At 45.9% G+C, this 144,179-nt stretch overlaps 1 protein-coding gene across 2 annotated transcripts; it reads right to left on the bottom strand.

The window, feature by feature from the left end:
- Window positions 1-45,192: 45,192 nt before the first annotated feature.
- Window positions 45,193-128,760, bottom strand: LOC140385191 (antizyme inhibitor 1-like). 2 transcript variants are annotated; one of them, XM_072467073.1, is made up of 13 exons: window positions 128,562-128,760; window positions 91,167-91,307; window positions 90,620-90,685; window positions 87,552-87,753; window positions 66,757-66,933; window positions 66,435-66,607; window positions 54,020-54,154; window positions 49,638-49,719; window positions 49,001-49,081; window positions 47,977-48,142; window positions 46,774-46,892; window positions 46,178-46,389; window positions 45,193-45,901 (listed from the first exon to the last, which is right to left on the bottom strand). In XM_072467073.1, the coding sequence occupies exons 4-13, from the start codon at window positions 87,657-87,659 to the stop codon at window positions 45,772-45,774; spliced, it is 1,383 nt and encodes a 460-aa protein (XP_072323174.1). In that variant the 5' UTR covers window positions 87,660-87,753; window positions 90,620-90,685; window positions 91,167-91,307; window positions 128,562-128,760; the 3' UTR covers window positions 45,193-45,771. The 2 variants fall into 2 exon arrangements, with proteins under 2 accessions (XP_072323174.1, XP_072323173.1); XM_072467072.1 differs by lacking the exon at window positions 90,620-90,685.
- Window positions 128,761-144,179: the final 15,419 nt, after the last annotated feature.

The following is a 144,179-nucleotide window of genomic DNA, read 5'->3' as shown; positions in this document are numbered from 1 at the left end:
GCGTACATAACGGTAAATATACCTTGTTCAAAAACCCAATAAAAAAACATTTATACAAAAAAAGAATTGGAAAGGATATATTCCATTTTAAAAGGACAAATGCTGCACAGAAAACAGTATCCATGTCTGCAGGCAGACAGCAGAATATACATCCCAAAGACTAATCTCAGATAGGAACAAAGCAGGGCCATGAGTTATGACAGGGTCAATTGAAATATTATGCGGGAGACCTGCACGGCCCGAATTCACTCCAGGAGAAACAATGGGATGTAAATCAGTTTTGGCCTGGCCAGACGAAATCGCACTATACTAATGGGAAAATGATTAAAGTTGTCCCCAACGTCCACTTGAGCCATTTGGGAGAGATCAGCGGTCTCCGGATACATTATGGAACCTTTTGTGGAGAAACTGATCAAATCAATTTCATCCTGCCAGCAATTAGCGGGCCTTTGTCCTGGAACTCACCTGTGGGAGGGGCCAGTCAGCTCCATTCAGGGGCACGATTCTCCGAGGCCGCGCCGGTTGGGAGAATCGCCGGCTGCGCCATCATATCGCGCGACGCTGGTCCGAAGCCGTCCCACCATTCTCCCAACCGGCGAGAACGGCCCCGTTGAGTTCTGCGCCGCGCCAGCCGGAGCCGAGACACTCACAACGGCGATTCTCCGGTACCCCCGCTATTCAATGGCCCGAATGGGCCAAGCGGCCACTCCGACACGACAGGTTCCCGCCGGCGCCGTCCACATCTGGTCGATGCCGGCAGGAACTGTGCGGGAACGCTGGGGGAGGGAGGGGGGTTCCTTCACCGGGGGGGGGGGGGGGGGGCCTTCGATGGGGTCTGGCCCGCGATCGGGGCCCACGATCGGCGGGCCGACCTCCCTAAAGGAGGACCTCCTTTCCTCCGCCGCCCCGCAAGATCCATCCGCCATCTTCTTGCAGGGCGCCCTCGGGGAGGACGGCAACCATGCATGCACGGGTGACTTCATTTACGCGATGCCGGCCGCATCATTTACGCGGCGCCGCTTTTTATGCAGCATCAAGGCCCAGTGCGCGTAAAATACGCGACCCCGCTGCCAGCCCCCGGGGGCGGGAGAATAGGGGGCTGGGAACGGGCTCCGACGCCAGAGTGAAACATTCCGGTTTTCACTCCGGTGTCGGGACTTTGTCTCCCTTTGGGATAATCGTGCCCCAGGTTTTTTCCCTTAAAAATACGGGACTCGGAGGCCCTCGCTCTCTTGCTTCGCTCTCTCTTCACTTGCTATGGGGCTTCTACCAGATTACAAGACAGGAGGTCACGAACACCAGACCATACAGAACAAGGCCAGGAGCCAGGCGGACCAGTCAGTTTTGAGGAAGAGCCAGAGACGTCCGTGCCGGTTTATCTATTCTTCCTGGGAACGGTGAGTATACTCCCTCAGACCACAGAAACTCCCAATTAGGTTAGATTGTTGAGGTTGGGGTGGGTGAGTGGATATATATATGTTTGTGTGTGCTTAAGTAAACTTGTGTAAAAGTAAGAAATTTCGATATGCCATTTAGTTTCTTGATTCCCATAGTATTTTTATAACCGGTGTTTGTGTGTTATAGTCTGACTTGTGGAGGGCTTAATTTTCTTGAATAAATTATTTAATTTTAAATCTACCATTGTGGTAGTCTCACCTTTCTTTCACTGTCCGCTCTGGTTGAGTCACAATAATTGCCAGAACATAATTCCGTAGTCGGGGACCCAAAGGGAATCCGAGCGCTTCGAACAAGCTCACTCTAGAGAGGCTACTGGTTAGGGATAAACAGTGGTCCCTCTTTCTCTCTCTCTTGTGACGTCGCACTACTGAGGCACTTCCGGGTGACATTTCAACATCAACAGGACAGAAACTCACACAGGCGTAGGTGGCAGTCAAGGTGACTGGCGCGCCATAAGAACAATCCCACTGGTTAGGTATAGACTCTCTTGCAAAGCTGTCCCAGTGCGACACTTCTGGGCTGTGATTTCAACACCTGTAGGAGAGACACACCCACAGTTATCTGTGACACCCAAGACCAGCCTGTTGTGGAGTAAAGGAAACCCTTTTACAGTATAGGTCAACAACTTGGCACAAAATCAGGGACTGAACCCCTCCTCGAATGTAGTTAAAAGTCTACCCCTCAAACAATCATAACTGCTGCCCCAGTGTCAACCTCCATCATCAAGGCTCTTCCGACTTCCGGGTGCGGCGATGACCAGCTGAGTCGCACGTTTCGGCAGCTCCCTGTGAAACGGACTTTTGGGCTCTTGATAGGAGCCCCAACGGCAATTTTAACGGCTGAAAACACCGTGCGGTAAACCAGAAGGGTGTTCCCCCTGGACACGGATGGAAAAAGGAGAGGAAAGTGGCCGGATTGCAGCGGATCCTTTGGAACAACGGCAAGGAAGGCAAGCAGAAACCAAGATGGCGTCGGAAGGTGGCAGTTTCATATGGGGCCCTGAACAACAAGAGTTTTTGAAACGCTGCGTGGAGGAGATAAAAAAGGAAATGAAGAAAGAGTTGTTGGCCCCGATACTACAGGCGATTGAAGGGCTGAAAGAGGAACAAAAGACCCAGGAGCAGGAGCTTCGGGTCGTGAAGGCGAAAGCAGCAGAGAATGAAAACGACATACAGGGCCTGGTGGTGAAGTCGGAGATACAGGAGGCACACCAGAAACGATCTGTGGAGAGGTTGGAGGCACTGGAAAATAACGCAAGGAGGAACAACTTGAGGATTCTTGGCCTTCCTGAAGGTGTGGAGGGGGCGGACGTCGGGGCATATGTGAGCACGATGCTGCACTCGTTAATGGGAGTGGAGGCCCCGACGGGTCCGTTGGAGGTGGAGGGAGCATACCGAGTTATGGTGCGAGGACCGAGAGCAGGAGAAGCTCCCAGAGCCATAGTGGTGAGATTTCTCCGTTTTAAGGATAGAGAAATGGTCCTTAGATGGGCGAAGAAAACTCGGTGTAGTAAATGGGAGAACGCGGTGATCCGCGTCTATCAAGATTGGAGTGCGGAGGTGGCGAGAAGGAGGGCGAGCTTTAATCGGGCCAAAGCGGTACTTCACAAAAAAAAGATAAAGTTTGGAATGCTGCAACCGGCAAGACTGTGGGTCACATATCAAGGGAGGCACCACTACTTTGAGACGGCGGATGAAGCGTGGACTTTTATTGTAGAAGAAAAATTGGAATGATTGGACTACGAAAATGAACGTTTGGACAAAGTGGTGGGACGAGTGGGGGGGGGGGGCGAAGAGGGATTGTATGATTAATCCTGCGGTATGGTAACTTTTCTTTCTCCCACAGGTGGTGATGGGGGGAGGTGGGGAGGGAGAGGAGATGGGGCGTTGGCCATGGGAGGCGGGGCCGAGGGAGAGGCGCGGGCTTGGTTCCCGCGCTATGATAATTATGGCGGGAATAGAGAAGCAGGAAGGAGGGGGCGCCGCACGGGGCGAGCCGTGATCACGGGGGGAAGCCGAGGTCAGCCAGAGTTTGCTGACTTCTGGGAGCAACATGGGGGGAGTAATTACGCTAGCGGGGGGTCTAGCGGGGGGGGGGGGGGGGAGGGGGGAATTACTGGGTTGCTGCTGCTGGGGAAAGGGGGGAGTGGGTGCGGGAAAGGATGGGCGGGGGGGCACCGTCTGGGAGAAATACAGCCGCGTGGGAACTGGGCGAGAAGCTGGAAAAAGATGATGGCTAACCGGCAAGGGGGGGGGTGGGAAGCCCCCCAACTCGGCTGATCACGTGGAACGTGAGGGGGCTTAACGGGCCGATAAAGAGGGCACGAGTACTCGCACACCTTAAGAAACTTAAAGCAGATGTGGTCATGTTACAGGAAACGCATCTGAAACTGATAGATCAGGTTAGGTTGCGCAAAGGATGGGTAGGGCAGGTGTTCCATTCGGGGCTGGATACGAAAAACAGGGGGGTGGCTATATTAGTGGGGAAGCGGGTAATGTTCGAGGCAAAGACTATAGTGGCGGATAACGGGGGCAGATACGTGATGGTGAGTGGCAAATTACAGGGAGAGATGGTGGTGTTGGTAAACGTGTATGCCCCGAATTGGGACGATGCCAATTTTATGAGGCGAATGCTAGGACGCATCCCAGACCTAGAGACCGGAAAGCTGATAATGGGGGGAGACTTTAACACGGTGTTGGAACCAAGGCTGGATAGGTCGAAGTCCAGGACTGGTAGGAGGCCGGCAGCAGCCAAGGTGCTGAAGGATTTTATGGAGCAGATGGGAGGGGTGGACCCGTGGAGATTCAGTAGACCTAGGAGTAAGGAGTTCTCGTTTTTCTCCTATGTCCATAAAGTCTATTCACGCATAGACTTTTTTGTGTTGGGTAGGGCATTGATCCCGAGGGTGAGGGGAACGGAATATACGGCTATAGCCATTTCGGATCATGCCCCACACTGGGTAGACTTGGAGATAGGGGAGGAAACAAGAGGGCGTCCACCCTGGAGAATGGATATGGGACTAATGGCGGATGAGGGGGTGTGCTTAAGGGTGAGGGGATGCATTGAAAAGTACTTGGAACTCAATGACAATGGGGAGGTTCAGGTGGGAGTGGTCTGGGAGGCGTTGAAGGCGGTGGTTAGGGGGGAGCTGATATCAATAAGGACACATAAAGGGAAGCAGGAGAGTAAGGAACGGGAGCGGTTGTTGCAAGAACTTTTGAGGGTGGACAGACAGTATGCGGAAGCACCGGAGGAGGGACTGTATAGGGAAAGGCAAAGGCTGCATGTGGAATTTGACTTGCTGACCACAGGCACTGCAGAGGCACAATGGAGGAAGGCGCAGGGTGTACAGTATGAATATGGAGAGAAGGCGAGCAGATTGCTGGCACACCAATTGAGGAAAAGGGGAGCAGCGAGGGAAATAGGGGGGGTGAGAGACGAAGATGGAGAGACGGAGCGGGGAGCGGAGAGAGTGAATGAAGTGTTTAAGACATTTTATAAAAAATTGTATGAAGCTCAACCCCCGGATGGGAGGGAGAGAATGATGGAGTTTTTGGATCGGCTGGAAATTCCCAAGGTGGAAGAGCAGGAAAGGATGGGATTGGGAGCACAGATCACGGTAGAAGAAGTGGTGAAAGGAATTAGGAACATGCAGACGGGAAAGGCCCCGGGACCGGACGGATTCCCAGTTGAATTTTACAGAAAATATTTGGACTTGCTCGCCCCGCTACTGACGAGGACCTTCAACGAGGCAAAGGAAAGGGGACAACTGCCCCCGACTATGTCAGAAGCAACGATATCGCTTCTTTTAAAGAAGGAAAAGGATCCGCTACAATGCGGGTCCTACAGACCAATCTCCCTCCTCAATGTAGATGCCAAGGTCTTGGCCAAGGTAATGGCAATGAGAATAGAGGAATGTGTCCCGGGGGTGGTTCATGAGGACCAAACTGGGTTTGTGAAGGGGAGACAGCTGAACACGAACATACGGAGGTTGTTAGGGGTAATGATGATGGCCCCACCAGAGGGTGAAACGGAGATAGTAGTGGCGATGGATGCCGAGAAAGCATTTGATAGAGTGGAGTGGGATTATCTGTGGGAGGTGTTGAGGAGATTTGGGTTCGGAGAGGGGTATGTTAGATGGGTGCAGCTGTTGTATAGGGCCCCAGTGGCGAGTGTGGTCACAAATGGACGGGGATCGGCATATTTTCGGCTCCATAGAGGGACAAGGCAGGGATGTCCTCTGTCCCCATTACTGTTTGCACTGGCGATTGAGCCCCTGGCGATAGCGCTGAGAGGTTCCAAGGGATGGAGGGGAATACTTAGGGGAGGAGAAGAACACCGGGTATCTTTATATGCGGATGATCTGCTACTATATGTGGCGGATCCAGCGGAGGGGATGCCAGAAATAATGCGGATACTTGGGGAGTTTGGGGATTTTTCAGGGTATAAATTGAATATGGGAAAGAGTGAGCTGTTTGTGGTGCATCCAGGGGAGCAGAGTAGAGAAATAGAAGACCTACCGTTGAGGAAGGTAACAAGAGACTTTCGTTACCTGGGGATCCAGATAGCTAAGAATTGGGGCACATTGCACAGGCTAAATTTGACGCGGTTGGTGGAACAGATGGAGGAAGATTTCAAGAGATGGGACATGGTAGCATTGTCAATGGCAGGGAGGGTGCAGGCAGTTAAGATGGTGGTCCTCCCGAGATTCCTTTTTGTGTTTCAGTGTCTCCCGGTGGTGATCACGAAGGCTTTTTTCAAAAGGATAGAAAAGAGTATTATGGGTTTTGTTTGGGCCGGGAAGACTCCGAGAGTGAGGAAGGGATTCTTACAGCGTAGTAGGGATAGGGGGGGGCTGGCACTACCGAGCCTAAGTGAGTATTATTGGGCCGCTAATATTTCAATGGTGAGTAAGTGGATGGGAGAGGAGGAAGGAGCGGCGTGGAAGAGATTAGAGAGGGCGTCCTGTAGGGGGACCAGCCTGCAGGCTATGGTGACAGCCCCATTGCCGTTCTCACCAAGGAACTATACCACGAGTCCGGTGGTGGTAGCTACACTGAAGATTTGGGGACAGTGGAGACGACATAGGGGAAAGACCGGAGCACTGGGGGGGTCCCCGATAAGAAACAACCATAGGTTTGCCCCGGGGGGAATGGATGGGGGATATGGAATGTGGCAAAGAGCAGGTATAACGCAATTGAAAGATCTATTTGTGGATGGGAAGTTTGCGAGTCTGGGAGCGCTGACCGAGAAATATGGGTTGCCCCAAGGGAATGCATTCAGGTACATGCAATTGAGGGCTTTTGCGAGGCAGCAGGTGAGGGAATTCCCGCAGCTCCCGACACAAGAGGTGCAGGACAGAGTCATCTCAAAGAAATGGGTGGGGGACGGTAAGGTGTCGGATATATATAGGGAAATGAGAGACGAAGGGGAGACTATGATGGACGAACTAAAAGGGAAATGGGAAGAAGAGCTAGGGGAGGAGATTGAGGAGGGGATGTGGGCAGATGCCCTAAACAGGGTAAACTCGTCGTCCTCGTGCGCCAGGCTAAGCCTGATTCAGTTTAAGGTATTACACAGGGCACATATGACTGGAACACGGCTCAGTAAATTTTTTGGGGTGGAGGATAGGTGTGCGAGGTGCTCGAGAAGCCCAGCGAATCATACCCATATGTTTTGGTCATGCCCGGCACTACAGGGGTTTTGGATGGGGGTGACAAAGGTGCTTTCAAAAGTAGTAGGAGTCCGGGTCGAACCAAGCTGGGGGTTGGCTATATTTGGGGTTGCACAAGAGCCGGGAGTGCAGGAGGCGAAAGAGGCCGATGTTTTGGCCTTTGCGTCCCTAGTAGCCCGGCGCAGAATATTGCTAATGTGGAAAGAAGCCAAGCCCCCGGGGGTGGAGACCTGGATAAATGATATGGCGGGGTTCATAAAGTTAGGGCGGATTAAGTTCGTCCTAAGGGGGTCGGCTCAAGGGTTTACTAGGCGGTGGCAACCGTTCGTCGAATATCTTGCGGAAAGATAGATAGGGGAGAACAAAGAAGGCAGCAGCAGCGGCCCAGGACTTGGGGGGGGGGGGGGGGGGGGGGGGGAGATGGGGGGCGGGGTGTGGCCTGAGACAAGGCAGTTGCCAATTAGGGCTAGTTTTTCTTTTTGTCATTTAATATTTATTTATTTGTTGGTGTTTTTGTTTAAATTTAAAAAAGGTCATTATTATCTGTATTGTTACAATGTTGTGTAAAGGATGCACAATGTACTGTGTTGGTTGACCAAAAATTTTCAATAAAATATTATTTAAAAAAAAAAATCAAGGCTCTTCCACTCACCTGTAGGATTTTAAAAAATTTTTTAGAAATATTTTTATTCAAAGTTTTACATATTTCCAACAAGCCCCCCCTTACAGAAAAAAGAAAAACAAAGAACACATAAATAAACATCTTACAACTTCATCACGAATTCCCCCAATATACAAACCCCCCCATTAAGCAATAATAAACACAGTAGAAAACACAAAGTACACCCCCCCCCCCCCCTCCTCCCACCCCCCTCTGGGTTGCTGCTGCTGCTGACCACCTCCTAACGCTCCGCTAGAAAGTCTAGGAACGGTTGCCACCACCTGAAGAACCCTTGCACAGACACTCTCAAGGCAAATTTTACCCTCTCCAGTTTAATGAACCCTGCCATGTCGCTGATCCAGGCTTCCACGCGCGGGGGCCTCGCATCCTTCCACCGTAGCAGAATCCTCCGCCGGGCTACCAGGGACGCAAAGGCCAGAATACCGGCATCTTTCGCCTCCTGCACTCCCGGCTCGTCCGATACCCCAAATAGTGCTAACCCCCAGCTCGGCTTAAACTGGGTGTTCACCACTTTAGACACTGTCCTCGCAATACGCTTCCAGAACCTATCCAGCGCCGGGCACGCCCAGAACATATGGGTATGATTTGCTGGGCTCCCCGAGCACCTCCCACACCTGTCTTCCACCCCAAAGAACCTGCTCAGCCTCGCCCCTGTCATATGCGCTCTGTGAAGAACCTTAAATGGTATCAGGCTAATCCTGGCGCAAGAGGAGGAAGAATTAACCCTACCCAGGGCGTCCGCCCATGTACCCTCGTCTATCTCCTCCCCAAGCTCCTCCTCCCATTTACCCTTTAGCTCCTCCACCGAAGTCTCCTCCTCCTCCTGCATCTCCTGGTAGATCGCCGAGACCCTGACCTCTGCAACCCACACTCCCGAGAGCACCCTATCCTGGATCCTACGTGCCGGAAGCAGCGGGAACACCCTCACCTGCCGTCTTACAAACGCCCTTACCTGCATATACCTGAAGGCATTTCCGGGGGAAGCCGCAATTTTTCCTCCAGCGCCCCAAGGCTCGCAAACGTCCCATCTAAAAACAGGTCCGTCCCCCCCATCCTTCTAATTCCTGTCCTGTGCCAGCTCAGGAACCCTCCATCCGTTCTCCCCAGGACAAACCGATGGTTCTCCCGGATCGGGTACCAAACCGAAGCCTCTACCTCCCCCCTGTGACGCCTCCACTGCCCCCAAATTTTCAAAGTTGCCGCCACCACCGGACTCGTGGTGTACCTAGTCGGCGGGAGCGGCAGCGGTGCTGTCACCAGTGCTCCCAGACTCATGCCCACACAGGACACCATCTCCAGCCTCTTCCATGCCGCCCCCCTCCCCCTCCATTACCCACTTGCGTATCATCGCCACTTTGGCAGCCCAGTAATACCCACACAGATTAGGTAACGCTAGCCCTCCTCTGTCCCTAGTCCATTCCAGAAACACCCTTCTCACCCTCGGGGTCTTTTTCGCAAACACGAATCCCATGATGCTCCTACTGACCCGCTTAAAAAAGGCCTTAGGGATCAGGATGGGGAGGCACTGGAATATAAAAAGGAACCTAGGGAACACCGTCATCTTCACCGACTGTACCCTACCCGCCAAGGAGGGTGGCAGCATAAGCCACCTTTTAAACTCCTCCCCCATCTGTTCCACCAGCTTCGTCAAGTTGAGCTTGTGTAGGGTCCCCCAGCTCCTGGCTACCTGGATCCCCAGATACCGAAAACTCCTTTCCGCCCTCTTCAGTGGAAGCTCGTCTATCCCCCTTCCCTGGTCCCCTGGGTGTACCACGAAGAGCTCACTCTTCCCCACGTTGAGCTTATACCCGGAAAAGTCCCCAAACTCCCAGAGGATCCGCATCACCTCCGGCATCCCCCCCACTGGGTCCGCCACATACAGTAACAGGTCATCGGCATACAACAAAACCCGGTGATCCTCCCCCCCCCCCCCCGGATCAGGCCCCTCCAGTTCCTGGACTCCCATAGAGCCATAGCCAAGGCTCAATTGCCAAAGCAAATAGCAAGGGGGATAGGGGGCACCCCTGCCTTGTCCCCCGGTACAGCCGAAAGTATTCCGACCTCCTCCGATTCGTGGCCACACTCGCCACCGGGGCTTCGTAAAGTAGCCTAACCCAACTAATGAACCCCTCCCCGAACCCAAACCGCCTCAACACTTCCCAGAGGTACCCCCACTCCACCCTATCAAAGGCCTTCTCCGCGTCCAACGCCGCCACTATCACCGCCTCCCCCTCCAATGTAGGCATCATGATTACATTAAGGAGCCTCCGCACATTGATAATCAGCTGCCTTCCCTTAACAAAACCCATCTGGTCTTCGTGAATCACCCCTGGGACACAGTCCTCAATTCTGGTAGCCAACACGGTAATGGGTCCTTGTCCCGCTTCAAGATCAGCGAGATCAGCGCCCTGGACATCGTCGGGGTTGGCCCCCCCCCCCCCCCTCCTCCCTCGCCTCATTGAAAGTCCTCACTATTAGAGGGCCCAGCAGGTCCATGTACTTCCGGTAAAAGTCCACCGGGAATCCATCTGGCCCCGGTGCCTTCCCCGCCTACATACTCCCCAGCCCCTTAGTCAGCTCCTCCAGCACTACCGGTGCCCCAAGCCCAGCCACCTGCTCCTCCTCCACCCTCGGGAACATCAGTCGATCCAAAAATCGACGCATCCCCCCCTCCTCTGTCGGGGGCTCAGACCTATACAGCCCCTCATAAAAGTCTCTAAATACCCCATTTATTCCCACCGCACTCCGCACCGTGGGCGCGATTCTCCAACCCCCCCCCCGTCGGGCTAGCGTGAATCTCGCCCCCGCCGTGTCCCGAATTCTCCGCTACCAGAGAATTGGCGGGGGCGGGAATCGCGCCGTGCCGGTCGGCGGGCTCCCCCCGGCGATTCTCCGGCCCGCGATGGGCCGAATTCCCGCCGCTGTCAACCCTCGCCAGCCGGCGTGGATTGAGCCACCTACCTTACCGGCGGGAGCAGACGGCGCGGGCGGGCTCCGGGGTCCTGGGGGGTGCGCGGGGCGATCTGGTCCCGGGGGGGTGACCCCACAGTGGCCTGGCCCGCGATCGGGGCCCACCGATCGGCGGGCGGGCCTGTGCCGTGGGGGCACTCTTTTTCTTCCGCCTTCGCCATGGTCTTCACTATGGCTGAGGCTGAAGAGACCCCCTCCACTGTGCACGCGCGGGGATGCCGTGAGCGGCCGCTGACGCTCCCACGCATGTGTCGCCCGGCGAAGTCCTTTTGGCGCCGGCTGGCATGGCGCCAAAGGCCTTTCCCGCCAACTGGCGGGGCAGAAATCACTCTGGCGCGGGCCTAGCCCCTCAAGGTGAGGGCTTGGCCCCTAAAGGTGCGGAGAATTCCGCACCTTTGGGGCGGCGCAACGCCGGAGTGGTTCCCGCCACTCCATTACGCCGGATTCCCCCGCCGCACCGGGTAGGGGAGAATCCCGGCCCGTGTTCCCCCCTTTATCCCAATCTCCCTCGCTGCCTCCCACTTCTGAAGCTGGTGTGCCAACATCCGGCTAGCCTTCTCCCCGTACTCATACACCGCCCCTTGCGCTTTCCTCCACTGCACCTCTGCCTTCTTGGTGGTCAACAGGTCGAACTCGGCCTGGAGGCTTCGTCGCTCCTTGAGTAGTCCCTCCTCGGGGACCTCTGCATACCTCCTATCCACCCTTAAAATCTCCCCCACCAATCTCTCCTTCTCTCTCCTCTCCTTCTCCTCCTTGTAGGCCCCAGTGGAGATTAGCTCTCCCCTAATCACCGCCGTCAGCGCCTCCCAGACCACCCCCACCTGCACCTCCCCATTATCGTTAGCCTCTAGATAGCTTTCCATACACCCCCGGATCCGCCCGCTCACCTCCTCATCCGCCAGCAAGCCCACATCCAGGCGCCACAGCGGGCGCTGGTCCCTCTCCTCCCCTAGCTCCAGCTCCACCCAATGCGGGGCATGATCTGAGATGGCTATGGCCAAATACTCCATGCCCTCCACCCTCGGAATTAGTGCCCTACTCATAATGAAGAAGTCTATCTGGGAGTAGACTTTATGGACGTGGGAAAAAAAAGAAAATTCCCTGGCCCCCGGCCTGACAAAACTCCATGGGTCCACTCCTCCCATCTGGTCCATAAACCCCCTCAGCACCTTGGCCGCCGCCGGGCTCTTACCTGTCCTGGGCCTGGAGCGGCCCAATGCTGGATCCAGTACCGTGTTAAAGTCCCCCCCCCCCCTCCATTATCAAGCTCCCTGCCTCCAGGTCCGGAATCCAGCCCAACATGCACCGCATAAATCCAGCATCGTCCCAATCCAGCATCGTCCCCCCTAGCTGCGTTGCTCCCCCCATAGCACTCCCGTAAGTCAGCTGACTTCTGCTGACCCCGGCCACTCCCGCCACTCCATCGACTCCCCAGTGTGGTAGTCTCCCCCCCCTCCCTGTCCATCAGCGGGCGCTCCTCTCCAACACCGCCCTTCCCCCCCGGCCCTGCCCCCTTCCTTCCCTAGCGCGGGAAAAAGCCCACGCTTTCCATCAGACCGGCCCCGCCCTCTCTGGCACATCTCCCTTTTGCTGTCTAATCCCAGCTCCCCCACCTCAGGCCTCCCATCTCCCCTCCCCCCAACGGGGCCCCGTCCTTCCAACCACCGACACCCACACTCTCACAAAACCCCCCCTTCGAACCAATTCACCCTACCCCACCCAGCACCCAAGGAAACAATACAGAACAGAACACCCCCCAACATCCCCCAAAGCACAGTAACCACAGTAGCCTCCCGCGACCTCCCCTCACAACCGACCCTCAGTCCGTGTCCAACTTTTCGGCCTGAATAAAGGTCCACGCCTCCTCCAGCGTCTCAAAGTAACTGTGCCGGTCCTTAAACGTGACCCACAGTTGCGCCGGCTGCAGCACCTCGAATTTCACCCCCTTCCGATGCAGAACCGCCTTAGCCCGATTGTACCCGGCCCTCTTCTTGGCCACCTCCGCGCTCCAGTCCTGGTATATCCGGACCTCTGCATTCCCCCACCTGCTGCTCCGCTCCTTTTTTGCCCATCTTAGGACACATTCCCTGTCCACCAAGCGGTGGAACCTCACCACTACAGTCCTTGGCGGCTAGTTAGACTTGGGCCTCCTCGCCAGGACTCGGTGGGCCCCATCCAGCTCCAGGGGCCTCGGGAAGGCACCCGCGCCCATCAACGTGTTCAGCATCGTGATCACATATGCTCCAGCATCCGACCCCTCCACTCCCTCCGGGAGACCCAGAATCTGCAGATTCTTCCTCCTCGACCGATTCTCCATGTCCTCGAACTTCTCCTGCCATTTCTTATGCAGCGCCTCGTGCGCCTCCACTTCACCGCCAGGCCCAATATCTCGTCCTCATTCTCCGAAGCCTTCTGCCGCACCTCCTGGATCGCCGCCCCTTGGGCCTTCTGGGTCTCGACCAGCTTGTCGATCGAAGCCTTCATCGGCTCCAGCAGCTCGGCTTTCAATTCCGTGAAGCAGCGCTTGAGAAACTCCTGCTGATCTTGTGACCACTGCGCCCACGCTGCCTGGTCTCCACCCGCCGCCATCTTAGCTTTCCTCCCTCGCACTTTTCGCTGCACCAGAATTACTTTTTTAACCGCTCCACTCCTGGTCCAATCCATACAGTGCCGGGGAAATCGTACTGTCACCTTCCCACACTGGGAACCGTCGAACAAATGCCGGGGCCCCTCAAAAGAGCCCAAAAGTCAGTTTCTGGCGGGAGCTGCCGAACGTGCGACTTAGCTCAGCATAGCCGCACCCGGAAGTCCATTCACCTGTAGGATTATCTCGATTGGGGCAGTTTTGTTCACTTTGACGACATTTAGTTGGTACATATCGTGCTCTTCATCAGAATTCATCTTCACTTGTTCTGTGGCGTTGCAACTTGCTGCTGTTTCGGTTTTGTTTTAATTAGCACCCTGTCTAGCTCGGTAACGTGCCTGGATACGGCCTCTTCAATTGCAGCGAAAGACGATGAACTCGTGACGATGGCATTCTTCCTGGGGGTGGTCTTCCCTGTGGTGATATACATCACTGTAAGTACACAAAGGGTTAATGTACATACACTACACCTAGCTAGACACTAGAGGGAACACCAGAGACATGACACACAGACAGTCAACCAATAGGTCAGTAAGATAGGACACGACCAATGGGCAGTCACGATACACACAGAGGTGATACTACCACAGGAGGGCATTACACCAACCCATATAAAAGGACACATCACACATGCTCAGTTTCTTTCCAGTGGAGACACTCAGTGAGTACAGACACAGGGTTGATTGAACATCACTCCCACCACGTGGATTGTAGCGGACTGGTTCGTCAGTCTGAGTAGCAATAGCAGGATTAACAGTAGAGTCGAATCCAAGTATGAGAATTGTTAATAGTTTAATAAACGTGTTAAAGTTATCTCCAAGTCTGAACCTTCCTTTGTCAGAGTGCACATCAAGGAAGCAGCTTATGCTACGTCAAGAGCATAACAAAACATTCCCCACATCGGTAGCAATCCACTTCTGTCTTTGGCTAATGACCAGTTTTCTTCCCAGTTCTCCGCCTCCGATCCTGTCCCGAGGACGGTGGTTAGCTCTCTTCTAGGTCTGTCGATCTTGCCATGCGCCTTGTGGCCATACTGCCCCATAACTGGTTTACTGCCCCTTCTGTCACACTTCAGAGCTCAAATGCGCCTTTTTCGTCGCACTCATTAATTTGAGCTATCTTGATCGTTTTGTCTAATGTGATTTTTGTTTCAGACAGCTGTTTTTCCTGGATGTTTAGGTTGTTAATTCCGCACACTAAACAGTCACGCAGCATATCATTGAGCGCTGTACCGAACACACATAATAATAACAATCTTTATTAGTGTCACAAGTAGGCTTCTGTGCTCGGCTGAGCCTGGCTATGAAGGTGGAGATGGGCTCCACTTGGTCCCTTTCAGCAGAGTTGCATTTATCCCACTCTAAGGGGATTGAGGGCCTGGGGTTAAAATGTTTCCTGACCAATACCAATAACTGGTCGAAGGTTTCGGTGTAGGGAGCCTCCGGGAATGTATGATTTCTTATCACGTTGCAGGTTTGAGGCCCACAAACAATCAATAGTATCTCCTTCTGTTTGTTCTCCCCTGCTATTTCATTCACCATAAAAAAGTAGCAGAGCCTTCGATGTACTGGTTCCAGTTTCCGCCCCCTGGCCGAAAGGGCCCAACTTCCCGACCATTGGTATATTCTCTTGCTGTTTTGGTGCTACCATCGGTGCTTTCCGATTTTTCATTTGTTTTTGGAGGCTTCCTCCTTCACCCCTCGAATCACAAACTACTGGGGCAGAATTCTCCGTCCGTTTACTCCGGCGGGATATTCTGGTCCAGCTGCAGTGAATGGTTTTGGCTGAACACCGAATCCTTTGTTCTCACTGGCAGCAGTGGTGTGGCAAACTTGGATTGGAGATTTCCGGTCCTGAGGACGGGCGTTCAATCCGGTTTATACTCGTCGCCAATGTGGTGGCTCGAGAGTTCCAGTCACAGCAAAGTGGGCTTATTAACAATAGGCAAAGAGAACCCTGTAGAGGCAAAGAGCAATGAGGACTAGGTCTTAACTCTTAACTCTAAACACCCTGCTTGAGCCCCCTGCTCCCAGGGCCACGCGCTTTCTCTCCATTGGTTAGGGTTCGCGTACTCCCGCGCAATTGGCCCCAGGCCGGTCACGTGGACCGCAAGGACTCACCTCTTAATGGGGCCACCGTACCACGGCAGACTGGGGGTACGCTGGGCCATGGGGTTGTATACCAGATGGTTCAGTTGTCTTGATGGGCAGTGTGGATCAGTTTGGTGCCAACAGCAGGGGGTTCAACCCTTGCCATGGCTGGAGTGGATTTGGGACCTCCCTCCTTGCCCTATCCATAATGCGAGCTGTGCCACTATGGCCACTACCTCCAGGCAGAGAACTGAAGAGGAAGAAGCATTGGTGGTAATAATTTGATTTGGATTGAGAACTGACTGGAAGGATATGGGCAAACGTAGTTATGGAAGGATTTGGATCTGTTCCCGTTGCTGTTTTTCAGTTAACGGTGCTCTTTATTATTTTTACTAATTACGCAGATGCAAGTGTTGGATGCACATTTAACAGATCTCTCCAAGAACCCGCTGAGTTTCAAGGCTGCAGATGATGCACAACAACTTCAGGTGGATCTTGGTGTGTTGGGCTCATGCCCGACAAAGTTTCATTTGAACAAGTGCCGTGTATGTATCTGGGCAGGGTGAACGCTCAACACACACATCCTCAGGGAAAGGAGAAGCAGAAAGAAAGAGTTTTCACCATCTCCTGAAGGAACATCAGCAATGCTGTGAAGTGAGAGTTAGAGTGAGTAGGGTGTTAAGAGTACTGATGATAGCAGAGATGATTGATGACAAGGCAAGATGTACCATTTTGTCCTCGTGGACAGCCTTGGTCAGGTCTCAGTGGAATATTGGGTTCAGTTTTGGTCCTCTCAGGGTACTTTTAAGACTCTGGAACGAGTGCAGAGGAACGCCCCAACACTAATTCCCGATATAAAGGAGCTTTTTCAAGAGAGGCTAAATGATCTGGGACTTGTGTAGACTTAGGGATGATCTAATTGAGGTTGATAAAACGAATGAATCAAGGTGCTTTTTCCCGACTGTTTTGTTCTCTCTCTTTCTTCGGGCCTAATTTCGGGAGCCGTTCGGAGGAGGAGGAGCAGTCTCTGTGAGTATAAAAACCTAACGGAAACTTCCTGTTTTCCAGTTTTTTTCCCAAAAGTGACGTCAGAGGGAAGCTGTGATCTGATTGGTTGATAGCAAATCTGTCCCAAATTTAAAAAAAAACACAGCTAAACTCATAAACTTAAATTAAACTAATTAATTAATTAGTGATGGCTGGTCAGGTGATGTGCTTGAGCTGCTTGATGTGGGAGCTGGCAGATCCCATTGCGAGCTGCAGCGACCACATCTGCAGTAAGTGTTGGCTGCTCGAAGAGCTCCGGCTCAGAGTTGATGAGCTGAAGTCTGAGCTTCAAACACTGAGGCACATCCGGGAGGGGGAGACTTACCTGGACACTGTGTTTCAGGAGGCAGTCACACCTGTCAGAGTAAGTAGTTTAAATCCTGCCAGTGGCCAGGGACAGCAGGGTGTGACTGCAAGTCAGGCAGGTAAAGGGAACCAGCAGTCAGGAACTCAGGAGCCTCAGCCCTTGACTCTGTCCAACAGGTATGAGGCACTTGCTCCCTGTGTGGATGGCGAACAGGGCTGCAGGAAGGATGAGTCAGCTGACCAAGGCACCATGGTTCAGCAGGCCATTCAAGGGGAGGGAGTAAATAGGCAAGTTGTAGTTGTAGGGAATTCTATTATCAGGGGGATAGATAGTATCCTTTGTGAGCAGGATAAAGAGTCCCGCATGGTATGTTGCCTGCCCGGTGCTAGGGTGCGGGACATCTCTGACCGGCTTGAAAGGATACTGGAGAGGGAGGGGGAGGATCCAGTTGTTGTGGTCCATGTCGGTACCAACAACATAGGCAAGTCTAGGAAAGAGGACCTGCTTAGAGATTATAAAGAGCTAGGATTCAAATTTAAAAACAGGTCCTCAAGGGTCATAATCTCCGGATTACTGCCCGAGCCACGTGCAAATTGGCATAGGGAGGCAAGAATAAGGGAAGTTAACACGTGGCTGAAAGAGTGGTGTGGGAAAGAGGGGTTCCTTTTCATGGGACACTGGCATCAGTTTTGGGACAGGGGGGACCTATACCGTTGGGATGGTCTCCACCTGAACCGAGCTGGGACCAGTGTTCTGGCGAAAAGAATAAATAGGGTGGTCAATAGGACTTTAAACTAAAGATTGGGGGGGAAGGGAAAGTCAGGGAACCAAGAGGTGAAGTAATCAGTGGGAAGCGTAGCTGCTTAGGAATACAAAAAAGCACGAAAAGACAAAACTCAGGAGAGGTTACGATAGTCCCCATCCCACAAAATATGACACAGTGTATGGAAAGGCTCAGTAAACCAAGGTCCACCACACTAAGAAAACAAAAAGGGACGGTCAATAGAGAATTAAAGGTGCTATATTTAAATGCGCGCAGTGTACGGAACAAGGTAGATGAGCTTGTGGCCCAGATTGTGACTGGCAGGTATGATGTGGTAGGCATCACAGAGACATGGTTGCAGGGGGTTCAGGACTGGCATTTAAACATCCAGGGATTCACAACCTATCGAAAAGACAGGGAGGTGGGCAGAGGGGGCGGGGTTGCCTTGTTAATTAGGAATGAAATTAAATCAATAGCACTAAATGACATAGGGTCAGATGATGTGGAGTCTGTGTGGGTAGAGTTGAGGAACCACAAAGGCAAAAAAAACATAATGGGAGTTATGTACAGGCCTCCTAACAGTGGTCAGGACCGGGGGCACAAAATGCACCACGAAATAGAAAGTGCATGTCAGAAAGGCAAGGTCACAGTGATCATGGGGGACTTCAATATGCAGGTGGACTGGGTAAATAATGCTGCCAGTGGACCCAAGGAAAGGGAATTCATTGAATGTTTACAGGAGGGCTTTTTGGAACAGCTTGTGATGGAGCCCACGAGGGAACAGGCCATTCTGGACTTAGTGTTGTGTAATGAGCCAGACTTGATTAAAGATCTTAAAGTAAGGGAGCACTTAGGAGGCAGTGATCATAATATGGTAGAATTCAATCTCCAATTTGAAAGAAAGAAGGTAGAATCAGATGTAAAGGTGTTACAGTTAAATAAAGGTAACTACAGGGGCATGAGGGAGGAAATGACGAAAATCGACTGGGAGCAGAGCCTAGTGGGAAAGACAGTAGAACAGCAATGGCAGGAGTTTCTGGGAGTAATTGAGGACACAGTGCAGAGGTTCATCCCAAAGAAAAGAAAGGTTATCAGAGGGGGGATTAGGCAGCCATGGCTGACAAAGGAAGTTAGGGAATGCATCAAAGCAAAAGAGAAAGCCTATAATGTGGCAAAGAGTAGTGGGAAGTCAGAAGATTGGGAAGGCTACAAAAACAAACAGAGGATAACAAAGAGAGAAATAAGGAAAGAGAGGATCAAATATGAAGGTAGGCTAGCCAGTAACATTAGGAATGATAGTAAAAGTTTCTTTAAATACATTAAAAACAAACGGGAGGCAAAAGTTGACATTGGGCCGCTCCAAAATGACGCTGGTAATTTTGTGATGGGAGACAAGGAAATAGCTGAGGAACTAAATAAGTACTTTGCGTCAGTCTTCACAGTAGAAGACATGAGTAATATCCCACCAATTCCGGAGGGTCAGGGGGCAGAGTTGAATATGGTAGCCATCACAAAGGAAAAAGTGCTAGAGAAACTAAGAGGTCTAAAAATTGATAAATCTCCGGGCCCAGATGGACTACATCCTAGAGTTCCAAAGGAGATAGCTGAAGAATCCATTGTTAAGGATGAGATTTCTAAATTCTTGGAAGTGCAGGGTCAGATTAGGACAAGTCAGCATGGATTTAGTAAGGGGAGGTCGTGCCTGACAAACCTGTTAGAGTTCTTTGAAGAGATAACAAATAGGTTAGACCAAGGAGAGCCAATGGATGTTATCTATCTTGACTTCCAAAAGGCCTTTGATAAGGTGCCTCACGGGAGACTGCTGAGTAAAATAAGGGCCCATGGTATTCGAGGCAAGGTACTAACATGGATTGACGATTGGCTGTCAGGCAGAAGGCAGAGAGTTGGGATAAAAGGTTCTTTTTCGGAATGGCAACCGGTGACAAGTGGTGTCCCGCAGGGTTCAGTGTTGGGGCCACAGCTGTTCTCTTTATATATTAACGATCTAGATGACGGGACTGGGGGCATTCTGGCTAAGTTTGCTGATGATACAAAGATAGGTGGAGGGGCAGGTAGTATGGAGGAGGTGGGGAGGCTGCAGAAAGATTTAGACAGTTTAGGAGAGTGGTCCAAGAAATGGCTGATGAAATTCAACGTGGGCAAGTGCGAGGTCTTGCACTTTGGAAAAATGAATAGAGGCATGGACTACTTTCTAAACGGTGACAAAATTCATAATGCTGAAGTGCAAAGGGACTTGGGAGTCCTAGTCCAGGATTCTCTAAAGGTAAACTTGAAATTGAGTCCGTAATTAAGAAAGCAAATGCAATGTTGTCATTCATCTCAAGAGGCTTGGAATATAAAAGCAGGGATGTACTTCTGAAGCTTTATAAAGCATTAGTTAGGCCCCATTTAGAATACTGTGAGCAATTTTGGGCCCCACACCTCAGGAAGGACATACTGGCACTGGAGCGGGTCCAGCGTAGATTCACACGGATGATCCCAGGGATGGTAGGCCTAACATACGATGAACGTCTGAGGATCCTGGGATTATATTCATTGGAGTTTAGGAGGTTGAGGGGAGATCTAATAGAAACTTACAAGATAATGAATGGCTTAGATAGGGTGGATGTAGGGAAGTTGTTTCCATTAGTAGGGGAGACTAGGACCCGGGGGCACAGCCTTAGAATAAAAGGGAGTCACTTTAGAACAGAGATGAGGAGAAATTTCTTCAGCCAGAGAGTGGTGGGTCTGTGGAATTCATTGCCACAGAGGGCGGTGGAGGCCGGGACGTTGAGTGTCTTTAAGACAGAAGTTGATAAATTCTTGATTTCTCGAGGAATTAAGGGCTATGGAGAGAGAGCGGGTAAATGGAGTTGAAATCAGCCATGATTGAATGGCGGAGTGGACTCGATGGGCCGAATGGCCTTACTTCCGCTCCTATGTCTTATGGTCTTATGGTCTAAGTCATTTAGGGAGTACCGGGGGGTCACAATTGTAAGCTGTATCAGACCAGATCAAAGTTAAGGCGGCACGGTAGCACAGTGGTTAGCACTGCTGCCTCGTGGGGTGAGGACCCAGCTTTGATCCCGGTCCCGGGTCACTGTCTGTATGGATTTTGCACATTCTCCTCATATCTGCCAAAAAGATGTGCAGGGTAGGTGAATTGGACATGCTAAATTGCCCCTTAAATTGGAAAAAAAAAAGAATTGGGTACTCTAAATTGGGTACTCTGATATGCAAGAGTGAGTTAATCATCAGTCATGTGTGTTCCAAGAAAGCCTCCAAACTGGCATCTGTCCACCTGGCCTGGAAACCCCGACAGTGAAATGCAGACTCAAGTCTGTCAGCTCTGCCTACAAGATTTAATCTCACCATTTGTTCCAAAAAAAACACAACTGTTGCTGCATATGAAAATGAAATGAAATGAAAATTGCTTATTGTCACAAGTAGGCTTCAATGAAGTTACTGTGAAAAGCCCCTAGTCGCCACATTCCGGCGCCTGTTCGGGGAGGCTGGTACGGGAATTGAACCATGCTGCTGGCCTGCCTTAGTCTGCTTTCAAAGCCAGCGATTTAGCCCTGTGCTAAACAGACCCTGCAAACCATTGTGTGTGAAACACTTTGAGACATTTCTGTTAGAAATATAAGGTGCTCACAACGGGGAAGGCCAGCAAAAGGTCGGGAACTCAGAGGCTCGCGGAGATGGTTTTACAGTGGCTCTTTAACCTACTTGGAGCTCAGAGGCCTGATCACGGCCTCCAAAACGACTGTCAAAGCCTCCGTTTTTAACCGGAGGGACAGAATGGAAACTTCCTCCAAATGGCAGCCAAGAGATGGCTCGAAAGATGGAATCTCAAAGAGATAAGACATCTCCCAACACATTCCATTCCTCACAGTCAAAGCTCTCTTCTTTCCTTCCTCACAGGAGAAGATGGTGCAGAATACCAGGGATGGACAGTGCCTTTTCAGCTATAGCGACCCTGCCTGCTGTGGAGATAAGTAGAGTCACAGATTGCATGGACATTGGTGATAGTTAGAAGGGGGTGGGGATGGTGTAAGAATACCTCTAAACCACATGGCAAATCACACTCACTCATATTGACACTCTGTCTCAACCGTGGCTCAGTTGTTAATACTTTCACCCATGAGGCAGGAGGTTAAGGGTTGAAGTCCCAGCAGGAAAACTAAGGCTGACAATTTAGTGCAGTGCTGAGAGAGTGGTGAACTGTTGGTGGTTTTGGATGGGATGTTAAACTAAGGCCTAATCTTCCCACGCTGGGCCTAAAGTTCCCTATTTTGAAGAAAAACAAGCCCCGGCCAATACTTGTCCCTCAATCAATGTCACAAAAACAGATCATTAACACATTGCTGTTTGTGGAAGCTTTGCATAAATTGGTTACTGCGTTTCCATTTTAAAAATAAATTTAGAGTACCCAATTCTTTTTTTTTTCCTAATTAAGGGACAATTTAGCGTGGCCAATCCACCTACACTTCACATCTTTTTGGGTTGTGGGGGAGAGACCCATGCAGACACGGGGAGAATGTGCAAACTCCACACGGGCCGGGATCGAATCACTGCACCAGCATGCCGCCTCCGAGATAGTTGAGTTATCGCACAGTGAGCCAAATAGCACAATTTTAAGATTGTTATATTTTAGGACTGTAGGTAAATTAGGGGGCCGTATGACCCCTGGTGCTTTGATTATTATGGATCGATGGAAGTTTATTTTATTTCATTGAGAGGAAAGTGCAAGGTATTTACACTTAAAGACAGTAGCAACACTCTGAGTTTACCAGGATAGAGTCTGGGTCTCCTAAAGTCCCGAAAAAGTGTTGTAATTATCAGGTTTTAGGATGATAGGGTGTTGGGGTCAAGAATAGCTACTTAGCACTTCTACCTGGATACAAGGTTAATGTTTTGCATGTGGGAGGGAAGAGGAAGCCATTTTTGAGATCAGGTTACAGGCTTCCTTACAAATCAATGAATATCACAGACAGCAGTCTTGTGTGGTCAGCAGAAAGAAGGGGCTGATTGATTTTGCAACCTACCATAGACAGGTCTGGGAGCATGATCTATGGTTGGGAAGATGCAGTCACGAGTTCAATGTGATAAGGCACGTTTACAGCTTAGAATTGGAGCATTCATGTCACTATACGTAATACAACAACATGGTTTTGGAGGCAGTTTCCCCAACATTTCGTGTTGGGGGCAAGGTGAAGGGAAATGCCGATTTGGGGGAACCACAGGTTTGAGCCAGGGAAGTGGGATGGAAATTTTCGGAAATGGGAGGAGAAGGGGATTAAGACACGAAAAGATTTGTTTCTTGGGGGTCGGTTTGCAGGATTGAAGGAGCTAGAAGCAAAGTATGGGCTGGAGCAGGGGGAAATGTGTAGATACATGCAGGTTTGATAATTTGCCAGAAAGGAGATACAGAGCTTCCCGGTGGAGCCGGCCTCCACATTGCTGGAGGAGGTGCTGACGACAGGGGGACGGGAAAAGGGGGTAGTGTCGGTGGTTTATGGAGCTATTTTGGAAGAGGAGAAGGCACCAGTGGAAGGGATCAAAGCCAAGTGGGAGGAAGAGTTGGGAAAGGATATGGAGGAGGGGTTCAGGTGTGAGGTGCTCCGGAGAGTGAATGCCTCCACCTCGTGCGCGAGGTTGGGGTTGATACAGCTGAAGGTGGTACATAGAGCACACCTCATGAGGGTGAGGATGACCCGATTCTTTGAAGGAGTAGAAGATGTGTGTGAACGTTGCAGGGGGCCCCCGCTAATCACGTACGTATGTTTTGGTCCTGTCCAAAGCTGGAGGATTACTGGAAGGAGGTTTTTAGGGCAATCTCTAAAGTGGTGAATGTGAAACTGGACCTGGCCCTCGGGAGGCCATATTCAGTGTGTTGGACGAGCCGGGGTTGGAAACGTGCGCAGACGCAGATGTTGTAGCCTTCGCCTCATTGATCGCCCGAAGGTGGATCCTGATGGGTTGGAGAGCAACCTCTCCACCCTGTGCCCTGGCGTGGCGGGGGGACATGCTGGAATTCTTGACTCTTGAGAAGGTTAAGTTTGACCCGAGGGGAAGGATGGAGGGGTTCTGCAATTCATGGCCATTATTCATGATGCACTTTCAAGAACTGGATAACATCGAACATTAGTTTGGGGGGGGGGGGCTGGGAGGGTTGGGGGGAGGGGGACTGTGTATGTTAATGGCGACTATGGGTAATTTCTGACTCCTTTTTGACATTTGTTGATGTGAACATACGGGCTAATGTTTGGGGTTTGGTGGGAGAATGGGATCGTTGTTATTGATATGGGGATTGACATATTTGTTACTGATTATTGTTGGTGGGTGTAAATTTGGGAGAAAATGTGAAAAAGGAGGAGAATAAAAATATATTTTTTAAAAATACAACATGGCAGCCAGGTACATGGGGCGGGATTCTCCACTCCCACGCCGAAGTGGCCGCGCCGTCATGAACGCCGTTGAGGTTCACGACGGCGCGGAACGGCTCCGGTCCCGACCGATTCAGGCCCTGACAATGGGCCAGGATCGGGGCCGTGTCATCTACCCGCGCCAGGCCTTGTCGCCCGCGTAAAAGCGGCGCCGCATAACGGGCGTCATCCGCGCATGCGTGGTTGTCGTCCTCTCTAAGTCCGCCCCGAAGAAGATGGCGGACGGATCTTGCGGGGCCGCGGAAGGAAGGAGGTCCTCCTTCAGAGAGGACGGCCCGACGATCGGTGGGCACCAATCGCGGGCCACCCCACATTCCAGGTGAAGCCCAGTACAGGATCCCCCCTCGCCCCCCCACAGGCCGCCCCCCCAGCGTTCACGCACCGCCCACGACTGCAGCGACCAGGTGTGGACGGCGCTGGGGGGGAACCCGCTGTTTTGGCCTGGCCGCTCGGCCCATCCGGGCCTCAGAATAGCGGGGGTGCCGGAGAATCGCCATTTTGGGTGTCTCCGGCGATTCTCCGGCCTGCGGCCCGCGAAACACGACCGGGCCATTCCCGCCGCTTGGGAGAATCGCGGGAGGGCGTCTGACCGGCGTCCCTGGAAATTCTGGCGGCCCAGGCGATTCTCCCAACCGGAGTGGGAGTGGAGAATCTCGCCCAAGGCGTATGAGTAGCTCCACCCAGTGTCCTGAAATGTTTGTAACACGGTGCCATTGTGGGAATTAGCACAGATGTGCACGTTGAGCTGGACCTTTCCCTGTTTCCTTGAGGTGGATAGGAAACAAAATGAGTTACCAGTTTAAACAAAGTTCAATTAGATCACTTAGGCCCCTGGCTTCCTGCCGTTTCAAATGATCAAAATCCAGCATTAAAAAGAGAGAGCGAGATTTGAGCCAGGAGAGGGAAGGGGGCAGAAAATAAGAAAATTGGAAACTGGTTGGGGGATCAAAATGGTCGCCCTGGAGCCAATTCAAAGTAACCTGGGAAAAAAACACCAACATGCATCAATATTGTGCTTTTAACAAGGAAGGATGGATCTCAGTGCTTCACGGGTGCAGTTAGAAGTAAATGGATCCTGAGTCAATGATGGAGTCATTAAAACTCAAGAACATGAGAAATAGCAGCAGGAGTAAACCACACAGCTCATCGCGTCTACTCCACCATTTAATACCATCATGGCTGATCCATTAGGGTGGGCAACTGGAGCTGGGTCAAAAAGAGATGGGTTTTGAGGTCTTTAAAGAAGGTGGAGAGGCAAAGAGCTCAGGCAGGGATTTCCAGAGTATAGGATGGGGCAGCTGAAGTCATAGCTGTTAATGATGCAGTAAAGGGGACTTCCGGGTGCGGCGATGACCAGCTGAGTCGCACGTTTCGGCAGCTCCCGGTGAAACGGACTTTTGGGCTCTTGATAGGAGCCCCAACGGCAATTTTGACGGCTAAAAACACTGTGCGGTAAACCAGAAGGGAATCCCCCCTGGATACGGATGAAAAAAGGAGGAGAAAGTGGCCGGATTGCAGTGGATCCTTTAGAACAGCGGCAAGGAAGGCAAGCAAAAACCAAGATGGCGTCGGAAGGTGGCAGTTTAACATGGGGCCCTGAACAACAAGAGTTCTTGAAATGCTGTGTGGAAGAGCTCAAAAAGGAAATGAAGAAAGAGCTGTTGGCCCCGATACTACAGGCGATCGAAGGGCTAAAGGAGGAACAAAAGACCCAGGAGCGGGAGCTTCGGGTCGTGAAGGCAAAGGCAGCCGAGAATGAGGACGACATACAAGGCCTGGTGGTGAAGACGGAGACGCATGAGGCACATCAGAAACGATGTGTGGAAAGGTTGGAGGCACTGGAGAACAACGCAAGGAGGAACAACCTGAGGATTCTTGGTCTTCCTGAAGGTGCGAAGGGAGCGGACGTCGGGGCATATGTGAGCATGATGCTGCACTCGTTAATGGGAGCGGAGGCCCCGGCGGGTCCGTTGGAGGTGGAGGGAGCATACCGAGTGATGGCGCGAGGACCGAGAGCAGGAGAAATTCCCAGAGCCATAGTGGTGAGATTCCTCCGTTTTAAGGATAGAGAAATGGTCCTTAGATGGGCAAAGAAAACTCGGAGCAGTAAATGGGAGAACGCGGTGATCCGCGTTTATCAAGACTGGAGTGCGGAGGTGGCGAGAAGGAGGGCGAGCTTTAATCGGGCCAAGGCGGTGCTTCATAAAAAGAAGATAAAATTTGGAATGCTGCAACCGGCAAGACTGTGGGTCACATATCGAGGGAGGCACCACTGCTTTGAGACGGCGGATGAAGCGTGGACTTTTATTGTGGAAGAAAAACTGGAATGAGCGGGTTATTAAAAAGAACGTTTGAACAAAGTGGTGGGGCGAATGTGGGGGGCGAAGAGGGGGGTTAAAAAGGGGGGAAAGAGGAGTTTTATGTACGAATCCTGCGCTATGGTAACTTTTCTCTCTTCCACAGGTGGTGATGGGGGGAGGAGGGGAGGTGGAGGAGATGGGGCGTTGGCCATTGGGGGCGGGGCCAAGTGAGAAGCGCGGGCTTGGTTCCCGCGCTATGATAATCATGGCAGGAATAGAGAAGCAGGAAGGAGGGGGCGTCGCACGGTGCGAGCCGAGGTCACGGGGGGAAGCCGAGGTCGGCCAGAGTTTGCTGACTTCTGGGAGCAACATGGGGGGAGTAATTACGCTAGCGGGGGATCTAGCGGGGGGGGGGGGTGGGAGGGGGGAATTACTGGGTTGCTGCTGCTGGGGAGAGGGGGGAGCTGGTATGGGAGGGGATGGGCGGGGGGGCACCGCCTGGGGGAGATACAGCTGCGTGGGAACCGGGTGAGGAGCTGGAAAAAGGGGAAGGCTAATCGACAAGGGGGGGGGGAGGAAGCCCTCCAACCCGGCTGATCACGTGGAACGTGAGAGGGCTGAACGGGCCGATAAAGAGGGCACGGGTACTCGCACACCTTAAGAAACTTAAGGCAGATGTGGTTATGTTACAGGAAACGCACCTGAAACTGATAGACCAGGTTAGGCTACGCAAAGGATGGGTGGGGCAGGTGTTCCATTCGGGGCTAGATGCGAAAAACAGGGGGGTGGCTATATTAGTGGGGAAGCGGGTAATGTTCGAGGCAAAGACTACAGTGGCAGATAACGGGGGCAGATACGTGATGGTGAGTGGCAAACTACAGGGGGAGACGGTGGTTTTGGTAAACGTATATGCCCCGAACTGGGATGATGCCAATTTTATGAGGCGGATGCTGGGACGCATTCCGGACCTAGAGATGGGAAAGCTGATAATGGGGGGAGATTTTAATACGGTGTTGGAACCAGAGCTGGATAGGTCGAAGGCCAGGACTGGAAGGAGGCCGGCAGCAGCCAAGGTACTTAAAGATTTTATGGAGCAGATGGGAGGTGCAGACCCGTGGAGATTTAGCAGACCTAGGAGTAAGGAGTTCTCATTTTTCTCCTATATCCATAAAGTCTACTCGCGAATAGACTTTTTTGTGCTGGGAAGGGCGTTGATCCCGAAGGTGAGGGGAACGGAGTATACGGCTATAGCCATTTCGGATCACGCTCCACACTGGGTAGACTTGGAGATAGGGGAGGAAACAGGAGGGCGCCCACCCTGGAGAATGGACATGGGACTAATGGCAGATGAGGGGGTGTGTCTAAGGGTGAGGGGATGCATTGAAAAGTACTTGGAACTCAATGATAATGGGGAGGTCCAGGTGGGAGTGGTCTGGGAGGCGTTGAAGGCGGTGGTTAAAGGGGAGCTGATATGAATAAGGGCACATAAAGGGAAGCAGGAGAGTAAGGAACGGGAGCGGTTGCTGCAAGAACTTTTGAGGGTGGACAGACAATATGCGGAAGCACCGGAGGAGGGACTGTACAGGGAAAGGCAAAGGCTACATGTAGAATTTGACTTGCTGACTACGGGCACTGCAGAGGCACAATGGAGGAAGGCACAGGGTGTACAGTACGAATATGGGGAGAAGGCGAGCAGGTTGCTGGCACACCAATTGAGGAAAAGGGGAGCAGCGAGGGAAATAGGGGGAGTGAGGGATGAGGAAGGAGAGATGGAGCGGGGAGCGGAGAGAGTGAATGGAGTGTTCAAGACATTTTATAAAAAATTACATGAAGCTCAACCCCCGGATGGGAGGGAGAGAATAATGGGCTTCTTGGATCAGCTGGAATTTCCCAAGGTGGAAGAGCAGGAAAGGGTGGGACTGGGAGCACAGATCGAGGTAGAAGAAGTGGTGAAAGGAATTAGGAGCATGCAGGCAGGAAAGGCCCCGGGACCGGATGGATTCCCAGTCGAATTCTATAGAAAATATGTGGACTTGCTCGCCCCGGTATTGACGAGGACCTTTAATGAGGCAAAGAAAAGGGGACAACTGCCCCCGACTATGTCTGAAGCAACGATATCGCTTCTCTTAAAGAAGGAAAAGGACCTGCTACAATGCGGGTCCTATAGACCTATTTCCGTCCTAAATGTAGATGCCAAGATCCTGGCCAAGGTAATGGCAATGAGAATAGAGGAATGTGTCCCGGGGGTGGTCCACGAGGACCAAACTGGGTTTGTGAAGGGGAGACAGCTGAACATGAATATACGGAGGCTGTTAGGGGTAATGATGATGGCCCCACCAGAGGGGGAAACGGAGATAGTAGTGGCGATGGATGCCGAGAAAGCATTTGATAGAGTGGAGTGGGATTATTTGTGGGAGGTGTTGAGGAGATTTGGTTTTGGAGAGGGGTATGTTAGATGGGTGCAGCTGTTGTATAGGGCCCCGATGGCGAGCGTGGTCACGAATGGACGGGGATCTGCATATTTTCGGCTCCATAGAGGGACACGGCAGGGATGCCCTCTGTCCCCATTATTGTTTGCACTGGCGATTGAGCCCCTGGCGATAGCGTTGAGGGGTTCCAAGAAGTGGAGGGGAGTACTTAGAGGAGGAGAAGAACACCGGGTATCTTTGTATGCGGACGATTTGCTACTATACGTGGCAGACCCGGCGGAGGGGATGCCAGAAATAATGCGGATACTTGGGGAGTTTGGGGATTTTTCAGGGTATAAATTGAACATGGGGAAAAGTGAGTTGTTTGTGGTGCATCCAGGGGAGCAGAGTAGAGAAATAGAGGACCTACCGTTGAGGAAGGTAACAAGGGACTTTCGTTACCTGGGGATCCAGATAGCTAAGAATTGGGGCACATTGCATAGGTTAAATTTAACGCGGTTGGTGGAACAGATGGAGGAGGATTTCAAGAGATGGGATATGGTATCCCTATCACTGGCAGGGAGGGTGCAGGCGGTTAAGATGGTGGTCCTCCCGAGATTCCTCTTTGTGTTTCAGTGCCTCCCGGTGGTGATCACGAAGGCTTTTTTAAAAAGGATTGAAAAGAGCATCATGGGTTTTGTGTGGGCCGGGAAGACCCCGAGAGTGAGGAAGGGATTCTTACAGCGTAGCAGGGATAGGGGGGGCTGGCACTACCGAGCCTAAGTGAGTATTATTGGGCCGCTAATATTTCAATGGTGAGTAAGTGGATGGGAGAGGAGGAGGGAGCGGCGTGGAAGAGATTAGAAAGGGCGTCCTGTAGGGGGACTAGCCTACAGGCTATGGTGACAGCCCCATTGCCGTTCTCACCGAGGAACTACACCACAAGCCCGGTGGTGGTGGCTACACTGAAGATTTGGGGACAGTGGAGACGGCATAGGGGAAAGACTGGAGCCTTGGGGGGGGTCCCCGATAAGAAACAACCATAGGTTTGCCCCGGGGGGAATGGATGGGGGATATGGAATGTGGCAAAGAGCAGGAATAACGCAACTGAAAGATCTGTTTGTGGATGGGAAGTTCGCGAGTCTGGGAGCGCTGACCGAGAAATATGGGTTGCCCCAAGGGAATGCATTCAGGTATATGCAACTGAGGGCTTTTGCGAGGCAACAGGTGAGGGAATTCCCGCAGCTCCCGACACAAGAGGTGCAGGACAGAGTGATCTCAAAGACATGGGTGGGGGATGGTAAGGTGTCAGATATATATAGGGAAATGAGGGACGAAGGGGAGACTATGGTAGATGAACTAAAAGGGAAATGGGAAGAAGAGCTGGGGGAGGAGATCGAGGAGTGGCTGTGGGCAGATGCCCTAAGCAGGGTAAACTCGTCGTCCTCGTGTGCCAGGCTAAGCCTGATTCAGTTTAAGGTATTACACAGGGCGCATATGACTGGAGCACGGCTCAGTAAATTTTTTGGGGTGGAGGATAGGTGTGCGAGGTGCTCGAGAAGCCCAGCGAATCATACCCATATGTTTTGGTCATGCCCGGCACTACAGGGGTTTTGGATGGGGGTGACAAAGGTGCTTTCAAAAGTAGTGGGGGTCCGGGTCGAACCAAGCTGGGGGTTGGCTATATTTGGGGTTGCACAAGAGCCGGGAGTGCAGGAGGCGAGAGAGGCCGATGTTTTGGCCTTTGCGTCCCTAGTAGCCCGGCGCAGGATATTGTTAATGTGGAAAGAAGCCAAGCCCCCGGGGGTGGAGACCTGGATAAATGACATGGCAGGGTTTATAAAGCTAGAGCGGATTAAGTTCGTTCTAAGGGGGTCGGCTCAAGGATTCACCAGGCGGTGGCAACCGTTCGTCGAATACCTCGCAGAAAGATAGATGGAATGGAAAAAAGAAGGCAGCAGCAGCAGCCCAGGATCAGGGGTGGGGGGGGGGGGGGGGGGGGGGGAGGAACCAGAAGGACTCTCAGGGTTGTTAATATATACTGTATAATATGTATAGGTCGTTGCGACAGATAATTATATATTGGACTGTTAAATTATATTTTTGGAGAGTGTTACTTGTGATAAGGCAGTTGCCAATTAGCGTTAGTTTTCATTTTTGTTATTTATTATTTATTCATTTTTTTGTTTGTTTAGAAAATAGGTCATTGTTATTTGTGTTATAATATTGTGTAAAGGATGCACAATGTACTGTGTTGGTTGACCAAAAATTTTCAATAAAATATTTATTAAAAAAAAATGATGCAGTAAAGGGAGGAGTGAAGCAGAGACCGGAATCAGAGAGCTTCAGAGTAGTGGGGGAACTTTAGAACCATATGCGGTTGCATAGATGGAGGGGGAGCGAGAGGGGATTTAAACACTAGGATGAGAATTTTAAACTGGAGGCTTGAGGAACCGGGAACTAATGTAGATCAGGTGTGATCGGTGAGCTGGAGTTGGTATGGCGATGAAAAGGCCGAAATAGAGGTTACGAGCAATGCTTTAACTGGAGGTTACCAACAAGCAGCGGAAGTGTTCCACAAAGTGAGTCTAGCTGTGCAGACTCTCAAAGTGTGCGGGCAATCTATTAACTGAAGTATTCTCAAAGTGTGCGGACAACCTATTAACCAAACTAAATACAAGCAAATTGCTGCGGGTGCTGTAATCTGAAACCAAAAGGGAAAATCTCAGCTGGTCTGGCAGCATCTGTAGGGAGAGAAAAGAGCTAACGTTTAGAGTCCAGATGACCCTTTGACTCATGACCAATCTCCCGTGATCTCTCCTTTTATGCCAAGAGCACCCAAGTCCTTTCTATTACTCATTTCAACATATCCATTGGGATGAAGACATCGGATGTACGTTTGTTTTCATCGCCATAGCCCCAGCTTACCATAGCCTCCTTTCCCCTTTGAGGAGTCAGCTGACTGGCGGTGATTTAACCTTTTTTTAAAATCCATTTAGAGTACCCAATTCTTTTTTTTCTAATTAAGGGGCAATTTAGCGTGGCCAATCCACCTACCCTGCACAACTTTGGGTTGTGGGGGTGAGACCCACGCAGACACGGGGAGAATGTGCAAACTCCACACGGGCAGTGACCCCAGGGCCGGGAGGCGGAGATTTAACCTGAGGGTCACCTCACCTCAGGCAAGGGGCAAGATTGCGAAGGCGGGACCTCAGCTGGCACAGGAATTGAACCCACGCTGCTGGCCTCGCTCAGCATCACAACCAGCTGTCCTGCCAACTGAGTTGAACCAGTTGTAACACCAGCTCAATTTGCCAAAATAGCACATTTAGATTCTCACTGGCAGCCATCCATTGCTCACGCGTCACAAATATCTTCTGCAAAACGCGATCCAACAAAAGGTTAAAAAAATTAATGTTCTTGTTGCTTGGAATTTAGAAGGTTAAGGGGGGGGGGGTTTGATCAAACCTTTCAAGATGTGAAGAGCAACAAATAATTTCTCCCACTCGACCCTATTTATGCTAGTTGAGGATTCTCGGTCTGGGGGTGTGGTCAGAAAATGAGAGTCAAACTTTGCAGGAGTGAAATTAAAAAAACACTCACTCCTGCGAGGTTGGTAGAAGCCTGGAATTCTCTTCCCTCATTGGCAATTGTTCATTTTAAAACTGAGATCGTTAGATTTTTGGTACCCAAATGTATTAAGGAATATTTGACAAACAAAAGCAAGCATACTGATTTTGGTCGCAGGTCAGTCACGATCTTAAACAACGTGGAGCCAACTTGAGGCCTGCTGTTCCTAGGGAAGGATATATTAGCCTCCGAGATGGTGCAGTTCAAATCCACCAGAATTATACCCGGGCTACAAAGGTTAAATTATAAGGACAGGATATAGAGACCAGGGGCGAGATTCTCCGACCCCCCGCCGGGTCGGAGAATTGCCGGGGGCTGGCGTGAATCCCGCCCCCGCCGGTTGCCGAATTCTCCGGCACCGGATATTTGGCAGGGGCGGGAATCGCGCCGTGCCGGTTGGCGGGTCCCCCCCCCCCGCGATTCTCCGGCCCGGATGGGCCGAAGTCCCGCTGCTAAAATGCCAGTCCCGCCGGCGTGGATTAAACCACCTACCTTACCGGCGGGACAAGGCGGCGCGGGCGGGCTCCAGGGTACTGGGGGGGGGGTGCGGGGCGATCTGGCCCCGGGGGGTGCCCCCCACGGTGGCCTGGCCCACGAACGGGGCCCACCGATCCGCGGGCAGGCCTGTGCCGTGGGGGCAATCTTTTCCTTCCACCTTCGCCACGGTCTCCACCATGGCGGAGGCGGAAGAGACTCCCTCCACTGCGCATGCGCGGGAATGCCGTCAGCGGCCGCTAACGCTCCCGCGCATGCGCCGCCCGGAGATGTCATTTCCGCGCCAGCTCGCGGGGCACCAAAGGCCTTTTCCGCCAGCTGACAGGGCGGAAATTGGTCCAGCGCGGGTCTAGCCCCTTAAGGTTGGGGCTGGGCCCCCCAAGATGCCGCACCTTTGGGGCGGCGCGATGCCCGACTGATTTGCGCCGTATTGGGCGCCAGTCGGTGGACATCGCGCCGATACCGGAGAATTTCGCCCAAGGTTTGTATTCCCTTGAGTATAGGGAAGCACAGAGTGATCCAATTGAAGTGTTTGAGATGATTGGAAGAGTTGATAAGGTAGAGAGAGAGAATCTATGCTTTTGTAGGAAGTCCAGATAAAGGAACATAACCATTAAATTAGGCAGGGAGATGTCGAAAGCACAGTATGGCCGCATGGTAGCTCGGTGGTCAGCCCAGTTGCTTCACAATTCCAGGGTCCCAGGTTCGATTCCGGCTTGGGTCACTGTCTGTGCGGAGTCTGCACATCCTCCCCGTGTGTGCGTGGGTTTCCTCCGGGTGCTCCGGTTTCCTCCACAGTCCAAAGATGTGCAGGTTAGGTGGATTGGCCATGCTAAAATTGCCCATTAGTGTCCAAACAGGTTAGGTGGGGTTACTGGGTTACGGGGATAGGGTGGAGATGTGGGCTTAAGTAGGGTGCTCTTTCCAAGGGCCGGTGCAGACTCAATGTACAGAATGGCCTCCTTCTGGACTGTAAATTCTACGTAAATCTATGTAAAGCACAACTTCACACAAAGAGAAGTAGAAATTCAGACGTCTACCCCCCCCAACCCCGCAAAAAAACCACCGAGGCTACTTAATTAAGAAGAGTCATTTTTAAAAATAAATTTAGAGTACCCAATTCATTTTTTCCAATTAAGGGGCAATTTAGTGTGTTCAATCCACCTGCACTGCACATCTTTTGGGTTGTGGGGGCGAAACCCACGCAAAAATGGGTAGAATGTGCAAACTCCACACAGACAGTGACCCAGAGCGGGGATCGAACCTGGGATCTCGGCGCCGTGAGACTGCAGTGCTAACCATTGCATCATCGTGCTGCCAGAGGAGTCATTTTTGACGTGAAATTTTAACTCTTGTTTCTTCTTCCACAGATGCTGCTGGGATAGGGTGGAGGCGTGAGCTTAAGTGGGGTGCTCTTTCCAAGCGCCGTTGCAGACTTGATGGGCCGAATGGCCTTCTTCTCCACTGTAAATTCTATGAATTCTATGATTCTTAGTCCCCCAACCGGCTCCTCCAACTCTGAGGTGGCAACATTGTCATCCGTGGAGATTTGACCACTATAGCAGGGCCATTCCCTACTCCAGCTCCCTCCTGAGTCATCGAGAGGGTCTTCTCAGAACTTCTACATTCCATCTGTTCTGGCTCAACCATGTGGCACTGGTGATATCTTTGATGAGAGGTTGAATAAACTTGGTTTGTTCTCACTGGAACGATGGAGGTTGAGGGGGGACCTGATAGAGGTCTACAAAATTATGAGGGGTAGACAGAGTGGATAGTCAGAGACTTTTTCCCAGGGTAAAAGGGTCAATTACTAGGGGGCATTGGTTTCAGGTGCGAGGGGCAAGGTTTAGAGGAGATGTACGAGGCAAGATTTTTACACAGAGGGTAGTGGGTGCCTGGAACTCGCTGCCGGAGGAGGTGGTGGAAGCAGGGACGACAGTGACGTTTAAGGGGCATCTTGACAAATACATGAATAGGATGGGAATAGAGGGATACGGACCCCAGAAGTGTAGAAGATTTTAGTTTAGATGGGCAGCATGGTCGGCGCAGGCTTGGAGGGCCGAAGGGCCTGTTCCTAGTGCTGTACGTTTCTTTGTTCTTTGGTGCTGCCCGTTGATGTGACACCTGTGGTGGCATGGGGGGGGGGGGGGGGGGTGCAGGTATTATTATTTTGGGGAGGCCATGGATAGCAAATATCCTCCGCAGAACCTCTATTGGACATTCAACCACTTTGAGTGGGTATCAACCAAGATGAGGAACATTCTGCCCAAGAAGGGGCCTGTGAATTCCACATGAACCTTCATCGACAGCTGACCAGGCCATTCCAATGGGTGGAGGTTGGCTGTGGGTGGCAAAACCTGGCAGGGGTCCCACTGGCGTACTTTGTGTTCAATATCCTTATCTAAGCTGGGTTTCCAAAGATAGCTTTGAGCTCGCATTTTCATTTTCGTTGTCCCGGATGGGCATTGTGCCATTCCTGCACCAGTAACTCTCTTGCTGGGGGTGGTACCACCACTCGGGACCCCCAGAGTACGACTCCATCCTTGCGACTGAGTTTGTCTCTGCGAGTGAGGTAAGGCCTCAACTGGTCAGATTTATCATGGTGCCATGTGGTGAGGGTCATGCACTTCACTTTGGACAGGACAGAGTTGCATAGCGTCCAGTTCTTTAAAATGACCTGATGATGCTGGCAAAGTGTCAAGAAGGTTTAGTGCCAGGGCGATTTCTTGAGTCTCAGGTGGTGGTGCCAGGGTCTTCAGAAGTGGGAGCCGATACAACCCATCAGCATTTTAAATTTGTGTGCCCAGCCTATGCTGAATGATGTAATCGTAGGCCGCCAGCAACAAGGCCCCCTCTGTTTTACCCTGGCAGAGGTGATTGGCGATATCGGCTTATCTTCACAGAGGAGCCCCACCAGAGGCTTGTGGTCAGTTATTATTGGGAAGCAGTGGCAATAGACAAACTGCTGAAATTTCCTGACGCTGTAGATTACAGCAAGGCCTTCTTTCTCGATCTGTGCATATTTCTGCTCGGCATTGAAAAGAGTTCCGGAGGCGAAGACAATTGGCCTCTCTGAATCATCCTCCATTGTATGGGATAGGACCACCCCTATTCCATATCACGGTGCATCACAGGTTGACCTGGGTCAAAGTGAACCAATAGACCCGATGACTGTAAGGCCTGCTTGACGTGCTGGGAGGCCTGCTCCTGGTTCCTTCAATGCCAATGCTGGCATTTTCTTAAGAACAAATGTAGTGTCACTGATGTCATTGCTAGGTTGGGGATAAACCGACCATAATAGTTTACCATCCCCAGGAAGGACTTTAATTCAGCCACATTCTTAGCGACTTCTCTTGTGGCTCTCACCTTGTCTTCGAATTGGTGTAGACTTTTCGATCTCACTTTGAACTCTAGGTAAGTGACCTCACTGGTTTGAAAAATACACTTCTCGCACATCAGTCAGATTCCCACATCTCCGACTCTTCCCAGAACCACTTCTATGCTTGTTAGGAGCTTGCCATGTGATGTACCCGTTACTAGAACATCATCCAGGTAGACCACAGCCTTGGGGATGCCCTGGAGCAGATTCTCCATTGTGCGCTGGAATATCATACAGGCCGAGGAGATGCCAAAGGATAATCTGGTGTATTGAAACAGGCCTTTACTCATGTTAATGGTCGCAAACGTTCGAAAATCTTCATACAGTTCTAATTGTAAATGGGCTTGATTGAGATTGAGTTTGGTGTACGTGAGGTCACCCGCAAACTTGGCATAAAGGTCCTCAATTTGTGGAATTGGGTATTTGTCTACTTGAGTTGCCTGATTTATCTTAAATTTGTAATCCCTGTATATTCTAATTGAGCGGTACGGTTTTAGCACAGGAACGATGGGGGCAGCCCAACAAGAAAACTGTATGGGTCTGATAATTCCCAATTCTTTCAGGCATTTAGGTTCGGCTCCCACTTTTTGGTGTAAGGCATAAGGGACGGGTTTCACCCTGAAGAAGTTCAGTGTGGAATCAGGGTTGATGGAGATGTTGACCTTTACTCTCCTTAGTCAACCCAACGCATTCTGGAATACGTCTTTATATTTACTTCCTGGAAAACGCTGTCCAAGGTTTTAGTTCAACTTGATTCGGCACAGCCAATCTCGTCCAGTGAGACTTGGCCGATGTCCCTCGACAATGATCGTAGGTAGCTGAACATCCTGTTGCTGATACCACATTAACAACCGCCCCACAGCTGGTTCACCTCGCACTCTTGCACGCTTTGAAGCTCTGACGTGGCCCTCTCTGCGCACTCAGTTGCCTGAGCGACTTCGATCGCCTTGTCTACGGGAATATTCATTTCAGCCAGAAGCTTCTTTTGAAACTTGTGTTGTTAATACCGCAGACTAAATGGTCACGTAGCATGCCGTTGAGTGCTGTGGCGAACTGACAATGCTTGGCCATTTTGAAGAGTCTGGAAACAAAGGCGGAGATCATCTCTCCTGGGACTCTGACAGTCAAATCAAACATGTATTGCTGTGGTATGATAGAGGGTCTGGGGTTGAAGTGTTTCTTCACAAGCATCACTATGGTGAATGTATTACTGCTACTATTCACCATTGTATTGCATTACATTGTATTGTATTATGTTGACGCCCTTGTGGGCTCCGCCTATGGCTCCACCCCTCGGGGGAGGTATATAGATCTGCAGCTTGTAGGCGGCACTCAGTACAGAGCAGTCGCAGGCAGGCACAGATCTAGCTGATTAAATTGATGCAACCACTGTTCACTTCAACTCTTCATCGCGTGTGAATTGATGTCAATTCATCAGTCACCAAATGGTCAAATTAGTTTATGTTGGGAGCCTCAGGGGACGTCAAATTCCTTAAGCGGCTGTAGATCTGGAGCCCATAAACCTTCTTTTTATCCTCCCCCGTTATTTAATTTGCTGTAAAAAAAAGTAATGGAGCCGCTCAATATACTGGCTCCAATCTCCAGCACCCTGGTCGAATGGGTCAAACTTCCCAATCATGGCCATTTTTCACTCATTGTTTTATGATGCCGTTGACACTTTTCAATTTCTCTGTTCATTTTGGAGGCGTCTCCTTTCCCCCTCGAGTTCTTAACTACTGGGTACTTGTAATCGAACCGGTTTATACTCGTCGCCAATGTCGCTCGAGGCAATACTAGTGAGACTTCCAGTATAACTGAACAAGGCACAAATAAAAGTGAATTATGTGCAGACACAGAATCATTAACAGGTCTTCACTCTCTGGCTCCTGGTCCATTCTGCCCAGAACCCAGCTCCCAGAGCCCCCCATTGGCTGGGGTTCGCACACTCCAATGTGATAGGCCCCAAGCCGGTCATGTGGACCCCAAGGGCTTGTCCCTTAAAGGGGCTGTGCTACCACAACACCCCAACCCAACCCCTTTCCTAGAACATTGGAGCTAAGAGGTGAGCTGACACTTTATCCTTTGACTGGAAGGTACTTGGTCCTTCATTGGACACTACAACATGTTGAGAAATCCCAGTGGGCCAACAGACATCTCTGTCAACGTTAACTGTTATAGCCTCTCTCAAAAGTAGCATAAAAGAAAGACTGTGTGAAATTATAGACTGTATAGTCACCAAGGCGGGGCAAGGGCTGACCCTGGAAGAGAACTAGGGAGTAGGCACATCACAAGAGGATCTGGATTTGGATCTGAACAGAGGATACCCCAAGTGGGTTTGGCCAACAAACAGAAAATAACCTTAAGTAGTAGGATGTTTCCTTCAAGCCTCCAACCAAGTGGGCATGATCTCCACCTAACGCAGAACGGGTGATATAATTCTTGCTCTGGGCTGTAAGCCTCGCTGAAGCAGCTGTAAATGCTCAGAATTTAATAAAATACTATTGTACCATTTTGGAGTCATGTAGATCATTGGGAATGGGTAAAAATATCTTCAATAACTGACAGACATTTTGGTTGGCAAGGGTAAGGATTACAAAGCAAACTGGATGGATGTAGTTGAGATACAGAACAGCCATGAACTAACTGAATTGTGGAACAGGGACCTGAACAATGCAAGAGAAGAAAGGGTGGCCTTGAGAATGTGAAGCAGCAGGTGAGAGCCCAGTGGGGCCCTGACCTTTTCTATGAGTCGTCCATAGATGATGCCACATCTGTTGCCCCGAACTATTGTGTCCAGGATTGTGTGCCGGGTCTCTGGGGAAATGTTTTTGTCTCCTTGCAGAGAAAGTCACGGAGCTGTAGGTACTTGAGCACGTTCCCTTTTTGGAGTTGGGGCCTCTCTGTGAGTTCCCCCAGAGTCGCCAGTCTATCGTCCACGTACATAACCTCTATTCTCAGTGTCCCTCTGTCCTCTCGCCACATCCAAAATGTGGTGTCTCTCCTCGCTGGAGTAAACCAATGGTTGTTGCAGATGGAAGCTGCTATGAACATCTCGCCAAGCTTAAAATGGCACCTCAACTGGTTCCATGTCCTTAGATGGCCACTACCACCGGGCTCCTGGAGTGTGTGAGTGTGTGTGGTGGGGTCGGGGATGGTGTGGCCAGTGCTCCGAGGGACATCCCCGTGCAGGAGGCCTCCTCTATTTGGACCCAGTCCGCCTCCGGTTCCCTCAGCCACCCCTTAACCCTCTCCACGTTAAAAAAAAGACATTTTTAATCCTTTCTTGCTACAGGTGCTGATGGGCAAGAGGACCACTAATACTGTACTGTTTAAAAAGAGAGAAACAGACTGAGTAAATGCAGAACCTGCCAGTCAGTCTAACCTCAGTGGTGGGCAAATTATTGGAAAGAATTCTGAGCACAGCGTACATTGTCACTTAGATAGGCATGGCTCTGACAAGGACGGTCAGCATGAATTTGTTACGGAAGGCCTTATTTTACTAATTTGGTTGAAATGTTTTGCAATAACAGTGAGTTCATGGGAGGAAGCATTTGATGTAGTGTATTTGGATTTTAGCTAGACGTTTGATGGAATGGTCAGAAAAGTAAAAGCTCAGTGAAACCAAGGGCAAGGTGGATCTGAAATTGGCCCGGTGGCTGGAGTAAAGAGTAATAGCGAGTCTTTTTGTGGCTGGAGGGCGCTTTCTAATAGGATTCTGCAGAGCCCAGTATTAGTTGTTTTGACTGGTGCAGGAATGATGGGCTGAAGGGCCGTTTCTGTGCTGTAGACGTCTATGATTATGACCCTTGCTTTTTGTGGTATTTATCAATGATTTAGACTTAAATGTTGGGGAAATAATTCAGAAGTTTGCAGATGATACAACAATTGGCTGCATAGTTGAGAGTGAGGAAGAGGGATATATGCAGGAAGTTACCAATGGGCTGTTTAAGGGGAAAGAAAAGTGGCAAATGGGATTCCGTTAGAGAGGCGTGAGAGAAGAACAGAGGGAGCTTGGTATGTATGTTTACAGATCATGGACGTTAACAGGACAGGTAGACAAGGTGGTTAAGAAGACATTCATGATTTTTTGTTTTGTTAGTCAAGGCATAGAAAATAAGAGCAAGACGTTCATGCTAGAACTGTATAAAACTGTTTAAAACACTACCTGGAGCACTGCTAGAGTACAACTCTGACTCTGAAGGCTATGATTGCACCAGAGAGGATGCAAAGTTGGAAGGATGGAGAATGTTAAGGCACGAAGAAAGATTGGATAGGTTAGGTTAAAATCCTGCTGGAACTATCTGGCAGGTCAGGCAACATCTGTGGAGAGAAAAGCAGAGTTTAACGTTTCAGGTCTGTGATCTGTCATCAGAGCCAAGAAAATTTGCAAATTGAATAAATTTTGAGCAAATGAAAGGGGTGAAAGAAGGGGTCACAAAGTAAGATCTCTGGTAGAGGCGGAGAGATTAAATGACAAAACGGTTCCTGGGTTTCACACATGTTCTGTGACCTGCTGAATAGTTCTCACATTTTCTACCTTTATTTCAGATTTCCAGCATCCTCAGTATTTTTGCTTTGGACAGGTTGGGATTGCTTCCTTTGGAACTGAAAGGAGATTAAATAGAGGTACATAAAATTATGAGGGGCCCAGATAGAATGGACAGGATGGAACCATTTCCCTTAGCAAATAGCAATAATCATGGAGTGTGGATGTAAGTTAATTGGCAGAGTAAGAGAGTTAAGGGGAAATATTTTCAGCCCCAGGGTGTGGTCTGAAACTCACTGCCTGAAATATTGGTAGGGGCAAAACCCCTCATTGCATGTCAGCCAAACACTGGGAATGCGCCCGAGAGGTGTAACCTACAGGACTATGGACCAAGAGCTGGGAGGATTAGGTCAGATTGCTATTTTTCAGCAGACATGATGGGCCGAATGGCCTCTGTCTGCACTGCACTGTTTCTATCTAGGACTACATGAATTAGCTTGAGGGGCAGAAAGGAAGTTGAATAAGCCAATCTGTCAGTACAGCATAATAGTGATTAATCTGCACCTGACGTGCCCTGCCTGCTTAAGGGAAGGATACAAGCCTCTAGCTATTGTGTCTGCTCGCTGAGAGAAGAGCACACTTCTCCGAGTATAACTGCTGACCACATGAAACTTAGTCCAAAAGTTCCCACAGGCAATGAGACACCAGTTAGGCATTGCTCACAGTTGTAGTGCAAGAAACCACAGATGCTGTTCTTGTCAATATTTCAGTAACAATACTGACTACAGAAGTCTTAGTAAAGGGGAGGGAAGACGTGAAGGATCATAGAGCTGTTTTGTTTGAAATTGTGAGAGAACCGTTGCTGTCAAGCACGGTCATTAATACAAGGGGTGGTGGAAAATGGGGCATGGAATTGAAGCACCAGAAAAACGATAGGAGTGTTCTGCTTATTATTTTCAGTCTGGAAAGCAATAGCTCATGCTGCTGAAGTGCATGGGTTTCAGTAAAAGTTTCAAAAAACAATTTAGTGAGGGAGGTACTTTCCTGCCCATTTCCTGTTGGCTCACAGCACCAGTATGTCATTGCTGTGCGCCTTACAAAACAGGCTACTTTTGTATTTCTTGCTGAGTGAAGCGGAATGAGCTTTCTGACCTATGCTATTTGGATGCATTTTGCAAAAAGCATTTATATTTTTTGCTGCCTTTCTTGAACTTCCATTGGTTTTATTTTAAGCTGGTTTTGTTTGGTCACTTTTTTGCATCTATCTCTACAGTTCCAGCGAGCTGACCTCTGCCCAGAAATAGCCGATGCAAAATAAGACAGTCAAGCCCTCAGTAATTCCTCTTGCCTTCAGGGAGCTTGAGGATGAAGAACATAAAGATGGATTAACAATCTTTTACCGCTCGTATCACATGTACAGTCAATGTCACAGTTACTAGACAGGTCTGAAGATCACAGTTATCTTCCTACTGTGCTTCACCAGGTAGTCTCAGAACTTTGCAAAGCGATCTCCAAGCCTTGTGCACAACCTGGCTAGTTTTGCCAGGCAATGGTGAAAGATACAGCTGCTTTCAACTTCTATTACAGGCTCCTTTCAAGCCATCTTAGATGCCAACCATCGAATTAGCCACCGACAATATTGTATGGCAGTGCAAAGGACTTCATTATTTTGCCTGTAGACAACACCAACATGAGAGCTTTTCTCTTTTAGTTTCTTCATAAACCACACGAGCTTATATGGGTAACTTTCAGCAATTAAATGCTTTAACTGAAAGGTCATTAATATCCAATTTATGTGACAATGGTGGAATTTAGTGCATTTATTTGTACCAGCCAAAATGTCCATCATTACTTCATTGTGTTTCTCCCCTTAGATGAGGAAGAATTTCTTGAATGTGCAAACTCCCAAATAGGATTTCAACAGGACTATTGCTCTATTAGGATAGAGAGCATCCTGCTTTGAAGCCCTAGAAATATCTCCAAATAATCATGATGTGCTATATGATGCAGTTGTAAGAGTGGCTCAGGAATGGCTGATCTACACTTCATCCAATACAACAGCCAGTTACAACACTTCCTCTTGCCCTGAAGGAGCATATGGTAGGTCAACCAAATTATACATGATCAGGCAGATCAAGCTCAGGGGTAAAAAATGAGATGAATACATTTAGGAGAATGAAATTTGATTGTTCTAAAGTCCAAGTATATATCCATATTCTTCGCAGTGTTGGATAGTTTATTTTTTGCTGGGTTTCATTCCTGAGAGTTGTGAAGGCTGCACAGGTGTGAGGAAAGACAGCACATATTATACACAGCACTCCCAAAAATCATTGCAAAATGAAACACTGATTACTGTGCGCAATTCTCCACTTTTCACCTTACCAAGTGATGCATCACTACAGGACCGGATCATTGCAAAGTTTACTGTGGCTGGCTGTCTTCCTCGAACACTAGTTCTCACATTCTATTTCAAAGCCAAGCAGCATACTATTACTTTGGGCTTATATTGCCCATCAAGTCTGCAGCAACCCTCCAAAAGAGCACTCTACTGAGCATCCCCCCCGTCCCCCCCTTAGAAATCCCACATTGATAATGGGCAAGCCACCTAACCTGCGTGGTAAGAAACCAGAGGAAACCCACAGACACAGGTACGACGTGCAGTCACCCATGACCAGAATCTAACCAGAGTTCCTTATGCTGTAAGGCAGCAGTGCTTCCCACTACGTCACCCATAGCGCTAGATAACTGATGCATTTCAGTGTTCTACAACTGTTCATGATTATTATAAGACACGGTTCAAAAGCGTGGTCTTGTCTGGCACAAACCAGCTTCACTCTTTGCCGGTCAAGTAATAAAGGCACAGTGGATTGTCTTAAATGTATAATGTGAATAGTTAGAACATTTTTGAAGGTGACAAAAGGTTAACAACAGTATTGATCCGTTGTTGGAGCCGGTGCTGTACCAGATCAATCCCTGCGATTATTGCAGATTAGACTAAAGGCTCATTGCCCAAGGTTAGTTTGCAAATCTTATTCTTCTTGCAAATTTGATCAGGATTGACTGCTGGAAATTAGCTGCAATGAGACAGCACAGGGATAAGAGGAACTGTGTTCACTTCAATAATTTCTTGAACAGTCTATGCTATTTTCACTCAAACAAGACTTTACCCATTTGTTTTGGAGTGCATTATTTCAAGCTCTGTAAAGAAATGTACTATTTTTTATTCATTTACAGGATGTGGGCATCGCTGGTTAGGCCAGCATTTATTGCTCATCCTTGTTGCCCTAATAGTTGATATTATGTCTTCTGAATTGATGAGTACTATTCCAAAAACTAAATTTGCAATAATACGAGAATTACCTGCCCAGCAGCATGCTCAATCCACATGCTAAGTACAGCTTGGTTTTAAAGTTCCGATTATAGAAGGTACAGCCTTTCCTATGAAAGCTGCCTTTTGCTGCAAAGTGTATTGGAAGCCAGCCCAAATTGCAACAATCATGGCTTAAAAGTTTTGAAAGTGCCCGTTCTCTTATCTCTTTCCCGATTTGGGTAATGCAGTGCTGTACAAGATGCGGTCTGACATTCCCCTCAAAAGTCCAATTTTTTTTTTTTTTTCTATATATGCTGAGCAGTTCAAGTGTTCCAGCTTTAAGAATCTGTTTGATTGGTGCACGTAAGATGCAATAAACAGATCAGGCCTGGGTTGAGGTATGGTTTTGGTGCTTGAACTTTTTCTTTGCTGCATAGCCGAGCGTAGAATTTTTGCACAAAGGTTCGGATCTTGATCATTTAAATCAAGTGGCTGTAGATTTCTAGTGTGGGTGAAGGACAGAAATTTATGGCGTATTGAGGCTGAGATTTGTAGCATGGAGAGGGTCAATTCGTCATCGCCTGCAGCCAACTTAAATGGTTGTGCACGTGAATAACAGAACAATTAATTTCATGATAAAGCAGACATGGAAATTATAGCTTTTGAATACTGCAATTCAAGTAAAGTTTCAGATAAAGCAACCGGAAGTAACCTCTTTTGTCTCCAAAAATAGACTGCTTTTGAAATATTTTAATCTGATATGGTGCCTTAATCACTGCAAGTATTTTGTGCAAGCAGGGTGGCTTAGCCAACTTGTATTCTCTTCCGTTCAAGATTGTTTGAAGTTTACCTGATTGAGTTTTTAATGTTTATTAAAAATGTGTGGTAACTAAAAGTGAAACCAGCTACACTGACACCAGTCTGCAGGAGCTGATTAGCAATATTCATAAAAAGCAACTGACTTTTCAAATTTCAGGTAATACCTTGCATAGAAATATATTTTGCATTGAATGGTAGGTGTAACTAACTATAATGTCTCGTCTCAGTCTGTTCTGCATTTTGTTTTCAATATGATGCTCAATTAATGTAAAAAGCCAAAATGAAGCTATATAATTTTATTGGAAATCAAAACAGGGACAATAGATCATATAAAGTTTGCTGCAATTTTACATTTATTAACTACAGAACAAAGCACATATTTTACACATCCTAAACATTTTACACATCAAGTCAAATTGCTCTGGTTATTCTGTTAAATGGGCAAAAAAAACCTCAAGACATCTATAATAAGAATATCTGTATAAAAATTGTGAACATGTAAACTGTTTAAGCAGGGAACCCAGTGATAGGTTTCCACCTCTTCCAAGTCATCCATTTTGTTGCATATTTTATTGTTGGTTTGTGGGGGGGGGGGGGGGGGGGGGGGGGGGGGGGAGAAAGAGAAAATAAAAAGTTACATCAACTCGCAGGCTTCATTTCAGATGGTTAAAATGTTAATTTTTCCACATGACCACTTGTAGTTATTCTAGCTGATTTCTGTCTGGTCCCGATTAACTAGTTCAAGTGCTCGAGTTAAAATTTAACAAAAAAAAAACAAAGCAGGATTGTTCCACTGGTTTTCTTCCATTTTGGAATGTCAACCAGACATGCGATTGAACAGAACTGCAAACTTCAGTAACTTAAGCACTGATGCCAGACAAACTCGCAGTTGGAAAGCCTTCCTCTTGGCTCAGCTGAAAACAAGAAGGCGCACAAGAGAAGTTCTTCACAGATGTTTCCAAGGTCAAACCAACTTCCTGCATCCAATACCTGAGACAAAAAAAAAAATCAATTAAAGGCGAACGGACAAAAGGCATCCATCTAACTTTTCACCTACTTTTGTCAAATCAGCTGGTTATTAATGAAGCCAAACTTGAGTATTGCTAAAAAAAAAGACAAGCTATTAAAGCTGTTTGACTTGCACTCATCTGAATAAATGGAATACCACCAAATTTTAGACTAAGTGTATTTAGATATAAAATATATTTTATTATACAAGCCATTGTATTTTCTTCATACTTAAAAACTATATTTTGGGTTACTTACCAATCACTGATTGACATCACACAGTAAACTGGTAGCCTCTGGAACTCACTAAAAGCAGACTGCTCCAATGTGTATGCTCCCATGTTTTCAAAGATGACCCAATCACCAACACTTAGTTCAGGTAGGAGACAGTGTTCCACAACTTGATCAAGCCCATCACAGGATGGTCCCCACAGGCTGCTGGCAAACACAGGCTCTCCCGAATTAGGTTTCTAAAGGAAGAAAGGAAACAAATCAAAATGCTTCTTCAGCTGCATTCACGCATTTGCACAGGGAAAAGCAACCATAGAATTTTAAATATATTCTCAGGTTTCAAATAAGCCGTAATCTGCAAAAGTATTATTTTTAGTTTCTGAAAAACTGAGGAGATGGCTGGTGCTAATTTTCTCTCCCCAAAGCATGATAACTTGCCTGAGGAATAAAACACAACTTCTGGAGGTTTTCTCGTAGTAACAGCTGATCCCATTATCAGTTCACGTTCTGTTAGGTTGACATGCAAAAATAACACTTGCCCTTGATGCAACTTAACTGTACTAAACAAATTCTGAATTTAAGAGTTTCTTTCCCCAAAGCTCGCCATACAATAATAATCTTACCTTGTGAAGAATTGGAATGGCATTCACAGTTCCATACAAATTGTTTGCAAAGGAGCCATAAACACCATCACTTATGTAATATACGAAGAATGGTTCACCATTCACGGAGGACACGACCACTGTAAGTGATAAGGGAATCATTACTTGTCAGAATTCAGTTGCTGTTAATTCCGGTTTATAAAGTCTTGCAAGCACAGGAGACGGCCATTCAGCCCATCGTACTTGTTCTGGCTCTTTTGAAAGAGCTGTCCAATTGGTTCCACCTCACAATCCTACAAATATCATCCCACACTTTAATTTATACTACATGTGTGATACCTTTGCAGCAGGGATGCCCCTCATCAGCATTGGGCTGTTTATAATAGTCAGCTTGCTTTCCGAAAATAAGCATTAAATAGAATTTAGTATAATTAGAATTATAAAAATGTTCAGTGGATTGAAAATGTATGGATTGCCAAATTCAGCCCAGACTCATGGAATGGAATGAGTCTGTCAAGTGATTGAAGAATTTTATGGAAGATTAACTTTAAAAGGAAAGGCTAGAAAAACTCACCAGCCTTGAAATGTACAAGAAACTTTAAAGATATGCAAGATATTACATGGGGCAAAAATAGGTTAATCCCAGGGATATCCGTAAATGATAAGGTGACAATAGGAAAATTCTAGAAGGAGGCCAGGAATTATGGTTCCCAGAGTGCTTAATTGGATTGCCTTCAAGAAATAAATCGTAGGTTTATTTGCAAAGATCAAACGAGCAAAATGGCCACTATAAGCAGCCAATCCAGTTGCAAATGAATCAAACATCCATGGAATAAACCAACATATAACGTAGCACTTTCATTCACGGAAACTACAATATTTATGTAGGGTGGAGAGGAGGGCAATGGAACCGAACCAAGAGAGATTGGGGTTATTCCTTAAAGGTTGATAATAAAGTACATTATTGGGCAAGAATTCAAAGAATTCTACTTGTTACATCTGATCTAGAAAATTATTTAAGTCATCAGTTCAAAGTGGAAGAAGAGAGATCATTTTATTTTAAAACTATAAAGAACTAAGGGCACTTCAAACTAAACAATTTTTTTTGCCGTGGACACAATTATTGGGCTAACAATATAAATATCCTATATATAGCCATCACGTGAATATCAAGAGCATAATATTCTACCAATAGTGAATCTCAATGAGAACATTTGGAATTACCTTCAGACTGATCCTGTGAATCTCTTGCAACAGCTTTTTTAGCTACAATGTTAACTGCAAGAGTGAATGCAGAATTCACATAGTAGCTACCAGGTTCAGCAATGATTTTAATGCCGCTTTCAGAAGGGAAGTAAATGTCAAGCAGTGGATTAATGGTATCACAAACCTAGAATGGAAGACAAATTCATTACTAAAATACCAATCAGATTCATATATTTGTATCGCTTAGAAAGTAACACTTTTTTTAAACTCGTAAAATAGAAGTGTACCTGGAATGGGTAGCCCAATGGGTGACAGGGTGGCACAGTGGTTAGCACTGCTGCCTCAGTGGCAGGGACCCAGGTTTGATTCTGACCTTGGGTAACTGTGTGGAGTTTGCGCATCCTCTCCATGTCTGCGTGGGTTTCCTCCTGCTGTTCTGGTTTCCTCCCACAGTCCAAAAATGTGCAGGTTAAGTGGATTGGCCATGCTAAATTGCCCCTTATTTTCAAAGAAGGGTAGATGGGGTTACTGGGATAGGGTGGGGGAGTGGGCCCAGGTGGGGTGCTCTTACAGAGAGTCGGTGCAGACTCGATGGGCCAAATGGCCTCCTTCTGCACTGTAGTGATTCTATTCTAATTTAAGAACAAACTCCTTCTGCACTGTAGTGATTCTATTCTAATTTAAGAACAAACTCACCATTATCCGCATATAGTGAAAACAATAGGAATGATTTCAAATATGGTCAGGTTATTTTGTTAGTAGCTCATGGATCTTTCCTATTGAGAAATCATAAACCTCCAGATGAACATTTGGTGGGAAGACATGGAGAAGAGACAACCTGTTGCCAGGCCTTTGCCAATTAAAATCTGCAACCACCTATTAAGTGTGCAACAGCAGCTCAGAGTGCATTCTCTCCTGTGTTTACCACAAAGTAGAGAGTCACATCATAGGGAAATTCCCCACATCCTATTATTCTTTGATGTGATACATTGAATATTTTACTCTATACTTGGTATAAATTAGAACAAAGCATCTTCCGTACCTTTTCAAGCTGTAATTCCCCATCTGTTCCAGAAAATCCACCTCCAATGTCAAGCAGATTCATGTTGAAACCAAACTCTGCCTGTAACAGAGAACAGTAGAAATCAGGAAGTTTGTTGCTTTGAAACATGACCTTGCTTTGTAAATTGCATTTTCCGGTAAAATGTCATACAAGGGGTAAAAGATTAAACACGGGAGGAACCATCACTAAGTTAAAAATGGTGAAAAAAGGCGTTGAACAAATTTTTTGTCGCAATAAAACTGAAAGGTATGTTTTAACATGGGTTGTTTAGGAGTCATTTACAGCATCATGAATTGATTTGACTCAAGTTGTGACAAACAGGAGTGAAAGGTCTCAAAACAAATGCTTAGTTGCTAAAAGCAGGGATCCCAACACATCACAAGACATGCCTGCTATATTTTACTTAATATGAGCAATGTAATAACTGACAGGTGCTTTGATATCAGAGATGATCCATTAATGCACAACTGACAATTGCAAAATTCAATAAACCCACAGGAATCCATTTGAGAGCAGCACCCTCTATTGGATAAATTATGTATTGTGATGCAAACAAATTCTAGTTTGTGTTATTACAATAAATCACATGATTTAATTTAACCACCAAGATACTTACAGCCATATCAAAGACACATCGAGCATCTGCCAAAGCATGTAAATATGCCTCCATATTACTGTTTGAGCTTGGAACATGAAACCTGGGAAAGAGGTTTACAAAAAAAAGGTTAAATGCTGATATTAGAGATAATCACACCGTAGTCAATAAGATTTTGCAAGCAAACCTTTACTATACTTTATCATATCCATATCTTATAATGTATTCACAGAATTACAACTTAGTTTTCTCATTCATCAGCTTACACATTGGTAAAACTTCCCATGAAATTCAACATAATAACTTATTAATCTTCAATAATTGTGGTTAATCCCATTGTAAAAATATCTAGTCAGCTAATTTGATTGGCAGACTGCAGATACAATTTAGCTATTTTGGAATCGTGTGGCAAAGAGTACAAAATTAGAGCCATGTGCCAGGCGGATAAAGCAAATATTGACATCTTTTGTTTAATATTTGCAGCAATTCCCTCCAATAATTATGTTTTTAAAAATAAATTTAGAGTACCCCAATTATTTTTTTCCAATTAAGGGGCAATTTATCATGGGCAATCCATCTATCCTGCACATCTTTGGATTGTGGGGGTGAGACCCACGCACAGACGGGGAGAATATGCAAACTCCACACGGACAATGACCCGGGACAGTGATCGAATTAGGGTCCTCGACGCAGAGGCAGCAGTGCTAACCACTGCGCCGCCTCTCCTATAATTAAACGATTAGAGTAGACACACTATAACTGTCATTGCTACTAACAAGGTAAAAAGGTACCGGAATCCCAGAGCATAAGCCATCTACATAAAAATTATATTGGTGGTCAGCAATGTTCCTCTAATTTATATTGGCGTGTTGGGCAATTTCTTTTATTGTGTGGCCCCTTTATTTTTTTTATGCTGCCTCAAGCATAACTTGTACATAACCTGCACAATAATTTTTGGGTTGCTGTGGGATTGAAACCGTAACCCTTGATACCAAATATCATGCAACCAAGCCTCTAGAATCAACACAAAACGTTAGTGTACCATTTTAATATGGGTGTGCTAATGTGGCAGCTACGATTAATTGTTAGATAAGTTATTAATGTTGATTGGTAGCTATGTTTACAGGTCCCTTATTTTTCTAGTCGAAGAAGAGTGAAGTTTGGATTTTCTGCAATGGTTCAACTGCTACAACTTTAGACTGTTGTGTACGAGACTCTATACAAACAACCTGAGCAATTATTCAACCTCTGAATGTCCTTTTCATGATTCTAACTTCCTGTACCATACTAGATTCCATAACCATTTCCATCTTCAGCACATTGTGGAATGGGGGTCAATACAAAGAGAAAGGCACTCTGAATTAAAAACCACTTTCTGTATGTTGTCCATGTGTTTTGAAGCTATATTTACACAGACAAGTGAGAATTACTCAGAAATTAGTGGGCGATATAACGGGAAGTGTTAAAAATTTGGATGGAGTAAATAAGGAATAGTAAATAAGGAGAAACTGTTTTCGCTGATGGGCAAGCCAGTAACCGGAGGACACAAATAAGGGAGGCAAAGAGTAGGTTTAAAGAGGGAATTCAAGTACTTAAGTCAGTGCTAGTGAAGTGCTACAGGTTCAGTGCTGGGGGCTCAGCTAGTTGCAATTTCAAGATTGATACAAAGAGACAGAGTAATATACCAGAGTTCGCTGACACTATAAAGCTAGGTAGAAATGTAAGTTGTGAGGAATAGAGATTGCAAGGAGATACAGACAGATTAAGTAACTAGCAAACAAGATGGGGATGGAGATAATGTGGGGAAGTGGGAGGCTATTCACTTTGGTTGCAGGAAGAGAAAAGCAGATTTAAAAAAAAAATAAAGGTATGTACAAATATTCAAAAATGTTGCTATTCTGGAGGAATTTGAGGAACAGTTAGAATGCAGGTACAGCAAGTAATTAGGAAGAGAAATGGCAAGTAGGAAGAGAAATGGCAAGTAGGCATTATTGCAAGAGTACAGGAATAAAGATGTCTAGCTACAATTGTACAAGGCTTTGGTTACACTACACCTAGAACACGGTGTGCTGTTTTGCTCTTCATATTTAAGGAAGAATATATTTGCATTGGAGACAGGACAAAGGTTCACGAGATTGGTCCTATAAGAGGCTGAGTACGTTGGGCTAATATTCTCTGGAATTTATAGGAATGAGAGGTGATCTCAAAGAGACATCTATATGAATTGGCTTATTATGGTAGATATTGAGAGGTTGTCTCTTGGCTGGGAAATCAAGAACATTGAGCGCAGTCTCAGGATAAGGGGATGAGATTAGGGGAAAAGAATTTGTTCACTCAAAGGGTTGTGGATCTTTGGAAATCTCTTCTCTAAAGAGTTATGGTGGATGCTCCATCATTTAATATATTTAAGGCTAGGAAAGACAGCTTTTTGGTCTCCCAAGAAATTGAGGGATATTGGAAGTAGACAGGAAAGTGATGTTGAAGCCCAAGATCATTGAATAGGGAAACAGATTCAACAGACGCATTGTCTACTCCTACCGATCGGGTTCTTGGGAGTAAGGCAACAGGCAAAAGACAAAAGGGAAGATGAGAATTTTCTTTTATGATTGTAAATGTGCTGGTGGTGAAAGCAACCTCAGCAGTAACTTTCAAACAGGAATTGGATACATAAAAGGAAAAGTAAATGCAGAATTATTGGCAAGAGCAGAGGAATGAGACTAATTGAATAGCTCTTTCAAAGAGTCAGCTTAGGCATGATAAGTCAATGGCCTTCTTTTGGACTGCAAGAGTCTATTATCTCTAAAAATAGACCACAAAAAAGCTAAAATATAAAAATAATTGCTTTAATATAGACTCAAGTGGCAAAGGATCCCAATATAAAATTCCAAACAAACTGTTACTAGCTAGTTGAATCTCTGGAACAATTTAGTTACCTTTAGGGACCATTTCTAAAGTTGTTTTTTTCCTCCGAACAGCATGTGCAATCAAGTTCCCCAAAGATCATGCCCAATTGATTGCACATAATTGCTGGCAAAATCTACCACCCTGGATTTTATACTACTTATATGGAGGGCAAACTTGTCACAAAACTTTTAGGTTTAAAGAATACAATTATATGGCATCTGACCACATTATTAATGTATAATTAATTCTCTAATGGACAGATAATCAAGTGCAACTATCCCAACAAATGCCCATCCACCCAATAAATCATGTTGTGGAAAAACACAAGTAAAATGCATCTCATTTAATATATACGCTGAAGACAACTTTCTAACACAAGACAAAAGATTTAAATTAGACCAAAGTTCCAGCAATTTGTCTATAGAAATCTCCCCTATTACATTTTTAGAACTGAACTGCACAGAAAACTAAGTTTAAATTACATGTTTTCTGTGGACCATAAGAAGCAAAACTGAGTGTTCTAAACAATGATATAATGTGGAATCTATGCTTTCTCCACACACTTTAGGCTTTTCCTATTTTGCCAAAATGTGGTCATATACCAAATCAGTAATACCGGTTCTTCATTTTCTATTCTCAAACTAGAACCTAAGCAGTTTTTTTTAGTGTGCCAAGAAGAACACACCATTTCCATATGTGTGGGCAATCATTTGGCTTCCACTTTGTATTTTCCAATCTCAATCTACATTACTTCTGAGTGAAGTCATGGTCATAAGACCAAGGTTTTGGTTTTAAACAGCAGGGCTATCCAATCTTTTATAGAAAGAGACTAGTGTGGGTAGACAATAGCGCAATGTCCTTTACACAGAAATACAAGAATTTATTTCGCAGAAAAGTAAATCACAACAGGGAGAGCTACATAAACACAAAACAAAAATGCCTGAACACAAAAGCCAACCACATACACGGGAGATCCTAATGTTTACAAATTCAGAATCCGCAGTCCTGTGAAACAAATAAACTTGGAAGCTTCAAACCTTTTCACGTTACTGGGACTCCGCGGAAAAAGCAGTTTGTGATCAATTAGAGAGCAACCTTTCTCATCCCCCAGGATCAGGAGTTACTTTGGAGCAGAAAACAGAAAAAGAGCCCCACAACAATTCAACAGGAGCCTAGAGTCACCACTTGTACAACCCTTCTCTAACAAATTTCTCAGATTTGAATTGCCTGAAAGTGCACTGGATACTTAATGTTTAATGGTGGTGGTGGAGAGCGAGAGGAGAGAGAGACACACCTGGAATCTGTATCCCAGCTAAATGCTAAAATTGCATCAATGGGCAACTTTCACCGATAATAAAAGTCAATCATGTATTTCTGTCCCAAATTGTAATGGTAGACGTTTGTCGCTTTCAATAAGGAAACATATCACATTTGCTAGTTTCATGGCATTCCATCCAAATTTGATATTATTGAATTAGAAAAATAATTATGCTGCTCACCTGACACCAACCACCTGAACCCCTAGTTCTTTTGCAGATTCCAACAGATGTTTGCAGTCCTTCAAAGTAGCTCCAAACTTCAGACTCATCTCATTTTCTTCACATGAATCAGCAGTTGCAATGTCTACCAAGAGCCTAAAAGAGGAAGATGATTGGGGCACAGTTGGTTTACATCATCATCACATGTGCAGCTTGAAGACTGTCAGTAGCAGCATGAAGATTATGGTGGCAGAAGCTCCCACTTCCAAGCTCGGAATGTGAACCTAAATAAAAAGAAAATCCTGCACAGGAGAGAAAACTGGTGATTAGGGCCTAGATGTGTAGCTACATATGTTGTAAAGGACATGAGGGGGAGAAAAATTGCAGCAAGCCAAGACTCAATTGTTTCATCAATAGAGTTGACTAGGTGCTGTAACAAAAGACCATTTAATAACACTGGTACATTTAAGTCATTCAGTTAAGACACAAATCTTTCAGTTAAAAAAAAATGTATGCAGAGGACAACTGTTTCTGGCGACCAAGACAAACACTTTTTTGTTAATACTGTAAATTGCTGACCTAATTACTCACCCTTCCCCCCGCACTTAAAAACTCCTCCTGCTGATCTCAGCTGAAATGTCACAAGTCATCGCGTGCAGTTTTGGCAGGACAGGGAATGTTCCACCACTCCTAACAACTACCTACACAGCTGATGGAAAGTGAGATTTTTATGAATACCTAATGTGGACATGACTGAAGTCTCCGGATTTCCCACTGATGACAGAACAGCATGCCAATGGAGATTGCACAGGTTCCGCATGCAGAATGGGTGTTAATAAGACCTCTAGTACCTCACTTCTGGAACTGTATCTGAGCACAAGGCATACCTTCAGGAGAGGAAAGCAAGTTGTTTCTTTTTTACTTTAATTGTATGCACTTCGAAAGTTTCAGCAAAAAATATAATGCCCAACAGAAAATTTGACAGATCACTTCTCACCCATGATGGTTTTTGCTGGCTTTGGAAGTATAATAATTTTCCAATATTACAATGCACATTAGGTTTTCAGTATTACCTAACAACTCACTATCCAATTCTGAAACATTTATCTGCCACAAACAGGCCACAGTTACAAATAGTTTTACTAAGAAGTGTCAAGGACATCCAGTGAAACTACAGACCTTCACAGCACAGCCAGTTTTGGGTATCAAAGCAGACAGAGTAGCACTAATATGATTAACTTCAATCTCCAGGAGAAAGTAACATTTTCATAGGGGTGCAATCAAAATACTCAAAAAAAAGAAAATGTCAGAAAATCAGATTCCTGCTCCCCTGGTTTCATGTTTAGGTGGCAAAAGTACTTTTGTCTACCTTTTTGATGACAGCCACCAGTGATCCGTTAAGGATTGATGGTTAGGCTGCTTTCACTGGCGAAAACGGAGCCCAGCATGCCTGGTGTATCCTGATCCAGCTTCCTAAAGGACCTGCAATTAACATTCAGCTCTCTCAAGCAATGGGCTTAACTCTAGTTTCAAGCACATGATTCTGGGGTGCTCCAACCAATTTGGAATACAGTGCTCTTCTGGCACAAAAGAACTTGAGAAAGCTGTAGTGGCACTTTCAATGTCATTTTCTGTCTGAAAAACAAGCAAAGTAAATCCAATTTCTAAGCCACAGACTTTTTTCCTTCCTTTAATTTGGATCATACATAGATACTTTGCATGCTTCCCCCGCCCCCGCCCCCCCCCCCCCCCCCCCCCCCCCCACCACTCCAAGGATGAATGCAGCAATAGTATTAAAGATTTAAGCATGTCTGTGGTTAACATAGCATTTTAGGCATATGTCAAGTTGCAAATGCAATCTCAACCGTTTCCCATTGGTGGTCATGCAATATAACTTGGTCTTCAGCAAAGCATGGAATTTTTGGCACTGTTATTATTTCTAGAGAAGACGTGATTCTTGTGACAACAAGAGTTAGAGAACAAAACTGCAGAAGATTGTAAAAATAAATGTTTAAAAAGTACTTTTAAAAAAAAACTAAATCAGACCTGGAATGTTGTGACAAACTGTAGTTTTTAAACGGTATTAAAATGAACACCATTTTGGATTTTCTTTTAATTTAAGCAGCCGTTTTAAATTATCAACTAGGAGTACACAGGTCTTCATTAAAAATACGGAATTTACAGGATGGTGAATTAACAAAGTATTAAAATACAGTGGCATACCATATACATGATTTATTGGAAAGGTGTGCTATATGTTTAAGCATAATAGTTCTCATTCTTTTAATTTAGTAATACTTCACATGTCATGATTGATCACCCATCCAATAAGAAACCCCCCCAAAAATGGATGTAAACCCCTGCTCAGTACAAAGCTTGGACCAGGAGTTTCCTGGAGTGTATGTTTTTGTGAGGGTCAAATCATTTTTGAAAATTGTGATTTAATAGTAAAATATTTACAACATTTTCTTCATTTGGATTATTTTCATAATGAACAGCTAACATCCGAATACTGAACACAAAGACCAGCCTGTCCAACTGTATAATCTCAACCACAGAATCTAGACTCTACAACACAGATAATGGCTACTTACTGGCACCCAAGTTATCGTATCAATTCAATAAAGGCTTATAGTAACAAGAAAAGTGATAAACAGCAAGACTGTGCTAAGATTCAAATGGTGACTTTGTTTTCCGTTTGTCTCTGGTTTCAGAGAAGTTGTGAACCGAGGTACATGCCATCTTTTGAAAAAAAATTGCAGGTTCAACAGGCCAATCTTTATTTTCTGCACTCCATTTAACCCAGTGGTTTGGGTGAGCTGGGGTTATCAGGAAAACAATTTGATCTTAATTTTAAGTTCTGTAATTGAAAAGGTCATTTCAGTGATTGTCATTTGAGGGATGAACATCCTTTCATTTTTGCATTTCTGTTGGATAAAAATTCTTACGGTATACATAATAAAACATTCATAAAAGCAGATCATGCACTGCACCAGCAGCTTTTTATTTGTATAACACCTTAAATACACAGTGACATGTCCCAAGGTGCTTCATGAGAACATTAAACAAAATGTGACACTGAGCCACAAAGGAGATGGTGGGACAGTTGAGCAAAAGCTTGGACAAATGATAGGCTTTAAGGAATGTCATAAAGGAGGATGAGCAGAGAAATAGATAGTATTTAAAGAATGAATATCACTGACCAAGAAAATGTGTGCAATTTATTTTGAGCTCTACGATTCACATAACCTTTAGTGTAGGTGGCCATTTGGCCCATTGAGTCTGCACTGGCTCTCTGAAAGAGCATCCTACTTAGACCCACCACCCTGCCTTATCCCTGTGACCTTGCACATTATTTCTTTTCAGATAGCAATCCAATTCAGTTTTGAAAACCTCAACCTGCCTCCACCACCCTCGCAGTAAGCTAGTTCGACTCCAACCACCCTCTGGGTGGGTGAAAAAATGTTTCCTCACATCACTTCAACTCCTTTTGCCAATTATTTTGAATTTGTACCCTCCAGTTCCTTATGCTCTCCCGAGTGGGAACCTTTCTCACTATTTACCCTGTTCATGTCCCTCAGGATCATGAATACCTCTATCAAGTCCCTTCTCAGCCTTCTTTCCGCCAAGGAAAACAGACCCAACTTTTCCAATCTATCCTCTTGGCTATAGTTCTTTATCCCTGGAATCATTCTTGGGAATTTCCTCTGTACTCTCTCCACTGCCTTCACATCATTCTTTAAGTATGTACTCCAGCTAAGGTCTAATTAACATCTTCTAAAAGTTCAACATGGCCTCTTTACTATTGTACTCAATGTCCCTTTTAATAAAACCTCAGATACTATATGCTTTATTAACTGCTCTCTCAACATGCCCTGTAATCTTCAATGACTTATGTACATACACACCAAAGACCCTCTGTCCCTGCATCTCCTTTAAAGCTTCTGCCTTTATTTTATATTGTCTCTCCATATTCTTCCTACCAAAATGAATGACTTCACGATTCTCTGCATTGAACTTCATCTGCTACTTATCTGCCCAATAAATCCACCAACATGTCTATGTTCTTCTGAAGTTCAAGACTATCTTCAACACAGTTGACTAAGTTTCCAATTAGGATCATCCACAAATTTTTAAATCATGGCCTTAACACCACATCCTAAGTCATTAATACCGATCAGGAAGAGCAAGAGTCCCAACACTAACACTACAAATTTTCCTCCAATCTAAATACAACCATTTATCACTATGGTTTCCTCTTACTCAGCAAATTTCTTAAGTGCCTACTTTCTCTTTTATCCCATGAGCTAGAATTTGCTCACGTCTGTTGTGTGGCATTGTATCATACGCCTTTTGAAAATCCATATACACATCAACAGTGTTGCCCTCATCAACCAGCATGCTCCTCCTCAAAAAACTCCAGCAAATTAAACATGATTTTCCCTTAATGAATCCATGCTGCTTTCCTTAATTATCCTACATTTGTCTAAGCGACCATTGAATATAGTTTTCTATCACTGAAATCAATCCAACTGGTCTGTAGTGGTCAGCTTTATCCTTGCACTCCTTTTTGAACAAGGGTGCACCATCCACCATTCTCCAGTCCTCTGGCAGCACCAATGTAAAAGGAAGACTGGAAGATTATTAATGTCTCTGCAATTTCCACTTACAATTCCCTTCATACCCGTTGATCCATCTCACCCACTCCTGGTACCATATCTCTTTAGAGAGCTTTGCAGTGGCATAATTGCATAGTGGTTAGCACTTCTCCCTCACGGCACCGATGACCCAGGTTTGATCCCGGCCTCAGGTCACTGTCTGTGTGGAACTTGCACATTCGACACATGTCTCTGTGGGTTTCACCCCCACAACCCAAAGGTGGATTGGCCATGCTAAATTGCCCCTTAATTGGAAATTCTTTAAAAAAAAAGTAGAGAGTTTGCCAACACCACCTTCTCAATTGTAAATTCTTCAAGTGTATCAGTTACCTCCTTTCTCACCCTAGCCTGGGTAGCATCATCTTCCTTTGTAAAGACAGATGATGCAAAATACTTGTATATTACGGAGTCTATATGGATGGGTAGAACTGAAAAATAAGATGGTGAGATTACTTTGATAGGACTGTATTATAGGTCCACAAATAGTCAGCGGGATATTGAGGAGCAAATATGTAAAGAGGTTACAGATTACCGCAAAAATAGGGTGGTTATAGTTGGGGACTTCAACTTTCCCAACATTAACTGGGACAGCCATAGCACTAGGGGTTTGGATGGAGAGAAATTTGTCGAGTGTATTTAGGAAGAATTCCTCATTCAATATGTGGATGGCCCAAATAGAGAGAGGGGGCAAAACATAACCTCCTCTTGGTGAATAAGGAAGGGCAGATGACAGAAGTGAGGGATCACTTCGGGACCAGTGACCATAATTCCATTAGTTTTAAGATAGCTATGGAAAATTTTAGTTCCGGCCCAAAAGTTAAAATTCTAAATTGGGGCAAGACCAATTCGAGGGTATTAGGTGGGAACTTTCAAAAGTTGATTGAGGGTGCCTATTTGCAGGCAAGCGGACAGCTGGTAAGTGGGAGGCCATCAAAAAGGTGTTAACTAGGGATCAGGATGAGCACATTCTTCTTAAGAGTGAAGGATAAGGCTGGTATGACTCGGGATATTGAGGCCATGGTCAAAAGGAAGGAGGAGGCATATGACATGCATAGGCAGCTGGGATCAAGTGGATCCCTTGAAGAGTACAGGGCTTGTCGGAGTAGAGTTAAGAGAGAAATCAGGAGGGCAAAAAGGGGACATGAGATTGTCTTGGCAGATAAGGCAAAGGAAAATCCAAAGAGCTTTTACAGATACATAAAGGATAAAAGGGTGACGAGGGAGAGGGTAGTGCCTCTTAAGGATAAACAAGGTCATCTATGTGCAGATCCACAAGGGACGGGGGAGGTCCTAAATGAATATTTCTCATCAGTATTTACTGTTGAGAAAGGCACGAACGTTAGGGAAATAAAAAGTGATGTCTTGAGGAGTGTACATATTACAGAGAAAGAGGTGCTGGAGCTATTAAAGCGCATCAAGATAGATAAATTTGGGGCAGCATTGTGGCAGTGGTTAGCACTGCTGCCTACGGCGCTGAGGACCCGGGTTCGAATCCCGGCCCTGGGTCACTGTCCATGTGGAGTTTACATATTCTCCCCGTGTCTGCATGGGTCTCATCCCCACAACCCAAAGATGTGCAGGGTAGGTGGATTGGCCACGCTAAATTGCCCCTTAATTGGAAAAAATGAATTGGGTACTCTAATTTTTTTTAAAAAAGATAAATAAATTCCCGGGACCTGATGAAATGTAGCCCAGGACGCTGTGGGAGGCGAGGGAGGAAATTGCCGGCCCCCTAGCTGAGATATTTGAATCATCGACAACCACAGGAGAGGTGCCTGAAGAATGGAGAGTTGCAAATACCGTGCCCTTGTTTAAGAAGGGCTATAGGGATAAGCCTGGGAACTACAGACCGGTTAGCCTTACTTATGTAGTGGGTAAATTGTTAGAAGGTATTCTGAGGGACAGGATCTACATGCATTTAGACAGGCAAGGGCTAATTAGGGAAAGTCAGCATGGCTTTGCAAGCGGAAAGTCATGTCTGACCAATTTGATTGAGTATTTTGAAGGGGTAACCAAGAAGGTAGACGAGGGCAGTGCAGTCGACGTGTCTACATGGACTTTAACAAGACCTTTGACAAGGTACCGCATGGTAGGTTGTTGCAAAAGGTTAAATCTCGCGGAATCCAGGGTGGCTTTCAAACTGGAGGCCTGTGACCAGCGGTGTGCCTCAGGAGTCGGTGCTGGGCCCACTGTTATTTGTTATATGTATTAATGATTTGGATGAAAATGTAGGAGGCATGGTTAGTAAGTTTGCAGGTGATTGGTGGCACAGTGGATAGTGAAGGTTATACAAGATTGCAACAGGATCTTGACCAATTGGGCCAGTGGGCCGATGAATGGCAGATGGATTGAATTTGGCTAAATGTGAGGTGATACATTTTGGTAGATCTAATCAGGGCAGGAACTATTCAGTTAATGGTCGGGAGTTGGAGAGAGTTACAGAACAAAGATTTAGGGGTACAGGTTCATAGCTCCTTGAAGGTGGAGTCGCAAGTGGACAGGGTGGTGAAGAAGGCATTCAGCATGCTAGATTTTATTGGTCAGAAAATTGAATGCAGGATTTGGGAAGTCTTGTTGAAGTTGTACAAGACATTGGTGAGGCCACAAATGGAATCATAGAATTTACAGTGTAGGAGGCGGCTATTAGGCCCATCAAGTCTGCACCGGCCCTTGGAAAGAGCACCGTACCCAAGCCCACACCTCCACCCTATCCCCGTAACCCCATCCAACTTTTCTGGACACGAAGGGCAATTTAGCATGGCCAATCCACCTAACCTGCACATCTTTGGATTGTGGGAGGAATCCGGAGCACCCAGAGGAAACCCACGCAGACACGGGGAGAACGTGCAAACACCACACAGACAGTGACCCATGCCGGGAATCAAACCTAGGACCCTGGAGTTGTGAAGCAACTGTGTTAACCACTGTGCTGCCTGAATATACCTGACATTACCTGCAATACTTCTTCTTTGAAGTAGCCCACAATTCAGCCATTTGACTCAAATGCGGTCTTCGACCAACTCATTCCCCAGAATTAGGTCCAACAGTGCCTGTCCTCTCATTGGACCAGAAAATTATCTTGAACACTTCACAGGAAATCACCCCTCTTGTCCTTTTGCACAATCCTATCCCAGTCTATATTTGGATAATTGAAATCCCCCTGTATACTCAAGTCTTTCACACCTCGTCATTTTTCTGCAAATTTGTTTCCCTACATCCCTTTCACTAGTTGGTGGTTTATAAAGTACATCAATCAAGGTCATTGCATCTTTTTCATTCTTTACCTCAAGCCAGAAATTCAATCCTTGGCCTTTCTGAATATTCTCCCCAGTACTGTAATGCTGTCTTTAATCAATACTGCCACTGCACCCGCCTTTTTCTTCTTTTCATGTCTCTCCCAAGCACCTCGCACCCGGGAATATTTAATGCTGAGTCAGGCCCTTCGCTGAGGCATGTCTTTGTTATTGCAATAACACCATAATTCCATTCGGCAACCTGTACCTAGTCCACAATTAACCACACTGATTTAGGCTTTTTACTTCCCCCCCACTAATCTGACCCCATCTAATGACTTACTATTGCCTACTTTGATTCTACCGAACTCGCCACATATTCCATTTACATTGATGCTACTCTTGGATACATCCTCAGTCAATACTTCTTTATTTCCCACTGCCAGTTTTTCTCTTTTCCACTCAGGTTCCCACCCCCTTCCAATCTAGTTTAAACCCTCTCAAACAGCCCCAGCCCTATTAAGGTGCAACCTGTCCTCCTTATATAGGTCCCACTTGCCCCAAACAGGTCTCAATGCCTCAAATCTGAAACCCTCTCTCCTACTCCATTTCTCCAGCCACGTGTTGTGCTTAATCTCCCTATTTTTATGCTCACTAGAATGCAGCACTGGGAGCAATCCTTGAGATCCAGCTTTTTAATTCCCTATCCAACTCCCTAAATTTTTTCAGGACTTCATCACTTTTCCGACCTATGACAAGTGGTCTATTCACCCTCCCCCAAAAGAATGCTCTGCAGCTTCTCTGTGACATTGTTGATCCTGGCACTAGGGATCATCCTGCAGTCACATCAACGACCGCAGAAATGCTTCTCTGCACCCCTATGGAATCCTCCACCACTACAGCACTTCCACTCTTCCTCCTCCTTTCCTGTGCAGCAGAGCCATCCCTGTGGCCACAAATTTGGCTTTTGGTACAATTCTCTGAGGAATCATCTCACTCACCAGTACCCAAAATGGAAAAGCAGTTAGAGAGCGAGGTAGCCTCAGGGGATTCCTACCTATTACTCCTGCCTATTATTAGAAACAGACTGCAGTCAGAGGAAATTAAAACTGAAGTAATTCCAAATTTGAGGAGACTTTTCCCTTTTAAAGATGCACTGGCAAGCATCCATTTTTGAAGACTTAGTTACAGGTAAAACAAAGCTAAATCAGTTTCATACCCTGCCCAGAGAATATAGACAGTCTCCCCAGTTTGATATTTCATAGAATTTACAGTGCAGGAGGCCGCCATTCGGCCCATCGAGTCTGCACCGGCTCTTGGAAAGAGCACCCTAACCAAGGTCAACACCTCCACCCTATCCCCATAACCCAGTAACCCCACCCAACACCAAGGGCAATTTATCATGGCCAATCCACCTAACCTGCACATCTTTGGACTGTGGGAGGAAACCGGAGCACCCGGAGGAAACCCACGCACACACGAGGAGGATGTGCAGACTCCGCACAGAGTGACCCAAGCCGGAATCGAACCTGGGACCCTGGAGCTGTGAAGCAATTGTGCTAACCACTGTGCTACCGTGCTGATATATGGACTGTGTGGATAATCGCTCAACATGTGCTGTTGCCAAGTGTTGGCTCAAAGAATTGTTTATGGCATTCCAAAGCCTGCACAAGAGGTTTGTGTAATGCCCAGTCACATATTTTAGTACAGCAGGCTAAAATACTGTCAGCAGAGATACTAAGTTAGCAGACAAAATCATGATATTGGCCGTTATTTTCTGAAAAGGAATAACCATATTGGGGGTGGGGGAGGTGGAAGAGGGGGAAGAGAAGCAGTTTTCTCCCCCTTAAGAACAAATGCAAAAAAGGTGGGGTTGCAGAAGCTCAATTACTATTAAATAATTGACAACTTGCCTTTTGCTGGAGTGATTATAACAATTTTACACCACACAAATTCCTTGGAGAACTCATTCATGCAACAACAGTGCTGGTTTTGACACCTGTCATGATTCTGAACTTTCCAGGAAGATTCAGAGACAATGGCTCCACTGCGTACTGCACAACATCTGTTCATATTCCAAATTATCAATGGCTTCATACTCAATTCACTGATTAACTTCGCCACCATGGTACTGCCCCAATAATTTCCAGAACTTTCAGGTACTGAAATCACTTTCCAACATGAATGTAGCCAAACCAAATAGAACGCAAGATTATAATCTAACATTCCCTCCAACATTACATTAATGGGGGCATACCACGCAAATGTGCACAGTTCGTTAAACAAGGGAAGCATGCCCAAGTTGCTTATTGAGTAAAAATACCACCTATTGAGCCATACAAAAGTAGTTCTGTACTTAGAGCTTGAGTGCTACAGCTGCTCGCAGACCGTCGAGCAGGAAAGAAGGCAAATTATAGAATTTACAATGCAGAAGGAGGCCATTCGGACCATTAAGTGTGCACTGGCCCTTGGAAAGAACACCCCACTTAAGCCCACACTTCCAACCTATTCCCGCTACCAAGTAATCCCACCTAACCTTTTTGGACAGACACTAAGGGTAACTTGGCATAGCCAATCCACCTAACCTGCACATCTTTTGGACTGTGGGAGGAAACCGGAGCACCCGGACGAATCCCACGCAGACACTGGGTGAACATGCAGACTCCGCACAGACAGTGACCCAAGACGGGAATCGAACCTGGGATCCTGGAGCTGTGATACCAACTGTGCTACCGTGTTGACCTTTATTGCAAAGGGATTGAGAGTACAAAAACAAAAAAGTCTTTCTAAAATTGGACATAGCTTTGGAGAAACATCTGTAAAACGGAGCAGTTTTGATCTTCACGTTTAACGAAGGACATGCTTGCATTGGAGGCGGCATAGAGAAAGTTCACTAGATTGGTTCCTTGGATGAGAGGGTTGTCCAATGAAAGGCTGTGCAAATTAGGTCTATATTTCTGGAGTTTAGAACTTGACAGGGTGGGCCACACAGATCGTTTCCCCTACTAAGGAATCTAGAACACAAGGGCATGGCCATGGGCGGCACAGCAGCACAGTGGTTAGCACGGTGACTTCATAGCGCCAGGGTCCCAGATTCGATTCCCGGCTTGGGTCACTGTCTGTGCGGAGTCCGTACATTCTCCCAGTGTCTGCAGGGGTTTGCTGTTCCGGTTTCCTCCCACAAGTCCCCCAAAAATGTGCTATTAGGTAACTTGGCCGCTCTGAATTCTCCTTCTTGTCTACCGGAACAGGCGTCGGAATGTGGCGACTAGGAGATTTCCACAGTAATTTTATTGCAGTTAATGTAAGCCTATTTGTGACAATAATAAAGATGATTATTATTCGCTACCCCATAGGGTGGCAGATGCTTCATCATTGAATACATTTAAGGCTGGGATTTTTGATGACTCAGGAAATCAAGGGATTTGGGGAGCCAGTGGGATCTTGGGAGCTGAAGCCAAAGTTCAGCGTGGTCATATTGAATGGAGGAGCAGGCTCGCTATCCTACTCCACTTTCCCCATCTCCATTCTTGTTTAAAACTCATTAACATTTTGAACTTTTTCTCGCACTGAAAAAGGTAATTGATTTAAAAGATTAACTGTTTTGCCCTCTACAGATGCTGCCTGACCTGCTGAGTATTTCCAACATTTTGTGTTCATATATCTGCAGTGTTTTGCTTTGGTATTTCACAAAGTGGTTCAGGTTCTGCCAATTCAGGCAGTAGACATCATTAACAGTGACTGCTAACCATGAAAGAAAGCTAACATCCTGATAAAGACTAAAATATAATCTCTATGGAGTAAATTACACTTCCATTCAAAACTATCTTTGTGTGGTAACTGGTTCACTCCTCTGGCTTTCTTTCATGAACATTAACTGGCTGGTTAATCTACCAGATAACATTTGTATTTACGCACGGTATAAATATTTTCCCACAGAGGCTAAGCATTACAATAATTTCTAACAAGCACTTTCATCTCCCACTGCTAAATTTCAGACCAGAATATCAAGGTGGCTTGGGTTTAACACAAGCTACGGTTAGGGATCCTATCGTGCGCTGTAAAAGAGGAAATTATCGCTCCTACAGGCAGCAAATCTCTGACTTTAGAAGCAAAAACATGATTTTGGGGCAATTATTTTATTACAAAATAACTTGCTATCCATTTGGGTAAAATGCTGACAAAGAAATGAAAGACCTCTACAAACAAATCATGCAAGTACACGCATGGCAAATGTTTAGACGGTCCAGTTTAAAATAAATTGTTTGCTAGGGTTTGTCTTTTCATTTTAAATCATAATTCCAGAGAAGAATAAGGAGATATCTTCTAGTGACACTGCCTCAACAAATAAATCCATTCATGCCCATATTCAAAGAAAGCCCTTGGCTTAAAAGAACAAGTTACTACCCAACGTTTGGTTAAAATCTAGTAGATTACATTTAACTTGAGCAATGGAATGTACTGTCCAATCACAGCACCGCAATGGAGGAAAGGAATATTGTTAAACAATCTATACCACAAAGTTTGGTTCGTTTACACACTTACTTGGCACTGCGATGGTTACGTGCAATCTTCAGAAGTTCAGCATTGTTATCACAGCTCATGACATTTATTCCCTTTTTGGCTGCATACTTAATCTGGGATACTTGTTTGCAAGGATTTGTGTAGATGATATTTTCAGATGTTACACCCAAGCTTTGCACAAGAGTTATTTCATTCTGCGTGAGGGAATACACAAGTTTTCAAACATATGAGCTTATATTTGCCAAATCTCTACATATTAGTTAAAAATTTACAGAACTGTGGAATGCAAATTTTCCCAAAATCAATGCAAGACAACATAAATATAAACTATAGCAATTGTTACCTTGTTTGCACAAGCAAAACCAGTTCCAAGAGCTGCCAGAACTTCAATTACTGATTGACTGCTGTTACACTTAACAGTGTAAAATGGTTTCACATGAGTCATCACATTCTTCCAGCGAATGTTCTTCTTTACAACATTCCCAAGATCAGCAACAAAGAAGGCATTCCTTTCAGTTTGCTATAATTGAGAGATTAGAAAAACATTAGTTCCTAATTAAAATGAGAAAGAACTGTATGCTAATCTGGCTTTAGTTACCTGAAACATTACTCTTCAGTGACTTCATAACAGTGACTACAGAAATAAAACTGATCAACTGATCGGTGTAATATGCAGCTCAACTGTAAACAGAAGACCCAGATAGGTTTGAGTGCCAAACTGCTGACTTAGTTGTTTTCAGCTGGCCGACATGGTGCTACAGGCAACCTTTTGTAAACAACTGCACGAAGGAAAGGAATTTGCGAAGTTAGAGAAAATTTGGGAGTGGCACGAGCCAACATAATGAGTTCTTAATAAGAGCTGACAGGGACTGGAAGTTGAATGGCATCCTTCTGACTTCCAAAAGGCCTTTGATAAGGTGCCTCACGGGAGACTGCTGAGTAAAATAAGGGCCCATGGTATTCGAGGCAAGGTACTAACATGGATTGATGATTGGCTGTCAGGCAGAAGGCAGACAGTTGGGATAAAAGGTTCTTTTTCGGAATGGCAACCGGTGACGAGTGGTGTCCCGCAGGGTTCAGTGTTGGGGCCACAGCTGTTCTCTTTATATGTTAACCATCTAGATGACGGGACTGGGGGCATTCTGGCTAAGTTTGCCAATGATACAAAGATAGGTGGAGGGGCAGGTAGTATTCAGGAGGTGGGGAGGCTGCAGATAGATTTAGGAGAGTGGTCCAAGAAATGGCTGATGAAATTCAACATGGGCAAGTGCGAGGTCTTGCACTTTGGAAAAAAGAATAGAGGCATGGACTATTTTCTAAACGGTGACAAAATTCATAATGCTGAAGTGCAAAGGGACTTGGGAGTCCTAGTCCAGGATTCTCTAAAGGTAAACTTGCAGGTTCATAGAATTTACAGTGCATAAGGAGGCCATTCAGCCCATCTAGTCTGCACCGGCTCTTGGAAAGAGCACCCTACCCAAGGCCAACACCGCCACCCCATCACCCAATAACCCCACCCAACACTAAGGGCACTTTTGGACACTAAGGGCAATTTTGGACACTAAGGGCAATTTATCATGGCCAATCCACCTAACCCGCACATCTTTGGACTGTGGGAGGAAACCGGAGCACCCGGAGGAAACCCACGCACACACGGGGAGGATGTGCAGACTCCGCACAGACAGTGACCCAAGCCAGAATCGAACCTGGGACCCTGGAGCTGTGAAGCAATTGTGCTATCCACAAGGCCGACTGTGCTGCCCTTGAGGTTGAGTCCGTAATTAAGAAAGCAAATGCAATGTTGTCATTTATCACAAGAGGCTTGGAATATAAAAGCAGGAATGTACTTCTGAAGCTTTGTAAAGCACTAGTTAGGCCCCATTTAGAATACTGTGAGCAATTTTGGGCCCCACACCTCAGGAAGGACACATGGCACTGGAGAGGGTCCAGGGGAGATTCACACGGATGATCCCAGGAATGGTAGGCCTAACATACGATGAACGTCTGAGGATCCTGGGATTATATTCATTGGAGTTTAGGAGGTTGAGGGGAGATCTAATAGAAACTTACAAGATAATGAATGGCTTAGATAGGGTGGACGTAGGGAAGTTGTTTCCATTAGCAGGGGAGACTAGGACCCGGGGGCACAGCCTTAGAATAAAAGGGAGTCACTTTAGAACAGAGATGAGGAGAAATTTCTTCAGCCAGAGAGTGGTGGGTCTGTGGAATTCATTGCCACAGAGGGCGGTGGAGGCCAGGACGCTGAGTGTCTTTAAGACAGAAGTTGATAAATTCTTGATTTCTCGAGGAATTAAGGGCTATGGAGAGAGAGCGGGTAAATGGAGTTGAAATCAGCCATGATTGAATGGTGGAGTGGACTCGATGGGCCGAATGGCCTTACTTCCGCTCCTATGTCTTATGGTCTTATGCTGTCACCATTTAATTCTATGAATGCAGGGGCTGTTTAGCACAGGGCTAAATCGCTGGCTTTGAAAGCAGACCAAGGCAGGCCAGCAGCACGGTTCGATTCCCGTAACAGCCTCCCCGAACAGGCGCCGGAATGTGGTGACTAGGGGATTTTCACAGTAACTTCATTTGAAGCCTACTTGTGACAATAAGCGATTTTCATTTCATTTCATGCTAACCAGATACGAATGGGATGCTGCTAAACTGTGATCCTCCGTGTAGTTAAATAGACATGTATATTCAGAGAGAAGAGGAAGTTTACACATTAAAGTTGCTCCAGTTAGAAGTCTTAAAAGAGCAGCCAAAGTGTAGAATGTCACTCAACAGAAGCACAAGTCAGATAACGGAGCAGGAGGTCACTGTGTAAGATTTACGGTGCTCCCAATTTTCTGTGTATTAATAATGCACAAAGAATGGAGTCCCCCAATATTTATTCTTCTATCAATTGAAAGGGATGAAAGAAAACAAATCAACAGGAATAAAAAACCGGTTTAAAAATGGACATATAACTTGGAATAGAAAATTGGAACAATGCAAATCTTCTCAACTAATAAGTACAACTAATATTGCACATGGCCCATTGATTCAAAAATCAAATTAAGTCCAAATTTGCTTGCGAATTTAACAATTACAACTTGCACAAATATATTTTAATTGGTAAAATTAGAAGTAACACAAATATACCTTAAAATTTGCAATTGTTAGGTAATTAAACATTACCGTTAAACTGTTGATTAATTATTTGATGGGAAATGTTTAAATGCAGGTTCCAGAAAACATTATTCTCCGTGGAAAGGTTCTCACAAATGCAGCAACGGAGCAATCTAAACTTATCAAATCAGTAAGCCACTACATTGTCTAGAAATAGGACGCTTTGTGCACAAGTCTTTAGAACTGTTACATAAAAATATCCAATATTTAAACATCTTTAAATGGGTGAATAAATTCAAATGCTTGCTTTAATAAATGGTTTAAAATGTATGTCCAAAATCCAGTACCCTTCAACCGAGTCACGTGGGGTCAACTCAGAACACTGGAACTAGACTGGTGTGTAATTGCAGACAGCCAGATCTTGGACACCCGACCTGTATTTATTCATGTTCAGTGCATGGAGGGCAGGTGTTACATGTTATTAAAATGTCAAACACTCGAGTCAGAATTTAGAAATGCCTCTTTTCGGGCTTCCAGTGGTGGCCATGAGCTGAGCAATTGCACAAAAGGAGGCTCTCGCATGAAATCCTCGATAACAACCTTCAGACTTCAGCAAACGGGCATCAAAAATATTTACAACCCCCCAGCCGAACCCCCGGAAACCACATCGACAAGAAAAAGAGGGGGGGGGGGGGGGGGAAGAGAAAAAAGAAACAAAATGGGGAAAAGGCAGCCATCCAGTCGAAAGGCTAGCAAGGACGAGGGGAGGGAAATCTCAGCCTCGCAGCCGACAGCCACACAAGGTAGCATGGAACCAGGAAGGGCCGACCCCACAGAGTTCTCCGCACAGTCCCAGATGGAGAAGCTTATGGGCTTCATCACCTCCAAGCTCCAAAGATACAGGGAGGAGCTGAAGACAGACCTCCTGGCAGCCGTCGAGACAGCAGTGAGGCTGCGACGGCCCCCCTTGAGGGGAGCAATGGCAAGATGGAGCAGCAGCTTGAGACCACGACAAGAGACCTCGAGAAAGACAACATGGACCTTGGGGATGGGATCGTGGAACTTGAAACCAAGGTGGCAAGCTTGATTCAACTCAGAAGGGGCTAAAATAAAGCTAAAACAGGTCACGACGACAAAACTTAAGAATTGTGGACCTGCTGCCCACGAGCACCCCCCCCCCACCGAAATCAAGAGAGTTACATAGAACATGTGGGGCCACAACAGGCCGGTGAAGAGATCCAGAGTGCTCGCCGATCTCAAGAGTCGGATGGTGGACGTAGCCTTCCTACAGGAAACACACCTGAGACAGTGGATAAGGAAGGGCTGGGTAGGACAAATGGTTCACTCATGCTTCAACACTAGGATAAGGCAGGTGGCCATATTAATTAACAGGACAGTCTCATTTACGGCGATGGGTAGAGTGACCGGGGAGGGGAGAGGCGGCGGCTTTAACTGCGTAGGACCCGGCATTGAACAGATCCAACCCCAGCACAAGTAATGTGTCAGGCATGGCACAAGAATTGAATTCCATTATGGAGAAGATGTGGGGGGGGCGGGGGTAGACCCATGGAGGCTTCACCACCCGAGGAAAAAAGAATTCCCCTTCTCTCACGTGCAGAAGGCCTACTCATGGCTAGACTTTTTTGTGGTGGGAAGAGGGGGCTTCAACAGGTAACAAACGTGGAATACTCCCCCATTGCAGTGTCCGACCATGCTGTGCCGCATTACATCGACGTGTGGTTGGAGAAGGGGTCGTGGGTCGTGTCCCCCCCCCCCCCAATGAAGGCTGGATGCAGCTCTCCTCTGCGATAAGGAATTCTGCACTAAAATATCCTAAGCCATCAATGTTTATTTATCTTGCAGCCAGAACAGAGAGAGGGAGGTTTCACCCTCCCATGTTCTGGGAGGCACTGAAAGCGGTTAATCAGGGCAAAATATAGGACTCTTAGAGACAGGAATGAGAGGGCAACCAAGCAGTGGCTGATCGACTCGGGGTTGGAACATTCCTCAACATGACTGGATATACAGGTGGTCGGGAGGACAGGAAAAAAAATACCAGAAGCACCACTAGGGCTGGGCAAAATACTGTGCATCAACTCCATGCAGTCAGGGAAAGCACTGGGACCACATGGATTCCCAATAGACTTTAAAAAAAAATTCTCAGCAGTGCTGGCCCCGGCCTCAATCTCATTGATCCCCAAAAAGGGCAAAGACCCAACAGACCCATCTCTCTCTTAAATACTGATGCAAAAGCGAATGCACTGGCAAGGCAGTTGGAGAGTTGTCTGCCAGAAGATCAAACCGGATTTGTTAAGGGCAGACAGCTAACAGCAAACATCAGATGCCTGCTGAATGTAATAATGACCCCGTCCGTGGAGAGGACTCAAGAGGTGATTGTCTCCCTGATTCTGAGAAAGCCTTTGATAGAGTAGAATGGAGGAACCTCATGGAGGTGCTTGAACAGTTTGGGTTTTGAGCACGGTTCACAATGTGGGTGAAGCTCCTGTACAGCGTTCCTATGGCGAGCATATGAACAAATGCAACAAGCTTCGAATACTTCTGGCTATACGTGGAAACAAGGCAGTGGTGCCCGCTCTCCCCGCTCCTGCTCGCATTGGCAATTGAGATGCTGGCTATCACCCTTAGATCAGCGGATTGGTGGATGAGCATTCGGAGAGAACGCAGAGAACATAAGAGTGTCACTCTATGTGGATGAGCTGCTCCTCTGCGTGTCAAACCCCATAGCCAGTATGGGAAAGATTACCAGAATCCTCAGGAGAGTTTGACGCCTTCGCAGGTTACACACTCAATCTGGAAAGAGCAAAATCGTCCCAGTACACTCCCAAGAGGGAGGAGTGGAGCTGGAAGAACTGCCGTTTAAAGTGACCCAGACCAAGTACAGGTACCTGGGGATCAAGGTGGCCCACAAATGGAACCTCTCGAGCCTGGTGGAGGAGGAAAAGAGGGACTTGCAAAGATGGGACTCGCTCCCGTTTTTGCTGGCCAAATGGATACAGATGGTCAAAATGAATGTGCTGCCGAGGTTCCTCTGTGTTCAGATCACTCCAGATCTTCAGCCCCAAATCCTTCTTCACCAGGCTCCACAAGTTAATCATGGGATGTCTCTCCGAGCACTGGCCACCGTGCTACACCCAGCCCCCCACACATGCACTCCAGGAGCCAAGTAGTAGTAGTCACCCCAAGGACATGGAACCAGTTTGGGAGCCACTTTGAATTTGGCGAGATGTCCATGGGGGACCCCATCTGCAACAAACAGGTTCGCAGCGGTAAGGATAGATGTCACATTTGGGGCGTGGAGGGAGGATAGAGGGACGCTGACAATAGAGAACATGTATGTAAACGATAGACTGGTGACCCTGGGGGAACTTACAAAGAGGCTCCAACTCCCAAAAGAGACTCTTGGAAACCTGCAGCTGCGTGGCTTTCTTTGCAAGGAGATAAAAACATTCCCCCAGAGACCTGGAAACACATTTTTGGACACAATGATAGGGCTGGGCTGGTTAGGAGATGACAAATGTGGTGACATCAGCAATCGACTTATAGAAGTCAGGACCCCACTGAACAAGACCAGATGGAAATCCACCAACTCCTGCGCCAGGCTAAGCAGGTGGTGCACAGAGCACATCGTACTAAGACGCGAATGAGCGGGTTATTCCTGGAGGTGGAGGGCAAGTGCAAAAGGTGTCAGTGGGCCTCAACTAACCGCACCCACAAGCTCTGGTCCTGCCCCAGTGTGGCTCTCTGATCTGGCCGAATCCCTAAGGCTGGAAAAGAAAGTCCGAGGAGTGATTCCACGGACATGGAACAAACTCAAAAGCCTCTTCACAGAATGGGGAGGAGGGCCACCCACAGGAGAGAACATACAGTGCAGAAGGAGGCCATGCGGCCCATCAAATCTGCATCAAACCACTTCAACCCTCACTTCCACCCTATCCCCGTAACCCACTAACCCCTCCTAACCTTTTTGGTCACTAAGGGCAATTTATCATGGCCAATCCACCAATCTTGCACGTCTTTGGACTGTGGGAGGAAACCGGAGCATCCGGAGGAAACCCACGCAGACACGGGGAGAACATGCAGACGCCGCACAGACAGTGACCCAGAGGGAATTGAACCTGGGACCCTGGAACTGTGAAGCCACAGTGCTAACCACTTGTGCTACCGGGCCACCCACAGGAGAATGGGATAAATGTGATAGCTTAAATGTTGTATAAGAGGGGGTGGAGCAGATGGAGGAGAGTAGGTCAGTGATAGGTGGGATTGCAACAAAGATGTGTAGGTCATGACACAAAGGAAACGTTAATAGCAGTGTGAAGGGCTACAGAGCTTCTAGTAATGGCCTAAAGGTAAGATATCATAAGTGTTAATGGGAGAAGAAGGTACGTGCTTAGTGAAAGCAAAACTAAAGAACAAGTGACAGGTGGCCCAATGAGGGGGATGGTTTTACATTGGGACAAAAGGGTCAAGATGGAAGAGAAAGATCAGTCTAAAGTTGTTGAACGCAATGTTGAGGTTCTGCTCCTCCAATTTGTATTAGGCGTCACTGGAGCACTATTGCAGGCTAAGGACAGACACGTGGGCATGAGTACAAGATGCTGAATAGAAATGGCATGCAGTAGGAAGGTTGGAGATATGTTTGTAGACTGAGCAAAAGCATTCCACAAAGTGGTCACCCGGTCTATGTTTAGTCTCCCCTATGTAGATAGAGGAGGCTGTATTGGGAGCAGTGATATAGAAGACCAAATTAGACTAAGGAAAAAGGCAAACATGTCAGAAGCACCATTTTCAAATCTGGCGTCATTGGAACAGATGTGATGGAGGTGGAGATACTGAGAGAATGGGATGGAGTCCTTACAGGAAGCAGGGTGAGGAGCTGTAGTTAAGGTAGCTGTGGGTCAGTGGGCCTGTAATCAATATTGGGAATCAGTCTATTACCGAAAATGTAGGTTCCCATACCAGCCTCCCCGAACAGGCGCCGGAATGTGGCGACGAGGGGCTTTTCACAGTAACTTCATTTGAAGCCTACTTGTGACAATAAGCGATTTTCATTTCATTTCTGATCAGATCAAGGCAACAAAGGTGTCATGAGAATGTCACTTTAAGAAATGTTTGAATGCTCATGTTACTGCAGTGATGTCAGAGTGTGGGTGGAGCTGAGCGCTGGCTCTGCTTTTTAGTTCACTTTAAGAAAAGCTTGGGTGTGTATGTTTTTTTTGGTTTCGTTTTTTCAGTGTTGGAGCTGAAGCCAGACAAAGCAGGTGCACTGCTGTTCTCTCTGCCATGAAAAGACTATCTCTTGATCATTTGGTGAATTCAGAATTATAAATGTTATCAGTAGTGAATGTAAACCTGATGTGCTTCTGTTAAAAGGTGTTTCTTTTATCTTCTGGATCTTGTTTGGGAAGTTAAGGATTACTTAGTGTTGTATTCGTTGGGGGTTGTATTTGAATTAATGGTTGCTAAGATGTTCACTATGTTTTAAAAAGGTTAACTTGAGTTCAGAGAATAAACATTGTTTTGCTTTAAAAAATACTTTTCCATTTCTGCTGTACCACACCTTTAGAGTGGGCAGTGTGCTCCCCATCCCACAATCTATTAAAAGTTGTGGGTCAGGTGAACTCCATGATACACTTTGGGGTTCTCTTAACCCTGGCCCATAACAAATAGGGGGCTCGAGGGGGATAAAAGTCTATCTATTGGATTGGCTTAGTGAATTTAAAGACAGTGAGGGGTGAGCATATTGTGGTTGCTTTTCAGGTGTGGTATTCCAGTTTAAGTGGAGAGTGTGTTGTGGACAATGGCTCTTTCAGAGGCTGAGAGGTTTTGGGGTGGAGATGGTCACACGCAGTACCTTACGGACAGAGACTAAAAGCAGACTGTTAGATTTGGCAAAAGCATTGCAGCTAACATTACCTGACAAAATGCGAAAAGATGAGGTAATTATGGCAGTGGCTAAGCATTTAAAGTTGCCTGAGATAGTTTGACTCATTGGAAATGGCAAAAATTCAGTTACAACTTAAACAAATGGAACATGAGAAAGAATTAAAGTAGCTTGAATACGAAAGAGAGGAAAAAGAAAAGGAGAGAGAAGAAAGGAGAAAAGAATAGCCCTAGCAGAACAAAAAGAGAAAGGGAGATACACATCAGGGAAGATGGCCATGGAACATGATAGTCAGTTAAAATTGGCAGAAGTAAAGGGGAACGTACAGTTGGAAGATAGTTGGGGCAGCACGGTAGCATAGTGGTTAGCACAGTTGCTTCACAGCTCCAGGGTCCCAGGTTCGATTCCCGGCTTGGGTCACTGTGTGAAGTCTGCACGTTCTCCCAGTGTGCGTAGGTTTCCTCCAGGTGCTCCAGTTTCCTCCCACAGTCCAAAGATGTGCAGGTTAGGTAGATTGGGCATGATAAATTGCCCTTAGTGTGTTCAAAAAGGTTAGGCAGGGTTACTGGGTTATGGGAGACATGGGCTTAAGTAGGGTGCTCTTTCCAAGGGCTGGTGCAGACTCGATGGGCTGAATGGCCTCCTTCTGCACTGTAAATTCTATAATGAGGATAGTGAGAGCGCGTCATCGTCAAAGGCTTGGTGGGGATCTATTTAAATATGTGCAAGCATTGCCAAGGTTTGACGAGAAGGAGGTGGAAGCCTATTTCATTTCATTTGAGAAGGTAGCTAAACAAATGAAATGGCCACAGGACATGTGGGTATTACTGATTCAAACAAAGCTGGTAGGTAGGGCTAATGAAGTGTTTGCATCACTACCGGAGGAGGTATCTGGGACATATGAGGTGAAAAAATCCATCTTCGGTGCATATGAACTAGTGCCTGAAGCCTACAGCCAAAGGTTTAGAAATTTAAGGAAAGAATTTGGTCAAACATACATGGAGTTTGAAGGCTGAGTAATTTTGATAGGTGGATAAGGGCTTTGAAAATAGACGAAACGCATGAAGCTTTCAGAGAAATTATACTTTGAGGAGTTTAAAAATTCAATTCCTGATGTAGTGAGAACTCATGTGGAAGAGCAGAGGGTGCAAACTGCGAGATTAGCAGCAGAAATGGCAGATGATTATGAATTAGTTCATAAATCAAAGCTTGGTTTCCGACATCAGTCTCAGCCTGTGAAGGATAGAAACTGGGGACATGAGAAATACTCAAGTGGTAACGATAAAGGTGATCTGATGGGAGACAATAAAGAGAGTGTACCTCAGATTAAAAAAGAAATCCAGGAGGGTGGAAAAGAAATGAAAAGTTTCAAATGTTTTCACTGTAATAAACTAGGCCATGTAAAGTCACTGTATTGGTGGTTGAAGAAAAGCACTGGGAAGGCTAATGTGGTAAAACAGGATAAGAGTGAAGATGAAGTTGATGTGCAATTATCAGAAACGATTTTTGATCAGATGGTTGGAAAAGAACAGGTGGAGGATGAGGCGGATATTTTTAGTTCAGGAAAATTGGCAGTTACAACAGAAAGATGTAGAAATAAAACGGATGTATCAGAAATCATACACGTAAGAGGAATCTGAGTGTATACCAGAGTGTTATTACCGTAAAGGTGATGTCTTCATGAGAAAATGGAGACCTTTACATATGCAGGCGGATGAAAAGTGGGCAGAAGTTCACCAAGTAGTATTGCCGGTATGGTATAGAAAGGAAGTGTTGCGAGTTGCACATGAGGTACCAGTGGGAGGTCATCTGGGAATAAGGAAAACTCAAGCTAAAATACAAAAACATTTTTATTGGCCTGGCCTGGCCTCCATAAAGATGTAGTTAAATTTTGTCGATCATGTCACACATGTCAAGCGATAGGGAAACCTCAAGCAGTGATAAAACCAGCGCCCTTAATGCCCATTCCAGCATGAGGAACCTTTTACAAGGGTCCTATTTGATTGCGTAGGACCGCTTCCGAAAACAAAAAGTGGGAATCAATATCTTTTGACGATAATGGATGTGTCTACTAGGTTTCCAGAGGCCATTCCAGTACGTAATATTACAGCTAAAAAGATTGTGGAGGAGTTACTTGAATTCTTTACCAGATATGGACCACCCACAGAAATACAATCGGATCAAGGATCGAATTTTACCTCAAGGTTATTCAAAAGTTATGGATAGCTTAGGAATAAAACAATTTAAATCAACTGCGTACCACCCAGAATCGCAGGGAGCGTTAGAAAGGTGGCAGACATTAAAGACAATGTTGAGGGCGTATTGTCAAAATTATCCAGAGGACTGGAGTAAAGGAATTCCATTCGTACCGTTTGCAATTAGGGATGCATCTAATGAGTCAACCAAATTTTGTCCTTTTGAACTAATTTTTGGTCATGAGGTAAGAGGACCGCTTAAATTGGTTAAGGAAAAATTGGTGAGTGAGAAATCGGAAATTACATTATTGCATTAAGTGTCAAATTTTAGGGAACGATTAAATAGAGCAGGTGAATTGGCTAGACAACATTTAATACTTGCACAAAATGTGATGAAACGGGTAGCAGACAAGAAATCCAAAGTTCGTAGTTTTGCCAGTGGGGATAAAGTTTTAGTGTTGTTACCAGTGGTAGGTGAACCTTTAAAAGCAAGGTTTTGTGGACCGTATCAGATTGAAAAGAAATTAAGTGAGGTGAATTAGGTGGTAAAAACACCAGATAGAAGGAAGACTCGTCGAGTGTGTCATGTGAATATGCTTAAAAGGTACTTTGAAAGGGAAGGAGAGAAAAAAGAGGTTTTAATGATTCTAACTCAAAGTGACAAACCAAATCCAGATGACTGTGAATTTGACATACCTCAAATTAAATTGGAAAATAAGGATGTTCTTAAAAATTGGGATGAATTGTTGAGTTACCTTCCAGAGGAAAAACGGACTGACCCGAGTTATTGATATCACGTGGGCAAGTTTGTAGAGATAAATTGGGCAGTACTAAAATGGTTATACATGACGTAGATGTGGGAAATGCTGTTCCAATCAAACAACATCCATACAGACTTAATCCTTTAAAATTGGCACAGGTTAACCAAGAGATTGAATGTATGCTTAAAAATGGCATAATTGAAGTGGGTTGCAACCAATGGAGCTCACCCATAGTGATGGTGCCTAAACCAGCCGGTACCCAACGGTTGTTGTGTGGCCTATAGAAAGGTTAATGCAGTTACAAGAATGGACTCTTATCCTATCCCACGTTTGGAGGATTGCACTGAGAAAGTGGGACAACCAGCTTTTATTTCCAAATTGGATTTACTTAAAGGTTACTGACAGGTACCTTTATCCGAAAGGGTGAAGGAGATTTCAGCTTTTGTGACTCCAGATGGTATATACCAATTCAAATTTATGCCATTGGCATGAAAAACGCCCCAGCCACATTTCAACGGTCAACTAACAAAGTTGTTTCAGGATTACCCAATTGTGCGGTATACATCGACAATCTGGTAATTTTCAGCCAGACATGGAAAGAACATTTAAAAAATCTGATGGAGTTATTCAATCGACTTCAGGAGACGGGTTTGGTGATAAACCTAGCCAAAAATTAATTTGCAATGGCCCAAGTCACTTTCCTTGGCCATACAATCGGACAGGGTCGAATGGTCCCACGGGATGTGAAAACAAAAGTTATTGGGGAGTTTCCAATACCCTCGACACGACGGGAAATAATGTGATTTCTTGGTAGGAGTGGATTTTACCGGAAATTTGTACCGAATTTTAGCAGTGTGGTCGCTCCACTGACGGACTTGCTCAAGAAGCGTAACAAATTCCAGTGGACAGCGGAGTGTTAACAGGCATTTGACAGCCTGAAGGCTGTGTTAACCACTGCTTCTGTGTTAGCCATCCCAAATTATACCAAACCATTCAAAGTGGCAGTTGATGCAAGTGATGTGGGTGTAGGTGTGGTGCTTCTACAAGAAGACGACGAAGGGCTAGAGCGGCCTATTGGTTATTTTTCAAAGAAATTGAATTCTCACCAGAAAAAGTATTCCACGATTGAGAAGGAGACTTTGAGTTTGGTGCTGGCTTTGCAACATTTTCACATTTGTGACCAGCAATCCATATGACACCATTATATATACTGATCATAATTCGTTGACGCTTTTGGAGCTATTCCGGAAGAACAATGCAAGGCTGTTTCGCTGGAGTTTATTGTTACAGCTTTTTCATTTTAAAATAGTACATGTGGCAGGACGAGAAATTGTGATAGCCGATGCTTTGTCACGAATGTGATGGACGGAAGCAGGTTCAGTTGGAGGAAGAACAAAAAAATGGACTATATTATTATACCCGTTTGCATGTGTTGTTTTTCGAAACGAAAAAGTATATTTACTGTGTGCATTACTTAAAGGATAGTGAGAAGGTGAAAAATGAAACCATCATGAAGTTGACGGTTTTTTTTTTCCTTGCGGGGGGGGGGGGGGGGGGGGGGGAGAAGAGAGAGAAGGTGTCATGGGAATGTCACTTTAAGAAATATTTGAATGCTCATGTTACTGCAGGGGAGACTTACCTGGACACTGTGTTTCAGGAGGCAGTCACACCTGTCAGAGTAAGTAGTTTAAATCCTGCCAGTGGCCAGGGACAGCAGGGTGTGACTGCAAGTCAGGCAGGTAAAGGGAACCAGCAGTCAGGAACTCAGGAGCCTCAGCCCTTGACTCTGTCCAACAGGTATGAGGGGGGGGGGGGGGAAAGGGAAAGTCAGGGAACCAAGAGGTGAAGTAATCAGTGGGAAGCGTAGCTGCTTAGGTATACAAAAAAGCACGAAAAGACAGAACTCAGGAGAGGTTACGATAGTCCCCATCCCACAAAATATGACACAGTGTATGGAAAGGCTCAGTAAACCAAGGTCCACCAGACTAAGAAAACAAAAAGGGACGGTCAATAGAGAATTAAAGGTGCTATATTTAAATGCGCGCAGTGTACGGAACAAGGTAGATGAGCTTGTGGCCCAGATTGTGACTGGCAGGTATGATGTGGTAGGCATCACAGAGACATGGTTGCAGGGGGTTCAGGACTGGCATTTAAACATCCAGGGATTCACAACCTATCGAAAAGACAGGGAGGTGGGCAGAGGGGGCGGGGTTGCCTTGTTAATTAGGAATGAAATTAAATCAATAGCACTAAATGACATAGGGTCAGATGATGTGGAGTCTGTGTGGGTAGAGTTGAGGAACCACAAAGGCAAAAAAAACATAATGGGAGTTATGTACAGGCCTCGTAACAGTGGCCAGGACCGGGGGCACAAAATGCACCACGAAATAGAAAGTGCATGTCAGAAAGGCAAGGTCACAGTGATCATGGGGGACTTCAATATGCAGGTGGACTGGGTAAATAATGCTGCCAGTGAACCCAAGGAAAGGGAATTCAGTGAATGTTTACAGGAGGGCTTTTTGGAACAGCTTGTGATGGAGCCCACGAGGGAACAGGCCATTCTGGACTTAGTGTTATGTAATGAGCCAGACTTGATTAAAGATCTTAAAGTAAGGGAGCACTTAGGAGGCAGTGATCATAATATGGTAGAATTCAATCTCCAATTTGAAAGAAAGAAGGTAGAATCAGATGTAAAGGTGTTACAGTTAAATAAAGGTAACTACAGGGGCATGAGGGAGGAACTGACGAAAATCGACTGGGAGCAGAGCCTAGTGGGAAAGACAGTAGAACAGCAATGGCAGGAGTTTCTGGGAGTAATTGAGGACACAGTGCAGAGGCTCATCCCAAAGAAAAGAAAGGTTATCAGAGGGGGGGATTAGGCAGCCATGGCTGACAAAGGAAGTGAGGGAATGCATCAAAGCAAAAGAGAAAGCCTATAATGTGGCAAAGAGTAGTGGGAAGTCAGAAGATTGGGAAGGCTACAAAAACAAACAGAGGATAACAAAGAGAGAAATAAGGAAAGAGAGGATCAAATATGAAGGTAGGCTAGCCAGTAACATTAGGAATGATAGTAAAAGTTTCTTTAAATACATTAAAAACAAACGGGAGGCAAAAGTTGACATTGGGCCGCTCCAAAATGACGCTGGTAATTTTGTGATGGGAGACAAGGAAATAGCTGAGGAACTAAATAAGTACTTTGCGTCAGTCTTCACAGTAGAAGACATGAGTAATATCCCACCAATTCAGGAGGGTCAGGGGGCAGAGTTGAATATGGTAGCCATCACAAAGGAGAAAGTGCTAGAGAAACTAAGAGGTCTAAAAATTGATAAATCTCCGGGCCCAGATGGACTACATCCTAGAGTTCCAAAGGAGATAGCTGAAGAATCCATTGTTAAGGATGAGATTTCTAAATTCTTGGAAGTGCAGGGTCAGATTAGGACAAGTCAGCATGGATTTAGTAAGGGGAGGTCGTGCCTGACAAACCTGTTAGAGTTCTTTGAAGAGATAACAAATAGGTTAGACCAAGGAGAGCCAATGGATGTTATCTATCTTGATTTCCAAAAGGCCTTTGATAAGGTGCCTCACAGGAGACTGCTGAGTAAAATAAGGGCCCATGGTATTCGAGGCAAGGTACTAACATGGATTGATGATTGGCTGTCAGGCAGAAGGCAGACAGTTGGGATAAAAGGTTCTTTTTCGGAATGGCAACCGGTGACGAGTGGTGTCCCGCAGGGTTCAGTGTTGGGGCCACAGCTGTTCTCTTTATATATTAACGATCTAGATGACGGGACTGGGGGCATTCTGGCTAAGTTTGCCGATGATACAAAGATAGGTGGAGGGGCAGGTAGTATGGAGGAGGTGGGGAGGCTGCAGAAAGATTTAGACAGTTTAGGAGAGTGGTCCTAGAAATGGCTGATGAAATTCAACGTGGGCAAGTGCGAGGTCTTGCACTTTGGAAAAAAGAATAGAGGCATGGACTATTTTCTAAACGGTGACAAAATTCATAATGCTGAAGTGCAAAGGGACTTGGGAGTCCTAGTCCAGGATTCTCTAAAGGTAAACTTGCAGGTTGAGTCCGTAATTAAGAAAGCAAATGCATTGTTGTCATTCATCTCAAGAGGCTTGGAATATAAAAGCAGGGATGTACTTCTGAAGCTTTATAAAGCATTAGATAGGCCCCATTTAGAATACTGTGAGCAATTTTGGGCCCCACACCTCAGGAAGGACATACTGGCACTGGAGCGGGTCCAGCGGAGATTCACACGGATGATCCCAGGAATGGTAGGCCTAACATACGATGAACGTCTGAGGATCCTGGGATTATATTCATTGGAGTTTAGGAGGTTGAGGGGAGATCTAATAGAAACTTACAAGATAATGAATGGCTTAGATAGGGTGGATGTAGGGAAGTTGTTTCCATTAGCAGGGGAGACTAGGACCCGGGGGCACAGCCTTAGAATAAGAGGGAGTCAGTTTAGAACAGAGATGAGGAGACATTTCTTCAGCCAGAGAGTGGTAGGTCTGTGGAATTCATTGCCACAGAGGGCGGTGGAGGCCAGGACGCTGAGTGTCTTTAAGACAGAAGTTGATAAATTCTTGATTTCTCGAGGAATTAAGGGCTATGGAGAGAGAGCGGGTAAATGGAGTTGAAATCAGCCATGATTGAATGGTGGAGTGGACTCGATGGGTCGAATGGCCTTACTTCCGCTCCTATGTCTTATGGTCTTATGATGTCAGAGTGTGGGTGGAGCTGAGCTCTGCTTTTTAGTTTCTTTTTGAGAAAAGCTTGGGCGTGTGTTTTTTTGGTTTCGTTTTTTCAGTGTTGGAGCTGAAGCCAGACAAAGCAGGTGCACTGCTGTTCTCTCTGCCATGAAAAGACTATCTCTTGATCATTTGGTGAATTCAGAATTATAAATGTTCTCTAAACCCTGGCCCATAACAAAGGGAAGTGTTGGAGGTGGACCATGTGAAGGTGAGAGAGGGGTGGAAATTGGAAGCAAAAAAATAAATAAATCCATAATTGAGGTCCAGACATTGAGAGCATGAAGCGGCATCAATAGAGTCATACGTGTAACAGAAATAAAGTTGTGAGCATGGGTCTGAAGGACTGAAATAACCCATAAAAAGGCAGGCATAACTGGGACAAGCACGCATAGACAGACCTTTTATCTGCAGGAAGTGAGACATGTTAAAGGAGGAATTGTTGAGTGACAGAACAAGTTGTCAGATGTAAGAGAGTGGTGTTGGATGGGGGTTGTTCAGGTCTCTGCGCAAGGAATAACCGGGTAGCCCTCAGGCCCTCCTGGTGGGGGATGGAGGTGTAGAGGGATAGGACATCCAGAGTGAAGAGGAGGTAGCAAGGGCCAGGAAACTGGAAATTGTTGATATGATGTAGGACATCAGAGGAATCACAAATGTAGGTGGGAAGAGACTGGACAGGGGTTCAGAGAATGGAGTCAAGATAGAAAAAAATGAGCTCTGTGAGGCAGGAACAGGCTGCTACGATGGTTTTACCAGGGCAGTCCTGTTTGCAGATTTTTGGAAGGATATAGAAGTTGTGTGGGGTTGGGGGTCAATGAGATTGGAAGCTGTGGTGGGAAGATCTCCAGAGTCGATGAGGTCAGTGATAGCCCTTGAAACAATGGCTTGATGTTCGGTGGTATAGTCACGGCCTACGGGGAGGTAGGAGGAAGTGTCAGAGAGTTGGCGTTCAGCCGGAGGTAGAAATCAGTACGCCAGACAATGTCAGCAGGTTTGAACCAAGAGAACAGAGCAAAGCAAATTCAGGAGCAGAGAAATTGAGACGGCTGATGTCACGCCAAAAGTTCTCAATGAAAAGATTAAGATTAGATAGGTGGCCAGAGGGAGGAGCCCTAATCAAAGGCTGCATTGATCTCTGCTTTCCTACTCACTGTAGCAAAATGTCCCATGTACCAACCCATTGAATCAAGACATTTTCTCCAACCTCTTCTCACTCGTTATTGACCCCTGAACCAGAGAAAATAGCCTAGGCCCGTCACTCTGCCAAAACATATAATTTTGAAAGCCATTTCCTCAGTCTGCTCCATTCCTGTGAAAATAGTCTGAAGTATCTAAAGTCGTGCGATAACCACAGTTTCTGCGCATCAGCTTTACCCTGATAAATCAATGCTGTAAGCACTCTTTCGGCTTCAATATTGCAGCATTTGGGGCCGTGCAGAACTTCACACAGTAAACTAATTGTGGACCAATGTTTAGTACAAATGATTCTTTCTTCCATTTTGGTATGTGACAACGAATGCGGTTCGTCTTTTTGCTTATAGATTTCTGTAACTACATTCACACTTTTTCAGGGTCATATATATTTTAACTTCTAGGTGCCCGCAATCATTCACAGCCTTTGGTTTTTACACATTTGAGTGTTCTTATTCCTGGTTTTTCCTTCCAAAATGTTTAACCCGTACGCCTTTCCATACTGATTTGTACTGCAGTCTTCCTTTCCATTTTGCTAATCTGAAAACCAACAGTTCTCCTCGGTCTCTTTCAAATCCTCAGGTTAGAGCAGCAGGGAGAAAACAGATTGCGATTTGTGGTTAATCAGCCTTGCAGGCTCTCAATTCAGTGCACAAATAATTATTGTTTGCAACACAGAAGGTAACAGTTATCCACATGGTCTTGACAAGTACTAATCTTTTGTAGATATTTGTTCCAGTGCACTACTGACAGAGTGGTCAGCTCATGGATTGCCACATTGAGAGATACTCTTGCCATGGAGATCGTGAAGAGCTTCATTCGTTAATTTAGCTCTACATGTCAGCTATTAAGATGACAATGATTAGCAGCTAGGCTACAATGCACAACTCAGAATCAATAAAAAAGCTGTGATATTTGAAGCTTTTTTTATTTTGAGCACCCAATTCTTTAATTAAGGGGCAATTTAGCATGGCCAATTCACCTACCCTGCACATCTTTGGGTTGTGGGGACGAGACCCACGTAAACACAGAAAGACTGTGCAAACTTCACACAGGCAGTGACCCGGGGCAGTGATCGAAACTGGGTCCTCAGCGCTGTGAGGCAGCAGTGCTAACGATTGCACTACCGTTCTGCCCATTTGAAGGGTTTATTTACCATTATTGGATCTTGGCAAACTATATTAGTGTTGGACTTGTCCTAGTCTGACCTGCGCATTTGCCAATGAGGATATTGTTGAGCTGCTGAAATTAGTGGAGTACCATCCTTAACCTCGTTCTGGGCTAATGTGGTTTCATTTCATCTAGCAAACAAATTAAGCAGTTTGCATACAATGGAAACAATGGTTAGCACTGTTGCGTCCGTGCCAGGGAGCCGGGTTAGATTCCGGCCTCCGTGACTAGGGATAAAATGGGTATGTACTCAAATTGGAAGGAAATGATTAGTGAGTGTCCCATAAAGTGCTCAACTAGTCAGTCACTCATTATTAATGACGTGGATATCACAGTAGAAAACCACATATCCAAGTTTGGTGATGGTATGGATTAGAGCACAAAATTACCAGATGTTGATGAATTGAACGCAAAACTATGGCTGATGCATTTCAATGCAGGCAAATGCGAGGCCGTTCATTTTGGACTAAAAAGGGATAGCTTTGAGTATTTACATAAGCTCGGAACAGTGGAGGTCCAGAGAGATTTATGGGTCCATGGATGTACATCATTAATGTAACGTAAGGTCGTCATAGTCCCAGATGACCATAGGCTGGTTTCCACTTTGAGAACTGATTGGTGGCGATTAAACCGGAGGGTCACCACACCTCAGCGAGGGACAAGGCCGAGAAGGTATAATATTCTCTTCCTCCACCGTGAAAACTGACATTCAACAAGTCTTCCTTTGCTTTTTTTGTTACATGAACCTCAGTTCCCTGAATTACAATATTATCTGCACTTTGTGTTATCGTTTACCTCTTTTGATCAAGGACCAGCTGATATATGTAGCAAATGGAGCTCTTGTTCCCAAATATATATATATTGGTCCTGTATTAAGCTAAAGTCTTTTCTGAACATCTTCCACTCGGTCCGTAGTTTTACCCAATAGCTTTGACCAGTTTGCTGGTGTCAGTTACAAATTCATCCCATTACAATTGGGAGGTAATTTAACACCAATAGAACATTTATCCAAGTCTAGCTCATTACTAACCAAGTCAAACATGGCCTGATCTCATTCTAAAACATATTACTCCGGAAAACTAATTTGAATGAACACGTGAACATTTGCTTGAGGAAGAATGATTATTCCATTAATTCTAGTTTTAACCACTCATTACAGGTTTGGCACCATAGTAACACAATCATCTTAAGAGTTACAACCTTGGCTCCCAAAATTATGAGAATGTACACCACAAACAGGCCATTTGGCCCAATTGGTCTATGCCATGTTCATGCTCCTCAACCTACTTAATTTAACTTGATCAACAAGCCCTTATATTCTTTTCTCCTTCATATAGTTACCTAGATTTCTCAAATGCATTTATGCTATTTATCTCAAGTAATAAATTTGGCCGCAAGTTCCACATCAAACCCTTCCTGGATTTGAAGGGGGGGGGGGGGGCACAAACTATCTGGTCATTCACCTCATTGCTGTTTATGCAATCTTGTGCTGTGCCTATATAACAGCACATTTCAAAACGAAATACTTTGACATACGGAGGTGTGATAACGGTAAAATGCAAATACAAATCCTTCAATACTAAGTTTACATTAAGGTTGGTATAGAAGATGCAATGACTCAGGCATATTATATAAAATTAAAAAACGTAAATTCATAGAGGAAAATGCAATAGCAAATAAATTTAACTTTAGCTCATTAAATGACCTTGTAAAAGCAAATGGGATTAACAAAGTAGTCTGCGAACTATGGCTTTTCATAATTTTTCGAACATGGTGCTCTGGTAGATTTTGGCCAGTTTGGTCAGCAACAGGTTTAACATTGATATCCTGGTTAATATACACATTCATACTATAGTTTGCCTGAATCAATTTCCTATTGAATGTCAAAATTCGAACTATTGGGAGTGTATCTAAATATTATTTTGCACTGCAGTGTAGTATTTCTACTACACGTAGCTATTATAGATTAGTCTAGCATCAACCTCCATGAATCTTTCTCATCTTTTGAATTATTAAACTATGTACAACAAAAGATGCTTACCTCAAGCGTATGCTTACGGATATGGTTGTCAATAACATCATTAAGTGTAGTTTTTTCTTCCAGAAGGTCAAAGGGGTAGCTCTCTTCAAGGTCAACAAAACCTTTCATCTTTGTGATCCACAAAGCCAACACTCTAAACCAAACACCAAGTGAAGGTTCTCAGAGAGCCTTCAATTTCGGGGTTCTTAAAATATGCAACAAACTGAAAAAGAAAACAGTCTCATATTACAAAAATATTTTGTATCCTCACCAAACAAGGTGGCTACACCTAAATATTTTCTAGAAAGTCTACAAAAGAAATCAAGTCTTGCACGTGTCATTTATTTCCTGCAACATCTGCTCCAGGTTGACACAAAACAATATATTCACCATTAGCAACTGACAATCCAACTCACTGTAAACTACAATTTTCCAGATATTGGTTCAGGTTCATATGTGTACAGCTTAACTGTCTGGCATTCACCAGCAATATTTCCTACAGCAATCCAGTTTTATCTTTGGGTGTGCAGAGGAAATTTTCAAAATGTGGAAAAATAAATAAGCTCATTACTACTCTGGCAAAAGCAAAACAAAAGGAAGGTTGAATTAATTTAGACAAAACTCAATTTAGAAGTTGATCTTTCTGGAGATAGTTAAGAATAGAAATGGGTATTAGTGTTGCAATTGAATGCTTGCATATAGTGCATTAAAAAAAACATGAATTTAGTATTAATGGCAAGCTCTTAAACGCAAATAACTTCATCAATTTATTTTAAAATTTTGAATTTTTCCATTGAGTTTCTTGACAGAGTCCGACATGCTATAAATTGCCTTCAGTAATTGGTTTTGTATATTCCTCTATACTTAATGTCTAAGCGTTTAGCGTTCCTTTCTCATCGGCAGCATTTCTTATCTTTACTTCCAGTCAAGCCAAAGCCATCTTCCTTTCTTCCCAATTGTGCCACCCCCGCCTGCTCTGACCATTACCATTATTCTGTTTACAGTACCTCCTCAAACAGCAAGAAGAGGACAAACCAATTTTCCTTTCTTGCAGGCGATGTCTTAGATGGGGGATCTGCCTTTTTTAACTTTGCAATCCAAGTCTAAATTGAGTGAAAGATTTCCGGACTTCAGCAATACTGTAAAGGTCCAAGATGAATTAGAGCAGCCTCAGATCAATTATTATTGGCCATGATCCCACATCAAAATATTTAGCATGAAATAGAAAACACTCTCAGACAGATCAAGAGTATGGCTAATGCAGAAAAAAGAAATATTACTACAGCTGTATTTTGAGGTTGAGGACATGACATTTTTAATTCTGCATATCAAAAAGTTCTTATTCCACATCTTGTACAATCCCGATGTCATTTCCTTCATCACTATCAATAGCCTTGACAAACAAAAAATGGCTACTTTTTTAAAAAAAGCTGAAAAATACACTTGTGAATTTTTAAAGTAATTGTTCACCTTTGACTGCCAAAAGTGTACAATAAGACCTATTATCCTCCTAAATGGCATTCACCTCAACCCTGCACAAACTTCAAGTTTAACATTCTCCATGCCCTACAAATGGACGCTAACATTCTTATCCTGGTTTTCAAATTGCTTCATTGGCCACAGCAATCTATGTTGCACTGCCCCATGTACACCTTGCATGCCTCTAAAAGCAGTCTTCATATCTGTGCTGACCATTTGTTCAGCCACCATGCTCCTGCTCTTGGTCCAGTTCTTCCTAGCATATCACCTTGATTCCCAGTTCTTTTAAAAACCCAAATACAGCTTCCCTTTTTCCTCAAAAAACCACTGCCCTCTGCAAATTTCCCCTCAATATTGCAAGTGTTCAGAGACATTACCCTGCACAAGGTGGTCATATACAAGTGCAAGTCTTGAACAATTGGTGACTTACTGACTTAATTTCTTTTGTAAAAATACAAAGGTTTAGGATGAATTTTCATGTTTTCAGCGATATGCTAGAAAGCAAATTGGCCCAATTTGTATATATGAGCACACATTTGAAATGTACAGCGAGGATACACACCTTTCTTGATCGCCAACAGCCTTCTTGTCTTTGGCATGCCAAGCCATATTAATAAGTCTTTCCAGCCCTCAAACCAAGAGCTTGCAAGGACTGGAAAGTCTAAATGTAGAATTCATTAGATAGTAATTCAGTCTCTTTATCTGCAGATCAACAAATTTAAAATGGCTATTTGGAGTACACTTCTAACTATGTCTGAAACTCTAATTTTATCCAAGTCTCAAACATAGCTGGTTTGCCTAATCTTACGTCTTCTCCACACCTCTTGGTCTTGTGCTGTCTAATTCAGTTGCTCATAAAAACATTCCCATTTTCAATTTCAATGAGGAATATGATGCTACACCTCCCACAGGATGGCCAATCGCATGCAAATTACTATAGTGACATTATATTGGCCAAAAAGAAACAAATTGTTTTAGCAACAAAGTTTGAATTATTTTAAAACCAACTGAATAATCGTGACTTATCTTTAGGTAGCAACTTTAAGGATATAAAATGTCCCATTCATAGGAGCATTATAAAATATGATATGAAATCACAAAGATACTAGGTCAGTTAACCAAAAGCTTGATCAAAGTATGTTAGGAGTATCTTCATGAAAGAGGCATGGCAGAGAGGTGTAGAGGGAATTCCAGAAACTAGGTAACTGAAAGCATGGCCACCAATATTGGAATGATTAAAATCAGGTGCTCAAGGGGTCAGAATTAAATAAGCAGTTATCTTGTAGAGCCTGGGGATCGATGAGAGGCCATGAAGGAATTTGAAAACAAGACGCTGCTTGACCAGAAGTCAATGTAGGTTAACAAACACAGGGGGAAATAGGTGAATGGGGCTTGGTATGGGCAAGGACATGGACAGCAATTTTGGATGACCTGAAGATTAGAGGAAAGAACATGGGAGATCAGCCAAACGTGCATTGGAATTGTTAAGTTTAGGAGTAACAATGACATGAATGCGGGTTTCAACAGAGATGTGCTGAGGTAGCGCTCAATTTTTAGAGGTGGAAATTAGCAGTTTTAGTGATAGTGTGGATATGTAGTTGAAAACTCACCTCAAGGCGAATACACCAATGTTGCAAGTATGGCTTAGTATCAGACTGTTGCCAGGGGAATGGAGCCTGGAGCAGTGATCAAAAACAATAGCTTCAGCCCTCCTAATACTCAATGAGGAAATTTCTGCTCATCCAGTACTGGATGTTTGACAAGCAGTTTGATAATTTTGCAACAGTGGAGGAACTAAAAGAGGTGGTGGTGATGAAGTAGGGCTGGGTGTCATCAGCATAGAATTTAAGTGCTAAATTATAATCCACTCATTTATTCTGAAGATTAATTATTTCCTCCATTTTAACCAGTTTGCTGTGAGGAATGCATTATGAAGTATTCTGAACACTGCCCCTAATCGCGTGTTAAGTATTTATTATAGCTAGCTATTTTTTGGTATCAATTACAGTTCATTTACTGATCCAGAAAAACCAACCAGAAAAAATATTTTACAAAATTAATTTGCATCCTAAATTCAATCAAAACAGTAATACCTGTAGTGTAGCAAATAAGTAAAGCAACTATTTCTACATATTCCAACGAACAAATTATCCTTACATGGACAAGTCGGGAGATGGAACACCACCACTATCAGCTGGGGTCCCAAGGTGGCTCGGCGTTAAAGTCGAACTGTTCTCGGTAGAGTGTTACTCCCAGACCTTCTGGATAATTGTTATACACCCAAACAGGAATTCTGCCCTGTAAAAGTGATTTTAAAAATGAGTCAACATCGATGCAAACAATAAATACAATGATATTGCCAAAATAAATCATTCCACGGTTCAAAACCAGTATCCTAACAGAGGCTGCAAGCTCTAATCATTCCCTTTATCAAAAACAAATGAATTATTATACTTCAGATTTAATTTTTTCTCCCGGATTCATTTTTGGTTGGTTGGCCAAATTGGGAAACAAGTATCTCTGTCACTAGGCTGATAAAATCGTTAATTCTAATGGCACTAATTTTTGGTCGATCAGCTTTGGCAAAAGAAAGCAGCTACCTTCCTGATTACTTACCTGGTGTTATTCGCGAAGATTAAAAATTCAGATGCGGACACCTGCAACGTAAACTACAGAATACTGACAGTCATGCAACCAGTGGTGTCTCCCCAGGGATTTGAACTTGAGTCTGAACTGTTCATTATATTAATGACTTGGATGAAGTGATAGACTTGCATATTTGCAGATAATGTGACGTTAAAAAGTACCATTGGTAGTGTAGAAGGGAGCAGAAAATTAAGCAAACGAGAGTGAGGCACACAGTGGGCAAAACTGTGTCTGCTGGGCTAATTGCCCAAAGTCAAAAGAATTTTGTTAGGCAAGGGTATCAGGACAAATGAAGTAAGGATGATAAGTGGCGTTGCAGCTTGGATCAACTGTGACCCAACAAGCTCAAAAATCTGAATGACCTACTCCTATTTCTAATGACACATTGCTTTGTCATTAACTAACAACTAATTTCCTTGTTGTATTCAATATGCTGCACAGTGGAATTCTATAGAGTCAGGCTTAATTTGTATTAAAAATTTAACATTGAATTCACACAGAAAGAAACATGTATTGGCTCCGGGAAGAATTTGTTACACCTTTGAAAATGGCGTATTCGGTGTTTCTTGTGGCATCGTGGTTTAACTCATTGCCCATTCATCCTTGGGCAGTCAAGAGATTGTCTCCTTTTCATCTTGAACAAAATTAACCGAGGTAGTCTCAGCCCAATCTCAATATGTTTGGCGACACAATACAAGTTATATACTGAAAATTTTATTCGGGAAGGATCAGAAAAATGGTAGAAAATTTCATACAGTTGCTACTATTAAGTACTGAAAACTTTACATTCAACAAATGCTTCATCTTTCCTGGGAATAATTGGACATAAATATGGCATGCTTCTTAAAATTACCCTTTATCCTCACTCTACTCTCCTATATTACTATAAACAAATCAGCCATGCCCAATTGGATGAATCACTCATGCCGATTGCAAAAGAGACTCCTAAATGAGTAATCAAATAGTGTTGAAAAATGACACTGAACACAGGTTTAACAAAACAGATTAGAAGTTAAAATGACAGTATAAAGCTGTCGTAACCATTCAACTGGTTATTCATTGCATTAAAAAATAAAAGATACTGGCTAATATGGTGCTTGAAGTTCTGGATAAAATAAATAATGTTTTGTGCTTGCCATGTGCACCATTTATTACTGAACATCCAGCAACAGATACTACTTATAGATCTACCACTATAACAGAACAGCAAGCTTTACTTTTCATTTGACTGGGATAGCACTGTACAAGATAAGTTAACCAATTAGTTTGCAAGTAATCGTACTGATCAGACTTCTCACTGCCAATCATTTGCAGTTTATTTTCCCCATTTTACTGCTGATGGCCTGTCACTTTGCTCAACTGGCCAACTCCTCCAAATAATTTATTCATTTTAGGATGAAGCTTATACCATGATAAAAGTCAAGTTAATCTTTGGTTAATAAAATGTTAAGCAATTGAAAAATCTTTGAAGTTTGTGTTATCTGTCTGCAAGAACAATCAACTTTCAAGATTAAGGAAGTATCTCCCTTCTGATCCTGAACACTTAAGGAAAATATTGTGGTTACACAACTGCAAGCGCACGCACAAAAATGTTTTTCTTTTCTTTTTTAAATTTAGAGTACCCAATTACTTTTTTCCAATTAAGGGGCAATTTAGCATGGCCAATCCACCTACCCTGCACATTTTGGGTTGTGGGGGCGAAACCCACGCAAGCACGGGGAGAATGTGCAAACTCCACACGGACAGTGACCCATAGTCAGGATCGAACCTGGGACCTCGGCGCCGTGAGGCAGCAGGGCTAACCCACTGCACCACGGTGCTGCCCAAGCATGCACAAAAATGCCTAAAGTACAAAAGCACATGTTACTAGAAACCAAACCACTTCTACCATGCATTAGCTGATTGAATAGTATGCTTACATGCTCACTTGTAGCTTGTTACATTGCAGTCCACTTAACCAAATAAAAAATCATTTCCCTCACAAAGACCACTGAAGCTTAATTATATTTGTGTCACATTATTACAATTTTGGACGATTACACAATTCCTCTCAAGTAACAGTTTTACTGCAATCCATGTAACAATACTGTATTATATCCAGTTGTGTCCTGTGACCAGCAAACTATCTTTTCTAGAATTTGCGTGTCTGTGGTATTCACAATTAGCCTATGTGAAACTATCTGCCTCCTAAATCAGATGTAGTCTTGTGCTTTAATATAACACTTCAAAATCAAGACCATGATTTGTACATGCTCAATTAAGTATTTACAATTAAAATGAAAAGCAATTCAGCAAACACCAAGTGACACACATCACGAGAAAGAGTCTATGACTGATTGATTACAAAATGACTGGAAATTAACAGAGCCTTCAATGTTGGCAGTCTGCATATTTTAATGACCTAAGTTTGGTCCAGTGTGATTTAAATGACATTCATAAAACAATCCTCATGTTAAAACCCTCAATTTTAAATTTTAGATGGAGAATTGAGATTCTTGTCGATAATGCATAATTTCCACTGAAGCCATGCGTCCATTTGAACTCGAGAAATAAAAACTTGAAATATCAGAAAATGTTGTTGGAAACTTGTGACAAACGATCTATATTGAAACAAACGTTTCTGAAACAAAATGTGTTTTTATACTTTACATAATTTTATGAACCAGCTGCTTATTTCTAACGTGTTTTTATTCCATCCAAATTGGTGAGATTGAAACTCAAATACTCAGATGCAAATTTTAGCTGCATAGGAATTCACACTAACCACATGTGTCAGCTATGATATGTCAGTGGTAGCACTCTTGTCTGAGTCGTAAGGTTAAGTTCAAATGCTACTGTAGACACATGAGCCCACAATCCAGACATCATAGTGGGAATGCTGCACCATTGGAGGCACCTCTTTTATTGGTCAGACATTAAAAGGAGGGCCCATTTGCCTGTTCAGGTGGACATAAAATAGCCTGAAAGCCACTCTTTTAAAAAAGAGCAATTCTGGTTCTATACAGACATCTTGAAAGGTGCTACTTAAGTGCAAGCTGTTCCCTTCAGAAGCAGCCAACCTGGACAACATCAAGCTTGGGTTAACAAGTGGAAAGAAACTTATGCCACATAGTTTCCAAAAAATGACAAAAGACAGTCTGACAATCAAAAATATTTCCATTGTTGAATTCTCCACCATCCTGGGCATCACCATTGACCACAAACTTAACTAGTCAAGCCACATAAATACTGACTGTGTCCACAATATTAAATCTATTAGAAACATTATAACAAGGCACTAAGAAAATCATAATACAATTTATGAAAGGGAAATCACTTTTGCAGTTGTAACCAGATAAGGATGCACCAGTGGATGTAGTGAATTTGATTTTCAAGAAGCTTTCAATAAGATTCCACCCAAAAGATTCTTGTGTAAAATTGGGCCTCCTGGAATATTAGCATGGACTGAGGATTGGTGAATGAACAGAAAATAGAGTAGGAATGAACAGGTCATTTTCAGGATGCAGACTGTTAACTATTGGGGTGCCAGAGGGACCAAGTGCTTGGATGTCAGTTATTTATAATCTACAACAATTGACAGCATGGTGGCGCAGTGGTTAGCACTGCTGTCTCACGGCACTGAGGTCCCAGGTTCGATCCCAGCTGAGTCACTGTCCCCGTGTTTGCATGGGTTTCACCCCTACAATCCAAAGGATGTGCAGGGTAGGTGGATTGGCCACACTAAATTGCCCCTTCATTGGAAAAATTGAATTGGGTACGATACATTAAAAAAAATCTACAACAACAAGAGGATTGAGTATGAAATACTCTAGTTTTCTGCCAATCTAAAGTTTGATGGGGATGTAGACTGTGTGGAAGACTCAAAGGCTGCAAAAGGATTTAGACAAGTTAAATGAGCAGCATAAGCATGAAAGATGGAATAAAAAGTTATCCACTTCGGTAGGAAAATCAGAAACTTTTCATTCACAATAGACTGGGAAAGGTTAGTATTCAGAGCAACCTTGATATTCTTGTACGTAAATCACAAGCAGTTAACATGAGGCACAGCAAGCAATTTGGAAAGCCATTATTAAAAAGGGATCGGAGTGCAATCATAAAGCAGTCTTACTGCAACTGGTGTATGGCCATGCTGTGACCATAACTGGATTTACTCTCCTGGTCTTAGAAGGGATGCAACAAAGATTTCAATCCCGGACCAGACCCAAACAGTGGCTAGGATACTGGACAGAAACCCCAATATTTTATTTTAATTTTGTAAGACTATGAGGAAAGGAGTGATTTCACACAAAATAGGGATATGATATATTAAAACAAAAATTACTAACAGTGACACAATAACCCTTAACTGCTATCTTTATTACCACTCAAACAACAAAATCATCTCAGTCCCAATCGACTTTTAAATAGTTAGCACTCCAGAATACTTGCTGTATAGAGATGTCTTGAATACTCTAAGAAAAAGAGATCTTTTGAGACTGCTTAAAGAACAAGCCTGACACCCTGTCAGAATAATGCAGATTGTCTGTCTGTATTTCTTCAGAAACCTTCTCAGCTTACTTGCTAGCCAAAAACTAAAACCCAACCTCAACACTTGAATGCTTCAACCTGACTCCTTCCATTATCTATATTATCTTATGAAACTGAACACAATGGTTCTAATTAACTACACTGCAAGGAACCCTCGTAATTAAGAAAAAAGTCCATCAGTCTAAACTTTCACAATGCTTTAATTGCACCTCTGGCTCAAAAAGCCAAACTGTCTTGCAAACCAGGATTTTAAAAAACATGACTGCAGCAATCACACACACAATAACCCAGGCATTTAATCCCTGACTGCACCAAATGCCTATAATACAATATATCAGAAATTCCTACACTCATCACAATTAACGAGACCGATTCCCGGAAAGAGGGAATTATGCTATGGATAAAAGATGTTCAGTACATGAGGTATATGCTCCCTAGAGATTAGAAAAATAAGAGGTGATCTTGTTCCCAGTGTCTGCATGGGTTTCATCCCCACAACCCAAAAGATGTGTAGGTTAGGTGGATTGGTCATGCTAAATTGCCCCTTAATTGGAAAACATAATAATAATTGGGTACTCTAAATTTATGTTGAAAAAAAAAGATTTATAAACCTTTGTAATTCTCCACCAGTGTTGCAGATGCTCAGTCATGGAGTACGCTGGACAGATCAACAGGTTTTGCATACTAAAGGGATCATGGGCTATGAGAAGGTGTAACGGAGGTAGATCAGCCATCATCTTATTGAATTGCAGAACAGACAGAAGGGGCTGAGTGGCCTTGTGGGCTCCTATTTCTTATGCTCTTATGTGCATTGTCTGCCTCCACAAAACCTTCCCACCAAATGCAAGTTCTAAAATCAGACGTCTGATGGAATACTCTCCACTTGCCCAAAACATTCAAGAAGCTCAACAACATCCAGGACAAAGCAGTTTGTTTGACTGACACCCGATCCACCACCAAACATTTACTCCTTCCACCATCACAATGTGGTTGCAGTGTATATCAGTCACAAGGTACACTTCAGCAATCACCAAGGTTTCATCAACAGGGTCACCCAAACCCGGATCCTAGAGAAGGACAAGGGCAAAAGGTAATGGGAACACCGCCACCTGCAATTCTTCTCCAAGTCACACACCATGTCTTGGAACTATATAGCCATTTCCTTCACTGTTGCTCAGTAATAATCCTTGAACTCCACACATACACCTACATTACATGGACAACAGCACTTTAAAAGGCAGCTCACTAGTTTTTGAAGGACAATTAGGAATGAGCAATAAGCGCTGGCCTTGTAGCAGCACACATCCCCTGAAGGAATAAAAGGGAACAATCAGAAAGTTTCACTTTGTTAGCAAAATCAAACAATTTCTTTATGAACTGATTTATTACTTTGCTACACTGGAGACACAATGTTCCTTTGATTTGAATCTGCAGGAGGCAATATCCACACGATAAAAATTCATTCCTATCTCCAATGGCTAAATACACAACTGTTTAGGGCTACACTGTTCTTAGCTCAGTTATTAATCATTTTAGAATGGAGCAAAAATAACTAATTTTATGAAAACAGGTTATCTAAATTATTCTGCATGTATCAGCAACTAAAACTCAGCAAACTAACTACTCAATCAGATGCTTGATCTTCTATTAAAAATTAAAATACTTGAAACAAGATATTTCAACATTTGTGACACCAAGTTTATTACAGGTGCTTCTTTCATTGAGATAACCTAACTGCACAATTTGCCACACCCTGTCATACACCTACAATCATAGCATCGTCCAGCTGAGTCATACAAGAGAATTGTAATCAGAATCTCCTGTAAATGCAAACCATATCAGTAGGAGGGGAGCCTTTGTAATGCCCAAACATGGACATAAGGCCCTCTTCTTCCTTCAACCAAGTAATTAATATATATATGGTCAGAAGCTCAGGTCCCATAGGAATCACTGGAGAACATGACCAATCACGCCCGACCCTAGAAGGTTCTCTTCTGTTTCTTTGGCTCTTAATTCCACACACATTTTCCAATCATCTCTTGTGCTACATTGTGCAAATACCATCTGGAAATCCATACCGACAATTGTCAGAGCCATTCACCATGCAAATAATCTAAAAAGAAATTCAACCAGATTAATCAGACATGACCTATGCTTCACAAATCTCTGCTGATTGTGATCAGTTATTGCTTATCCAGATGCACAGTCACTGCCTCCGATGATGGATTCCATTTAACTTCCTCACAATTGTTTTTAGAACGACAGGTATGTAGTTACCCAATTTCGCTCTCCCTTTTTGAATAGAGGCAGTGCGGGTTTACGAAAAGGAAATCATACTCGACAAATCTACTGGAATACATTGAGAATCGAACTAGTAGCAGGAACCAGTGAATATGGTTTATCTGAACTTTCAGAAGGCTTTCGACAAAGTCCCACATAAGAGATTAGCGCATAAAATTAAAAGCACATGGGATTAGATACCAGAGGCACTAAATCAATATTTTGCCCGGGTGGAGGACACAAATACCATCCCAATAGGAACAGGTAATGCAGAGGTTAATAGAAAGGGAATAGGGGGGAAAAGTAAAAGCAAACTATTGGGATTGAAGGCAGACAAGGCCTCAGGGTCTGATGACCTACATCCCAGGGCCTTAAAGGTACATTGGCGAGACCACGCAGATGCTGCGACAACATATAAACGGACATTGCACGACAATCGCCAGACAGGAATGTTCCCTTCCAGTCGGGGAACACTTCAGCAGTCAAGGGCATTCAGCCTCTGATCTTCGGGTAAGCGTTCTCCATTGCGGCCTTCAGGACACGTGACAACACAGAATCACCGAGCAGAAACTGATAGCTAAGCTCCGCATGCATGAGTACGGCCTCAACCGGGACCTTGGATTCATGTCTCATTACATTCACCCCCCCCCCCCCCAACCATCTGGCAAGGGCTTGCAAAATCTTATCAATTGCCCTGGCTCGAGACAATTCACACCTCTTTAACCCGTGATTATCCCTCTCTCCAGTCGAACCATCTGGACCTGTAAAGAATTAATTACCTGCAAAAACTCGCATTCAAAGTATCACCTTGCATCATTGATTTTGTCTGCATATGTGTTTGTGGAACCCACCTCTTCACACACCTGATGAAGGAGCTGTGCTCTGAAAGCTAGTGATTCAAAAAAAAAAAAAAACCTGTTGGATTTTAACCTGTTGTAAGATTTCTTATTATGCCCACCGCAGTTATGTAAGTGTGGTCACACCCAAGGTGCAGGCAGAGAAATGGGTGACCACCAGAAAGGGCAGGCAGTCAGTGCAGGAATCCCCTGTGGTTGTCCCCCTCTCGAACAGATATACCCCTTTGGATACTGTCGGGGGGGATAGCCTATCAGGGGAAAACAGCAGCAGCCAGAGCAGTGGCACCACGGCTGGCTCTGATGTTCAGAAGGGAGGGTCAAAGCGCAGAAGAGTAATAGTTATAGGGGACTCTATAGTCAGGGGAACAGATAGGCGCTTCTGTGGACGTGAAAGAGACTCCAGGATGGTATGTTGCCTCCCTGGTGCCAGGGTCCAGGATGTCTCCGAACGGGTAGAGGGAATCCTGAAGGGGGAGGGCAAACAGGTAGAGGTCGTTGTACATATTGGTACTAACGACATAGGCAGGAAGAGGCATGAGGTCCTGCAGCAGGAGTTCAGGGAGCTAGGCAGAAAGTTAAAAGACAGGACCTCGAGGGTTGTAATCTCGGGATTACTCCCTGTGCCACGTGCCAGTGAGGCTAGAAATAGGAAGATAGAGCAGACAAACACGTGGCTAAACAGCTGGTGTAGGAGGGAGGGTTTCGGTTATCTGGACCACTGGGAGCTCTTCCGGGGCAGGTGTGACCTGTATAAGATGGACGGGTTGCATCTAAACCGGAGAGGCATAAATATCCTGGCCGCGAGATTTGCTAGTGTCACACGGGAGGGTTTAAACTAGTATGGCAGGGGGGTGGGCACGGGAGCAATAGGTCAGAAGGTGAGAGCGTTGAGGGAGAACTAGGGAATAGGGACAGTGTGGCTCTGAGGCAGAGCAGACGGGGAGAAGTTGCTGAACACAGCGGGTCTGGTGGCCTGAAGTGCATATGTTTTAATGCAAGGAGCATTACGGGTAAGGCAGATGAACTTAGAGCTTGGATTACTACTTGGAACTATGATGTTGTTGCCATTACAGAGACCTGGTTGAGGGAAGGGCAGGATTGGCAGCTAAACGTTCCAGGTTTTAGATGTTTCAGGCGGGATAGAGGGGGATGTAAAAGGGGAGGCGGAGTTGCGCTACTTGTTCAGGAGAGTATCACAGCTATACAGCGAGAGGACACCTCAGAGGGCAGTGAGGCTATATGGGTAGAGATCAGGAATAAGAAGGGTGCAGTCACAATGTTGGGGGTATACTACAGGCCTCCCAACAGCCAGCGGGAGATAGAGGAGCAGATAGGTAGACAGATTTTGGAAAAGAGTAAAAACAACAGGGTTGTGGTGATGGGAGACTTCAACTTCCCCAATATTGACTGGGACTCACTTAGTGCCAGGGGCTTAGACGGGGCAGAGTTTGTAAGGAGCATCCAGGAGGGCTTCTTAAAACAATATGTAAACAGTCCAACTAGGGAAGAGGCGGTACTGGACCTGGTATTGGGGAATGAGCCCGGCCAGGTGGTAGATGTTTCAGTAGGGGAGCATTTCGGTAACAGTGACCACAATTCAGTAAGTTTTAAAGTACTGGTGGACAAGGATAAGAGTGGTCCGAGGATGAATGTGCTAAATTGGGGGAAGGCTAATTATAACAATATTAGGCGGGAACTGAAGAGCATAGATTGGGGGCGGATGTTTGAGGGCAAATCAACATCTGACATGTGGGAGGCTTTCAAGTGTCAGTTGATAGGAATACAGGACAGGCATGTTCCTGTGAGGAAGAAAGACAAATACGGCAATTTTCGGGAACCTTGGATGACGAATGATATTGTAGGCCTCGTCAAAAAGAAAAAGGAGGCATTTGTCAGGGCTAAAAGGCTGGGAACAGACGAAGCCTGTGTGGCATATAAGGAAAGTAGGAAGGAACTTAAGCAGGGAGTCAGGAGGGCTAGAAGGGGTCATGAAAAGTCATTGGCAAATAGGGTTAAGGAAAATCCCAAGGCTTTTTACACTTACATAAAAAGCAAGAGGGTAGCCAGGGAAAGGGTTGGCCCACTGAAGGATAGGCAAGGGAATCTATGTGTGGAGCCAGAGGAAATGGGCGAGGTACTAAATGAATACTTTGCATCAGTATTCACCAAAGAGAAGGAATTGGTAGATGTTGAGTCTGGAGAAGGGGGTGTAGATAGCCTGGGTCACATTGTGATCCAAAAAGACGAGGTGTTGGGTGTCTTAAAAAATATTAAGGTAGATAAGTCCCCAGGGCCGGATGGGATCTACCCCAGAATACTGAAGGAGGCTGGAGACGAAATTGCTGAGGCCTTGACAGAAATCTTTGGATCCTCGCTGTCTTCAGGGGATGTCCCGGAGGACTGGAGAATAGCCAATGTTGTTCCTCTGTTTAAGAAGGGTGGCAGGGATAATCCCGGGAACTACAGGCCGGTGAGCCTTACTTCAGTGGTAGGGAAATTACTGGAGAGAATTCTTCGAGACAGGATCTACTCCCATTTGGAAGCAAATGGACGTATTAGTGAGAGGCAGCACGGTTTTGTGAAGGGGAGGTCGTGTCTCACTAACTTGATAGAGTTTTTCGAGGAGGTCACTAAGATGATTGATGCAGGTAGGGCAGTAGATGTTGTCTATATGGACTTCAGTAAGGCCTTTGACAAGGTCCCTCATGGTAGACTAGTACAAAAGGTGAAGTCACACGGGATCAGGGGTGAACTGGCAAGGTGGATACAGAACTGGCTAGGCCATAGAAGGCAGAGGGTAGCAATGGAGGGATGCTTTTCTAATTGGAGGGCTGTGACCAGTGGTGTTCCACAGGGATCAGTGCTGGGACCTTTGCTCTTTGTAGTATATATAAATGATTTGGAGGAAAATGTAACTGGTCTGATTAGTAAGTTTGCAGACGACACAAAGGTTGGTGGAATTGCGGATAGCGATGAGGACTGTCTGAGGATACAGCAGGATTTAGATTGTCTGGAGACTTGGGCGGAGAGATGGCAGATGGAGTTTAACCTGGACAAATGTGAGGTAATGCATTTTGGAAGGGCTAATGCAGGTAGGGAATATACAGTGAATGGTAGAACCCTCAAGAGTATTGAAAGTCAAAGAGATCTAGGAGTACAGGTCCACAGATCACTGAAAGGGGCTACACAGGTGGAGAAGGTAGTCAAGAAGGCATACGGAATGCTTGCCTTCATTGGCCGGGGCATTGAGTATAAGAATTGGCAAGTCATGTTGCAGCTGTATAGAACCTTAGTTAGGCCACACTTGGAGTATAGTGTTCAATTCTGGTCGCCACACTACCAGAAGGATGTGGAGGCTTTAGAGAGGGTGCAGAAGAGATTTACCAGAATGTTGCCTGGTATGGAGGGCATAAGCTATGAGGAGCGATTGAATAAACTCGGTTTGTTCTCACTGGAACGAAGGAGGTTGAGGGGCGACCTGATAGAGGTATACAAAATTATGAGGGGCATAGACAGAGTGGATAGTCAGAGGCTTTTCCCCAGGGTAGAGGGGTCAATTACTAGGGGGCATAGGTTTAAGGTGAGAGGGGCAAAGTTTAGAGTAGATGTACGAGGCAAGTTTTTTACGCAGAGGGTAGTGGGTGCCTGGAACTCACTACCGGAGGAGGTAGTGGAGGCAGGGACGATAGGGACATTTAAGGGGCATCTTGACAAATATATGAATAGGATGGGAATAGAAGGATACGGACCCAGGAAGTGTAGAAGATTGTAGTTTAGTCGGGCAGTATGGTCGGCACGGGCTTGGAGGGCCGAAGGGCCTGTTCCTGTGCTGTACATTTCTTTGTTCTTTGTTCTTTGTTCAGTCCAACGCCGGCGTTTTCACTTAAAGGAAGTGACAGTGGAGAGAATGGATCAATCGGTTCTGATATTTCAAAATTCCCTGGATGTAGGAACGATTCTACTGGATTACAAAAATGTGAATGCCCTTGTTCAAAAAGTGAGGGAGGCAGAAAGTAGGAAACTATAGACCCGTTAGTTTAACATCCATCAGTTCTGCTAAAGGGAATATGAACAGTTAGGATCTAAATTAGAAAACAGAACCAAAAAGATAATAATCTATGGATTACTATGAGCCATGAGCTAATTGGCATAGGATCAACAAGATTAAGGAGATAAATGGTCAATGCAGAACTGAGGTCATTGTACCTAAACGTACGCATTATACGGAACAAGGTAAATGAGTTTTGTGACGCACAATGAAACTGGCCAGTACGATGTTGAGGGCATCACAAGAGACTTGGCTGCAAGGGGACCATGGCTAGAATCCAAGTATCCATGGATATGTCTCGAGCAAAACAACAGACAGATGGGCAGAGGGAGCGGGGTTGCATTTTTAGTAAGGAATGAAATTAAATCGATAGCAAGAAGCAATATAGGATCAGAGGGCATAGAATCTGTGGGTAGAGTTGAGGAATCACAAAGGAAAAAATACCCTGATGGGAGCAATGTACAGGCCCCCTAGCAGTAGTCAGGGTGTGGGGCAGAAACTAAATCAGGAGATAGAAAATGCATACAAGGCATACAATAACCTTGGGAGACGTCAATATGCAGATGGACTGGGAAAAGCAGGTCAGTAGTGGATCCCAAGAAAAGGAATTTGTGGGATGTCTAAGAGAAGAATCAGATGTAATAGTATTACAATTGAATAAAGGTAACGCCAAAGACACGAGGAAGGAGCTGACGGGAATTGACTAAAAAGGGAGCCTAGGAGGGAAGAGTGGAACATCAATGGCAGGAGTTTTTGGCAGTTATTCAGGAATCACAACAGAAATTCATCCCAAGGAGGAGGAAACATGCTAAGGGGAGGACGAGGCATTCATGGCTGACAAGGGAACTCAACGTCAACATAAAAAGAAGAAGAAAAAAAAAGCATACAAGGTGGCGAGGATTAGTGGGAAGCCAGAGGATTGGGAAGCCTTTAAAAGCGAGCAGAGGACAACTAAGAAAGCATTGAGAGGGGGAGAAGATGAAAGAGTGTAAGCTAGCTAGTAATATAAAAAAAGATAGCATAGAGAGGCGCAAGAATAGACAATAGACCACTGGAAAATGAAGCTGGAGGGGTAGTAATAGGAAACAAAGAAATGGCAGAGGAACTGAATAGTTACTTTGCATCAGTCTTCATGGTGGAAGACACCAGTGGGATACTAGAACTTCAGAAGAATCAGAGGGCAGAGGTGAGTCTAATGGCCATCACGAAGGAGAAGGTTCTGGGGAAACTGAATGGTCTGAAGGGAGATAAATAACCTGGACCACACCCAGGGTTCTAAAGGAGATTAGTTGAGGAGATTGTGGAGGCATTAGTGGTGATCTTTCAGGAATCACTGGAGGCAGGAAGGGTCCCAAAGGACTGGAAAGTGGCTAATGTAACACCCCTGTTTTAAGAAGGGAAGGAGGCAGAAGATGGAAAATTATAGGCTGGTTAGCCTGACTTCTCATGGTAAGATTTTAGAGTCCATTGAGACTGCGGAGTACTTGGAAGTAAATGAGAAAATAGGACTGAGTCAGCACGGCTTCATCAAGGGGAGACAATGTCTGACAAATCTGTTAGAATTCTTTGAGTTGCTAACAAGGAATTTGGACAAAGGAGAACCAGTGGACGTGATCTTTTTATCATAGAATTTGCAGTGCAGGAGGCCATTCGGCCCATCGAGTCTGCACCGGCTCTTGGAAAGAGCACCCTACCCTATCCCCATAACCCAGTAATCCCACCCAAGCTTGATAATGGGGGGGGGGGGATTTCAACAGTGCTGGACCCAGCATTAGATCGCTCCAGATCTAGGACGGGGAAGAGGCCGGCTGCGGCCAAGGTCCTTAGGGGGTTTATGGACCAGACGGGGGGAGTAGATCCGTGGGAATTTTCTTTTTTTTCTCACGTGCACAGACCCTACTCCCGGATAGATTTTTTTGTTTTGAGCAGGGCGCTGATTCCGAAAGTGGAGGGAACGGAGTACTCGGCCATTGCCATCTCAGACCACGCCCCGCACTGGGTGGAGCTGGAGTTAGGAGAGGAACCAACGCCCGCTGTGGCGTCTGGATGTGGGATTACTGGCGGATGAGGTGGTGCGCAGGAGTGTATTGAAAGGTATTTGGAGGCCAACGACAATGGGGAGGTGCAGGTGGGGGTGGTGTGGGAGGCACTGAAGGCGGTGGTCAGGGGAGTTAATCTCCATCAGGGCTCACAGGGAGAAGAGGGCAGGGAAAGGGAGAGGTTAGTGGGAGAGATCCTAAGGGTGGACAGGAGATATGCAGAGGCCCCCCCGAGGAGGGACTACTTATGGAGCGGCGAAGTCTCCAGGCGGAATTCGACCGGTTGACCACGGGGAAGGCAGAGGCACAGTGGAGGAAGGCACAGGGGGCGACGTACGAGTATGGGGAGAAGGCGAGTCGGATGCTGGCACATCAGCTCCGTAAGAGGATGGCAGCGAGGGAGATAGGTGGAGTCAAGGATTGCAGGGGAACTACGGTGCGGAGTGCAGTGAAAGTAAATGAGGCATTTAAGGACTTCTATGAGGAGCTGTACAGATCTCAGCCCCAGTGGGGGAAGAGCGGATGCAAAGGTTCCTTGATCAATTGAAGTTCCCGAGGGTGGAGGAGCAGGAGGTGGCTGGTTTGGGGGCACCAATTGGGTTGGAGGAGCTGGTTAAAGGACTGGGGAACATGCAGGCGGGGAAGGCCCCGGGGCCAGATGGGTTCCCGGTTGAGTTATACAGGAAGTATGCGGACCTGGTAACCCCGTTGCTGGGAGGACTTTCAATGAGGCAAGGGAGGGGGGGACCCTGCCCCCGACAAGGTCCAGAGCGCTGATTTCTCTGACCCTGAAGCGGGACAAGGACCCACTGCAATGTGGGTCATATAGACCGATCTCGCTCCTCAATGTGGACGCTAAACTGCTGGCAAAAGTGCTAGCTACGAGAATTGAGGACTGTGTCCCGGGGGTGATTCATGAGGACCAGACGGGACTTGTAAAGGGCAGGCAGCTAAACACCAATGTGAGAAGGCTCCTTAACGTGATTATGATGCCATCGGTGGAGGGAGAGGTGGAGATAGTGGCAGCTATGGACGCAGAGAAGGCCTTTGACCGGGTGGAGTGGGAGTGTCTCTGGGAAGTATTGCGGAGGTTTGGGTTTGGGGAGGGGTTTATTAGTTGGGTTAAGCTTCTATATAGAGCCCCGGTGGCGAGTGTGGCTACGAATTGGCGGAGGTCGGAGTATTTTCGGCTGTATCGAGGGATGAGGCAGGGGTGCCCCCTGTCCCCACTGTTGTCTGCACTAGCAATTGAGCCTTTGGCCATGGCATTAAGGGAGTCCAGGAAATGGAGGGGGGTGGTCCGAGGGGTAGAGGAGCATAGGGTGTCGCTGTATGCGGACGACCTATTGCTGTACGTGGCAGATCCAGTGGAGGGGATGGTGGAGGTCATGCTGATCCTAAGGGAGTTTGGGGACTTCTCGGGCTATAAGCTCAATGTAGGGAAAAGTGAGCTCTTTGTGGTGCATCCAGGGGACCAGGGAAGAGGGATAGACGACCTACCGTTGAGGTGGGTGGAAAGGAGCTTTTGGTACTTGGGGATCCAGGTAGCTAGCAGCTGAGGGGCCCTGCACAAACTTAATTTGACGTGGCTTGTGGAGCAGATGGAGGACGACTTCAAACGATGGGATGTGTTGCCACTCTCACTAGCGGGCAGGGTACAGTCAATTAAAATGACGGGCCTCCCGAGGTTTCTTTTTGTGTTCCAGTGCCTTCCTATTAGGATTACCAAGGCCTTTTTTAAGCGGGTAGGTAGGAGCATTATGGGCTTTGTGTGGGCAAACAAGACCCCGTGGGTAAGGAGGGGGTTTCTGGAGCGTAGAAGGGACAGGGGAGGGCCGACGTGCCGAATATGGCGGGCTATTATTGGGCAGCCAACGTAGCGATGATCCGTAAGTGGGTGATAGAGGGAGAGGGGGCGGCATGGAAGAGGTTGGAGATGGCGTCCTGCAAAGGAACGAGCCTGAGGGCGCTGGTGACGGCACCGCTGCCGCTCTCGCCAACAAGGTACACCACGGGTCCGGTAGTGGCGGAAACGCTAAAGATCTGGGGGCAGTGGAGACGACATAGGGGTGAGATTGGAGCCTCGGTGTGGTCCCCGATCCGGGAGAACCACGAGTTCATCCCAGGGAGGCTGGATGGGGGGGGTTTCGGAGCTGGCATCGGGCAGGGATCAGAAGGATGGGGGACCTGTTTATAGACGGGACGTTTGCGAGCCTCGGGGCGCTGGAGAAGTTCAGGTTACCCCCGCGAAATGTGTTCAGGTATATGCAAGTTAGGGCATTTGTGAGGTGGCAGGTGAGAGAATTCCCGTCGCTCCCGGCACAGCGGATCCAGGACAGGGTGATTTTGGGTGTATGGGTCAGAGAGGGCAAGGTTTCGGCGATATATCAGGAGATTAAAGAAGAGGGGGAGGCTTTGGTAGAGGAGCCGAAGGGCAAGTGGGAGGAGTTGGGGGGAGGAGATTGAAGAGGGTCTATGGGCAGATGCCCTGAGTAGGGTTAATTCCTCTTCCTCATGTGCCAGGCTCAGCCTGATACCGTTTAAGGTTGTTCAGAGAGCGCATATGACGGGGGCGAGGCTGAGTAGGTTCTTTGGGGTGGAGGACAGATGTGGGAGGTGCTCGGGAAGCCCAGCGAATCACGTCCACATGTTTTGGTCATGCCCGGCACTGGAAGGGTTCTGGAGGGGTTTCGCGAGGACTATGTCCAAGGTGGTGAAAGTCCAGGTCAAACCAAGTCAGGGGCTGGCATTATTTGGGGTGGCGGACGAGCCGGGAGTGCAGGAGGCAAAAGAGGCCGGCATTCTGGCCTTTGCGTCCCTGGTAGCCCGGCGGAGGATCTTGCTATTATGGAAGGACGCGAAGCCCCCCAGTGTGGAAGCCTGGATAAATGACATGGCAGGGTTCATTAAGCTAGAGAGGATAAAGTTTGCCCTGAGAGGGTCTGCGCAGGGGTTCTTCAGGCGGTAGCAACCGTTCCTTGACTACCTCGCGGAGCGCTAGAAGGAGCTCGATCAGCAGCAGCCCAGGGGGGTGGGGGGGTGGTATTTCTTTTCGGGGGGGGGGGGGGGGCGGCGGGCGGTATTTGGGTGGGTGGGGGAGGAGGGTTTTCCCGGTAGTATTTGTACAAACATAGGGAGGGTTAATAAGTGCGGGAGAAACCCATTGTATAAGTTCTGTACTATGTTTGCTTGATACGTTTTATGTTTTGTTTTGCTCTTTTTGTCTTTTTCTTTTCTGTTACGTTGGGGGGGGGGGGGGGGGGGTAAACTGGTTGAAAATTTTTGTTGGAAAAACTTTGAATAAACTTATCTTTTTAAAAAAAGAGCGTTAAGGGCGGACTTAGAGTCACACAACCTGATCATGGGGGGAGACTTTAACACAGTCATTGACCCTGAGCTGGACCGGTCGAAGTCCAAGACAGGGAAGCGACCGGCAGTGGCTAAGGAACTGAAGGGTTTTATGGAGCAGATGGGGGAGATGGATCCCTAGAGGTTCGCGCGACCGAGAGCGAAGGAGTTCTCTTTTTTCTCCGACGTTCATAAGGTTTATTCCCGCATAGAGTTCTTGGTCTTGAGCAGGGCGTTAATCCCAAAGGTGGCGGGGACAGAATACTCAGCAATCACAGTCTTGGACCATGCCCATACTGGGTGGACCTGTGGCTTAATGAGGAGAGAGGGCAGCGCCCACTCTGGAAATTGGATGTGGGGCTGCTGGCGGACAAGGACGTTTGCTGGTGGATTAGCAGGAACATCCAGGATTACCTGGAAACAAACGATACGGATGAGGTAGCAGCAGCAACGATCTGGGAGGCTCTGAAGGCAGTTGTCAGGGGGGAACTCATCTCAATTCGATCCCATAGGGAAAAGAGAGAAAGCAGAGAGGGAGAGACTGGTGGAGGAGATACTCCGAGTGGACAGGAGATACGTGGAGGCCCCCGAGGCGGGGCTACTGAGGGAGCGTCAGAGTCGGCAGGCGGAGTTTGAACTGCTGACCATAGGGAAAGCGGTAGCACAGCTGAGGAAGGCAAGGGGGGCAGTCAATAAGAACGGGGAGAAAGCGAGTAGAATGCTGGCGCACCAGCTGCGAAAGAGGGAGGTGGCCAGGGAAATTGGGGGGAGTAAAGAATAACGAGGGTAACATGGTCTTGGATCCGGGGGGGGGGGGGGGGGGGGGGGGGGGGGGGGGGGGGGGGGGGAGAATGGAGTCTTTAAGGAGTTCTATAGTACACTATACGAGTCAGAGCCCCCGATGGAGCGGAAGGGATGAGGCAATGTTTGGACCAGTTGAAGTTTCCACAGGTGGAAGAGGACCTGGTGGAAGGGCTGGGGGCCCCGATTGAATTGGAGGAGATTGTCAAGGGTATAGAGGGCATGCAATCGGGTAAAGCCCCGAGGCCGGACGGTTACCAGGTAAAATTTTCAGAAATATTGAGCCTACTCCAGATGAGGACTTCAATGAGGCTAGAGAGAAAGGAACCCTCCCGCCAACAATGTCACAGGCCTTGATCTCACTCATTCCTAAACGAGGGAAGGACCCGGAACATTACGGGTCATACCGGCCGATTCTGCTTTTAAACGTGGATGTCAAATTGCTAGCTAAGATTCTGGCCACAAGAATTGAGGATTGCGTCCCAGGGATGATAGAGGAAGACCAGACTTGGTTTCTTAAAGGCAGACAACTCAATGCCAATGTCCGGAGACTTTTGAGTATTATGATGATGCCCTCAGAGGGAGGGGAGACGGAGGTGGTAACAGCGATGGACGCAGAGAAAGCCTTTGACCGGGTGGCGTGGGAGTGCCTGTGGGAAACGCTGGGGAGGTTCGGGTTTGGTGAGGGCTTTATTGGCTGGGTGAAATTGCTGTACCAGGTGCCTGTGGCAAGTGTATGTACAAACCGGATGAAGTCGGGGTACTTCGAGCTTCACCGGGGAACGAGGCAGGGGTGTCCCCTCTCCCCATTACTATTTGCCCGAGCTATAGAACCGCTTGGGATGCCCTGCACAGGCTCAACATGACCCGGTTGGTGGAGTAAATGGAAGGGGACTTTAAAAGGTGGGACATGCTCCTGCTGTCACTGGCAGGGAGGGTGCAGACCGTGAAAATGACTGTGCTCGCCAGATTTTTGTCTTTCAGTGCCTCCCCAAGGCCTTTTTTTAAGCGGTTGAGTGGGATCATTTCGGGCTTTGTGTGGGCGAATAAGACCCCGCAAGTAAGGAGACCCCGCTGTTGGAGTGCAGTCGGGGGCTGCCGAACTTTCGCAAGTGCTACTGGGCGGCCAATATAGCTATGATTAGGAAGTGGGCAGCGGCATGGGAGCAACTGGAGGCAGCGTCATGTAACCGTACTCATCTGGGAGCTTTGATAATGGCTCCTTTGCCGTTCTCGCCGACCCGTTACTCCACAAGTCCGGTGATGGTGGCGACACTGCGGATCTGGGGACAGTGGAGGAGGTACAAGAAGGTGGAGGGAACGTCGGTCTGGACCCCGATATGTAACAACCACAGGTTTGTCCCGGGTAGGATGGATGGTGGGTTCCAGAGCTGGCAGAGGGCAGACATCAGAAGGATGGGAGATCTGTTCATAGACGGAAGCTTTCCTAGTTTGAAGGAGTTAAGAGGACAAATTTAATCTGCCGCCAGGAAACGCCTTTAAATATCTGTAAGTACGAGCCTTCCTGAAAAAACAAGAAGTGGCCTTTGCGACGCTGCCGCCACTGAGGATACGGGTCAGGGTGGTCTCCGGCAGCTGGGTGGGGATGGGAAGGTGTCGGATATCTACCAGGAACTACAGGAGGCGGAGGAAACCCCAGTGGAGGAGCTCAAGGGTAAGTGGGAGGATGAGCTAGGTGAGGAGTCGGAAGCGGGTCTGTGGGCAGAGCTCCTGGGCAGGGTTAATTCCTCCTCATCATGTGCCGGGCTCAGTCTAATTCAATTTAAGGTGGTCCACCGGGCACACATGACGGCAGCGAGAATGAGCAAGAATGAGCAAGAACGAGGTGCAACTATGCCTACATGTTTTGGGCATGCCAGGAGCTTAGAGAGTTCTGGCAAGGGTTCGCGAGGGCAATGTCCAAGGTGCTTAACACACGGGTGGTGCCGAGTCCAGAGATAGCGATCTTTGGAGTGTCAGAAGAGCCGCGGGTTCAGGGGGCGAAAGATGCCGACATCTTGGCCTTTGCCTCCCTAGTAGCCCGGAGACGGAATATATTAATGTCGAGGGACTCGAAGCCCCCGTGTAGAGACTTGGGTAAACGACATGGCTGGGTTTCTCAGCCTCGAGAAAATAAAGTTTGCCTTAAGAGGGTCTACGCTAGGGTTCTCTCGGAGGTGGCAGCCATTCGTCGATTTTCTCGGGGAAAATTAAAATGTCAGCAGCAATCCGTAGGGATTGGGGGGGGGGGGGGGGGGGGGGGGGGGTGAGTGCTTCATTGGGATGGTGTGGGAAGATTGAGTCGTGTGGGGTAATGTCTATTTAATTGTTATTGTATATTCTCTTTTTGCACTATGTTAATGTTCACTCTAGTTTGTTTTGTTATTATTACTACTGTTTTATGATGAAAAATTCTGCAAAACTTGAATAAAAATACTTTTTTTTTTAAAAAGAAAGAGCGTTAAGGGCAAGATACAGGATTGGCTGACTGGTAGAAGGCAGAGAGTGGGGATAAAAGGGCCTTTTTCAGGATGGCAGCCAGTGATTAGTGGTGTGCCTCAGGGGTCAGTGTTGAGACCACCACTTTTCACTATGTGCATTAATGATCTGGAAGAAGGAACTGAGGGCATTGTTGCTAAGTTTGCAGATGATACAAAGATATGCAGAGGGACAGGTAGCAGTGAGGAAAGCAAGGGGGCCGAAAAGGACTTAGACAGGCTAGGAGAGTGGGTAAAGAAGTGGCAGATGGAATATGATGTGGAAAAGTGTGAGGTTATGCACTTTGATAGGAAGAATGGAGACATAGCCTTATTTTCTAAATGGGAAAAGGCTTAAGAAATCAGAAGCACAAAGGGACCTAGCAGTCCTAATTCAAGATTCTCTTAAGGTTAATGTGCAGGTTCACTCGGCAGTTAGGAAGGCAAAAGCAATGTTAGCATTCATGTCAAGCGGGCTAGAATACAAGAGCAGAGATGTATTTCTGAGGCTGTATGCGCTTCTGGTCAGGCCCCATTTGAAGTATTAAGAACAGTTTGGGCCCCATATAGGCAGCACGGTAGCATTGTGGATAGCACAATTGCTTCACAGCTCCAGGGTCCCAGGTTCGATTCCGGCTTGGGTCACTGTCTGTGCGGAGTCTGCACATCCTCCCCGTGTGTGCGTGGGTTTCCTCCGGGTGCTCCGGTTTCCTCCCACAGTCCAAAGATGTGCGAGTTAGGTGGATTGGCCATGATAAATTGCCCCATAGTGTCCAAAATTGCCCTTAGTGTTGGGTGGGGTTGCTGGGTTATGGGGATCGGGTGGCGGTGTTGACCTTGGGTAGGGTGCTCTTTCCAAGAGCCGGTGCAGACTCGATGGGCCGAATGGCCTCCTTCTGCACTGTAACTTCTATGATCTATGATATCAAAGAAAGGATGTGCTGGTCTTGGAAAGGGTCCAGCGGAGGATCACGAGAATGATCCTGGGAATGAAGAGCTTGTCATATGAGGAACAGTTTTGGACTCTGGGTCTGTACTCGATGGAGTTTAGAAGGGTGAGGGGGGATCTTATTGAAACTTACAGGATACGGAGAGGTCTAGAAAGAGTAGACGTGGAGGATGTTCTAGGAAAAACTAGAACTAAAGGGCACAGCCTCAGACTGAAGGGACGATCCTTTAAAACTGAGATGAGGAATTTCTTCAGCCAGAGGGTGGTGAATCTGTGGAACTCCTAGCCACAGAAGGCTGTGGAGGCCAAATCACAGTGTCTTTAAGACAGAGAAAGATAGGTTCTTGATTAATAGGGGGAAATCAGGGATTATGGGGAGAAGGCAAGAGAATGGGATGAGAAATATATCAGACATGAGTGAATGGCAGAGGAGACTCGATAGGCCAAATGGCCTAATTATACTCTTATAGTCTTATTGGGAAACTGTTCAAATCCCTTACTAAGGAATAAAGAATAGTTCATTGAGAAAGTCAAAACGCACTCCGTCAGAGTCAGTCAGCATGGTTTTATGAAGGGTAAATAATAATAATCTTTATTATTGTCACAAGTAAGCTTACATTAACACTGCAATGAAGTTACTCTGAAAATCCTCTAGTCGCCACATTCCGGCGCCTGTTCGGGTACACGGAGGCAGAATTCAGAATGTGCAATTCACCCAACAAGAACGTCTTTCGGGACTTGTGGGAGGAAACCGGAGCACCCAGAGAAACCCACGCAGACACAGGGAGAACATGCAGGCTCCGCACAGACAGTGACCCAAGCAGGAATCAAACCCAGGTTCCTGGCAAATGCTAACTACTGTGCTACCGTGCCGTGCATGAAGTGTTTGACAATTTGCTAAAGTTCTTCGAAGATGTAACAAGCCAATTGGAAAATGAGGATCCTGCAGATGTAGTATATCTGGTCTTCCAGAAGGTGCCACACAGAAAGTTAATACACATGGGATTAGATGTAATTTATTAGCTTGGATAAAAGACTGGCTAATCAATAGCAAGCCGGGTGTAATTTTCTGGTTGGTAAGATGTAACTTTTAAAAAATAAATTTAAAGTGCCAACTTTATTTCCAATTACTGGGATAAGCATGGCCAATTCACCTACCCTGCACATCTTGGAGTTTTGGGGGTGAGACACAAGCAGACACTGGGAGAATGTACAAACTCCACACAGACAGTGACCTGGGGCTGGGATCGAACCCGGGTCCTCGGGGCTGTGATGCAGTAGGCAAGATGTAACTAGTGGGGTGCCACAGGATTCGGTCCTCGAGTACCAACTATTTACAATACATATTAATGACTTGGATATAGGGATAGAAGGTACTAGAGCCAAATTTGCAGATGCACTAAGATAGGTGAGACAGTAAGTTGCAATGAGGAAATGAGAAATTTACAAATGGATATAGATAAGTTAGGTCAGTAGGCAAAAATTTTGCAAAAGGAATTCAATGTGGCTAAGTGTGAGGTTATCCATTTTGCTTGGAGAAATGGAACGGCAACTTATTATCTAAATGGAGGGAAATTTTAGTGTAGAGGAGTCTGGGTGCCCTGCGGCATGAATCACGAAAAATTAGTATGCAGTTACAGCAGGTAATAAGGAAGACAAATGGAATTTTGGCCTTTATACCTAAAAGAATAAGAATATAAAAGTAAAGACGTGTTGCTGCAATTGCACAAGGCATTGGTGAGACCGCACCTGGAGTAGTGTGTACAGTTTTGGCCCCCTTATTTGAGGAGTGATGTGGTTGCATTGGAGGCAGTTAATCAGTCTAATCAGGTTCATTAGACTGATTCCAGAGATATGGGGTTTGTCTTATGAAGAGAGATTGAGCAGTTTAATCTAGAGTTTAGAAGAATGAGAGACCTAACTGAGAAATATAAGTTGTGGGGCAATCCAGACCATAGTTTTAGGATTAGGGGTAGAAGATTTAATAAGACAGATGAGGAGAAATCACTTCTCTCAAAGGGTTGTGAATCTGTGGAATTCACTATTCCAGAGTGCAGTGAATGGCAGGACATTGAGTAAATTGAGGAGATAGACAATTTTGTAATTAGTAATGGGTTGAAGAGTTATGAAGAACAGGCAGAAAAGAGAGAACATGCAGGAAAGAGGAATTGAGGCCAAAGAGAATTCAGCCATGATCGTATTGAATGGTGGAGCAGGCTCGAGGGGCTGAATTGCCTGCTTCTGCTCCTAGATCACGTTCTTTTTCCAAATGGCAGGTAGTGACTAGTGGTGCACTGCAGTGATTGGTGCTGGGACCCCAGCTATTCACAATATATATTAATGATTTGGATGTGGAAACAATGTAATAGCTCCAAATTTGCAGATGATACAAAGCTCAAAGCTGGTTTGGGAGGGTGAGCTGTGAGGAGGATGCAGACACTTCAGTGTGATTTGGACAAGCTGAGTGAGCGGGCAAATGCATGGCAGATGCAGAATAATGTGGGTATACATTCTGGTAGCAAAAACAGGAAGGCAGATTATCTGAATGGTGATCAATCGAGGGGAATGCACAACGAGATCGGAGTCTCCTCGTACCACAGTCGCTGAAGGAAAGTATGCAGGTGATAATAAAGACAAATGGCCTTCATCGAGAGAGGATTAGAGTACAGGAGCAGAAATGTCTTACTGCAAATATATCGGGCCTTGGGGAGGCTGCACCTGGAATACTTTGCAAAGTTTTGGTCTCCTTATCTGAGAAAGGGTGTTCTTGATATACAGGGAGTGCAGAGATGGTATACCAGACTGATTCCTGGGATGGCGGGACTGATGTGCGAGGAGATTGAATCGGTTAGGATTATATTCACTGGAGTTCAAGTGGATCTCACAGAAACCTCAAATTCCAACAGGACTAGACAGAGTAGATTCAGGAAGGATGTTCCCGATGGTAGGGGTGTCCAGAACCAGGGGTCATAGTCTAAGGATACAGGGTAAACCTTTTAGAACTAAGATTAGGAGAAATTTCTTCACCAAGAAAGTGGTACGCCTGTGGAATTCAGCACCACAGGATTCAGTTGAGGCCAAAAGATTGTATGGGTTCACGGAGTTAGATATAGCTCTTGGGGCTAAAGGGATCAAAGGATATGATGGGGTAAGCAGGAACAGGTTACCATGATCATATTGAATGACTGAGCAGGCTCAATGGCTCACTGCTCTTATTTTCTATGTAATTTGAGTTTTCCAATCGAAAGGAACTATCCCATAATCTACAACACTTTGTAAAATGCTGACGAACAAATCGGCAGGGTAGCACGGTGGTGCAGTGGTTAGCACTGCTGCCTCACGGTGCCGGCTCACTGTCCGTGTGGAGTTTACTCATTCTCCCCGTGTTTACGTGAGTTTCGCCCCCACAACCCAAAGATGTGCAGGGTAGGTGAATTGGCCACACCAATTTGCCCCTTAATTGGAAAAATTGAATTGAGTACTCAATTTATTTTTAAAACTAATCTGCAACTTCTTGGTCTACTTTTTCTTAATAACTAGGGGAAGAAAGCTCGAGTCCTATTATTCTCTCAATTACTATTTCTAAACTATTAAATCCACCAAAATCTGTGTGACTTTTTAGGTTCCTTTGTACCCGTGCTATTTTGTCCTCTTCCTCAACAATGAAAGGAGATACAAAATAGTCATTTAAGGGGCAGCACGGTGGCAGAGTGGTTAGCACTGCTGTCTCACAGCTCGAGGGACTGGATTCAATTCCGGCCTCGGGTTACTGTCTGGATGGAGTTTGCACTTTCTCACCCTTGTCTGCGTGAGTTTCATCCCACAGTCAAAAGATGTGCAGATTAGGTGGATTGATCATGCTAAATTGCCACATAGTGTTCAAAAGGTTAGGTCGGGTTACTGGGTTGTGGGGATAGGATGGAGGTGCAGCCTTAAGTGGGGTGCTCTTTCCAAGGAGCCAGTGCAGACTTGATGGACCGAATGACCTCCTTCTGCACTGTAAATTCTATGATAAACAAGTCAGACATTTCTTTATTATCTGTTAAAGTCTTATGGTTTATTCACTAAGTTATCAACTTGGTATCTTTCAGTAGCGTTGTGGTCATGTGACTGGATTAGTAATGCAGAAGCCTTGTCCAATAATCCAGACAATGTAAATTCAAATACCACCACAGCAGTTCGCAAAGTCAAATTCAGGTTAAAGAAAAACAAAATAAATCTGAAATTTCAAGCTGATTTTAGCTGTTGGATTGTCATAAAACACAACTGATTCAATAATCTATTTTTGGGAAGGTAACTTGGTGATTTTAATCTGTCATCGTAACAGCATGGCAGGTTATTTATTTGGCCTGCTACATAAAAGGATAATGAATTCTCCTGTCGCTTCAATGGATGAGTGTTCAGTGAGACCAGTCTTCACTGTACTTGTTAGTGCCATCTCACATGTTCAACCAAATCTCGATTTGCAGCTTAGATTGCAAATATTTACACCTGAAGTCACCATTGGAGGGTTCGGGTTAGAGTGAAGGCATGGCTTTGCAATCTGCTCATCTCTCCCGTCTAGCTAGACCTGACTGCCTTCCTTCCTTAAATATTGACATTACTTGATGACAGCGACTCCTACATTTGGATCTGTACAGGTTTGTGTTTCCCATGTAATGGAGTCCAATGTACAGGCTCCGAGAACTAATCTCAGAGCCTGAAGACAGACAATAAAATCTGTTGACTGTAACCAACGCAAGTTTCATCAGCACTCAGGACCCCCCCTCCCCCCGAGAAAACAGAACTGGCCACGGGATAGAAGTAGCGAGTAGTGTTTAGTGATAGTTTTTCCAATTGGAAAGAAGCATTCAGTAGGTTCCCTCATAGATTGATATAAGGGGCAGTGATACAAGAACAAAAATTTAAATAAATAATCTGGGCCTGGGTATAAAGGTCACAATTTCAAAGTTTACAGATGATACAAAACTTGGCAATGGAATAAACAAACAGAATAGCAAACTTCATGGAAGACACAGACTAGTGAAATGAGCAGACACATGGTAGATGCAACTTAATCCAGATAAATGTGAAGTGATACGTCCTGGAAGGAATATGGAGATACAATATAATCTAAATTGAACTATTCTGAAAGGGGTGCACAGCCAGTCAATATATGAGATACATATTGACAAATCTTTGAAGCTGACTGAGCAAGTTGACATGGCAGTTCTGAAAGCAAATGGGATACTTAGATTTTGTATACAGGCCATTGAATACCAATGGTTTAGTGGGGCGATATAGGGATGAAGCACTTCAGCTATGTGAAGAGATTGAGAAACTGGCATTATTCATTTTAGACAGAGAATGTTAAGGGGATACCAAGGAAGTTGAAACATTTTGAAGGGTTTTGTTAGAATAAGCAAGGAAAAATAGTTTCCTTTGGCAAAACAAGAGGGGAAATGAGAATATGTTTCCAGAGGGTTAAAGAAAATCTTTAACACACCACCTGAAAAGGAAGTGCAATAAAATTCAAGGGGAATTTTCAAAAGGTAACTGAAAGTATACTGGAAGTGGGTTAATTTGTAGGATTATAGGCAAAATCTGGAGCAAGGAATCAAATTGGATAACTCTTTTTCAAACAACTGGCACAGCTTGAAACAGACATCTCCAGCTCCTCCAAGACCGAGTTAGGGAACTAGAGCTGGAGTTGGAAGAACTTCGGATCATTCGGGAGGCAGAGGGGGTCATAGATAGCAGCTTCAGGGAATTAGTTACACCAAAGATTGGAGATAGATGGGTAACTGTAAGCGGGACTGGGAAAAAGCAGTCAGTGCAGGGATCCCCTGCGGTCATTCCCCTGAGAAACAAGTATACCGCTTTGGATACTTGTGGGGGGGGGGGGGGGGGGGACTTACCAGGGGTAAGCCATGGGGTACGGGCCTCTGGCACGGAGTCTGTCCATGTTGCTCAGAAGGGAAGGGGGGAGAGGAGCAGAGCATTAGTAATTGGGGACTCTATAGTCAGGGGCACAGATAGGAGATTTTTATGGGAGCGTGAGAGACTCACGTTTGGTATGTTGCCTCCCAGGTGCAAGGGTACGTGATGTCTCGGATCGTGTTTTCCGGGTCCTTCGGGGGGAGGGGGAGCAGCCCCAAGTCGTGGTCCACATTGGCACTAACGACATAGGTAGGAAAGGGGACAAGGATGTCAGGCAGGCTTTCAGGGAGCTAGGATGGAAGCTCAGAACTAGAACAAACAGAGTTGTTATCTCTGGGTTGTTGCCCGTGCCACGTGATAGTGAGATGAGGAATAGGGAGAGAGAGCAATTAAACACGTGGCTATAGGGATGGTGCAGGCGGGAGGGATTCAGATTTCTGGATAACTGGGGCTCTTTCTGGGGAAGGTGGGACCTCTACAGACAGGATGGTCTACATCTGAACCTGAGGGGCACAAATATCCTGGGGGGGAGATTTGTTAGTGCTCTTTGGGGGGGGTTTAAACTAATGCAGCAGGGGCATGGGAACCTGGATTGTAGTTTTAGGGTAAGGGAGAATGAGAGTATAGAGGTCAGGAGCACAGATTTGACGTCGCAGGAGGGGGCCAGTGTTCAGGTAGGTGGTTTGAAGTGTGTCTACTTCAATGCCAGGAGTATACAAAATAAGGTAGGGGAACTGGCAGCATGGGTTGGTACCTGGGACTTCGATGTTGTGGCCATTTCGGAGACATGGATAGAGCAGGGACAGGAATGGATGTTACAGGTTCCGGGGTTTAGGTGTTTTAGTAAGCCCAGAGAAGGAGGCAAAAGAGGGGGAGGTGTGGCCCTGCTAGTCAAGAGCAGTATTACGGTGGCGGAGAGGATGCTAGATGGGGACTCATCTTCCGAGGTAGTATGGGCTGAGGTTAGAAACATGAAAGGAGAGGTCACACTGTTGGGAGTCTTCTATAGGCCTCCAAATAGTTCTCGGGATGTAGAGGAAAGGATGGCGAAGATGATCCTGGATATGAGCGAAAGTAACAGGGTAGTTATTATGGGAGACTTTAACTTTCCAAATATTGACTGGAAAAGATATAGTTCGAGTACATTAGATGGGTTGTTTTTTGTACAGTGTGCGCAGGAGGGTTTCCTGACACAATATGTTAACAGGCCAACAAGAGGCGAGGCCACGTTGGATTTGGTTTTGGGCAATAAACCAGGCCAGGTGTTGGATTTGGAGGTAGGAGAGCACTTTGGGGACAGTGACCACAATTCGGTGACGTTTACGTTAATGATGGAAAGGGATAAGTATACACCGCAGGGCAAGAGTTATAGCTGGGGGAAGGGCAAACCTTATCGAGTTCTTTGAGAAGGTGACTGAACAGGTAGACGAGGGTAGAGCGGTTGATGTGGTGTAAATGGATTTCAGCAAAGCGTTTGATAAGGTTCCCCACGGTAGGCTATTGCAGAAAATACGGAGGCTGGGGATTGAGGGTGATTTAGAGATGTGGATCAGAAATTGGCTAGCTGAAAGAAGACAGAGGGTGGTGGTTGATGGGAAATGTTCAGAATGGAGTTCAGTTACAAGTGGAGTACCACAAGGATCTGATCTGGGGCCGTTGCTGTTTGTCATTTTTATCAATGACCTAGAGGAAGGCGCAGAAGGGTGGGTGAGTAAATTTGCAGACTATACTAAAGTCGGTGGTGTTATCGATAGTGTGGAAGGATGTAGCAGGTTACAGAGGGATATAGATAAGCTGCAGAGCTAGCAAATGGAGTTTAATGTAGAGAAGTGTGAGGTGATTCACTTTGGAAGGAATAATAGGAATGCGGAATATTTGGCTAATGGTAAAGTTCTTGGAAGTGTGGATGAACAGAGGGATTTAGGTGTCCATGTACATAGATCCCTGAAAGTTGCCACCCAGGTTGATAGGGTTGTGAAGAAGGCCTATGGAGTGTTGGCCTTTATTGGTAGAGGGATTGAGTTCCGGAGTCAGGAGGTCATGTTGCAGCTGCACAGAACTCTGGTATGGCCGCATTTGGAGTATTGCGTACAGTTCTGGTCACAGCATGAGAGGAAGGACGTGGAGGCTTTGGAGCGGGTGCAGAGGAGATTTACCAGGATGTTGCCTGGTATGGGGGGAAAATCTTATGAGGAAAGGCTGATGGACTTGAGGTTGTTTTCGTTGGAGAAGAAGGTGGTTAAGAGGAGACTTAATAGAGGCATACAAAATGATCAGGGGGTTGGATAGGGTGGACAGTGAGAGCCTTCTCCCGCGGATGGAAATGGCTGGCACGAGGGGACATAGCTTTAAACTGAGGGGTAATAGATATAGGACAGAGGTCAGAGGTAGGTTCTTTACGCAAAGAGTAGTGAGGCCGTGGAATGCCCTACCTGCTACAGTAGTGAACTCGCCAACATTGAGGGCATTTAAAAGTTTATTGGATAAACATATGAATGATAATGGCATAATGTAGGTTAGATGGCTTTTGTTTCGGTGCAACATCGTGGGCCGAAGGGCCTGTACTGCGCTGTATCGTTCTATATTCTATGTTCAGACAGCCTGCAGTATCGTCTTCTACTATCTTGTAAGATTCAATCTTTTTGTTAAATACTACGGTTTAAGAACAAATGTACCACTCGAAACTGGACATCTATGAGGCCTTTAACAGTACCTTATTCCATTACAATGTCATCTCATGGCTCCTCATTCTTCCATCACCAAACAAAATGACAAATTCTGGTTCAATGAGAAGTGTAGAAGAGCACACCAGGAGCAGGATTAGGTATGCCTGAAAATGAGGTGCTAACCCGATGGTGCGAAAATAAATCAACTGCCTGGTGGAGACTAAATGAACATTCCCAACATCAGTGCAACAGAACGTGGAGTGCTTGCAACAATCTTCAGCTAAAAGTGCCGAGCTGAACGAATGTTCTTTCTCTACATCCTCCTGATGTCCTCGCCATCAAAGATGTCAGTCTTCAGCCAATTCGATTCACCCCGTGCGACAGCCAAGGCTACATGTCCAATAACATCCTGATTACAGTCCTGAAGACCTATGATGTTCCAGTACATAGTCACTATTGACATCTACTCAATAATATATAAAACGGTTCATATATGATCCATCATGAAAAACTAGACCATTACTGTTTCTTGCAGAACATTCTCCCAAGGGTTAATTGGTCAATTGTAATCCCTACATTCCATCAGCCTACTCTCAAAATGGTGGAAGGGGTCATCTCAAAATGGTGGAAGGGCTATCAACTCACTTTCGGTCCAGTCAGGACTGTTCAGTTTAGATACCATTCTAGCCTTAATCCAAATATTGGCAAGACTTGAATTCAAAAGTGAGGCCACTGCTCTAGTCACAAATGCAAGCTTTAATCAAGTGCAGGACCAAGGAGCTTCATTAAAAATTAAGTCAATGGTGATAAGGGAGTAACTCTTTGGTGGCTGGAGTCATATTTAGCATAAAGTATGGTTGGCAGTGGTTGTTGGAGGTAAATTATCTCAGTTTTTGGGTAACGTTACAGTTAAGTGAGAATTGTTTACTGATAATTCCAGTGTTCAGATCCATTTGTTCCTCAGATAATGAAACAGTCCACGTCTGTACACAGAAAACCTAAATAATAATGAGGTTCACAGTGGCATTTCCAATTACTTTGCCGTGGCATGACCACAAAATCTTCCACCAACTTCATCTTGGTAGCTGTTACTGACCACAAAAACAAATCACATGAATGTGGTGGCTACTAGATCAGTTCAGAGGCTGCAAAGACTTCGCCAAGACCAAGGTAAAAGTCAGAATTGTGTTGAAATACCCTGACAGCTGCAAAAACACTCAAGAAAACAAACATCATCCAATGCAAAGCAGTTCACTTGATCAACAGTCCATCCTCTCCCGTAACATACAGCTGCATAAGAACATAAGAACCAAGAGTAGAATTAGGCAATTCAGCCCCTCGAGCTTTTTCAGCTATTCATTAAGGGCGGCACAGTAGCACAGTGGTTAGCACTGTTGCTTCATAGTACCAGGGACCCGGGATTAACTCCCGACTTGGGTCCCTCTCTCAGCGGAGTCTGCACCTGCTCCCAGTGTCTGCGCGGGTTTCCATCGGGTGCTCCGTTTTCCTCCCACGTCCCGAAACACGTGCTTGTTAGGTGAAATGGGCATTCTGGATTCTCCCTCAGTGTATCCGAACAGGTGCTGGAGTGTGGTGACCAGGGGATTTTCACAGTAACTTCATTGCAGTGTAAATGAAAGCCTCAGGCTGCAGTGTATCCTTTCTATAGGATAGACTGCAGAAACTCACCAAGGTATCTTCAGCAACACCTCCCAAAACCTTGACCTCTACAACCTGGAAAGAATAAGGGCAAAGGTACATTGAAACACCATCACTTGCAAACCATGGTTTGGGCATGTACAGCCATTCACAATTCCAGAAGTTTTACCACACAACAATGTGGAAGCTGATTAGGGAGGGATTAAGAAAGGACAGTGATTAAAAAGGAAGATGGTTAACGTCAAGGATGAAATAGTGCTGAGGCACAGAGAAAAGCAGTGATGATCACTCTGAAAAAGGTGTGTTCCTTGCATGGGCAGTAAACAGTGGGCATTTAAAAGGTAGTGAAGACAACACGGTGGTGCAGTGGTTATCACTGCTGCCTCAAGGCACTGAACTCCTGGGTTCGGTTCCAGCTGCAGAGTTCACGCATTCTCCCCATGTCTGCATGGCTCTCACCCCTCACAACCCAAAGATGAGCAGGGTAGGTGAATTGGCCATGTTAAATTGCCCCTTAATTGGAAAAAAATGAATTGGGGTACACTAATTTTTTGACATTTCAAAAGTAGTGGCGAGAATTTCAATGGTGGCGAAGGTGAGTAAGGACAAAGAACTCAATAAGATTTGGTGATGGAGATTACACCATCACCACTGCAGAATGGCAAAGTTGTGGAAGCTACAGCCAGGCAGCGAGGATTCAGTAAAAAGGAAGGTGGCATTACAAAGGTTGTATCAAGGCCATGCTGTTGATATAATCATCTGCAACAAGGTTGTGGAAGGCTGGAAGTCCACGCACAGGCCATGCACTAACTGGCCCCTTTGTACTACCATATGCCTGTGCTCACTCACCCGCAGTGGGAGGTAGGTCAAAAAGAGTAAAATTGGGCTGCTTTGTGTGAGGAGAGCACAACGAATGCCTCGTCAGGTCCTTTGAAGAATGGTGACACTCAGATGAATTGTGGAACCACGTAAGTTTGAGACAGCAGTGCAAGAATAGGAAGCTCGAGGAAAAGAGGAGTATTGAGGTAGAGATTTAGATGTGGAGCCGGCAGAGTACCCAAGATGGGGAACAATGAAAGGAGGTATGATGGCAGGGGAAAAGGGAAATTAGTGCCAAGCAAAAGACACGCATCTATTTTTGTGTCAGTAAACAGCTGAATCTCACTGCTGACTGAAATGCAATACGCCATGAACAGTTATGGACAACAATCAAGGGAGTATCACAACTGACTATGCTGTTGGGCAACCCTCCAGCACACCATGGCCTTTGTTTCATTCAGATGCAACACTCAGCCATTCTAATAATGCACAGTTGACTGTTGGATCAGGTAGAAACTCTAGAGTCCATAAAAAGGTAAAAATTGGCTCATGCAACCACCCATTTGTCTGCATAAACATGCTACTTAAGCAGCGGTTATTCTTTTAGATAGCACAAATGCTTCTCCATACACACAGCCAACGTGTACAGCTTTGAGTATTATCACAGTTCCAAGGACATTTTCAGAATATTTCATTTGCTCACCAGACAACATTTATTGAATTCCCATTGCCAGCACTTGGACCAGACCATTTTAGAATAAGCTTAATTTTAAATGGAAAGCCAGGTTTTGAAACATCAGGCTCCTAAACACGAGAAATCTATTTTAAAGGTTTATTTGCTGTGTCCACATACATGCCCAATGATAAAGTAGAGAAACTAATTCAAAACAAGCCAAATGTTATAGTTAACTCTATTTTAAGTGCAATAAAACCCCAATTATCAGCCTTTCTCAGAGCTGTTTGCAATTATATGTAAACAGGACCAGAGGGAGTCAGTGCTTCCAATCACCTGGAACATCAGGGTGGACATTATTGAACCATAGAATTCCTAAAGTGCAGGAGGCCATTTGGCCCACTGAGTTTGCACTGCCCACCTGAAACAGCACATTAGCGAGCCCCCGACCCTTGTATTTTCCCTGTAATCCCATGTAACCTGCACACCTTTGGACACTAAGGGGCAATTTAGCATGGCCAATCACCTAACCTTCATATCTTTGGACTGTGGAAGGAAACTGGAGAAGCCAGAGGAAACCCACGCAGACAAGGGGAGAATGTGCAAACTCCACACAGACTCATCCAAGGCTGGAATTAAACTCGGATCCCTGGCACTGTGAGGCAGCAGTGCTAAATACTGTGCCGCTCTAAATGTGCACTTAAAACTTCGAAGCACACTTCATGCTACAGTAGTGAACTCGCCAACATTGAGGGCATTTAAAAGTTTATTGGATAAACATATGGATGATAATGGCATAGTGTAGGTTAGATGGCTTTTGTTTCGGTGCAACATGGTGGGCCGAAGGGCCTGTACTGCGCTGTATTGTTCTATGTTCTATGCCCATTTGCTGCACCACAAAATTCACTTGAGGATAAAGCATGCTGCAGAGAAACTTTCTGAGCAGGAATTAGAGGTTTGTGTTTTCTTGAGCTGCTCCTTGTGCCTCAGGTTAGGTGCTGGTGACACAGGGACAATTTCACCAGATGGAAAGGTTCAACTTTATAGCTGTTGGTAACTTGGTTGATTAATCACAAACCTACAAAGTAGGTGTAATTACTTGAATTAAATAGTTGTGAAATGAGTACATATTGCAACAATCTTGACAAAACCTCTTCACTTGTTACTTATTCATACTAAACACACTACTGAAGGTAATTTCTGTTCTGACTTATCCATTTAACATCAAAACATCAAAACTCAAACACAGCCCAGTTCATAACACAAACCCATCCATTGGCTGCCTTGGAAAAGCGGGCAGCATAATAAAAGACCCCTCCCACCGAGGTTATTCTCTCTTCCATAGGACAGGAGATACAAAAGTCTGAGAACACTCACTAACAGATTCAAAAACAGCTTCTTCCTTGCTATTACCAGAATAACTCTCTTATGGGCTGAACTGATGTCTCCACACATCTGCTCGGAGTAGATCTACACTCCGAAGGCTTCACTCAATGACTGTGTATTTACATTGTGTATCCATTGTATGTCCTATGTTTTTCATGTATGGAATGATCTGTCTGAACTGTACACAGAACAATACTTTTCACTGTACCTCGGTACACGTGACAATAAACCCAAATCCAATTGACATCGTTCATGCAAAATGGAGGGGAAATGGACCTATTGGACATTCATTGCAACTTCTGCAGGTTTTATTATAGGCGATACAGCAGCACAGTGGTTAGTACTATTGCTTCACAGCGCCAGGGACCGCGGTTTGATCAGTGCAGAGTCTGCATGTTCTCCCCGTGTCTGTTTCCTTCCACAAGTCCCAAAAGACATGCTTGTTAGGTGAATTGGGCATTCTGGATTATCTGTGTATCCGAACAGGCACCAGAGTGGCGGCTAGGGGCTTTTCACAGTAACTTCATTGCAATGTTAATGTAAGCCTACTTGTGACAATAATAAGGATTATTATTATTAACAGTGACCTGAGTCTGCCCCGAAGGGTTATAACTGTACAAATTACAAGAGGGGTGGGTGGTGGTTTGTAAACAAACAGGACGGTCCCACCCCCACCCCCGCGGCAGAAAAAGTTACCCCTCTAGACCTTCAAACAAGAGCCCACAATGCTACCTGAAACATTTACGAAATCTCTGACCGACTTCACTCCTTGACAATGTGTAAAATCAGCAGTGGTCGGATGGTCTGAATTGCTGTCTGCACACTCCTGCATGCCCGGCTCCAGCTGTCCCCCCCACCCCGCTTCACTCTCTATTTATTACCACAGGCGCAGCCGGCGCTATTGTCCACACGCAACAATAGCATCAATCCGGCCGGTGCCGGCCCCAACCGGAACATTGCCACCACCGACCATTTAAAAACAATACTCGCCAGCACCCCCACACACCTTCCACTTTCTCCTCGGCCCGGCGCGCCTTTTTTTCCGAAAAAGAAACGGATGGGCGGAGAGGAGCAATCCAAACAAAACACACAATTAAGCTGCTGAACGTGGTTTTTGTTTCAGCTCACAGGAGCCTAAAGTTATTTTTATTTCTGGGAAGGGGCTGTTGAACGGAGGTGCGGCTGTCCCACCCGGGGACCGGCTGGGTTAACAAGTTTGACTTCCAAATAAATATATGGATAAATTGGGAATTCAAAAGTTGACGGGCGGCGGTGGTGGAAATGATCTGCTGCCCCCCCCCCCCCCCAAAAAAAAAAACCGCAGAGCTGGCGGCGATCCTTGGAAAGTTTATTGTGGCCAAAACAAACAAAACCGGTGCAGGAAAGATATAGGAGAGAAATCACGCCTCCAAGTTTCCACCATTCTCGTTCATTTGGCATCACGTCAGTTATTGGGAGTTTCTTTTGAGAGAGGGGGGGGGGGGCGGGGGTTGCAAGGATGGATTTTGTAATAAAAACACAAAGTGCTGGACAAGCTCAGCAGGGGCGGAGAGAAACGGGCGTCACACGGTTCTCGAATCCAATTCTCTTCGACATGTTACTGGTTTCTCTCGCTTGTCCATTCCCCAGGTGTTCCCCCCCCCCCCCCCCATTTTTTTTGCGTTTCTCGCAGTTCCCCTCTCTAAGGCGCTGGGAAAGAGGAGCCGTCGGACTCTCAATGGCCTCATTTGCCCTCAAGTCGGGCGAACAGGTGCCGCCACAGCCCCGGCGGCCATCGCCGAGCAGCTTTGCTGACAGCGCTGCCGGAAGATAGGGTGAATAGGAAGGCAAAAAGACGGGCTGGGGCCCCCATTTTGAACGGGATGCTTCCCCCGCCCCGTGGTTAGCACCATTGCTTCACATCCAGTGTACTGGGTCAGTGTGTTGTGAACGTTGCGCCGCCAAACATACACTTTGCAAACACCCCCACCCACCACCAGTCCTTTTTATTCAAAATTTTGAATAAACGCCCGACCTCAACCGTCACTTCCATTCAACATTAGGTCAGGCGTCACTACGCGATGACGTCATTTGATTGACATCCGCCCCGACCACACAGACGCGAGGCTGCCGCTGCCCGTTCCGCCAATCGGAGGGGGCCGGGCCTCGCCGCGGGGGCCGGTGGGATAGCCCGAGTCCGTCTTCCATCTGAGAGGGGAGAAGAGAAGGCCGGACCACCACCAGCTGTCGACACACACACGCGAATCTTCCTCAAACAACACCGCCTCATCGCCCCTCATAAACACCCCCTTAGGCGTCGAACCCACTCGCTGGTTCATCTGTTCGCAACGCGAGGCATTTCTTATCGCAACCAGCGTCCGTCTCACTGAATGGACGGTTTACAGATTTCCAGAAACATCATGCCCCCCGCCCCAGCGACTCGACGCCCGCCGAGAGGAAGAAATAAAAATGCACTCACGTGAGATAACGGCCCAAAGGATTTGGTAAAGCGTCTTCTCTTTTTAGGCGGAATTTTTAAAAAGTAATAGGGGGACGTGTAAGAGAAAGACGACGACCGCTCTTGGCCATAAAAAACTGGTCCCGTTCGAAAGTGGAAGCCGCGACTCACATAAAATCCAGCGCAAGCAGCAGACAGTACAGAAAAAGGAGCAGTCGTCCGCCCGGCGCGCGCTTTTATAGCTTCGGTCCGGGACCCGGATGCAGATGCCCCGCCCCCTTCCGCCCCGCCCCCTTCCGCCAGGTCTTGGTTACCACAACAACCGCTGGAAGGCCGGGCGGCCGTGGCCCCTCACTGAGCCCCGTTGTCCTCAACTGGGGGAAGGGCGGGGGTTAAGCTCTCTCGCTGTCCTGCTGAGTTCCAACTTGGAGGGATGGGTGGCCAGACGCGGGAATGTTGATTAACTGTCAACATCTTCCCTCTTAAGGCCTCGGACCACTCACGTTTTCTCTTGTTGGCATCTGTCTGTGGGCTGAGGATGGTATTTGTGGGGGGGGTGGAGGAGGTTGCTTCAGCGAACAGGGTGAATTATAAACATGTTTTCTCCAAATCTGTGTGTTTGGTGGGTGGGGTGAATGCTGTTTAGTTTTCCCAACTATTTTATTTAGATTTGGCCCTCCACACAACTTTCTATATTTATGCATACCGGTCCAATTCGCGACCAAACAGCACTTTGGGAAGCAATGGTTTAACGGCACTTTTTTCTTCGACAGCTAATGTTTAATGTTTAAGACTGTTATAATTCGTCAGTCTCCAAACTGGGTCGCCCCGTGTATCTATGCATCTTTATGAATGGCTGGATGTGCGTAAGGTATGGAGAGTTGAGAGAACACAAGAGGATCTCCACTTGCAGATATTGCAGACTACTTTTGTGTGGTTCAGTATATTATCGATGTTGCTACTTACGAACCTCAAATCCTGGTAACCCTGCTCTCAAAGCCCAGGTGACCAGTGCCATTTAGGTTTTTTGTTGTCGGCTTGCCCTGTGTGAAATTTGCGAACTTGGATTTTAATAAAGGGCTTTTCAAAGCACAGTTTGCCTAATTATGAATACTTCTGAGTAAGGAGACTGAAGTTTTGATGGTTTTTAAAACAACTTAAGTGACATGCCTTTTCTGTTAACCCTTAAGGACAAATGTCACCAATCCAAATAAAATGAATCTAATAAAAGTAGCCCCTATTTTAAAAAGGGAAAGACATTCGGCCCATCGCATCTGCACCAGCTCTTTGAAAGAGCACCCCACCCAAGCCCACACCTCCACCCTATCCCTATAAACTAGTAACCCCACCCAACACTAAGGGCAATTTTGGACGCTAAGGACAATTTAGCATGGCCAATCCACCTAACCTGCACATCTTTGGACTGTGGGAGGAAACCAGAACACCCGGAGGAAACCCACTCACACACTGGGAGAACGTGCAGACTCCACACAGACAGTGACCCAAGCCGAGAATCGAACCTGAGACCCTGGAACTGTGAAGCAACTGCTACTGCGCTGCCCTAACTTAGCAATGTAAATAATCTTATTCCCTGTATCCACTAAATGGGTGGCATGGTAACACAATGGTCAGCACTGTTGCTTCACAGCTCCAGGTTCGATTCCCGGCTTGGGGCACTGTCTGTGCAGAGTCTGCACGTTCTTTCCATGTCTGCGTGGGTTTCCTCCGGTTGTCCTGGTTTCCTCCCACAGTCCAAAGATGTGCAGGTTAGGTGGATTGGCCACGGTAAATTGCCCTTAGTGTCCAAAAGGGTTAGGTTGGGCTACAGGGATAGGGTGGAGTTGTGGACGTAAGTGGGGTGCTCTTTCAAAGGCTCAATGGACCGAATGGCCACCTGCGCTGTAAATTCTCTGATTCTATACACAATGCAGAACCCACTCATCATGGAAAGACTCAAGTACACTGATGGACACATCGTGTTTCTTCTCAAGGGTGTGGACGAAGCCGTAGAAGTAATGTGGGGAACAAGTGTGACTTCCCACACAGGCTGTGTCCAGTCTGGACCTGGTTGGCCACCAGTATCCCGATTTCTCAGGTAAATTTGTTTAACATTTGTCGAAGGCTTTTGAGGTTTACTGTAGGTACCCTTTCCACCCATAAAACAAAGAAAAGTATTACTCCACTTACTGAAGAGATTCTCCTTTCAGCACATTTGCTCCAAGTTATTGGAAGCAATGAGCATTGCTTGAAGGATTAATGCTGCCCATATTGATTCATATTCAAGAGAGTAAAGTGGGATACAGTTTCTAATCGCAACTACTTAATTTAAGTTTAGAATATAACACTTGCACAGATCTAGTCTGTTTAGTGTAACCATAGGAAGGAACATAGCAATAGAGTAGAGTTTAACACTCCTCAAACCTGTTCTACCATTCAGTTAGATCAGTATTTCCCAAACTTCTGGCCGTGCAACTATTTTGACCTCCCAAGAGTACTGAAGGAACTCCTGAGAAACATCCTTGAGCCAAACCAAAAAACGAATTGATGTGTCATTTTTATTTCTTATATGTATACATTTACTATAATCAAAATGTTCTCTTATTAAAAAAAACATTTGGGTCTTATCCCTGTCATTTTTAATGGGAGGAGTGTTTCTGCTCCTTTGATTCAAATTAGGGAGTGCTGCTGGAATGCTGGATTCTCACACACACTCATCTCTCTATCTCTCACATATACACTCACAACTCTCTCACATATACACTCACAACTCTCTCACACATGCACACACAACACTCTCACTCAAACACACTCATCTCGCACATATACACACAACTCTCACATACACACACTCCACTCTCTCAGATACACACACTCAACTCTCACGTACGCACAGTCAACACCATCTCACACTCCTCTCTCACACACTCATCTCTCATACGCACATGTAACTCATCTCTCACATCCACATGTACACTCGTCTTTCACATACACCCACACTCATCTCTCTTGCTCACACATATCTCTCACACATATTCATCTCTCACACACACACTCAACACTCGTACACAGATACACACTCATTTCTCTCTCATGCACACTTACTCAACTCTCACAAAGACACACTCATCTCTCTCACACAGAGACACACTAATTTCACACTCCGAGGCTCGAATCTCCCCTACCCCTGCAGACTCCCCCACCACTTGCAAGCTCTGTTCTCACTTTTGCTCTGCTGTCACCCTGATAGATACAGTTGAAGTTTCATTCAGTTTCCCGCTGCAAACAGCACAAAACGCATACTGTTTTGATCTGCCTGACCTGGCCCTGAATCCCTGGGAGGCTTCCGGGGAACCCAATTTGGGACCCCCCCGAGTTAAATCATGGATGATTTGTATCTCAATTCCATCTACACAACTTAATTCTGAAACTCTGATAGATTTTGTGAGGTAAAGATATTCAATTTCAGTTTTGAAATTTTCAATGGATCTCGCCTCAACAATGTTTTGGAGAAGAAAGTTCCAAATTTCCATTACTCTTTGTGTGAAATGGTCCTTCTTGATATAATGCATGAATGGCCTAGTTTTAAGATTATGCTACCCTGTCTGGCCTGTCCCACCAGAGGAAATAATTTATTTATGTCTAGCCTATGAAATCCTTTAACATATGAAAGACTTCAGTTAAATCACCCCTTAATGTTAATGGAAATACAGGGCTAGCCATGCAAACTGTCCCTATAACTTAACCCCTTTATAATTTTGGTGAATCTGTGCTGCATCCCTTCCAAGGTCGGTATATCCTTCCTGACATGTGGTGTCCAGAACTGAATACAGTACTCCAGACTGGGTCTGACTGGAACTCTGCATGATAGTAGCACAACTTTCACCAACTTGTGCTCCAATCTTCTTGAGATAAAGATGAATATTTTGTTAGCTATTTTAATTATTTTTGACTACTAGCTGTTTGTGAATTTGCACTTAAACCTTAAATCTTTCTGCTCGTGACAACAACTTTTGCCAAAAACATCCCTTTCGTCATTTAATCTCGCCTGCCTTCCATTCTATCACAGACGTTCCCTTTTGTTTGTTCTCCCCTCCCTGACTTCCATCTCTGTGTTTGCTCAAAACCTGTTATTCTCTCAAAGTTTTTCCATTTCCAACAAAAGATCATCCACCTGAAATGTAAACTATTTTCCTCTCTACAAATGTGCCTAAGTATTTACAGCATTTTCTGTTTTTATTTCACTTTTCCAACATTCGTAGTATTTTGATTTTCAACAGCTTGTGGCTATATAGTGCTTTTAATGTATAAAATGACCCTCCAAGTCCCTTTACAGGAGTATTATCAGACAAAATTTGACCTCAGGCCACATAAGAAAATAGGACAATGACTAAAAGCTATTAAAATGGTTGGTGTTAAGATGTACCTTTGTCCCTATCCAACACATTCAAGGTTATCGTTCCCTGTGTGATGAGAGCCATGACTGCTGGTAGATAAGCAAATTGACCATGGCACCAAGGTAACGGGGCCATTCAAGTTGGGGGAGCAAAACAGTATGTAGTAGGGGACAGTATATTCAGGATAGATACTGTTCTCTGCAATCATGACCAAGGGTTCCAAAGGTTGCGTTGCGTCCTGCCAGGGTTAAAGTTATCCCTTTGCAGTGGAAGAAGAACTTGGAGTAGGTGGGGAAGGATATAATTGTCGTGCTTCATGTAGGAACAAACTCCTAGGTAGAACTAGGAATGAGGTTATGCTCGGAGAGTTGAGCTGGGGTGAAAATTAAAATGCAGAACATTACAGTTAGTAATCTCTGGATTGTTATCCAAGCCACATGCAAATTGGCAGAGGAACAAGAGCTGCAGCTTGTATTTTCCTGCTTCACAGGAGCATTTTGGAGCAAAATTGGACAACAAGCCACATAATGAGATATTAACCCAGGTGACCAAAGAGATGGGTTTTAAGGAGCAAGTTAAAGAAGGAAGAGAGGTAGAGAACTTTAGGAAAAGAGTTACACCGCCTCAGGCCTAGAAGCTGAACACATTGATGCCAATGATGGTGTGATTAAAATCAGGAATGCTGAATCGACCAGAATTTGTGGGCTCGGTTGGGAGTGTAGGGCTGAAAGAGATTATAGAGATGGGGCAAGGCTCAAATCAACTTGAAAACAAGACAGGAACATTGATATTGAGCTGCCGCTTGACCTGTTTTCCAATGAAGGTGTTGGGGTGGAATCGGAAAGTATTACAGAGGTGCAAGGGGATAGTCTTAGTGATGGTGCAGTTATGTAATTGAAAAGCCATTTTGGGTTCAGCTATGACATCAATGTTGGAACAGTTTTTAGCTTCTCATTTTTTTTAGAAAACATTCTGATCTACGTTTGGTCGGTCCAAAGTGGAGTACCTCTCATGGACCCACATCAAATTCAATCTGCCATTGTTTTATCTACTTACATAATCTATCAATGTCCCTTTACAAATAACTGCTCCTGTCTACACCTTTTACTGTGCCATTGAACTGAGTGTCTGAAAATGTAGTTACACAGCTCCCTATTCCTTTCTCCAAATATGCCAAGTAAGGTTGCTGGTGGAAGGACATCTGGACGGAAGACTACAAGGAACATCTTTAGAAAAGGATGTCGGTAAACAGAACAATACTTCACGCTGAGACAGATTATTGCCTTTATGTCAAAATCCTAGCGGTCCATATGTAATAACATTATGTGAGCTCCTTCACTACATGAACTGCAGTGGTTTAAGAATGAAAAAAAAAACGGCATGGTAATGAGGTGTAAGTGGTGGACCCCAATTTCTTTATGTGGGAAATTAAAGCCAAGAAAAGTGCGATTCCAAGTCACATTGCTTTGGCCGAGAGGATTAAGACAAATTTTAATTCTCAATGGGAGGTGTCCAGATTGGGGCCAAAGCAGATAGTTATCTGCACAAAGTCTGGAGTTTCCTGGGCTGCAGCTGCACCGGCCCTATCAATGTTCCATCCAAAGGAACTATTAGCTGGCTGGTGGTCAGGCGTGATATTTTGTGCAGCAGGAGGTACCAGCAGCGGTGCGAAGGAACGGACCCCCATATTAGTAAGTGAACGGTATGGGAGTCGGATGAATATCAATATCAGAGGAAGGAAGCCTGGAGTAGAGGAGGCCCAAAGCTTCCTTCCTTCCTCCTCCCCTGAAACACATGGAGGAAAACAAACACCTCTCTTTCTGAGCACCTTTTGTTCCCAGTTCCTATAGCCACATAATTGGCCTGGGTGACACCTTCAGTGCCTTTGACTATAGTCAGGACCTAATGACACTATTGGAGCCTGATGTGCATATATGATGAAAAACCACCTCCAGCAGACTTTCCACTCATCTACTTAAAAGAGCAGATTAAGATTGCACCCTGTGGGAAGACACTAGGACGGATGCAGGTGTGTCATTCTTTATTCTTCTGGATGGGTAGGATAAAACACCCTGTCTTGATTGATTGTGAAAATTACTTTAGAGTAGGAGGAATGCAGAACACGTAAACTGAGAGCTGGATGCTGGCTAAGGCACAATGCATTTCTGGTGCTCCCCGTGAGGAAGAATGTTGGCAATCAGCTTGGAGAACATAGTGTCTGCTTACTGAAGTTATTGGGAAAGATCTGTTTGCAGTAACAGTGTGTGTCACTGGAAGAAGATTGGTATTAGCTAGTGATGGAACAGTTGACATTTCAGAAAAGACAATATTAAACATTTTTGTTATACATATTATACATTTCCACTGTATCTGTCGCTACCAAAGTTGCTATAGAAAGACTCCACACTTACACCATGATGATATAATAAATTGTGTGCTTGTAAATCTGAGGGTGTGGAGTCATCCACAAAGCTTACTATTCGGTTAAGGTGACCCAGAAAGGAAAAAGGGACCTGTGGGAAACTAAAACCTGGTATAATTTCCTGCTTTGTACTGCAGCAACTTCATGTACTGTTTAATTTGATTTGTGTCTGATATAAATCTGGAGCTAAGAGTTGTGCAGTGAAATTGTGCATCATGTGTATAGTATTTAAGAAAGCAGGAAACCATATAAAGAATGTAAGTTAAAGGGCATCAGATGAATCTTTAACCTCCTCATTTCAGCTCCACAATAGAGAATTGGACTGTTGATAACCCATTCAGCTCCAACGCTTATAAGCTATCTGTAGTTAGCTGATTTTTTGTTACATTATCAGTTTCAAAATACATTAACAGTTTCACTAACCCAGAGCAAAGGCTCTTTTGGATAATTGAAGGAGATCTTTAACTTCTTGCCAGGATGATCAAAAAAGTGGTCAAACTCAGAAATATGTCAACTAATACTTTATCAATGTAAATCTTGTTATCACGGATATAATGTCCTAAAGTTAATCTATGCGGACTTTGTGCCATTAAGTATATAACAGCTTCTTAGTGTTGGCTGGCTTCTTGCTTTTTAACATGCTCAATTGACCGGATCTCTGAATGATTTGCAGGATAGTATATTTACCATCAGTATTTATTGTGTTCACTCAAATACTGTGGCTAATTTGAACAGTATTTCTTAGAACCTGGAGCTAAGTGTTGTACAGTGGTGTTATGATGTCTGCACACTCAATTTGAGCCCCAATCCTGTCTAGACTTGTTCCTTTGTTCTTTTGTATGGAAGGCTTCTGTACTTAATACTTGTGAATGTTTTAAAGTTGACCCATTAAAAGAATACTATTCAGTAGGAATCCTTTTCAAGATGTTGTATAGTAAAATTTTGGTTTTGTATTTCAAGTTTTTAATCTTAGATTAGGACATGTTGTATATTTATGCTTCTCCTTCTGGGGTTTGATGTTTGATCTATCAACAGAAAACAGTTCTAATGTTGTGTAATGGGACAGTACATGGTCTGCTTGTGATTAGAGGCCGAGGTTATGATTATGAAGTATTGGTGGAGAAAACTGGACCGTGCACTGGGTTAGAGCACTGGACTTTAATCTCTGGAACCTAATTTTTGAATCCAACCTATACCGATGGGAGGAAAAACCTTCTAACAGCTGGAAGGAATTCTGATTCCAGCCCTCAGTATCTGAAGTGAGTTTACAACATTCATCGGCTGTAAATTACCAGTATCAACTGGGAAAATGAATGGAAAAGGCAAAAGGGACTGATGCACTGGAGAGTTCTTTCTGAAGTTGGGTTAACTGGAAGAATTTAGGATGAGCTATGACAAATGTCTCATTCATGCAATACTGGACATGGAGGTACAAGACACAATACGGGATCTGAGAAATGGAAAAAAGGATTAAGTAAACAGAGCACTGACTTGTATCAATGAGTACAAAGTGTCCCAAAAGGTCATGAATAAAGGTGTGCCTCTCTGCAATACTAACATAACTGAGTTATAATTTGACTGGAACACGAACCCTTAACACCCTGTTTGTTCCAGTGTAACTACAGGATGTAAAATAGTTGCAACATTTTGTTTTTTATGGGGGCTGGTTTAGCTCAGTTGTCTGAACAGCTGGTTCGTGATGCAGAGCAAGGCCCTACCAGCTGATGTTATTCACAAAGGCCCTGCCTTCACGGCCTTGCCCCTTGCATGCAGTGTGGTGATCTTCAGGTTAAATCACCACCAGTCAGCTCTTGCCCCTCAAAGGGGAAAGCAGCCAATGGTCATCTGGGAATAAGGTGACTGCCTTTTACATTGGTCCAGGGGCTGGTTTAGCACACTGGGCTAAATTGCTGGCTTTTAAAGCAGGCCAGCAGCACGGTTCAATTACCGTACCAGCCTCCCCGAACAGGCGCCGGAATGTGGCAACTAGGGGCTTTTCACAGTAACTTCATTTGAAGCCTACTTGTGACAATAAGCGATTTTCATTTCATTTCATTCATTTTTCATTTCATTTTCATTTCATTTCAATACATTGTGTTTTAAATATAATTTTGACGTTTTGTTATAGCACGTCACTCTAATGGATGAGTTGCTGAACTTCAGATGATGGTTTGTTTACTGATTTGTCACATTACCAATAAAATGCAAACTCTTTCTGCACCATGTTTTTTTAATAAAACATTTTATTGAGGTATTTGTGATTTTGTAACAATAACAGAAGAAACAGCACACATACAAATATAAACATAGTGCAAAGGCCGTCTTCTTCCCTCACAGACCCCACCTTTCTTACATACTAATCTAAACTAACCCCCCCCCTCCCTCTCTGCTGACAGTTAATTTTCTCTAAAGAAGTCGGTGAACGGCTGTCACCTCCGGACGAACACTGACATTGACCCTCTCAGGGTGAACTTGACAGAGAAACCTAGTCATGTCAGTGAGCCAGGCCTCTGACTTCGGGGGCTTTGAGTCCCTCCAAGCTAATAGTATCCGTCTCCGGGCTACCAGGGAAGCAAAGGCCAGAACATCTGCCTCTTTCTCCTCCTGGATTCCCGGGTCTTCCGACACTCCGAAAATCGCCACCTCTGGACTCGGTGCCACCCTTGTTTTTAACACCTTGGACATCCACAAACACCTAATCATAGAATCCCCTAAGCTTCGGGCATGCCCAGAACATCTGAACATGGTTTGCTGGTCCTCCCGCACACCTTGCACACCTGTCTTCTATCCCAAAGAACCTGCACATCCGGTCACTGTCATGTATGCCCGGTGAATGACCTTAAATTGTATCAGGCTGAGCCTGGCATATGATGTGGACACATTGACTCTAAACACATCTGCCCATAGACCATCCTCTATCTCTCCTCCTAACTCCTCTTACCATTAGTGTTTCAGCTCCTCGGTCTGTGTTTCCCTCTCTGTGCCATGTTGACCTTATGGAATTTTATTTGTGTAATTTATGATATTATAGCTTCACTTCCGGTGGCGACCATGAGCTGATCGGCCGCACACAAGGTGGCTCCTGCTTGGATGGGTTGGTTTTGGCCCTTTCTATCCAGTTAATGGGTGTTTTTTGTGCAAAAGGTGCGAAGTGAGAGGAGGGTGTTTCTCCTGCAGTGTGGAATGTCGGAGGGTTATCACACCCGTCAAGAGTCAGTAATAGCCCTAGCTCAGGAGTTGGAGCACCCGCGTGGGGCAGCACTAATGGAGAAAATAGAGGAGGGGGAAGGGTCATCATTGTCTGCCACATTGCTGGTGGAGCAGTTCATAGACTTTATCAAGGGGGCGTTTCAGCAACAGTGTAAAGAGATGTAGGAGGGCTGGTTCAGGGCGATTAAGGGAGCAGTAGCCCCTCCTCATGGCACTTTGGGTCAGGTGGAGAAGTGTCTGGAGGCACAAAGTATGACGAGATGGAAAGGGCGGTGTCAGACCATGGCGACCTGATCGTGTTGTTGGTGACTGAGATGGCAATGCTGAGGGCGAAGGTGGATGATAAAGAGAATCGATCCATGCAGCAGAATTTAAAAATGTTGGAGGATGTGGGGGATCAAGTGCCACGGGCTACGTTTTGAAGATTTTCGAGCAGCTGATCGAGACTTTGAGAAGGCCCCAGAGGTGGATCGTGCCCATCGGCCGCGACGACAGAGGCCGCGAGCTGGGGATCAGCCAGGGGCGGTGATTGTACGTATGCCCAATTTGAGGAGAAGATTTTAGGGTGGGCGAAGGCAACTCGAGACTGCAGCTGGGAGGGAAATCGGATCCGGATTTACCAAGACATTGGTGCCGACCTGGCCAAATGGCGGCCAAGGTGGCCCTCTTTTGGAGCAAGGTCCGGTTTGGGATGTTGTACCCAGCCAAACTTTGGGTGACTTTCAAGGACAGGGAACGTAACTTAACTGCCGGAGGAGGCAGATCATTTCAAGGAGCATGGGTTGGGGGAGGGCTAATGTTGGAAATTTGTTTTTTGTTTTGTGACTTTTTATGTATATACAAGTTTTGTAATTAATATGTTGTTTTTTCTCTTTTGCAAATATTGGTTTTATGTTTGGGTGGGTGGATGGGAGGTTAGTTCCGAGTTGGTTCCCCCGGTAAGGATACAGATCTGAATGGCCCAGTTAAACAGCCGCGGGTGTTAGTGCACTTGAAACGTTTAAGGGCAGATGTGCTTTTCCTTCAGGAGACACATCTGCGGGTGAAGGACCAGACGTGGTTAAGCAAGGGATGGGTAGGGCAGACGTTCCATTCAGGGTTTGACTCTAAGTCGAGGGGGTTTGCGATACTGTTTAGTAAAACTGGCATTTGTGGTGGCCAGGGATGTGCGGGACTTGAGGAGGGGGTGGGGGGGTTGTGATGCTGAGTGGGGTCCTGGCGGGGGCGTCAGTTGGCTTAGTTAATGTATATGTGCAAAATTGGGATTATGCGGACTTTAAGAAGCTGTTAGCATCCACCCTGGGCTTGGATTCACATCAGCTGATAATGGGGTGGGGGGGGGGGGGATTTTAAGTTTTGGACCCTAGGGTGGATAGGTCTAGCCCCAAGTCAATGGTCAAGTCGGGGATGGCAAAGGAGCTAGGGTATTTATGGATCAGAGTGGGGCGGGTGGATCCGTGGAGATTTAGGCATCCGGGGGAGAGGGAGTATTCCTTCTCCTATGTACAATCGGGGTTACTCCCATATTGATTTTTTGCGTGGGGGTGTCAGTGCTGTCGGGGGTCATGGGGGCGTCAGTGCTGTCGGGGGTCATGGGGGCAGAATACGCGGGGATAGTAATTTCGGACCATGCGCAGTATTATGTGGACGTGTGGTTCGAAATGGGCTGGGCGCAGAGACCAGGGTGGAGGTTCGATTTAGCACTCCTGGCAGATAAAAAGTTCTGTAACAAGGTGGCATTGGTGACAAAGAACGATGTGGAGCCTTATCAGAACAGGGAGCTTTCCGTCTCCACATTCTGGGAGGCATTGAAGGCCATGGTCTAGTGGGAGGTTATTTCTTATAAGGCCAACAGGGATAAAGTTGAGAGGGAGGAGAGGCAGAGGTTGGTGGACAATTTTGTAAAGATATATCGGAGGTACTCGGTGGCTCCGACTAAGGAGCTGTTGGCATAAAGAAAGAAACTTTAGGGGCAGTTTGACCTGTTTACAACAGGGAAAGTGGTGGGTCAGATTTGCCGCTCAAGGGGGGTTCAGTATGGGTATGGGGAGAAAGCTTGTTGACTATTAGCCCATCAGTTGAGGCGGCAGGCTGCTGCACGGGAGATTGCGTAGGTGAGGGAGGCAGGAGGAGGGTTGGTGACTATGCCTGAAAAAAATCAATGAGACATTTGAGGCCTTCTATCGGGGGCTGTATAGATTTGAGCCCTGGGGGGAGGACGTAGATATGGGGCATTTTTTGGATGGGTTGGTGTTTCCAGAGGCGGAAAATGGGTCTTTGTTAAGGGGTGTAGTTGTCGAGAAACATCCAGAGGCTGTTGAATGTGGTAATGACCCTGTCAAGGGGTAAAGTGCCATATCAATGGATATGGAGAAAGTCTTTGACCGGGTAGAATGGAGGTACCTGTTCATGATCCTGACGAGGGTTGGATTTGGACCGACGTTTATTTCATGGGGGCAGTTGCTGTATACATTCCCCACAGTGAGTGTGGGGACAAACGTGGAAATTTAGGGTATTTTACATTGCATAGGGGAACAAGGCATGGTTGCCTGCTGTCCCTGTTGTTTGCGTTGGCTATTGAGCCCTTGGCGATTGCATTGCGGGCTTCAAGAGACTGAAAGGATATTGTATGGGGAGGTAGGGAGCATCGGGTGCCATTGTATGTGGATGATGTATTGTGAAACGTTTCAAACCCGCTGACGTGCATGGGGAAAATAATGGGCTTTCTGGGAAGTTTGGTGCACTTTCTGGGTATAAATTGAATGTGGCGAAAAGTGAGGTATTTCTGGTGAATGCCCAGGCGAGGAGTGTGAATCTGGGAGCCCTGCCATTCAAGGTGGCCAGGATACGGTTTTGGTATCTGGGTATTCAAGTGGCTCATGATTGGGCCACAATGCAAAAATGGAACCTGACCAGTCTGGTAGAGGGGTTAAAGGGGATTTGAAGAGGTGGAATGCCTTGCCACTGTCTCTGGTGGAGAGGGTACAAACCATGAAGATGAACATTTTGTGGAGGTTTTTATTTATTTTTCAGCCCCTTCCAATATTCCTTCCTATGGTGTTTTTCCAGAGGATGGATAAATTAATTTCGGAATTTGACAAGGCACCGATGTTTCGGAGGACCATTTTTGCAGAGAGCCGCGGCGGGAGGGGGAGTTGGCGCTCCCAAACCTGTTGTACTATTATTGGGTGGCAAACGTGAAGGTGAGACGCTGGTGGGGGGAGGTGGTCAGAATGGGTGCAGATGGAAAGTCCTGATGTGTGGGGGCCCTTGCTATGGCCCTGCTCCTGTTTTCTCTGGGTAGGTACACGGGCAGTCTCATCTCTCAACATTTGGAATCAGTTGAGGCGGCTCTTTGAGCCAGGACGTTTTGACCGCAATATGTGGGAACCACAGGTTAATACCAGGAGTGTTGGATGCAATGTACAAGAGTTGGTACAGGGAAGGGTTGGAGCGGGTTAGGGGCCTATTGATAGAGGGAAGGTTCGCGAGGCTGGAGGAATTGCAGAAGTTCGAATTGCCAAGGGGGAACGAATTTAGATATTTTCAAGTCCGTGATTTTGCACGTAAGGAGCTGACCTCATTCCCTCAGCTGCCAAAGCATACGCTGTTCGATAAATTGATAAGTTGTCTCAGGATGAGCTGGTGGGAGGGGTGGGGGGATGGAGGATTGGGGATATTTATAGATGGTTTGTGAAGACGGAGAAGGGGTTAAATCGGGAATGGGAGGAAGAACTGGGGATTAAGCTTGGGTGGGGGACCTGGATTGAAATAATGCACTGGATGAATTCAGCCTCATCCTGTGCTAGGATGAACCCAGCCTCATCCTGTGCTAGGATGAACCTTGTACAGTTCAAGGTGGTGCATAGGGCTCATATGACTCGGGCCCGTATGAGTGGGTTTTTCCTGGAAGTGGAGGATGTATGCGAGAGGGAGATGTGTGATGCACAATCAATTACTCGTGAGACAAGGAGAGTCATACTAATCGGCTTTAATCAGCTAGAACTGTACCCAGCAGCTCCGATACAGAAAGTGAGGGCTGCTGGGACGGCATGGGTTCTTATACCCCGCCTCTCAGGGCGGAGCTACGTACGTTGGCCAATGGTAGATGCCTAGGTCTGGCCAATGGACATCCACCTCTCAGGTACTGCAATACCTGGTATTACCACATTCACCCCCTGTTAAAAAAAAGAACCCAGCGGGGTGGTGGCCAGTGTTACTGTTGCCTTTTGCATGGTAGGACCAGGTATTGCAGGTACCATGATGTCGAGGGTAACAGAGAAAGTTTTTATTGTTTTATGGTGCAGCAATCAGACGATCGGGTGGCCTGGTCGTCCTTCTGGAGCGTCTGGGCTTCGGCGGTGATCCTGGTGTAGACCCCGGCGGTTGTGGTTCCGGGAACGGGAACGTGGTGTCTTCCTCCCTGGCAGCTTCGTCACCCCTAGGTGGTGCTGTTGGGGCGAAAAGTGGGCAGGGGGGAGGGGCGCCTGTAGGGGGCGCGGTGCCTGTTCGGCGCTGAGTAGGGGCGGCGGCAGTACTGACCCTCCGGTCAGGTGCTGCAGGGAGGGTGGAGGCAATGGTGCGGGTGCGCGTGGAGCTCCGGCGGGCGCCAGGTCCCGAAGGGAGACCGTGTCTTGGCTACGTAGGCGTACTGGGGGTTGGCATGCAGCAGATGGACCCTCTCGACCAACGGGTCCGACTTGTGCGCCCTCACATGTTTCCGCAGCAGGACGGGTCCGGGTGTCGCTAGCCAGGTTGGGAGCGAGGTCCCGGAGGAGGACTTCCTGGGGAGGACAAGGAGACGTTCGTGAGGTGTCTGGTTTGTGGTAGTACAGAGCAGCGACCGAATGGAGTGAAGGGCCACTGGGAGGACTTCTTGCCAGCGGGAGACTGGGAGATTCCTGGACCGAAGGGCCAGCAGGACGGTCTTCCAGACTGTTCCGTTCTCCCTCTCTACCTGCCCGTTTCCCTGGGGGTTGTAACTGGTCGTCCTGCTGGAGGCGATGCCTTTGCTGAGCAGGAATTGACGCAGTTCGTCGCTCATGAAGGAGGACCCCCTATCACTGTGTATGTACGCGGGGAAACCGAATAGTGTAACGATACCCTGGAGGGCCTTGATGACGGTGGTTGTGGTCATGTCTGGGCAGGGGATGGCGAATGGGAACCAGGAGTATTCGTCAATCACGTTAAGGAAGTATGTGTTGCAGTCGGTGGAGGGGAGGCGGCCTTTGAAATCCATGCTGAGGCGTTCAAAGGGATGGGAAGCCTTTATCAGGTGCACCCTCTCTGGCCGGTAGAAGTGCGGCTTGCACTCCGCGCAGATTTGGCAGTCCTGGTGACTGTCCTGACCTCCTCGATGGAGTAGGGCAGGTTGCGGGTCTTAACGAAATGAAAGAAACGAGTGACCCCCGGGTGGCAGAGGTCCTCGTGGAGGGATCGGAGGCGGTCCACTTGTGCTGTGGCGCAAGTGCCGCGGGACAGGGCATCAGGAGGCTCATTTAGCTTCCCCGGACGGTACAAGATCTCGTAATTGAAGGTGGAGCGTTCTACCCTCCACCGCAAGATCTTGTCGTTCTTAATCTTGCCCCGCTGTGCATTGTCGAACATGAACGC

Source organism: Scyliorhinus torazame, chromosome 11 (assembly GCF_047496885.1).
Source record: "Scyliorhinus torazame isolate Kashiwa2021f chromosome 11, sScyTor2.1, whole genome shotgun sequence".
Lineage (NCBI taxonomy): Eukaryota > Metazoa > Chordata > Chondrichthyes > Carcharhiniformes > Scyliorhinidae > Scyliorhinus > Scyliorhinus torazame.
This window is presented reverse-complemented; position numbering and strand designations above follow the sequence as displayed.

What these genes read in the sequence shown, in the direction of transcription:
- LOC140385191 (XM_072467073.1), bottom strand. Translation starts at nt 87,659, where the DNA reads ATGAAAGGTTTTGTTGACCTTGAAGAGAGCTACCCCTTTGACCTTCTG. An exon ending in GTTCAGGTGGTTGGTGTCAG is followed by an intron (nt 49,720 to 54,019) that starts GTGAGCAGCATA and finishes CCTCTTTCCCAG; the next exon opens with GTTTCATGTTCCAAGCTCAA. An exon ending in GATGTGTCTTTGATATGGCT is followed by an intron (nt 49,082 to 49,637) that starts GTAAGTATCTTG and finishes TCTCTGTTACAG; the next exon opens with GCAGAGTTTGGTTTCAACAT.